This window comes from Saimiri boliviensis, chromosome 11 (genome assembly GCF_048565385.1).
Source record: "Saimiri boliviensis isolate mSaiBol1 chromosome 11, mSaiBol1.pri, whole genome shotgun sequence".
NCBI lineage: Eukaryota > Metazoa > Chordata > Mammalia > Primates > Cebidae > Saimiri > Saimiri boliviensis.
The window spans coordinates 114,914,042-115,050,000 of record NC_133459.1 but is presented as its reverse complement, the minus strand read 5'-3'; the positions used below and the strand labels follow the sequence as shown (position 1 = coordinate 115,050,000).

Genomic DNA, 135,959 nt, shown 5'->3' with positions numbered 1-135,959 from the left:
GAGCATCTTGTTGGCATCTGGTGAGAATCTTTTTGCTGTGTCATAACATGGCAGAGGGCATCACATGGCCAGCGGGCAAGAACATGCATGTCAGCTCAGATCGCTCTTCCTCTTCTTATAAAACCACTAGTCCCATCATAGAGGTCACACCCTGATAACTTTAATCCAAATTACCTCCCCAAATCCCCTACCTACATAAGCATTTGGGAATTAAGTTTCCCACATGAGACTTGGAGGACACATTCAAAACATATCACTAACTCTAACTCTCAGTTATTTATCTTATACCCCAGTTATTTGTGTATTCTTATTTTGGCACATATGAGTTAAACCACCATTAGTCATTATCACATGATTAACTTTGGTAATGACCACTCCTTTTTCTTGGATGCTATTCCCATCTTTACATCTTTTTTCTCTTTCTTCTCTTTTGTTTTCTTTTTTTTTCTTTTTTTGAGACAGAGTCTTACTCTGTCCCCCAGGCTGGAGTGCAGTGGTGTGACCTTGGCTCACTTTGGCTCACTGCAACCTCTGCCTCCCAGGTTTAAGCAATTCTCCTGCCTCAGCCACCGGAGTAGCTGGGACTATAGACGCGTCACCACGCCTGGCTAAATTTTTGTATTTTTAGTAGAGAAGGGGTTTCACCTTGTTAGCCAGGATGGTCTTGATCTCCTGACCTTGTGATTTGCCTGCCTTGGCCTCCCAAAGTGCTGGGATTACACATGTGAGCCACCGAGCCCGGCCTTTTTTTCTTTTTCTTTTTTTTTTTTAGCTCACTCTGTCACTCAGGCTAGAGTGCTTTGACACAATCTCAGCTCGCTACAACCTCCACCTCCCAGGCTCAAGTGATTCCCCCACCTCAGCCTCCTAAGTAGCTGGAACCACAGGTGCGTGCCACCACACTTGGCTAATTTTTTGTAGTTTTGGTAGAGATGAGATTTCACCATGTTGCCCAGGCTGGTCTCAAGCTCCTGAGCTCAGACAGTCCACCATCCTTGGCCTCCCAAAGTGCTTCTGGCTTCTAGCAATCATCCTCTTTCCTCAGCCTCTTGAGTAGCTGGGACTACAGGCATGTACCACCATGCCCAGCTAAGTTTTTTTTTCTTTTTTTTTTTTTTTTTTTTGAGACGGAGTCTTGCTGTGTCACCCAGGCTGGAGTGCAATGGTGTGATCTTGGCTCACTGCAACCTCCACCTCCCAGGTTCAAGCAATTCTCCTGCCTCAGCCTCCTGAGTAGCTAGGACTACAGGTGTGTGCCACCACCCAGCTAATTTTTGTAGTTTTAGTAGAGACAGGGTGTCACTGTGTTGGTCAAGCTGGTCGAAACTGCTCACCTCGTGATCTGCCTGCTTCAACCTCCCAAAGTGCTCGGATTATAGGCGTGAGCTGCCATGCCTGGCAGTATATATTTTTTTAATAGAGATGAGTTCGCTGTATTTTTGTAGAGACAGGGTCTTGCTGTGTTACTCAGAATGTTTTCTAACTCCTGGTCTCAAGTGATCATTTTGCCTCGGCCTCCCAAAGTGCTGGGATTATAGGCTTGAGCCACCACCACACTTGGCTGCAGAGTATCTTAAATCCGTGGAATAGGGATTATATTTTATGTCTGTTCCTTACTGGTTCCTAGCTGAGTTCGGAATACAAAGCAGGTGCCCACTTCTTATTTATAAGTTAAGATTGCAATGTTACCTCCTGAGGACTGCTGAGTCATTACACAACCATCCAAAACACTGGTTAATATATAACTTAATAACTTGTTGGCTCCTTCAGGTGTAAGCCAAAAATACAATTCTAGTCCACATCAGCCCACAAAAGATGATTAAATGTTGGCAAGTGCTGCTCTTAAAATACATACATTTTTAATCCAGTTTATTCATTCAGCAAATATCTGTTGAGTGTCTGCTGTGTCCTTGGCTCTGAGGAGACAGCAGAGAGACAGGCAAAGTCCACGCCTTGAAAATCATGTTTTCTCTGCTTGAGTTTCGTCATCCAACGAATTCAGAAAAAGTCAGAATGATTGTTCTCAGGTCTTTTGCTTAACCAGAACCACATGTGCCCAAGGACAGACGCACAACCAGCCTTGCCTTTCTGTGATGGAACTCATCTGTGCTTCCAGAATAAACTCCAAACATCTGAGTCTACAAGGTTCTCTTCACATAGAATGTCTGACAACTAGGTTGGAAAACAGGGCTCTCACATTCTATGTTGTAGTCAGTAGCCTGCTTTTAGGAAATCAGTAAAGCAGCTTTATCCAGAAAACCTTTTTTTATATGGTCCTTTTCTGTCTTACCTGGCTCTGTCTCGCCGAGCTCACCAGTCATCTTCTCCAGGAAGCCTTCTTTGTCCTCCTACTCCGTCTGGTTAAATACACACTTCTGCTAGGTGCGGTGGCTCATGCCTGTAATCTCAGCACTTTGAGAGGCTGAAGCTGAAGCGGGCGATCATTTGAGGTCAGGAGTTCAAGACCAGACTAGCCAACATGGTGAGACCCCCCCCCACCCCCACCCGCCTCTACTAAAAACACAAAAATTAGCTGGGCGTGGTAGGCGCCTGTAATCCTAGCTACTTGGGAGGCCAAGGAAGGAGAATTGCTTGAACCTGGGAGACGGAGGCTGCAGTGAGCCAAGATTGTGCCACTGCACTTTAGCCTGGGCAACGGAGTGAGACTCTGTCTCAAAAAAAAAAACCACAAAAACCCAGAAAACAAACACACACTTCTGGGATCTCATGACTTTTATTTTTTAATCTATATCATAAAACTTAATGCCCTGTATTATAATTGACTGTATGCTCGGTAGATTTAAAGGCTAATTATTGAATTACTGTGATTACCGTAATAAAAGAAAATTAGAAGGGAGAGGGTGTGGTGACATTGGGAACAATTCTCCCCACAGCCCATTTTTTAGAGTCAGACCCATTTGTGTCAAACCCAGCAACACTAATTATTAGTTGTGAAGCTTCGAGCAAGTTACTTAATTCAGTTGGGTCTCTTGTCCCTGGCGCTAAGCATTTGCTTAATGAAAGAATTATAATCATTATTAGAAGCGTAATTAATTATGATAGCATGACCCTGGGCAGGCACTGTTTTCAGCACTTTTTACAAATTTCCCTGTAATCTAGCATAACCCTGTGAGGTGAGTCATGTTATACTGTATCCCTTCTACAGATAAAAGTGAGGATGATCTACCCAGGTTACTCAGAGAGGCTCCAGGGTCCATTCACTTACCTATTACACCCTGCTGCTTATTGCTGGCTGCAAGGGAGAATGGGGGAGAGAGACAAGGATAAGCTGAAAGAACCCCTTGCTCCCGTCGAGAAAAGTATCCTTCACCACTCGTATTTCATTTACTGGAAATTATCCCACCAATATCTCAGGAGTGCTGGTCTTCAGTCTAACATTCCTTCTGTGATGTTCTGAATGTTTGTGTCGCCTCAAAATTCACATTGCAATGTAATCCCAAGGTGACGGTCTTTGAGGGGTGATGAGGTCATGCAGGTGGTGCCCTGTGAATGGGATTAGTGCCTTATAAGAAGAGGTAGGAGACCTAGCTTGCCCTCTGCATTCCATAAGAGGATACAACACGACGCTGGCAGTCTGCAACGAGGGAAAAAACCTTCATCGAACACTGGATCTGCCGGTCCTTGATCTTGGACTGCCCAGCCTCCAAAACTATGAGTAGTAAATGTTTGTTGTATGAGCCTATCAGTCTATGGTGATTTGTTAGTGAAATCTGTGCTAACTAAAACAGAAATTGGTACTGAGAAGTAGAGTGCTGCTGTAACAATTACCTAAAAATGTCAAAGCAGCTTTGGAATTGGAAGTTTCAAAGTGCTTGCTAGAAGAAGCTGAGATTGTCATGACAGGATATTTAAAGTCAATTCTGGTGAAGGCTCAAAAAAGTAAGAGAAGAGCTCTAAAGGAAGCTTTTATCTTTTTTTTTTTTTTTTTTTTTTTGGATGGAGTCTTGTTCTGTCACTCAGGCTGGAGTGCAGTGGCAAAATCAAAATCTTGGCTCACTGCAACCTCCACGTCCCCGGTTCAAGCAATTCTCCTGCCTAAGCCTCCAGAGTAGCTGGGATTATAGGCATGAACCACCACACCTAATTTTTTTTTTTTGTATTTTTATTAGAGATGAGTGTCACCATATTGGCCAGGCTGGTCTCGAACTCCTGACCTTGTGATCCGTCCACCTTGGTCTCCCAAAGTGCTGGGATTACGGGCTTGAGCCATCGCACCTGGCCTGGAAGCTTTTATCTTAGAGAATACTTAAGTAGTCATGGACAGAATGTTGGTAGAAATAAGAAGGATAAAGGCCATTTTGATGAGGTGTCAGAAATGAGGAACATGTTATCAGACAATAGCAAAAAAGATGATGCTTATTATAGAATGGTAGAGAATCTGGTTGAATTGTGTTCATGTTCTAGTGTTCTAGTTCACAAATTCTAGTGGAAGGTAGAATTTGTGAGTGATAAAACAGATATTTAGCTGAGGAGATATCTTTTTAAAATTTTATTTATTTATTTTTTCCCAGCATGCTAGCATCAAAGCTGAGGAGATATCTAAACTAAGTGTGGAAGAAGTGGTTTTGTTCCTCCTAACTGCTAACAGTAAAATATGAGAACAGAGAAATGACTTCAAGATGGATTTTTTTTTTTTTTTGAGATGGAGTTTTGCTCCTGTTGCCCAGGCTGGTGTGCAGTGGCATGCACTCAGGTCACTGCAACATCCCCCTCCTGCATTCAAGTGATTCTCCTGCCTCAGCCTCCCAAGTAGCTGGGATTACAGGCATGAACCACCACACCCAGCTAATTTTTGTGTTTTTTGTAGAGATGGAGTTTCACCATGTTGGCCAGGCTGGTCTTGAACTCCCGAGGTCAAGTGATCCACCCACCTCAACCTCCCAAAGTGCTGAGATTACAGGCCCTGCAAAGATGGAATTTTTTAAGTAAAAGGAACTAGAACATTATTATCTGAAAAATTCTCAACCTATCTATATTGCAAAAAAAATATAAAAAGCACATTTGGAAGAGGACACTCGGGGTGTGGCAAGAAATCTTAAATAAGATTAGGAGTGAACCATGAACTTAATCAGCTCCCCGCAGAGTAAACCACAGTTTAACTTGAAGGGGAAGGAGAGGAAAGGAAGGAAGGAAGGAGTCAGACTTCTTGGATTTTACAGGACAATACCTTAGAGCTTTTTTTTTTTTTTTTGAGACAGAGTTTCGCTCTTATTACCCAGGCTGGAGTGCAATGGCGCGATCTCGGCTCACCGCAACCTCCGCCTCCTGGGTTCAGGCAATTCTCCTGCCTCAGCCTCCTGAGTAGCTGGGATTACAGGCACGTGCCACCACACCCAGCTAATATTTTGTATTTTTAGTAGAGACGGGGTTTCACCATGTTGACCAGGATGGTCTCGATCTCTTGACCTCGTGATCCACCCGCCTCGGCCTCCCAAAGTGCTGGGATTACAGGCTTGAGCCACCGCACCCGGCCCACACCATTTCTTTCTAAAATAATTACACAAATACCTCTCAGAACGGTGGGGTCAGTAAAGAAGATGACCCTCTGCTGAAAATGACTCCCCACTTTTCCCCCACCCATAGTAACCGCAGTAGCTAGGATTGTATATTTTGACCCCCCCCCCACTAAGTTTAGCTGATTAGAAGTCTGAAGATGGCCCAATCGATTCTCTTACATGGGCATTTGAAGTTGACATTCTTGTTTGATCACTTCAACTGAGGTCTTGTAAATGTAGAAGCAAGAAGGTGGTCCTTTGCCATCTTGTATATAGAAAAACAGAGAAAGCAGATTTATAGTTAGGTTGCAGGTTCTGGCTTCCTCAATAAAAACCCAATATAAAATTAGCTCAAACGAGATCTAACTATGTTTCCCTCTTAAAAGATTCTGGGGCTAAGCAATTGGGTCAGGACTAATCATCACATTAGCGCCACAGAGTTAGGGACCCAGTCTCTTTTCACTTTGTTGTGCTGCCATTCTTTACCTGTAATTCCCCTGCTGGGTTAAAGACGACGACTTTAACTGCTGCTATCTTCTTCACACCCAGGCAATAAGGAGAGAAAAAGAGGAAAGGAGGCACCCATTCCTTCCTAATCCTTCTATTAATAAGGACACATGCACACGTATGTTCATTGCAACACCGTTTACAATAGCAAAGACCTGGAGCCAACCCAAATGCCCATCAGTAATAGACTGGACAAGGAAAATGTGGCACATATACACCATGGAATACTATGCAGCCATAAAAAACGACAAGTTTGTTGTCCTTTGTAGGGACATGGATGAATCTGGAAACCATCATTCTCAGCAAACTGACACAAGAACAGAAAATCAAACACCACATGTTCTCACTCATAGGTGGGTGTTGAACAATGAGAACACATGGACACATGGAGGGGAGCATCAGACACTGGGTCTGTTGAGGGGGACTAGGGGAGGGACAGCGGGGGGTAGGGAGGTTGGAGAGGGATGACATAGGGAGAAATGCCAAATATAGGTGACAGGGGGATGGAAGCAGCAAAGCACATTGCCATGTATGTACCTATGCAACAATCCTGCATGATCTGCACATGTACCCCAGAACCTAACGTGCAATAAAAAAAAAGAAGAGTGTAACCTGGAAGTTGTATATATCATTTCTGCCCATATCACATTGGCTAGAGCCTAGTAAATGCCTACAATTAGCAGCAAAGGAGGCTTGGAAGTGCATCTGTGAGCTAAGTGGCTAAGTGTTCAGCTAAAACTCTCTTTTCAGAGAAAAAGCGGGAAGCGTGACATCACAGGTGCAACCGTCAGCTTCTGCTCATCTCCACAGATAAAGCTGGTCTCCAGGAAGTGAGCATGAAGTCAAGGCTGACAGTAAAAGCAGCTGTGAGAGACCTGGGGCTTCCCAGAGACAAGGACAGCAATACTGGTTCCTGCTGGCATCCAGTTCTTGGCTTCTTTTTTTTTCTTTTATTATTATTTTTTTAAAGATGGGGTTTTACCATGATGGCCAGGCCAATCTTGAACTCCTGACCTCAGGTGATCCACCCAAGTGCTAGGATTACAGGCATAAGCCACTGCGCTCAGCCGAGTTCTTGGGTTCTGTCCCTCACTGAGACTCAGAAGCCTTCCTTTGTGTATCATAAATTCCCGGCTTTGCATAAGTCAGCCCAAGTGGCCTTCTGTTGCTTGAGATCAAAACGTCTTGTAGAATACAGTCAAACTCATTATATGCTCCTGGAGGGCAAGGATCACATTTATTCCTGACCCAGGGTTTAGGTAGCGCCAATGCTCAGTAGATAAATACTGATTTGACTTAATGTATTGCTTCCTTTTGTAGTTGGATGCATTTACTATCTGTCTCCATCATTTTTTGCCAATTAGAGAATGTAGGCTTCCAAATTGCCTCAAAAAAAAAAAAGAGAAGGTGGAGTCATGAGGAGATCAAGGAATGTCTCAATTTGAGAACTAAAGAGGAAAATACTAACACTTTTGGCACAGCTCTTCCCTGAAATCTGTCAGCACTCAGGAAGGGGCCAGCAGCAGTAATGAAACAGCAATCTTCATGGCACTGTCAGGCAAATCAGGAGGGCTACAGGGGCCTGCTTCTCTCTCCTGTGTGGACAAATGCTTGTGGCTGTGAGTTAAATACCAATGCAATCAGGTCACCCTCAAATGAAACTGCTCTAGCCCAGACTAGGAGAACAGTCTTGCATGAAACTTTTTTTCTGGTGTTTTAAATTTAACCAGCTGGAAAGAAGTAACATTTTATTAAATCTTTTTGGCCAGGGGCGGTGGCTTACACCTGTAATCCCAGCACTTTGGGAGGCCAAGGCAGGCAGATCACCTGAGCTCAGAAGTTCAAGACCACCCTGACCAACATGGCAAAACCCCGACTCTACTAAGAATACAAAAATAAGCCAGGCATGCTGGTGCACACCTGTAATCCCAGCTACTCAGGAGGCTGAGGGAGGGAGAATTGCTTGAATGTGGGAGGCAGAGGTTGCAGTGAGCTGAAATCGTGCCACTGTGCTCCGGCCCGGGCAACAGAGCAAAACTCTGTCTCAAAAAACAAACAAACAAACAAAAACAAAACTTTTTAAAATGAAAGATCAGCTTTTTTTTTTTTTTTGAGACGGGGTTTCGCTCTTGTTACCCAGGCTGGAGTGCAATGGCACGATCTCGGCTCACGGCAACCTCCGCCTCCCAGGTTCAGGCAATTCTCCTGCCTCAGCCTCCCGAGTAGCTGGGATTACAGGCACGCGCCACCATGCCCAGCTAATTTTTGGTATTTTTAGCAGACATGGGGTTTCACCATGTTGACCAGGATGGTCTCGATCTCTTGACCTCGTGATCCACCCGCCTCGGCCTCCCAAAGTGCTGGGATTACAGGCGTGAGCCACTGCGCCCAGCAAGATCAGCTTTTTTAATGGGAAATCTGCATTGTATCAAGGGATGAAAAATAATGCTCGACTAGTTCATGTGATACAAAGGCCAGCACAACACTACCCAAATACATGCTTTTGTTGATGATCTTTGACAGAAAATAAAGCATGGGATTTTGAGAAGCCTTGTCTAACAAGGGCTTTTAAGCTGCATTCTGTGGTATCATAATAAAAACTGTAGGGTTCATGTGAAACCAAATAATTTTACATGTCAGCCTGGCATGTAGAAGCTATTCAGCTAGTTCTTGTTGAATGAGTATATTTCAAACTGATGCTGAAAAAATAGTCTAGAAACGTCTTTATGTAATACATTTACATTTGACTCGCAAAACATACAGAATTTGTTAATGAATACCAAAATTAGCTTCACATACACTGGGAAGGAAATCAAGACTATTGGGGAGGGACAGGGGTAGAAAGGGAGGTGCATGGTGTAAGAGTGGGAGCCAGGGAGCTTTTAAAGTACAAAGACCTCAGAGTTGTAAATTACCACATTGCTGCCTTCTGCTTTATACCAAGCTGGTCCAACCTGGGGTCTGCGGGCTACATGCAGCCCAAGACAGCTTTGAATGTGGCTCCACACAAATTTGTAAACGTTCTTAAAACATTATGAGACGTACGCTTGAGCTTTTTTTTTTTTTTTTTTTTTTTTTTTTTAACTCATCAGCTATCTTTAGTGTTAGTGTATTTTACGTGTGGCCCAAGACAATTCTTCCAATGTGGCCCAGGGAAGCCAGAAGACTGGCCACCCCTGCTGTATATATTACAGTGTATAATTTTTACAGTGCTAAAGAGTCTTAATATTTCTATAATTTTAGAGAAGGGTCACTGAGGACACCATGCTGCTTAGAGCATTTTTTATCCTTTACTCATTTAAGAATATTTTTTCAGATCCTATGTTTCTGAGTCATTTTTTGAAAATGATATATTCATTTACCTATATTAAATTAGATGATGCTGTGATACCAGTCTTTCCCAAACAAATATCTTTGCTTCAGAGGTAACTAGTTCAGCCCAACCCCAGGTTCAATGAGTCACTAAGAGGACTCACAGGACTCAGCATAAAGTTACTCTCATGACTATGATTTATTTCAGCAAAAAGAGAAAAGGCATTTAGGGTGAAGTCTGGGGAAAATCAGGCATGAGCTTCTAAGGCTCCTGTCAGTAAAGTCACAGAGATAAACCTAACCCCCAGCAGCGAGTTCTATATGTGAAAAAAAGGTATGAAATGTTGCCAACCAAGGGAGCTTGTTAGAGGCTCGGTGCCGAAGGTTCTTCCTGGAGCCTGGTCATGTAGACAGCCCCAAGCTGGCACATTCTGGCCTCCCAGAAGAAAGCAGGTGTTCAGCACAAACTACATTGTTTGCACAAACGGTCTGGCACAATGAGCCACTCTTATCAGTTAATGGTGGGAACGCTCGCAAAATCTCAGTTCTCTCCCAGATACCAGCCAAGGGCCAACCTTGCAAGCAGGCCTTTTCACAGGTAGTAGTTTGGGCCTGCTACGTTAATTATTTTCTGCACCACACCATCAACAGAATATCAATAATCATGACAGTGACAATTACGAGTTCGATGGGGTTCTTTTTTTCCCCAAAGCTGATGTTTAGTCCCTTTCGTTATCATGAAATTAACATTTATGGAGCCCTTATCACAAGCCAGGCACATGATTTAAATCATTTAATGTTTACAATAAACGGGTCCTGTTTTTGTCACAAATTGTACAGATGAGAACATTTAGATCCAGCTGAATGAGTTCAGTAACTTGCCTAAAGTTTCACAACTAATAACTGGTAATGCTAAGACTGGACCACGAGGGCCTAACTCTAGAATATTGGTGCTGGGAGGTTCTCAACAGTTTCAACACGCACCTTCCCTTTCTTTTCTAAATATAGTCATCAAAAAGTTACACATTCATTCATTCATTCATACACACACACACACACACACACACACACACACACACACACACCTATATCTCCCCATATTGACAGAACACAAATACAACATTATATTAACCTGGTGCACTCTGGCCTTCCAATATCTGTTGCGATGATTGACTAATTAAGCATAACATCTGAATGTCTACTGTTTAAGTACTGCATCCTTAAAACATCTACATCATGTCAACTTCCGAAATTCAGTAGGACCCCAGTGAAAGAAAACCTAGGCAAGCCTCACCAATAAGTGCTTTAAACACGTGTCCATTTGTACTTTTTTTTTTTTTTAGCGTTTTTTGAAGTTGAGAAGACTGAATGTCATATTTGAAATAATGCACGTATTCATTACCAACAATTTTTTTGAGTCTTTACAATGTGCAGAGAACAGAATTACTGCTCTCTTTTCAGAGTCATCAGCAGCTCTGCCAGAGCTGCCCTAGAAAATTTGGCCAGGGTTCTTGCTCTTGCTGTCTGGTCAATCCAGCAGGGTTGATCTGGGAATAAAAGCTCAATAGGTGCCGCCAGTTTTTCCGTCAGAATGCAAGGGAGATAGGCTTCTATATCTAAGTGATCTGCCCTCAACGGATTATTCAAGACAGCTGCTCAACAAAAGAAACCATTTCTAGCTCTCTGCACATAAAATAAAATTTTTTATAACTTCAAAAAATTAAAATAAAATAAAGCCAAGAGCCATGAACAATTGAAAGCATCTGATGCCTGCCTGGTGTTCCCAGTTCCTGCTGGAGCTCAGCTTCAGCCCAGGTGAGGCCAGACACTGTTGTCATGCAACAGGCTTAGCCAAACATGTGGATCTGATTTGTCAGAAAGTTAAACTGGGGACTCCAGTGCCTTTTGAAAGACGTAATCTGCTCCAGAGACCTTGCAAAGGGCATGGCTGACCTTGCATCTGTTGTGAAACTGGTAATACCCTCAAGGCAGGGAGGAAAGCAAGTTTTGACAAAGCATAATTGAGAAGCTGCAGGGAAACCAGAGTGGAAAAGATTCCAGAAAGTATAAAATATAAGAGGATAATGGTAACTGATTACTTCTTTGCAATTGATTCTTTCAGGACGCTATCCCAAGGTGATAATAAGACCTAATACTTACTACGCATTGCTGTTTTTTTTTTCAAAGTGCTCTCACATATATGATCTCACATCCTCTTCACAGCAGCCTGAGAAGGAGGCCAGATCCGCATTATTATGCCCATTTCACAGATGTGACATAAGCACAAAGATAATGTGACTTTTCCAATATCTTGGGACTACTGCCTTGTCTTTTAATCTTGGTCAGTGCTGCCCAATCTTTAATGTGCAGACAAACCACTTGGGGGTCAGTAGCTTCAGTAGGTCTGGGTGGGCTCAAGAGTCTTCATTTCTAACAAGCTTCCAGCTTATACAATAAGAAATCAGAATGCAGAATGCATTACTTTTAAATTGATCATTTTTTTTCTTATTGTGAAAAAAAGCCTGTATTCACAAAGAGCATAAAATTCCACAGATGCTTAAAAATATTATTACAGTGCAAATACCATGTGACCTACTACCTGGGTAAGAATTAGAACGTTACCTGAAGGATTCTCCCTCATGGCACCTCACCCCCACTAGCCCTCTTTCAACTCCCAGGAGAAAACACTGTCTTGGCTCTTATAATAATGATTTTTCTAGCTTTTCTTTAGGAAATGAATTTTTTGAAGAATTTTTTTGTTGTTGTTTCCCTGGTCTCTGATACTGTGAAATCACCAGTATTTCACACCTGAAAACGGTACATAGGCCAAAGAGATAGATCTTATCTCATGAACTCTTTAGCAGGAGAAAATCCCCTAGAGGAGTCCAACTGGGGCCTGCTTTGCAAAAGTGTTCAGAAAGAGAGGGTATCACCTGCATAAAATACTAACTTTAGGAATGGGGTGTCCTGGAGACAAGAAATGGACCCTGGCTCCTTGCTACTATATCAAGTCAATATTTAACAAATCAGTTATAGTCATTCAAAGTCTAATTCTGATGGCGGGACAGATAAGAAATGTCAGTATCCTGGCCAGGTGCAGTGGCTCATGCCTGTAATCTAAGAATTTTGGGAAGCCGAGGCTGGTGGATCACTTGAGGTCAGGAGTTTGAGACCAGTCTGACCAACATGGAGAATCCCTGTCTCTACTAAAAATACAAAATTAGTCAGGTGTGGTAGCATATGCCTGTAATCCCAGCTACTTGGGAGGCTAAGGCAGGAGAATCACTTGAACCCAGGAGGTGGAGGTTGTGGTGAGCCAAGATTGTACCACTGCACTCCAGCCTGGGCAACAAGAGCGAAACGCCATCTCATAAATAAATAAATAAGTAAGTAAATAAATAAATGTCAGTATCCAGAAGAGATAATGAAACAGATGAGGAAGGCGTTGTTACATGTTCTGTCTGCCTTAGGTAGTCTTGCTTACAGTGTTTCCTGTGCCTTTCATTTGATGAAATCATCAAGCCTGATTTTCGAGAAAATAAAATTTCCTAAGACAACTGCCTATAAATGCAAACTTTACTTTGTTCAGCCCCCACGCCGATTAAAAGTTGGACTGGCAGCATTTTCATAGGGGCAAGAGCATAAGACCTCCCCAGTGGTTGTACTTAGCACCAGGTGCCTAGGAAGTCTTGATGTAATAAACAGAAGGATGGCAATTTCCCAGATAGCTTGTGACTAGGCCTGGGAACTTATCAGAGAAGAAAGCCAAAAAAGGCTCCTGCTTCTCTAGAAACCGACCCTCCCTCATGCAGTCTCTACTATGTGTGTAACAGTTAACTACTGCTGTGTAACAAATTGTCCCAAAATGTAGTAGCTTAAAACAACAACCTACCATTTCTCATGATTCCTTGATTTGGCTGGGAGGTTATGGTGCTGGTCTCCCCTGGCATACTTTGGCTGAGGGCCAGCTGGGCTAGAAGGACCAACATGGTTTGACGCACAGAGTTGACAGTGGGTGCTGGCTCTTGCGTGGGGTACCTTGGATTTCCTCATTCTTAAATGTTAGACCCAGGGTTGCGAAATATTCCAGATTTTAATGAGCCTCAGTTGTTAAACCACTGGTAGCTTGAAATCAGCCATGGTGGGAAAACTTTTACCACAAAAACATCATCAAATGCTGTAAATCAAGGCTCTTTCTGTGGAGTACTGGTTTACCGAAACACTACTGCCTACATCTGTGTGTGCCTTGTAGAGCCCTGCACCACGTGGCTGCTCGGTATGTCTGTTAAATTGAGTCCTCAGTTAAGAGGCAGACAGTTGCAAACAATGCTGAAGTCTTAGGGTCAAAAAATATACAAACATTTATAAAATTAGAGGACTAGATCCAAGATAGCTGAATTTCTTTTGGGGATATGGCATGATCAACACACACACACACACACACACACACACACACACACACACACACACACTTTCTCTCTCTCTCTCTCTCCCTACATATTGTAAACAGCATCAGCTGCGTTGTTGATTTAAACTGTTACCGTTTTTGGATGGGGAGTTTCTGACTCTGACATAGTGTATGATTATACAGTTCTATCCTGAAATAGAAATGTAATCATCTAGTTTCCCACAGGGCAGGAGTCCATGAAGCAGTACTGATGTGTCTGAGAGAGAGAGATGAAGGTGAAGAAGAGACAGGGCGTAAAGAAGCATGCCTCTCCACGTATCTTTCTTTCTGTCTTCACTGTGTTGTCTGTGTTCTGGCATACTTTGACTTGCGCCTTTCCGTGGCTCCACGTATCTCTGTCTCTTCTGCCGTTGACTAGAGTAGCTAGTTTGCCTAGTGTTCTCCGAAATTGTTTCGGTCCCCCTCAGATCTCTGTCCTGGTGAAAGAGGAGTGTGCATAGCAAGCTTGGTGAGCTGCCTTTTCTGCATAGTTTGCTGTAGTTCTTGGTTAAGCGTTCTCCAGGGCCCTGGACGGCCCTGACCCACTCGCTGCATTTCTAGGACTTGTTTGCATCCAGAAAATGACTAATCAGGTCCTTCGGACTTCTTATGGTACCATCCCAGGTATCTGCTTTGCTTCTTCCACTGCCTTTTTTTTTTCTTTTTCCTTTTTTGACTGACCAGAGAAAAGTAAGGAACAAAAGTAAAGCATGTAAACACAGTCTCTCCATTTTTAGTTGTGTTTCAAAACAGCCTCCTGTGCTGCTGCCTTTCCTTCCTTTGCCCGTCCTTAAATGTTAGCACTCCGCAACGTTTTATCTTCTGACTTCTGACTCCTTTCACTTACTGGGTGGTCCTGGGTGACTTAATCCACACACAGTTACTGAAACTGATGGCCCAAGCCAGACAGCCCAGATCCACGTACTCACTTACCTACTGGACATCTCTCCTGGAGTGTCCCATAAGTTCTCAATGCTTACAGTCTGATCAAAACTCAATGCCTATTTCCTTCAACCTCAATTAATGGGAGTCATCCTAGACATCTTCTCCCTCACCTTCAGACAAATCCTATGGAGTCTACCTGTTTCAGTTCTCCATTGCTGTATAAATACTACCCTGAGGCCGGGTGTGGTGGCTCATTCCTATAATCCCAGCACTTTGGGAGGCTAAGGTGAGTGGATCATTTGAAGTCAGAAGTTGCAGAACAGTCTGGCCATCATGGTGAAACCCCATCTCTACTAAATACAAAAATTAGCCACGTGGTAGTGGAGCACACCTGTAATCCCAGCTACTCAGGAGGCTGAGGCAGGAAATTCACTTCAGTCTGGGAGGCGGAGGTTTCAGTGAGCCAAGATCGTACCACTATACTCCAGTTTGGTGACAGCAAGATTCCATCTCAAAATAATAAACAAATAAATTAAAATTTAAATTTAAAAACTACCCTAAAACTTAGTGGCTTAGAACAACAATGATTTATTATTTCTCATGATGCCATGGGTTGTCTGGGTATTCCTCGGTTAGTTTCCACTGGGCTCCTTAATGTGCCTGCATATAGGTAGTGACAGCTGGGCTGGAAGCCCTAAGAGGGCCTCCCTCCCTCATGCGTCTGTCAGTTGATGTTGGGGAACGGTTGCTGGCTAGAGAGCCTCCGTCCTTCTCCCCGTAGCTTCTCATCTTCACTAGGCCAGACTGCCTTCCTCGTATTGGAGTCTCAGGGCAGCTTTCCAAATGAACGAACGCAGAAGCTGCCAGGCCTGTTAGGCCGAAGCTTCAGGACGCTTATGTCATGTCTGCTGCATTGTATTTGTCAAAGCAAGTCACAAGGCCAACCCAGATGCAAGAGGGTGGAAAAACGAACTTCACTCCTCCATGGGCGAAGCAGCAAGGTCACAAAGCAAGGGAGCGTATGAAGTGGGATGGGAGGAATTTATGAGCATAAAATAAACTACCACAGTAGCACATGAAGGCATATGGAATTTGTTCTGTGTCAAGTTCTATCTCGATATGACCTATGTTTTAGGATGATAACTCTGGTGATTTGTGAATATGAGTTAAAAAGGTCAGAGATTAGATATAGGAAGTCCAGTAGGGAGTACATTTCAGTAGGCTGGGCAAGAAGGAAGAGGGCATTGTGCATAGGCTAGGGATGGGGAGTGCGTATGCAGAAATGCACATGAGATATTTCTGAAGTAGAATTAGAAAGAGCCCAGTGTTTACTAGATGATCTGTACCAGCAGAGTTGATATAGGGAGATCTGAGTAAGTTATTAGCAAGAGATAATCCGCCAACAAATAGATACTCAAATATTTGACTAGTGAGGAACCTAAAATCTTTTTTGGGATAAAGGAAAACCTAGTGCAAAAAAAAAAAAAAGAGAAGATTCTAGTGAACTATGCACCTTTACTTCATCTGATTACAGAACCTCCCTTTCTTTCTTTCTTTTATTTTTTAGTTTTTTTTTGAGATGGAGTCTTGCTTCTGTTGCCCAGGCTGGAGTACAGTGGCGCCATCTCAGCTCACTGCAACCTCTGCCTCTTGGATTCAAGTGATTCTTGTGCCTCAGCCACCCGAGTAGCTTGGAATACAGGCATGTGCCACCATGCTTGGCTAATTTTTGTATTTTTTGTAGAGACAGGGTTTCAACATGTTGGCCAGGCTGGTCTCAAACTTCTGACCTCAAGTAATGTGCTCACCTTGACCTACCAAAGTGCTGGGATTACAGGCGTGAGCCACGGTGCCTGGCCTCTTTCCCTCTTCTGAACACACATTGTACTTATCATCTGTCTTGTTCCTTGTACATGTATTAATATACTGCCTTCTATTGTTTTGTTTTGTTTTTTTTTTGAGACAGGGTCTCTCTTTGTTGCCCAGGCTGGAGTACAGTGGCAGCCTCGACCTCCTAGGACCAAGCCATTCTCTTGCCTCAGCCACCTGAGTAGCTGGGGTTTCAGATGTGCACCACCACACCTGGCTAATATTTTGTAGAGACAGGGTCTCACTTTGTTGCCCAGTCTGGTCTTGAACTCTCGACCTCAAGCAATCCTCCCACCTTGGCCTCCTAAGGGGCTGGGAGTAGAGACATGAGCCACTGTACTGCCCTTCTATTATTATTTAACCTTTTTATTTGTGTTCACCTTATTTTCCTTGCTAGATTTTAAATCTGTGAAGGGTCTAATAATGTGAGCCCACTCAGGAAATTCACAGAATATGCTCTGTGCCATGTTAGAAGGAAACAAATGGGAAGGGGACTTTTGTTAGAGAAAACACAAAAGAGATTAGAGTTGAGGTGGAGTCATTTTTAAAAACACACATAAGACGGCGAGTCTGCACGAAGAAGATTCCTGTCTCTACAAAACATTAGCCAGGTGTGGTGGTGCACATCTGGGCCCCAGCTACTCAGGTAGCTGGTGGGGTTCACACTCTGGACTCTTGGTTTACTGAAATTCTTTTAGTTTATTCCGCTATCTCATAAGAAAAATGAAGCAAATCAAGTCACACTTCGAATCGACTGAGGAGCTATTGTTGTAGAAAGGAACCCGATAAATGGCTTCATCAGGTGTGTGTAAATCTGGACTTACATAGAGTATATACGTTTTTTGGCAAGGTTAGGGTGAGCTACTATGTTCTTTCAGGGAAGTAAAGATGTTTTAAGGAATATGAAGGAGGCCTTTGTTCATTCCTTTGATGGGTATTTATTCAGTGCTTCTCTGTGGGAATGTTAAGATGAGAAAAGCAGACGGACCCTGTCCTCAGGGAGCATATTGTTTTTCACTACCCCTTATTATTGAGTTGCTAAAAAGGAGAATGTCTATTTTATTTGTGGAAGTAAGTCAGCAGTTTAAAAAAAACTTGTATTTTCTTTTCTGCTTATCCCAGTAATGCACCTCATTAAAAAAGTATTAAAAAACCCAAACATTATAAGAATGTATAATACAAAAAGTTAGTTTTCAGTATTGCCAGCTCCAAAGAAACAACCACAGTTACAGATGAAAATTTTAACTCTCAAAACTCTTCCTCTAGAGGAGAAACAGAGGATACCAGCTAGTAATTTCCCTATCCTGGCTCCTGTCGCCCTTTAGGACTTGGAGATTTTTTTTACTGGGCGGCTCCCAACCTTGGGGCAAGCAGAAACACAGCTGAAAGTAAACACAAAACAAAACTCTGGTCATGGGGCCTGAGAAAGCCTTTTTCCCACTGCCTTTTAAATTTGTTTTCATGAAAAGAAGCAAAAACATTTAAAGTTAGGATTGTTCTAGAAAATCCAGGATAGATGGCCACCAGATGTCTATGGGGAATCAGGGCACACCCACAGTAAACGCTCAGTAGATATTTTCTGAAGGGAGGAATGAGGACTGTACTTATATTTAGAAAATTAAAACAAAACAACCCTGAAATACATGCCGGACTTCACAGGTTTTGATTTATCTCCTCCTCCGTTTTTTTTTTTTTTCCCACGCAGAGCAAAGGGAAAGCGAAATGTTTCCTGGCTGAATTTTATTTTGCTTTCAGTTTCTGCCGTTTCAGTTCCTGTTATCATGCTTCCAGGTCCACTGAACTGCCCCAAACCCCTGGGATCCAAGGCCACGGTGAAAAGCCTTTGACTGCAGTGCAGGGAGCAGAAGTCATAATGGCGTGGCGTGGACACAGCCCACACTCAGGAAAGGGGCACAGAGATCACCCCGGATGGATGGTACTTTTTGAAAATGCTTTATGGCAAAAGGGTGGCAAGGGTTTTACAAGGGCTCTGAAGAAACATATTTAGGTTAATAAAGCGTTTTATTGAGTGTTTACGGAGTGTTACTATGTACTTTACATCTATTAACTCACTTCATCTTCAAAACAACCCTATAAAGACGTTTCAACGCTAGTCCTCACCTTACAAATGAAACAGCTGAGGTGGCCTGCCCAGGTGAGAAGCAAGACAGGATGTGAACCCAGGCAGCCTGGCCCCAGGGCCCAGGTACGAAACCACTCTGCTATAGTGCCTCTCAGATGACAGAGAAACTTGATGAATTACTGGGTTGCTGAATTTTAGTTTGTTAGATTGTTTTTTTCCCCTTAAGAATAGAACAAAACATACCTGAAGTATTGAAAATAACTTTTTTAAAAAAAATTGTTTTAATTTTCGAGATAGAGTCTTGCTCTGTCACCAGGTTGGAGTGCAGTGGCACGATCTCAGCTTACTGCAACCTCTGCCTCCTGGGTTCAGGCAATTCTCATGCCTCAGCCTTCCCAGTAGCTGCGATTAAGGGCATGTGCCACCACACTCAGCTAATTGTTTATTTTTTAGTAGAGACAGGGTTTTACCATGTTGGCCAGGTTGGTCTCAATCTCCTGACCTCATGATCTGACCACCTCGGCCTCCCAAAGTGCTGGGATTACAGGTGTGAGCCACCGCCCAGCTGAAAATATCATCAATTTTATTTTATTTATTTATTTATTTGAGCTAGAGTCTTGCTCTGTTGCCCAGGCTGGAGTGCAGTGGTGCAATCTCAGCTCACTGCAACCTCTGACGTCCAGGTTCAAGCATTTCTCCTGCCTCACCCTCCCGAGTAGCTGAAATTACAGGTGTGCACCACCATGCCTAGCTAAATTTTGTATTTTTTTTTTTTTTTTTTTTTTTGAGATGGAGTTTCACTCTTGTTACCCAGGCTGGAGTGCAATGGTGCGATCTTGGCTCACTGCAACCTCCGCCTCCTGGTTTCAGGCAATTCTCCTGCCTCAGCCTCCTGAGTAGTTGAGATTACAGGCACGCGCCACCATGCCCAGCTAATTTTTTGTATTTTTAGTAGAGACGGGGTTTCACCATGTTGACCAGGATGGTCTCGATCTCTTGACCTCGTGATCCACCCACCTCGGCCTCCCAAAGTGCTGGGATTACAGGCTTGAGCCACCGCGCCCGGCCTAATTAAATTTTGTATTTTTATCAGAGACAGGGTTTCACCATGTTGGCCAAGCCGGTTTTGGACTTCCGACCTCAGGTGATCCACCTGCCTCTGCCCCCTGAAGTGCTGAGATTACAGGCATAAGCCACCCACTGCGCCTGGTCAAAAATAACATTTTAAAAAGCTTTTATGCATTGGTCTTACTAAATCTATGATTTGCTCATTTTTTGCAAACTCATTTATTGAGTACCTACTGTTTGTATACCAATATGCTAGTACTTGTCAGGAAAATAAAGATGAGTAAAACATAATTCTATCCAGTAGTGTTTCCAGTGAGTTTTGGAATCTCATTTATTTTTGAATAAATGAGATTCGAATCTCAGTCCCACCACCTACCAGCTGTGTGACTTTGTGCAAACCAAAACTTCAATGTAGGAGTCTTTTCTTTTAATCAAAATTATACTAATAACAGATGATTACCTGATCAGGAAGAAAATTCAAATATACAGAAACCCATGTTCAAAGAAGTTAGAGTTCTTCATATCCCTAATTTTATCTCCTCCACATGGAAAGTATAAATTTAAGTGAAGAAAATGATTTAAATAAAGTCAGTTTAAAAAATTAGCTTCTGCTCTAAAAACTAGAATGACAAAATTTAGCCTTAGTTTGTGTTCTTCTCGTTATTTATTCACTGATAGGCAGTATCTCTTTAGCTCTCATGGTAGTCAAGCTGTTTATCTGAGTTACATGTACCATAAATGTGTTTTAATTGTGTATTTTTTCTTCCTTTTAGAGATAGGGTCTCATTCTATTGTCCAGGCTGGAGTGCAGTGGCATGATCATCGCTCACTACAGCCTTGAACTCCTGGGCTCAAGCAATCTTCCTGCCTCAGCCTCCCGAGTAGCTGGGACTACAGGCGCACACCACCACTCTTCACGATTTTTAAAAATTTTTTGTAGCGATAGGGTCTCACTATGCTTTTCGGATGGTCTTGAACTCCTGGCCTCAAGTGATCCTCGCACTTCAGCCTCCCAAAGTGCTGGGATTACAGATGCTACCGTGCTTAGCCTGCCTCTTCTTCAATAGCTTTGCATGATAATTCAAAAATCAATTGTTCTCTCTTTAGTGCTTTAGGTAAGATGCAGTGGAAAGTCGACCTAGCTGCTAGAATACCTTAATTTTGGTGGCTTTTGTGACCAGCCACCTGAGTCTTGGAGTATCTTTGGTCCTGTGTCCTCACCTCTAAAAATATAAGTGAGGGTGTCCACTTACAAACCTTCTCTCTCTAAATTCGGTGTTTTCACACCTGAGTTTGTTTGTTTTGTTTTGTTTGAGATGGAGTTGCAGTCCATTGGCCAGGCTGAAGTGTAGTGGCTTGATCTCCACTCACTGCAACCTCTGCCTCCTGGGTTCAAGTAATTCTCCTGCCTCAGCCTCCCAAGTAGCTAAGAATACAGGCATGTACCACCACACCCAGCTAATTTTTGTATTTTTAGTAGAGATGGGGTTTTGCTGTGTTGGTCAGGCTGGTTTCAAACTCCTGACCTCAGGTGATCCACCTCCCTCAGCCTCCCAAAGTGCTGAGATTACAGCCGTGAGCCTCCGCACCTGGTCTCCCACCTGAGTTATTAACTTCTCTTGATGGTACTCAAAGAAGAAGAAAAATATCCAATTTAAATTATTTTTCTTTTGCTGACTGCAAGCAGAATTAGCTTATTTCTGTTTTGGCAAACTCCTACTCCTATGGTTCCGTCTTTTGTTTCAACCCCATGATGGCTATTTTATATCTCAAACTTACATTCACATGATTACATCTGATTTATTTTGCATGTCAGTCTAACCACTAAGCATATGTCATCACATTACTTAATTTATAACAGAACGTAAATTTGCTGTGTTGGCTCCTTTAGTTAAAATAGAATCTAGTAATTTACAGTCACCCACAAAGTAATTCACAGTGAAGAATACTAAATAACAATTAACAATGGCCGAGAGACTCGAGAGAAAAAAATTCAAGGCAGATTTTTGTTAAAAAAAAAAAATTATTTTCTTAAAAAAAAGGTTACTATTCTTGTTTTCTACCTTTTTCTCTGGCATTCTGCTGTCCTTAGAGACAGTTTTATACTCTTCATTTTTTGGAAGAGCAGCACGACTGAACAGGCACAGAAGGAAAGATGAGCTTGCCTGCATTTCCATTAAGTTTCACCTCTCAGCTTGAAAAGAAAAGAATTTATAAGTAAATAAATATGCCCCTGTCTAAAAAGCCTCAGAAACTTTTAGTATCTTTTTGCAGAGGGAAAGGGGAAGGTATACAGAGAATCTAATGAAATCTATAGCTTGTCTTCCAGAAAATGCAGAGATATATATAAACCCCCAAAGTCATAGCCATCTCCGTGACTCCAGTTTAAGAATCCCTGGCTTAGAAGTTGGAGGAAACAAGATCCAGAAATGTTGAATATATGATTACTTGGATATATTGTTCAGCAAACAATGGTATAAGCCAGACCCTTAGTATTCCAAAATATGTAATATATAATTTGGATACGGAGTAAATTAAACTCCTAGTTACAATCCATTAAATTTATGAAAAAAAAAATGTTAACAGGTTTGGTAAAAGAAATCTGGGTTTGAGACCACTGTATCCGTCTCCAGAACAGCAGCAGAAAAAAGTAAGGAAGTGCTCCCTTTGTAACTGACTCATTTCCTTTTCAGAACAGGAATATGCCTTTTAACATGCATTGCCTTACACTTAAATCTATATATTCAGCATTCTTATATAAGTTAGGACTCTTTCTTTTTTTTTTTTGCAATAGGAAAGTCCTTAAGAAAACCAGGACTCGTGGTAGCCCTTGGATACTTTAATTATGTGACTAGACAATAGAGGAAACAACAAATCCATAAAAACCCTGACAATCTAAATCAGAATTGTCTTGATTGAAACCAAGTTAGAGCCTCCACAAAAGTCACTGATGCTGGTAAGAATTCAATGACTGCTGTTACTCAAATCGGATCACTCTAGCCAATGTTGATATGAAGAATGTATGGGCAGTTCCCCAAAGACCTGTTGCCACTTCCTCCATTGTTTTTGGGACAGCAATATAAAACTTTTTCTAGTTCTTTTTTTTTTTTTTTGAGACGGAGTTTTGCTCTCGTTACCCAGGCTGGAGTGCAATGACGCGATCTCGGCTCACCGCAACCTCCGCCTCCTGGGTTCAGGCAATTCTCCTGCCTCAGCCTCCTGAGTAGCTGGGATTACAGGCACGTGCCACCATGCCCAGCTAATTTTTTGTATTTTTAGTAGAGACGGGATTTCACCATGTTGACCAGGATGGTCTCGATCTCTTGACCTCGTGATCCACCCACCTCGGCCTCCCAAAGTGCTGGGATTACAGGCTTGAGCCACCGCGCCGGGCCTCTAGTTCTTTATAAATCCCTCTAGGAGTTCTCATTGGTTTACAGACAAAGGCGGTCTTTTAAGAAGACTTCGTTTAAAAAATATATATATAACCGACAGGAGGCTATAGTAACAACTTGAAACATGAAACACATAAAAAGAAAACTAAAACGAAAGAAAAGAGACTCCCATTAGGAGTCTGGAGTGGCTTTATTAAGCCCATGACTTTAAAGCATGCTGAGAGGCAGACAAGTGACTTCTCTAAGCATAATGAATAGGGCTTGTTCCATCAAAGAAAGGCTGTATTATTAATCTACATGTCCAGCAAAAAATAACCAGTTTCATTTCAGAGTTAATTTTTTTAATAGTAGAAATTCCATTTTTTCTGCTTTCCTCTTGGCTCTTTCCTTATTCCTTTCTTGGGTCTTACACTATGTGCTTCACCAAATGGCCAGCGCCGTTTACTCTGCTTGCTTTGATGAAAAGATCGTTTGCTGCCATGTGAGTGGGAATCTCCCAACTTTACCATTTTGTCCACTGGGCCTCCCTCCCGTTCCTGCCACCATTACTGGGGTTGACACTAAGAAACGCTCACAGGAAACGGGTGCCGGTGGTTGGGGGATGAGAAGGAAGCCAGACAAGGACTACAGGGAAGCTAGAAGCCTACACTGGGGGCGAGCTTCAGAAGGCTTCTTTGGAGTGGTGAAGGTCGGGTTTTCTGCATTTCAGGGCGCTATCAATTAGGCAAGTGTTATACTTCTTCACATTATCTTTTCGTTTATGTATCCATGTCCTCAACTAAACTGAAAGCTCTTTGATGGCAGAGACCAGGTGGTAGATGATTGCATCTATTCATTTGGCTTCTCCTATCCTCTTTTGGGTTCTTTGGGTAACTTCTCCCCTACTCCATAAGGCATTGATGGGGCTATCAATCACAGTCCTGACCCTTCCTGATCATAACGATTGGTTCATGGGACTTGGGCAGAGCTAGTCAAAGGCATCCCTGGTATTGATAAATGAGTGTCGAGAGAAGCATTCATTCTCTCTCCTTTGGGGTTGCTGAGTTGGGAGTTGTGGACCTGAGGCTCTTGGTGATTGTTTTGCTTGCCAACTAGAGAGTGACTGCATACAGAACGAAGACAGGAAGAGAAGAGCAGAGCCACGAAGAAAGAGGAGACCGGAACAGGGCCCTGACAGTTATTGTTTGAGCTGTTGAATCATCAGGTGTTGAAATTGGGTTTAGACCTAGACTTTGTTTATCTGAATCAAAATTATTTTTTAATTTAAGTTGGGTTTCTATTATCTCAACCTTAAAAATTTTAACACAGTTAATTTCTTTTTTCTTTTCTTTCTGTCTTTGGGACAGAGTGTTGCTCTGTCACCCAAGCTGGAGTACAGTGGTGCAATCATAGCTCACTGTAACCTTGACCTCCTGGACTCAGGGGATCCTCCTGCCTCAGCCTCCCCTGCATAGGTGGGACTATAGGCACATGCCAATACACCCAGCTAATTTTTTTAACATTTTATTGTGGAGATAGGGTCTTGCTGTGTTGCCCAAGCTGGTCTTGAACTCCTGGCCTCAAGTGATCCTCTGCCTCAGACTCCTAAAGTGCTGAGATTACAGACGTGAACCATGGTGCCCGGCCACAGATAATTTCTTAAGGTTCATAATGAATCAACAGCATTGTAATCGTGCCTGGCATGTGGTAGGTGCACAAAGATGTTGGTTGGTGGAAATATGATTTGTTCATCAAACTGATTCCTGTGGTAATTTAGCAGAGGGCCAAAATCTTGAGACAACATGGTAAAAATGGTACAGAAAAATCAATTCTAGTACTTTGTTAATACTCCCAGCCCAGCAATACGACACCTTTGGGTAAGGGCCAACAGGAGGGAGAGGGGTGGTGCAGGAAGCGCAGAGGCTAAAACGCACACCCTCCAAAGTCAGGCAGGATGAGGTCTCAATGGCCAATCTGCCACCTGGCAGCTGTTTGACTTGAGGTAAGTCACAGAGCATCTCTAAATGTCAGTTTTATAGAGAAATAGGAATAGTACCTATGGTTTACTGGATTGTGAGGATTAAATGTAAGGGAATTATTACAATGGGAAGAGGCACGGTGAGTACCCAGTAAATGCTTATTATAATGATTATCAGTGTCTTTGAAGGCGATATTACTATGAATTAAACCTTATAAAATCATAAAATTATTTTTAAAAATAGAGCTAAGAGGCCCTTTGAGAGCAAAAAAATACTCATCTTTCTATAGTTAACACTGGAAAAAATGTATTAGTAATTTAAAGCCCCTGCCTTTGGCTGCATGCAAACTTAAGATGTGAGACAAAGTTGGATTCCTCTAGATAAGAAAGGGATGGATTGTAAAGTCCATTGATTGTTGTATCCTCTAGCACCACGAATATGCCTAGGAAATGGTAGATACATTAAAAATATTTGGCTTTGGCCGGGCACTGTGGCTCACGCCTGTAATCCCAGCACTTTGGGAGGCCGAGGTGGGCGGATCATGAGGTCAAGTGATTGAGACCATCCTGGTCAACATGGTGAAGCTCTTTTATATTGAGGTACTAGCTCACAAGAATTCATTTTTCAAAATCTTACTTTCTCTTATGTAATACATAACCAAAATGAAACTTAAAATTATAGAATAAACTTTATACATAATTCCTTAACTCAGATATCTATTTTAAATATTTTATATAGTTGTACTTATTTTTAAATTTTGCATAAGTAAAATTATGTTCATAATACACATTTATTTGCATCATTTAAAAATATACTTAAGGGAAAATTTTAAGCATTTTTCTATGCCATTAAATATTCTTTAAGAACGTGATTTTTGGGCCAGGCACAGTGGCTCATGCCTGTAATCCTAGCCCTTTGGGAGGCCGAGGTGGGTGGATCACGTGAGGTCAGGAGTTCAAGATCAGCCTGGCCATTATGGTGAAACCCCATCTTTAAAAAAAAATAAAATAATAATAATTAAAAAAAAAGAACGTGATTTTTAATAGCTGCATCATAGTTCATTATATGGACATACCATAATATATTAAATATTTTCCAACTTAGATTATTTCAAATTCTTTCATTATAAATAGTACTTGGATAAACCCCTCTGTATATAACGTTAGTTCCAAGCTTACTATCCTCTCTGTATCTCAGTTACCTCATTTGTAAAGAAGCAATAATAGGCCGGGCACGGTGGCTCAAGCCTGTAATCCCAGCACTTTGGGAGGCCGAGGCGGGTGGATCACGAGGTCGACAGATCGAGACCATCCTGGTCAACATGGTGAAACCCCGTCTCTACTAAAAATACAAAAAATTAGCTGGGCATGGTGGCACGTGCCTGTAATCCCAGCTACTCAGGAGGCTGAGGCAGGAGAATTGCTTGAACCCAGGATGCGGAGGTTGCGGTGAGCCGAGATCGCGCCATTGCACTCCAGCCTGGGTAACAAGAGCGAAACTCCGTCTAAAAAAAAAAAAAAAAAAAAGCAATAATAATACTAGGTTGGTGCAAAAGTAAGTGCAGTTTTTCCCATTAAAAGTATGGCAAATAGACTTGGAATAGGGAGAAAAGTACCATTAGAAGTATGGCAAAACCCGCACTTACTTTTGCACCAATCTAATACTACTCTCCAAGGCTGCTGTGAGGATTAAGTGAGTCAATACATGTTAAAGACTCAGCATTTTGCCTGGTGCATAAGCACTCACTACTGTCAACTACTATTATTACTATTAACTTCATATATATATATATATATATATATATATTTTTTTTTTTTTTTAATAAAAATAGAAACGGGGTTTCACCATGTTGGCCAAGCTGGTCTTGAACTCCTGGCCTCAAGTGGTCCACCCACCTCGGCCTCCCAAAGTGCTGGGATTATAGGCATGAGCCACCGCGCCCGGCCAACTTATTTGCAGTTGGTATCCAAAACATATCCAAAAGTGACTACTTGGTATTAAGTACATCAAATTATGCCTTCTAATAATATTGTAATATTTTAACAGTTTTTTCCATAAATCTGCTTTTTCAAATTACCTATTATGTGATGGGTGTTTCCTTATGAATATTAATTGAAAATACATTTGGCTAGATTTTATTTCTATGCCTCAGGATGTCCTTGGAGGGAAGGCAGGGGTCTTAATGTATCAAAAGTAATTTCCTGGCTTTAGAGTTTAAAGGAAATAAACAAAGACCTACTGGCCATTATGGTTAAAATCGAGTTAAAGTACCTTTTAGACATTCCGTGGTTGGACTAGCAGCTGTAGGTCAGAAGTTCAGAACAAAAAGTGAAATCCTAGGATTAACTGTCATACTCTTGCATCAAATATTTTTCTGTTGAATCAACTTCCCATGGTAATTTATTCTGGATGAGGCTTTGCCACCACTTCTGTCCGCCACCTTCTGAGTTGGCACCAATAGTGCAGTACGGGGTAGAAAAGCAGCTTAACTGATGGAAGACAGCTTTTCAGGACTGTCTCGGTATCTCATGAGAGCCTCGGGTACCTGTAGATTCTGTGGAATTTGGTGTGTGGAGCATGAAAGGCAAGAGCCATGGAATCACAAGAACGACAGGCTAAGCCCTGGCTCTGCCGCTAACCAGCTGTGCAACCCTAGCAAATGATTCAAGCTTTCTCAGTTTTATTTCCTCCAAAAAAGGTGGTGATGATAAGACTGACCTCATTAGGTCCACTCCTAACATTTCCAGGACCCCTGGTAAGAGTATACACAAAAACCTCTGCACAGCCCCTCTCCCTTCTCTTTGCTTCTGGCTCCATCCTGCCTTCCACAGCGTGCAGCTCCTGACTCCTGCCGCGCCCTTCTCCACTGCAACCTCCCTTGCCATCTCTCAGCCCCGGGGGCACAGTTCACCTGCATTCCATGGGGCAAGAGGCCCATGCAAACCCAAGAAGCAGGCTTGGGCCACTGAGGCAGGGAATTTGGAGGGCCCGGGCAGCCAGAGTTTGGTCTAGAAAGGTGTGGTGCTTCCATCCCCACAGGGAGGCAAGTGGCAAGTGTGTGTCTTTCAAGTGTGGGCCTCAGGTGCCTGGGTCTGAGGACGAAATGAGTCAGTGCACACACAGCGCTTCTGACACGGAGCTGGGAGTGTGTCCTTGGAGAAAGGGGGTGCTTCCATGGGAGTCAGCGCCCTTAAGTCCGCCTTAAAGGTCTTGTCAAATTGATGTTGGAACATCTCAAATATTTACCAAATGAGGGCACAGCCTTTACGTGGATAAAGATTACAGAGACGTTTCACGCTTGACAGCAGTGTATTGAAAGGCCCAGCATAGACTACTTGAAGTCAGAGAAACCTATTCAGGTTCAGATTTGCAGATTGACACTTTTTGTTTGTTTGTTTGTTTTTGAGACAGAGCCTCACTGTCGCCTAGGCTGGAGTGCAGTGGTGTGATCTCGGCTCACTGCAACCTCTGCCACCCAGGTTCAAGCAATTCTCCTTCCTCAGCCTCCCGAGTAGCTGGGATTACAGGTGTGCACCACCACACCCGACTAATTTTTGTATTTTTAGCAGCGATGGGATTTCACCATGTTGGCCAGGCTGGTCTCAAACTCCTGACCTCAAGTGATCCCCCCCACCTCGACCTCCCAAGGTGCTGAGATTACAGGCTTTCCATTAGTTAAGCATGAAATAAAAGTAATTTTAAAGTGTCCTTTCTTGTTCTGATTTCAAAACCTAGCTTGTTTCATTTATCTACAATCAATACATTCTTTGGCTTTTTAGCATCTGAAAATTTCTTACATGATATATATTTCTATAGCTTTTAATTATGGAAATGCTGAAACTATATGAAATAGAGGGAACATAATGGGCTCATCGGTGATCCCCCATGTACCCACTGTCCACTCAGCTTCCACACGCATGGCTAATCCTGTTTCATCTATAAACTCTCCTTCCTGCCGCACTCTTGGCAATGGATTTTTGATCAAATCTCAGGTCTCTTATTTCATCCACAAACACTTTGTTTTTTTATAAGATTTTTATGAAAACATTTTAAGCTTTTTCCATCTGGCTGCTTTAGACTCCGCTTGTTCAACTGGGCTGACAACGGACCAAACCACGAGTCTTTTTAGATGCCTTGCATGGTTTTAGGTCCAGATAATTCAGGGCAAATCGGTTTGAAAATTGAACCTCTTTTAATTTGTCTGCCAGACTGGAACTGAATAAGGGAACATTTTGGATACTTTTTATTCCTTGCTGAATTTCTGCCAACTTTGTATATGGTATTTCCATAAAAGTCTTGTTTTTCTCCCGTTTCTTTCAAGAATGAAGCTTCTTTTCCCTTTTTTTGAGGGGCGGGAAGAGACTGTCCCCATACTCCTTCATCCCTCCTGCTGCTGCTTGGCTTTCGTTGGCTGTATTCCCTTCGGAGTCTCAGTGTGTACATTCTGGGGGTTGGCAGTCCACTGGGGACCAGATATGGGGAGGGTGGCCCTGCTTGATGTCAAAGATTACTGCACTTCAGTCACTGGAGCTCAACTGAAAACTTTTAAAAGTTCCCTTTACAGTCATTGAATTTTAAATCATTACCCTAAAAAGAATGAGAGAAAAAAGAAATGATTCCAAATTGGATTTTTTTTTTTTTTTTTTTTTTTTTTACGTTTCTTTGCCAGAAACATTGTTCTTATTTTCAGTCAAATGGTTGGGTATTAATTAAGGCTTAGTGCTCAGCCGCTATCTCCTTTTCTACATTCTTGCTGCTAATCGTCATATACGTGACACATGACTTCTGTTTAAATGCTCAAGTTTATTAGAGTGGAAAAAAAAATCTCAGTTATACAGGAAAGGAAAAGAGATTAGGCATGAAGTCCAACCATTTGCTTATTCATCTGCATATGGTTAAAGATTTAAAAGAATCCATTGGTTTCTGTTTCACTGCTGCATGCAGGCCAAGGAGAAAGGAGGGAAAAAGTTCTTTTCCTATCCATGGTGTAGAAATACATCTTCCGACTTTTGCCTGGAGGGCAAGAAATTTCTTCCTCTTTTAATATAAAGTACCCAAGCTTTGGAGAAACTGGCTCCTTCTGAAAGGTTATTTTTTTAATTAGCTATTGCTTTGTGACAAATTACTCCAAAACTTCACAGTGGAAAACCACCACCATTAAATCATGCCTGTGAACTCTGTGGATCAGCAAATCACAGGGCACAGAAAGGAGAGCTTTTCTCTCCTCCATGGTGTCTGAGCCTCAGCTGGGAAGACCAGAAAGTCTGGAGTGACTCAGATGGCAAGGCTGGAATCATCTGGAGACGTCTCATCTTACATGTCCAGTGCTTTGATTGAGACAACTCAAAGTCTATACTAAGATGTGATTGTCAACTGGAATGCCTATAGATACCATAAAATCCACCCAGGAAACAATTTAGTGGCTTTTAGTAAATTCACAGAGATGTACAACCATCACCACCTTCGAATTCCAGAACATTTTCATCACCTCCAAAAGAAGCCCCATACCCATTAGGAGTTGCCTTCCATTTCTCCATCCCACTGCCCCTGGAAACCCCTAAGCTACTTTCTGTCTATGTATCTGCCTCCTCTGGCACTTCATGTGAATGGAATCATGCATTTGTCATCTTTTGTGACTGGCTTCTTTAACTTAGCATACTATTTACAAGGTTCATCCACATCGTAGCGTGTATTAGTATTTCTTCATTCCTTTGTGTGACTGAGTAATATTCCACTGCATGGATGTACCACATTTTGTTTATCCGTTCATTAGTTGGTGAGCATTTGGGTTGTTTCTGCTTTAGGGTTATTATGAATAATATTGCTGCGAACATCTAAGTTTTTGTGTAAACATATGTTTTTAATTCTCCAGGGTACGTACCTACGGGTAGAACTGCTGGGCCATATGATAACTTTATGTTTGATTTTTGTGCAACTGCTGAACTGTTTTCCACAGCTGCTGACCATTCTACATTCCTACCAGCAATGTATGAGGGGTCCAATTTCTCCAAATCCTTGGCAGCACACATTTTCTGGGTTTTCTTGGACTACAGTCATCCTAGAGGGTTGCTGTGCTTAGTTTCAGGAGAGCCTTCTTCACACACCAAGGGAGCTCCCACTGGCAGAGACAAAGGTGACTGAGGGCTTACTATTTAGCAGGCTCTGTGCTAAACCCAGTACACGCATCATCTAGTTTTGTGCTCACTTCAACTCTAACGTAGGTACCATTATTATACTTATTTTACAGCAAGGTAAAGTAACTTGCTAGAAAAGGGACAGAGTTTGGGAGATGTGGATTTCCCATATTGAAAAAAAAATTAGAGAAGTCGGAACTTGAAGGTAGGAGTTTGGTGGCCCAAGTGAAAGGTTAATTTTTTTTTTTTTCTTACAACAAAACAAAAACCATCTAGCTGATTGTGGTTGGCAGAAGTCTAAGATGGCCCCAGACCGGGTATGGTGGCTTATGCCTGTAATCCCAGCACTTTGGGAGGCCGAGACGGATGGATCACTTGAGCCTAGGAGTTTGAAGCCAGCCTGGCCAACATGGTGAAACCCCATCTCTGCTAAAAATACAAAAATTGGCCAGGCTGGTGGCACACTCCTGTAATCCCAGCTACTCGGGAGGCTGAGGCATGAGAATTGCTTGAACCAGGGAGGAGTAGGTTGTAATGAGTTGAGATTGTACCATAGCATTCTAGCCTGGGTAAGAGTGAGACTTCGTCTTAAAAAAAAAAAAAAAAAAAAAAAAAAGATGGCCCCTAATATTCTACTGCCTGATTTACATGCCCTGGATAGTCTACTATCCTTAAGTATGAGTGGGATCTGTGAATATGACATATCACTCCTCTGATTATGTTACATTAACATGGCAAAAGGAATGTAATTATGGTCCTAATCAGTTGACCTTGAGTTAATCAAAAGGGAGATTATATTGACCCAGTCATGTGAGTCCTTAAAAAGACAGGAAACAGACTACCACGAATCCTACAACTGCAAGGAACTGAATTCTGTCACCAACCATCTGAATACATCTGAAAGAGGATTCAGGGTGGCAGATCAGAACTCAGCTTTGGCCATTATCTTGACTTCAGCCTTTTGAGATGTTGAGTAGAGAACCTTCTTTGCCTGCATTTCCAACCTACAAAACTATGAGACAATGTATTGTTTTAAGCCAATATATGTGTGGCAATTTTTTACTCAGCAATAAAACTAATATACAGATCACTGACTGACCAAAGAGGAGACAGGCCAGGCACAGTGCCACATGCCTGTGATTCCAGCACTCTGGCAGGCCAAGGTAGGAGGATTCCTTGAGGCCAGGAGTTTGAGACCAGCCTGGACAACATAATGAAACCCTATATCTATTTGAAAAAAGAGAGAGAGAGAGAGAGAAAGAGAGAGATGAATTCATTGATGTGACATTATATAGAGCAGCAGTTCTTAAAATGTGGTCCTGGGGTCCCTGGGAGTCTTCAAGGTGTTTTGGGGGTTTATGAAGTCAAAACTAATTTCATAGTAATATTAAGATGTTATTTGCCTTTTCCTTGTTATTCTCATGATGGTATAGTTTTCCAGATGCTTCATGATGTGTGATGATATTGTTCTGACAGCCAATGGAATATGTTCTTTTGCATTCTCATGATGAAAATTTTTCATTTCTACAATGCTAAATATTGACAAATATAGATCACATAAACAAAAGCTTATTGAACTTTTCGATTTTTATTTTTTTGTGACAGGGTCTCGCTTTGCCACCCAGGCTGTGCAGTGGCATGATCTTGGCTCACTGCAACCTCTGCCTCCCGGGCTCAAGTGATCTATCCACCTCAGCCTCCCAACTAGCTGGAAATATAGGTGTGAGCCACCATGCCTGGCTAATTTTTGTATTTTTTGTAGAGATGGGGTTTTACCGTGTTGCCCAGGCTGGTCTTGAACTCCTTGGCTCAAGTGATCCGCCTGCCTCGGCCTCCCACAGTGCTGGGATTACATAGTGTAAAACACTGCACCCAGTTGGTTTTCAATAAGTTTTTAGCATAATGAGGTCCTGGGACCAAAACATTTGTGAAACACTGGTCTAGATAAAATATAACTGAAGTGAATCTAGACAAGTCTGAAGCTATAAGTAATTTATTTAATTAGTGCCTATGTTTTGTAGAGCTGTGGTATAAGTACTATCAAAAGTGGAACAAGGATACAAAACTGGCCTGAGGTAAAGTCCCTGAAGACAAACATAAATAATTAGCAAGGTCATGCCCTGTTCCTTCCACAGGTGTTTCTGAGTACAAGGACTGTGATCTGATGGTGTGGAACTCAGCACTGACCTTTGGAATGGCTGGCTGTGTCAGAGTTAGAGAATTTGCTCAAACTAGCTGAAGACAAAGACTGTGGGTGAGGCAAAATCTAAGTTGGAAGTGAAGTAAGAGGATATTTAAGGCATTTAAGGCATTATCCTTTGGAACTTTGGAACTCAACTAAAATATCACCTTTCTTAGAAAGGCCCTTCCTGATTTCCCTGTCTACATACAACACCAACTACCTTCTACTCCATCATACTACCCTGTAACCTCATTTATTTCCTTTCTAGCACCTTTAAAAAAAAAAAACAAAACAACAACAACAACAACAAAAACAAAACCAAACCTAACATAGCTATTAAGGTAAGCCTGGCTGGAGCTAGAATGCCTTGGTTCAAATATCAGCTTTGCCACTTTGTAGTTCCAGAATCTTTAATAAATTATTTAACCTCTCTTCGGTATAAATATTATAAAATATGGAACAAGGCCCAGGTGTGGTGGCTTACGCCTATAATCCCAGCATTTTGGGAGGCTGAGGTGGGTGGATCACCTGAAGTTGTGAGTTCAAGACCAGCATGGCCAACATGGTAAAACCCCATCTCTACTAAAATTACAAAATTTAGCTGGGTGTGGTAGCGCGTGCCTATAATCCCAGCTACTCTGGAGGCTGAGGCATGAGAATCGCTTGAAGCCAGGCGGGAGAGGTTGCAGTGAACCACTGGGCCGAGACTGCACCATTGCACTCCAGCCTGGGTGATGGAGCCCGACTCTGTCTCAAAAAAAAAAAAAAAAAGAAAAAAGAAAAAAGAAAAAAGTAGAACAAGGATACAAAACTGGAATGAGGTGTAGTCTCTGAAAACAAAATAAATAATTAACAAAATCATTCATTTGTCACTTCCACAGGTGTTTCCTCAGTGCCTCAATAAAACGTACTCATCAAGCCAGACATTTTTGTTGAAGAGCTGGCTTAGGCTGTAACCATGGAACCGAAAAGGAAAGGCTGGCTCTGAACCAAGTCAAAGGCAGAATCGCTAGGTGATGACAAAGAAGACGGACAGTAAAAGGAATTGCAAGGAGAGAAGACAGATAAGAGAAAATTCTGGGGAGAATGAAATGAAAAGGCAACCAATGATATGCGGGTAAGGAAAGAGTGAAAAAACAAAAAGGACCCCAAAGTTTGTTGCTTGAGGGACAGGATAGAAGCTAGCGGGCTAGTATCAGTTAACTGCTCCAGTGGGGAAAGGAGGATGATGTCAAATTCAGGTTTAAAATGAGTTGGCAGCAGGCCGGGTGCGGTGGCTCACGGCTGTAATCCCAGCACTTTGGGAGGCCGAGGCAGGTGGATCACGAGGTCAAGAGATCGAGACCATCCTGATCAACATGGTGAAACCCCATCTCTACTAAAAATACAAAAAATTAGCTGGGCATGGTGGCTCGTGCCTGTAATCCCAGCTACTCAGGAGGCTGAGGCAGGAGAATTGCCTGAACCCAGGAGGCGGAGGTTGCGGTGAGCTGAGATCGCGCCATTGCACTCCAGCCTGGGTAACAAGAGTGAAACTCCGTCTCAAAAAAAAAAAAAAAAAAAAAAAAAAAAAAAAAAAAAAAAAGAGTTGGCAGCAAGAACTCAATTGCAGATGATTTGTTTTTAGAGTGCTAGAGTGATGGGCCCTGACAAAAGAATGTTCAGGGTGGACAAAATTTGGGTGTCTGCTCATTGTGTGTCAGGGCTGAAATTATCAAGAAACCCTGCGGGGCTTCAAACGCTGACCCGTATGGAGAAGGAAAATTTTCTTTAATACTTATGATGATATTCTTATCATTGGTAAAAGGTGCTTAATACGCTGCTATCAAATGCCTTTTGGGGGATGGGGTTTTTCAGAAAAAATAAAGCACTGATTCAACCCAAGGAACTGCATAGTAAAGGGGTATGTTTCTCAATTTTAACTTTCCACGTATCTTTGAAAGGTAAAATAATGTGTTTCAAGTTGCTTTTACAAGGGAAAGCTTGGGCCATCTCCTTCCTAGCAAGGACATCTTGCTGCTCAACTCACAATTGTACACACTGCTCTTGTTGACACAGTTTCATAGCACTCTTAGTTCCAGGCTAAAGTTTCCTGTCATGATTTTTGGGCATCCTTTTTGAAACAGACATTCTGACCTGGCAAGCTGCTGAGACCTTTTAGGACGGCTGAACTGCAGATAGGAATCTTACAGGGAAGTAGGTGTGGGCAGGATGTGTGGTTTCCCTGCCTCTCATTTGAAGACTGATTGGATTAATTTTTTCATGAACAGTCTCCTACAGTAAAAGTTGCATTCCAGAGTGTTCTAAGAGGAATTGGAAGGGACAAGTTGGCTACTCACCTTCTTCAGTTTGAGTTGAGGCTAGAGTATTCTCTTTCTGAATGCCACAGGAACGCACGCAGGGAAACTGTGCCCCTACCATAATGTCAAACCAGCCCCCTTTGCTAATGGGACCTTGATGACTCAAATTAGCCATAACAATAACACACAGCAGAGCATGTACTTGTTTACCAAGAAATCTGAATGAGCAGGAAGATGCAATAACGTGCCTCAGCCTGGCTCTGAATGAGTGCACAGCAGCCTGAACCTATGAAAGATAGAGTATTTCTAAACTTTTGGTGAGACAACACACACACACATTCTTTCTCTGACATTCCAGGCTAACCGCTGTCTTAAGTTAAGACTCTGCAAAACATCTGGGACATATGTTTCTGGAAAAAATTATAGCATCTTTTCTATAACTCTCTCTGGTCTGATCTTTGTAAGCTCTGACCTGACGGGGCCTCTGCAGCAGGATTACCAGTGGGGGCCCGGGGAAGCTGCCCCACAGCACAGAGAGGCATTTACTAAATGCAGTTCACTTTCCCTTACCATTCAATTACCTAGTGCCACTTAGGAACAAAGTACAGAGCAGAGAAAGCTTTAAACAGGAATAAAATGCAGATGCTACTGTCCCTGAAAAAATAACATTCTCTCCAGAAAAGTCAAGGCTTATTTCACCTCAGCCCCTGTTGAATGATACTAATAGGTCGTCTGATACTCCAGGTCTATAGGTCAGTGGAAACAGCCAGTGCCTGAGATTTGAGGATTAAATCAAAGCACAGTGAACTATCACTTGGCTGCCCCAGGCCCACTAAATCCAGACAGCCAAGCGTTCTCACCATTCTGAGACATCTTTGGCTACACATTTCTCCAGCCAAAAACCTAGGAAAATGTCCGGCTGACAGATGCACCTCCTGTTACTTGATTCAGAGAAGGAAGTTATTTCTTTTTCATTTTCTTTCTTTTTTTTTTTTTTAAAAAAAAAAGAAAAGAAAGGCTAGATAAGCTTCAGGATTTAAATTTTACACAATCGTGGGTAATCATGTCTCTTTTCACTAAAATTCAATCACTTCATTAATCACCATTTCTTTAGATTTATAACATACTTATAAAACTATACATAAACTGAAATACTACAGGAGAGGATCTTCCCTCTCTTTCCTTCCATCCGTCTTTCCTTCCCTCCCTCCTTCCCTCCTTCCTTCCTTCCTTTCTTTTGTTGCTTTGTTAAAGAGCAGAGCTCAGACGGAGGGAAACAGAATTCCTGTTTTAGGAGTTCCCTGGGCCAGGCATGGCACTAAATGTATACTGCTATTACAGTAGACATGGCACCAGTAGAAACACAGTCTCAACACAGAAACACAGGACCAGCGACATCATTTATAGGGTCTAAAATACCAGTTCATTGTTTAAAAAATTATTAAGAAATTCAAGAGAGTGACAGCAGAACATTAAACCAAGTGTGGGCCCTCTTAAGTGTAGAACTCTATGTGACTGCATAGGCCACACACCCATGAAATGCCCCGCTATGAAGCCAGCCGCACCTGAACTCGAATTGTGGCTTTGCCACTTACTAGTCATGTGGCCTTAGACAAGTCAGCTGTAAAATGGGAATAACAACAGTCCCTACATCATTGAGTTCTTAAGATTAAATAATATCTGAAAAACACTTACAGGAGTATCTGGCATACAGCAAGCACTATACAAATGTCTAGTAAATACATAATCTAGCAAGCCTCAACATCTCAAAATGCCAGGGACAGATACAGCCATGACACTGTGTAGTATTTACTAAAGCATTTTGTTAATGTTTTGAGAGTCTGAATTACTGATAGGTAGAATCATGGTTTTATTACTATGACAATGGTCATCTTTAATTCATTTTAACAATTAAACAAGAGATTTTAGAATATACTCTGTATTAAGGCCAGCTACTCCAAAAGCAAGACTGAAGCACAAAAAAAGATACTGGTTTATGCTCAAAGTTCTGGAGGCTTGTGGAATACAAATTGTCATGAAGCCAATTTAATATAACTGCTTCCTTTATGCTGAAAGGATTCACTGGGGACATCAGTGTTTCCATACAGGAAATAAAGCCTTTTGTATCTGAACAAAAACTCAGAAATACCTTTCTTTTTTTCTTCTTTTAAAATACAGAATACTTAAAAAAGCTATAGGACAGGAAATGTTACTAATCATACAAGTACTATATTTAGTTATGTTTAAAAAAATACCACTAAAACAGTCAGAAGAAAATTTCAGGTGGTGACACATATTTTTTTCTGGAAAAGAAATTTGGTTTACATAGGCATAAACATTTAGTAGTTATTGCTTGTCAATGCTTGTTTCATAAGAGAAGCCTGTTTCTTCAGAGTCCTCTGTACACTTTTTATTCCTTACCATCAATAATTCTCAGGACTGTCAGACACCTTACAATAAACATGTAGGGGTTTTTTCCCCTCCAATTTGAGTACATACTACTGTTAACTGCAAAATTCTAAAGAAGTCAGTTGCCATTTGTCAAACAATTCGCCCGAGGTACACGGATTTGGGATACTTTTCTTTCAGAGCTGGCCACTGAACAATGAAGTAATCTGAGAGATGAAACAGAATCTTTCCGGACAGGGATAACGTTTCTACACGGCAGATGCTTTCAACGTAGACAATGATCACTTTCTTTATTCCTAGTATCCCAAGGAGAAGGGCAGATACACAGATAGGAACACATGTTCCTGGCCCGTTACACAACACCTGAAAGAAAAAGTTGAAGGTCAAAGGAAAATACAAAATAATAATCTAAGGGAGGCATTTTGCATTAAGAATATCTGATCTCAGAGTGGATTTACTTACTATCCTAGTAAGTCCTTCTCTGTCAAGAACCAAGATGCAGCAAACAGTGCATGTTTAAGTACTTGGGACCCAGGCAGAGCTGTGTTGTCGTGGCTCTCTTGCTTACCAACTGTGTAAACTCAGAGCAAATCACTTAACTTCTAACTCCTAGCACGGTGCCTGGTGCTCAGTAGCACTCATTAGACAGGCATGTGTTGCCCTTCTCTGACTGCTTTGTGGACCTTGAATGTCAAATAAATATATAGAAAACAGATAAAATCAACTAAGATTCACTCTGTTTTCTTTCACCAACTTCTTCCTGATGTGGGAGAAAATGTCTTTGATTGACTATATAGAATATTTTTGTGGGATGTGGACTAATTTTAGGAGTTCAATCCAACAAATGAGATTTTCAGGAGAAGACTACCGCATGAATGAGATTTTCCCTCAAGCGCAGTTTAATATATGTTCGTAATACAGAAGAGTTTTAATGCTTTTAATTCTGCAGATTTTTGTAGAAAGCCACTAATTAAAAACAATTTAGTTGACTAATGTAACAAGAGAAGTAAAAATTCAACTCAGAATGACTGCGAAGAATTTTTATAAGCCATTTAAGAAAATAAGAGAAAATCTATTTCAGAGAATTGTTGGTAAGATAATATATTACTGTTTTCAGAGGAAAAAGCATTTTACACAACATCTTTTTTTTTTTTTTTTTTGAGACGGAGTTTTTTCGCTCTTGTTACCCAGGCTGGAGTGCAATGGTGCGATCTCGGCTCACCGCAACCTCCACCTCCTGGGTTCAGGCAATTCTCCTGCCTCAGCCTCCTGAGTAGCTGGGATTACAGGCACGCGCCACCACGCCCAGCTAGTTTTTTGTAATTTTTAGTAGAGATGGGGTTTCACCATGTTGACCAGGATGGTCTCGATCTCTTGACCTCGTGATCCACCCGCCTCGGCCTCCCAAAGTGCTGGGATTACCGGCTTGAGCCACTGCACCCAGCCATATTACATTTGAATTAATCTTCACAGCAATCATTTGAGGTAAGTTCTTTTTTTTTGTTTGTTTTTTGATAACTCTGTATCCTTCCAATTTTAGTGTATGTGCTGCCGAAGTGAATACAAGCAAGTTGTATGATTCCTTTCTGCAGATGAGAAAAGGGAGGCACACAGTAGTTAGACAAGTTGCTTGATCCCATGTTTAGGAGGTGAAGGAGTTAGGGTGCTTCAGGTAACTTATTTCCTATGTGAGTCAATTACCTTATCTAGGAAATGGGTAGACTGGACTAAATGACTTTTCCTTTCAGCTCCAGGGTTCTATAACTATAACTTTCCTCTGTCTTTGACTTAAACCTAAATTACAAACTTGCTCTGAGTCTTTTCAATGTTTAGAATTCCAAAAATCCTATTATTGCCAGGTGTTATTAATGTTTTGGACTGGATACTTTTTAGTTATGGGGGCTTGTCTTGTGCATCTTAGCATGCTTTGCAGTATCCCTGGCCTCTACCCACAAGATTCCAGTAATCAAGGCCACCAAGAATGACTCCAGTCACTGCCAAATGTCTCCAGTTGACAACCACCATATTGACGTACTCCCTAATCCTCAGATTATTTGTGCTGCGTTTTTCTTAGTCTTTGTTTCAGTAGTACAGAACAAAATAAAAATTACAGCTAAAAAATAATGTAAGGATTGCTCAATCCTGAATGTCAGAGAAATAATTTCATATTTGTTGCTTTTTAAAAAAATGTACAAATCCACATGTTCATTTCAACATTGAATCAACTCTCAATATACAAACGATGTATACCCAGATAGAGATGTCTGTATATGGGAAGGAAAATGACTGGCATTGGTGGGAGATGCATTAACAACCTAGAGACTGATAAGGTAAAAGTGTAAATTAAAGGTATTTTGTTTATCTCTGTTGTATCCGTATATTTTGAAGCACCTTACTACAAAAGTCCCTGGTACAATAAAACCACAAACCCATAAATCAAGGACTAAAAAAAAAAAAGCAAACTAATCTCAAAGGAAACCTAATCTAAGGAAAGCTACTTTCAATTACACAAAGGTTTTACTGCTTTTTGCAGCGGCCTAGGCAAGAAAATAAAAGTGGATTATGGAGTCTTCATTATTCAAAGAAGCATACCAGAGAGACTTATTCCAAGCATTGAACAAAGCAGAGTTCACTGAGACAGTCTAAGTAAAGATGTTAAATGATAATAATGATTGGAGCTGTCTTTTTAATTTTAAAAAACACAGAAATGCTCTTCATACTTCTATTTCTCAAAATAGAAATTCTCAATGAATGTGAGCCCATCACCCTGGCCATCTCTCTTCCTCACTACTTGGGAAGCTTCTTATGGGCAGAGTCCACTTCTAGGACAATGTATTCTCTGCACCTAGAACAAAGTAGCCATTCACTAAGTTTTGCTGAAAGGAAGAAAAAAGGAAAGGAAGAAGCAAGGGAGTATAGGAGTGGGTCTTCGCTTACCCTATATTGAGTCAAACGTTGCCTTTGCCAAACTTGACCATCTGTAATTCTAACCATAGACTTATGTGGTTGCCTGACAGCTTTTTTTTTTTTTTTTTTTTTTTTTAAAACCATCCCACATCCATCACCTTTTCCTCAGGGGAACGAACCAGTGTATCCCTTGCTCTCAACTTCAGTGTTTGTGTAGAGCTGACCCCACACCCAGCTATAAGGAGATGTAGGACTCCAATCTGACCAATCAGAGCATCGGATTTGCCTGGTGACAGTCATTGGTTTGGGGAAGAGCACACCGTCCAGTCAGAAACCACAAAACTTAGCAGAACACTTGGTGGGACTGCTGAGAAAGCAGCGTATTGTTTACTGTTCTGGAACTAAAGAGGATGTGGCCTTGGTGCTGTTGACATCCATTTTGCCACCATGTAGAGGGCTTGAGAATGAAGCCATCACAAAGCAGAGCGGAGCCGAGAGACGAAGACAGGCTAGGTCCCAAACGCAGCATTAAGACCCATGAATCCAGCTGTGCCTGAAGGAAACCAGATCTGTCCCTAGACTTGCCAGGTAGGTGAGGGGCTACATTCTATTTCTGCTTCAGGCATTGGAATCCGGATTTCTGTTACTGGCAATAAGAAGCATACTAACTGACAAAGCCCTTTATTTTGTCCAACTCCATGACGGGCCTCTGACTATCTACAGCATAAACCAGTAGGTGTTCAATATGTGCCTGTTGGTTGATGAATAAACCAATAAATAAACTTCTCCAAGAGCAGGAAGTCTAGGAGATACACTAAAAAGAATATATGATTCTAGAAAACAGAAAGAAGACCTGACCAATATAAATACAAGGTCATGAGCACAGATGAGCCAGATCAAGGATCAAGAACAGTTTCAACAGGGTGGTTGTTCTGTAGATTTGGGTCACCAGAGGTCAAGTCCCATTGGCTGAAACATAACATTCTGCACGTATGAAAAGGTGTATTTTCAGGAAACTCAAAGATAAGAAAAATAAGTAAATAAATAGAAAAGACATATTTAATTTGAGTAGTCTGAATTTGACTCCTGACCCAGTAGAACACCCCCGCCCACCTCTGCCAAACATGATGAGCTAAGAACTTCGGCACTCTGGGTTGGTTAGTAGGTCAGAGATCATGAAGTTGAGGGTGACCCGAGAGAGAGACTGAAAGGCAGATGAAGAGTCCAATTAAGGCTTCAATTTTAAGAGACTGGACAGAGAAGCAGAGTCCAACTCTAAGGCACTGGCCCAAACCCAGACTTTCTGATAGCCTCTTGCTGATGGAGATGAAGGCTGGAGAGAGGTCAGGAACTATGGAGACATGGCTCCACCATGCAGACAGGTAAATGGGAGATGAGGAAGGGAGAAAACACTGACATGTGGGAATAGCCAGTAGATAAAGAAAGAGAAGAAGCTTGGTTGTAAATCTGAACAGGAAGCTGAGTCAGGAAAGGTGCTTTAAGAATGGTTAGACAAGTAAGGGGAAAACCGCAAGAGGCTAGAAGATCCCTTGCCTATCCCCAGAAGTGTGTCAAAGATAATGCAATGATCAGTACTATTTCTAGCAGGTAGTAGAGCTACAAAGATAGCAGCAGAGAAAAGATCTTCAGATTTGTTCAAGAGAAGAGTAATAGAAACCTCAGAGATGGCTATTGGACCAAAATACAGGGCAGGGGGAGTAAGCACGCTGTGGGAGAGGGGAGAGCACACGTCAGCTGGACAAGCCAGGAGGGCTGGGGAGAGCGTTTACAGAATGGAATGAACAATCTACATGTGAGCATAAAGGTCAGTGAGAACAAACTGAGTGAAGGAGGAAATAATCACATAGAAAAGGGTGAATACTTTCAATACCAGCAGAAAAAAGTATTAAAAGTCTTTGGTTCATGAGATTGGTTTGGGAAAAGTTGTGCTTTCTGAGAATATGATAGAAGATAAAAATAGTGGCATGGAAATTTTGCCCTCTTTTAGATATTCACTTTCCAGCCCAGTGTGAAAAATACAGAGAAGCACAGAAAGAACACAATCCTTTTAATCTCACCAATCTTAACATCTTGGTGCATTCTCTTCTAACTTCTTTGTGTATATTTATATTCGAATATAAAATACGTTCACATATGCACATTTGCAATTGTGAGAGCTTATACATAACATTAGTAAAGTTATTTTTACTTATATTTGTTTTAAAAATATTTTTAAAAACCCCGTGGTTTTTAATGACTGTATATATTTAATCCTACAGATATCTTATAACTAATTTAACCATTCTCTTGTTAATGGAAATGGTTCTTAATGTAAATGGTTATTTAGGCTGACTCCTTTTTTGCTATTCTAAATCATACTATTATGAACATCTTTGTGTATAAATCTGTGATCCCTAAAGTTTTCGTTTTGCATTAAACTATATTCCAGAGTTCTTGCTGAGTTAGAGGTTAGAAGAAGTGGCTTTGAGGATTTAAGGAAGTTGTGGAAAGTTTAATAGAACAGTCATTATGGATCAGGCATGGACCATGTGGTCTTTTTTTTTTCTTTGTTTTGTTGCTGTCTAGAATTTGTTTCAGCGATTTCCCAGTGTTATGAGCTGCGGTTACAGGCAGGGCGCCTTCTCACAGCAGACTTTCTAGGCTTCCTTGCAGCTAACAGATGGGCTACTGACTTGGCCAGCTGTTTCTGCTCAGATCTGTCCAGGAGCTAGTGGTACAGACGAGCAAGGCTAGAGAAGACTCTGTCCTGGTAGCAAAGGTGCTGCTGGCTGGGGCGTGTCGGTGGTGCCAGGTGCAGTGTCCACTGTCCAGCAACAGTAGCAGTAGTGTCTCCTGAAACCAGCTCTGTGGCCATGGAATTCCAGTCAGGGTTCTAGCTGCTGAGTTCTCACTTTGTCCCTCTATATTTTCTAAGCTGCTTAATTAACATTCCTGATAATTTCGAGTTCTCGATAGGCTTCAATAAATCCTTTTTCTGTTTCAATCAGCCAGAGTAGATTTCCACAGTTTGCTATCAAGAACCCTAACTAGATGGGAGAAACAAAGATTTCAGAGCAGCAAAGCAGAGACAGAGGGTCCAGATCACACCGGAACAGTCACAGGGTTTCCTCAGGCAGGGCTAAAAGTACTGGAGCATGGGCATACGAATCAGACAGGGCCAAACGTGGATGAGGACTGCACAGAAAAAGAGGCTGGGAGAGTGCTCCAGGGTATGGAAAAGATAAGCAAAAGGCCTTTTCTAAGATAGGAAGGCCAGGGCAGTGAAAAAACCCTCAGACAATGATGACAGAGAAGCAGAGAAGAATCTGAGAGTAATCAAGGGAGTAAGGAAGAAAATGCAGTTGGAGCCAGGTGGTGCATAATATGCAGAGGTCACAGTCAGGGAACAGGAAGGCTGGGGTGCAGCCCGGGAAAGAGTGCTGAACGTCAGCGACCGGTGGAGGTGGACAGCAGGAAGGAAAAGGATGTGCAGCAGATGGGGATGACGTATTTGCTTGGCTCACATGACGGTACATTGTACTTATTTTTTATGTTACATAATCATCTGAGGAGTAACAGTTAAACAGAAACATCTAAACATCAAAACCAACATTAATCACCAAATAAATTCTAAACCCTCAAATCACTGACTATTTATGAAGCTCAAGGTCTCTCTCTTTTTTTTTTTTTGAGATGGAGTCTTGCTCTGTTGCCAGGCTGGAGTGCAACGGCATGATCCCAGCTCACTGCAACCTCTGCCTCCCTGGTTCAAGCGATTCCCCTGCCTCAGCCTCCCAAGTAGCTGGGACTACAGGCACGTGCCGCCACACCTGGCTAGTTTTTTGTATTTTAGTGGAGACGGGGTTTCATCATGTTGGCTAGGATGGTCTCCATCTCCTCACCTCGTGATCCACCCACCTCAGCCTCCCAAAGTGTTGGGATTACAGGCGTAAGCCATCATGCCCAGCCAACTTCAAAGTCTCTTACAATTCTATTGGTAACTGAATTTTCAGAGATGTCATCATTGTGTATACAGCATTTGGGGTCTACTTTTCCACATACACAGTTATGTCCATTCCATGTTTCTATGTAGGCACGACTGCTCCACTGCGTGAACCTACCAGTCCTCTAGCCACTTCTGATTTCTCTTTACCCAGCATAGCGTTCCTCTTCTTTTAAACCCTACCAAGAAGGTAAGGAAGTTATAAATTGCTTTTATTTGGGCTAATGCACTAATGGCTGGTTTTGTTGTTTTGTTTTGAGATGGAGTCTTGTTCTGTTGCCCAGGCTGGAGTGCAGTGATGCGATCTCGGCTCACTGCAACCTCCGCCTCCTGGCTTCAAGTGATTCTCCTGACTCGGCCTCCTCAGTAGCTGGGATTATAGGCATAGGCCACCATGCCCGGCTAATTTTTTTTGGTATTTTTAGTAGAGATGGGGTTTCACCATATTGGCCAGGCTGGTTTCAAACTTCTGCCCTTGTGATCTGCCCACCTTGGCCTCCCAAAGTTCTGGGATTACAGGTATGAGCCACTGTGCCCGACCCCTAATGCACTAATGTTTTAAGGATATTGAATTTATTGGTGCATCCTCAAATATTAGTTACTTGCATTTTGCTTGCATTAGTGACAACTCAAAAAAAAAATGATTTCCAATTTAATCAAATAAATAACAAATAGTAAGCTTTGGTTCTATAGGATCTTGCCCAATTGACAAGTGCCCTCTAATGTGCTCTATTGATTATTCTGGTCTGGTCAGAATCTTCCTGCTTGTTGTATGTTCACTACTCTATCAAGAGGCTGAGTAACATGGTGCTTATGTGCCAAGGCTTTGCAATCATGCAGACCCGGGTTGGCTGCTTAACAGCAATGTGACCTGGGACAGCTTACTTAACCATGCCATGTCTCAGTTTCCCCTGTCATGAATTCATTCATTCAACAAATATTTTATTGAGCAAAGATAATATGACACATACTGTTCTGAACATTAGGGATTTATTAATGAACAGAAGTCCCTGACCTTACAAGGGTTACATTCCAGTGGGTTGGCAGAAAATAATATATAGTCATGTGTTGCTTAACAATGGGTATACCTTCTGAGAAATGCATCATTAGGTGATTTCACTGTGTGCGCAAATCATAGGGTGTACTTATAAAAATCTGGATGGGAGACCTCGCCGGCTTAACGCTCACCTTGGTGTCTGCAGCACCCTCTGCTTCTCTCCCAGGTGATGAAACCCAGCAGCTAGAAATTCACCATGTCTGTTCTCAAGATCCGTGCCAGGGAGATCTTTGACTCTCGTGGGAATCCCACTGTTGAGGCTGATTTCTTCACTGCAAAAGGTCTCTTCAGAGCTGCTGTGCCCAGTGGTGCTTCAACTGGTATCTATGAGGCCCTAGAGCTCCGGGACAATGACAAGACTCGCTATATGGGGAAGGGTGTCTCAAAGGCTATTGAGCGCATCAATAAAACTATTGTGCCTGCCCCGGTTATCGAGACACTGAACATCACAGAACAAGAGAAGATTGACAAACATGATTGAGATGGATGGAACAGAAAATAAATATAATTTTGGTGCGAACGCCATTCTGGGGGTGTTCCTCGTCATCTGCAAAGCTGGAGCTATTGAGAAAGGGGTCCCCCGTACTGCCACATTGCTCACTTGGCTGACAACTCCAAAGTCATCCTGCCAGTCCTGGTGTTCAATGTCAACAATGGTAGTTCCCATGCTGGCAACAAGCTGGCCATGCAGGAGTTCGTGATCCTCCCAGTGGGTGCCACAAACTTCAGGGAAGCCATGCGCATTGGAACGGAGGTTTGCCACATCCTGAAGAATGTCATCAAGGAGAAATATGGGAAAGATGCCACCAATATGGGGGATGAAGGCAGGTTTGCTCCCAAAATCCTGGAGAATAAAGAAGGCCTGGAGCTGCTGAAGACTGATTAGGAAAGCTGGCTACACCAGTAAGGTAGTTATTAGCATGGACGTAGTGGCCTCCAGTTCTTCAGGTCTGGGAAGTATGACCCGGACTTCAAGTCTCCCAGTGACCCCAGCAGTTACATCTCACCTGACCAGCTGGCTGACCTGTACAAGTCCTTCATCAAGAACTACCCAGTGGTGTCTATCCAGGATCCCTTTGACCAGGATGACTGGGGAGCTTAGCAGAAGTTCACGGCCAGTGCGGGAATCCAGGTAGTGGCGGATGATCTCGCAGTGACCAGCCCAAAGAGGATTGCCAAGGCTGCAAATGAGAAGTCATGCAACTGCCTCCTGCGCAAAGTGGACCAGACTGGCTCCGTGACCAAGTCCCTGCAGGTGTGCAAAGTGGCCCAGGCCTGTGGTTGGGGCATCGTGGTGTCTCATCATTCTGGGGAGACTGAAGATACCTTCATTGCTGACCTGGTGGTGGGGCTGTGCACTGGGCAGATCAAGACTGATGGCCCTTGCCGATTGGAGCACTTGGCCAAGTACAACCAGCTCCTCAGAAATGAGGAGGAGCTGCACAGCAAGGCTAAGTTTGCCGGCAGGAACTTCAGAACCCCCTGTCCAAGTAAGCTGTGGGCAGGCCAGCCCTTCAGCCCTTCAGTCACCTGTTGGCTACTTAGACTCCTCCCCTCGTGTCAGCTCAGGCAGGTCCAGGCCCCCGACCAACACTCACAGGGGCCCCTGCTAGTAGCTCCCCTTGCCCACTGCTGTGGCGTTCACACTGCTTCCTTAAACCTCTACAGCAGCCAAGCTCCCTGAAGCCCTCTGGGCAGCTCTAGCTTTGCAGTCGTGTAACTGGCCCAAATCATTGCTTTTCTCACCTCACTTTCCACCAAGTGTCTGGAGCCATGTGAGCCTCCAGTGTCACCTCCGGGGTGGCCACAGGCAAGATCCCCAGTGGTTTTGTGCTCAAAATAAAAAGCCTCAGTGACCCATGAGGAAAAAAAAAATCTGGATGGTACACCTACACTATATTGTATAGCCTACTACTTCTGTTGGGCCACAAATCTACACAGCATGCTACTATACTGAATACTGTAAGCAGCTGTAACACATAGTTAAATATTTGTATATCTAAACATACCTGAACATAGAGAAAATACAGTAAAAATACTATATAAAAGACAGAAAATGGTACCCCTGTATAGGGGACTTACCATGAATGGAGCTTCTAGGAATGGAAGTTGCTCTTGAGTGAGTGAGTGGTGAGTGAATGTGAAGGCCTAGGACATTCCCGTACACTACTGTAGAATTTACGAACACTGTACACTTAGGCTACACTAAGTTTATTAAAAATGTTTTGTTCTTTCTTCAATAATAAATTAACTTCAGCTTACTGTAACCTTTTTTACTCTAGAAACTTTTAAATGTTTGAAAAGCCTTTGACTTTTGTAGTAATATTTAGTTTAAAACACACATTGTACAGTTGAACAAAAATATTTTTTTATAGCCTTATTCTTTTTTTTTTTTTTTAACTTTTAAGCCTTTTTGTTAAAAACTAAGACATAAACACACACATTAGCCGAGGCCTACACAGCATCAGGATCATCAATATCATTGTCTTCTGCCTCCACATCTTGTCCCACTGGAAGGTCTTCAGGGACAGTACCACCCGTGGAGCTGTCCTCCCCTGTGATGACAATGCCTTCTTCTGGAATACCTCCTGAAGGAACTGCCTGAAGCTATTTTACAGTTAATTTTTTTTTTTTTTTAATAAGTAGAGTACACTCTAAAATAATGATAAAATGTATAGTAAATATATAAACCAGTAACATAGTTGTATATTATCAAGTATTATGCACTGTAGATAATTATATGTGCTATACTTTTACATGACTGGCAGTGCAGTAGGCTTGTTACCCAGTGCTACATTGGGACAACTATGATGTCACCAGGGAATCGGAATTTTTCAGCTCCATTATAATCTTATGGGACCATTACTGTATGTCTGTCGTTGACTGAAAAGCAGGATAAGGGAGTGGGGTGATAGAGAAGACAAAGACTTTCTTGAGGAGGTGCCTTACTTATTTTTTTTTTTTTTTTTTTAGAAGTGAAAGGTCTCACATATTTATTACTGAACCCAGGCAACCAAAACCTTTTTTTTTTTTAAACATGAATAATGGAAGCACTGTGGGTTGTACTAACGAATGCCTTCATAACAGATACAGAAAGGAATCTATTCAAACGTCTCCCGATAGCTTGGTTTAGTGACACTCGATTGTGACCTTCGGACAGCATGGATACGTGTGCCATCGCATGTGTGATTTCTGACAGACCCAGCCTCGTTCTTCTCCAGTGTCTCCTTTTGGAGTTGTACCTGATTTTATTACCAGTTTTCATCCGAATCCACTGAGGAATGGGACGATTTTGCTTTTGTTTCTTGGCCAGGAATCGCTTAATCCTGAAAGTCTTGTGAGAAGACATGGCGAGAAACGGAGTAAAGCACACACCACGATGGCGGAGAAAGGAAGAGAGCGAGGAGGTGCCTTACTTATAAGCAAGTATCTGAAGAAGTGGTAGGGTATTCCAGGTAGAATCAGGTACGGATTAGAGCAAGAGGCAGTAAAGAGGATGATGAATGAAGATGTTGTGGACTGACTGTTACTGAAGGCCAATGGAAGGGTTTGGGGGTTGAAGAAGAGTGGGAGCTTGAGGAAGATTATAGCTAAATAGAAATGTTATGCTGGAGTGAAACTATCTCAGCCCAAACAAAGATGCAGGGCAAGACTGAATCGGCCCTGTCAGTTCTTAGTGGGAGGTGGATAATCAGTTCTAACATATTATCTTCTTGGGAACTGGTAGTGGTAAAGTGGAGAATGTTAGGTAGGGATGGGGAATGCTAACCAAACCAGAAGCAAATGGAACACACAGGAAACGGTATCTGCTGGGGAGACTAAATAATACATGTAAAGCAATTAACATAGTGGTAATGTGTCAATAAATGGTAGCTATGATTATCCATCTCAGAGTAAAAGTATACTTGCGGCATTTTTCAAACTTTAAGAGTACTGTATGGGACAAAGGCCGGAGCCTTGTGAAACACAGAGAGAGACTATGCGTGCTGTGCTAACCTTGTCCTCAAGGCCTGTTACTCTGTCACAGGCACAGCATTGACCTGGCAGGACTTAGCCTAACCTTCTGGGGATACCCAATAACAGTAACCCAGTCACCCATTGGGTCTCTTCCTTCCAGTCATGCAGGTCACTTGGAGTAGACTAGGCGGGCCAAAAATTGAGGAAGGGTCACAGAGTGTGCTGCTCTTGGTAATCAGGCTCCTTCCATCTTTATATATAAATATATATTATAATTTATTTATATATTAATATATATCAGGCTTCTATAGATATATATCTTTATATATTTATATTTAATTATATATAAATAAAGATATTTATATATTTCTCTCTTCATATCTTTATATATTTATGTAATATAAAAATATATTTATAATTTATATAATATATAAATAGATTTATAATTTATATAATATATAAATAGATTTATAATTTATATATATTTATATTTTTACATATATAAAGATAGAAGCCTGATTACCAAGGGCAGTAATTTCTGGATTTCTACCAACGGTGGATGACTAAAGGATTCCTAAGCTTCCCCTACTCGGGATCCGCAGTCACCTTGTAGTATACTTCTCAGCCCATGGCCAAATGCCCTCGAAGGTCTGTAGCCATAACACAGTGAACAAGTCTGATGACATGATGAATAAGCCTAAGCTTGTCCATTTCAAGACAAGAGCTGTCAATCTTGCCCTTGTATGGGAAACTAGAATTCCCAGCTACTTGTGACCACCCTGATTTTTGGGGTTTGGGCTGAGCTATAAATAGTGCAGACATCCAGATGTCAGGCTATAATATACCCTCCACAACTTAGGGGTGGCCCGCTTTGGTTTCGGTGCGTGTCAGTAGCAGCCTACAGATGCAAGGTGTTGCACGGTCTGCACGCTCCATACACACTGATGGCTGCTTCCCCGACTGTAACTGCAGGGAAGGCAGAAGAGCTCAGAGGTTGTCAGTGCCATACCGGGTTGGTATTTCATTTTCTTGCCCTGATGTTCCTTCACGAAAAACAAATACATAAATAAAGACCTCGACATTTTTTTGGTTGGAATGGTCAGGCCATGCCTGCCTGGCATCATCACTAAAGATCGTTATCAGGCTAACCAAACATTGTTTTCCCAACCTTCCTGGCTGCTCCTACTGCAGTTGAGGAAACCGAAGCTTTTAGTTTTCCTGTTCTCTGAACCAAGGTGATGATTTCCTGGCTTCTTGATCTTTTTTTTGTTTTCATTGTATTTTCAACTCTCTGAAATGTTTTCACAGAGGTCTTTAAACCCTACTAACCCAGCATGTTTTTCCTTTTGTTTTCTCCACACCCTGAAGTAAGTGGCTTCTCAAAAGCACAGACAGCTAGAGCAAGATGAAGCCTCAGGGAATAATTTAGGCCAATCCCTTCCCTTCAGCTTGAGGAGTAAGGGAAATACACTGACATTTACTGGGAACTACCACTTGCTACGCATAGAGTCTACTTCTGGCATTTTGCATAATTACCTTATTTAAACCTTAGCTCTGAGAGGTAGATGCTTTATCCTCCTTTTTTAGACAAGGAAACTATGGTACAGAGAAATAAAATGGCCTATGTGAGATCATACAGTTAGCTAGTGACATAGCTGAGACTCCAACCCAGTGTTTTTGGAGATTAGGCCAGGGTGCTCCTCTCTACCATAATGGCCTGGCTGAGGCCTGCCCACTCGGTCCAGCTTTAGTTAGAAGTGGGCTTAAGGCAAAAGGGCTCTCAGAAAGGTGATGTCACAGGGAATTTAATTAAAGGTCAAATTCTGGCAATTGTGATTAAAATTTTATATAGCTTTAATAGAGATATTAGTAGCAGACTCTAACATGCTATTTATGGTAAGATGGATTAGGAAAGGTTTTCAGCAGAGAAAACAGTGAAATGGTTAACATTTTCACAAGAAAAGGGAGTATCTGTCCTAAACGGGCAGAACTGGCTTGAATTCAAAGTAATTATATAACTCCTGACTTCAGTCATGGCACTCTCCTAAGCAGGTAAGTGATATTTTTCTTGTGACCTTTCCTCAATTTTTGTACACGTACCTGTGTATTAAATTTCTGTTTTGTTGAACTGAAAAACTGGTCAACAGTATTCCTTATTTTACGTACACACTATTTTTGCAGTACACAAAATAAGCTTAAGAATTTTTATATAAGATGATCTGATTCATTAATTCCGAGTCAAAGAATATGTAAGAACACTTCTGTATGAGATTCTGTATGTGTGTGTTTATGTGTGTGTGAGAGATACAGATATACAGAAAGAGGCAGACACATGCATATATTCAAAGATAATGAAACAGAGGCAAGGAGGTAGAATTTGACAAGTTGAGATGGTTAAAGTAGCTGTACTCTTGGTGTACTTAAAGAATGAAGTATTTTAGGCCTGGCACAGTGGCTTATGCCTGTAATCCCAGCACTTTGGGAGGCCGAGACAGACAGATCGCTTGAGGTCAGGAGTTCGAGACCAGCCTGGCCAACATGGTAAAACCCCGTCTCTACTAAAAATCCAAAAATTAGCCGGGCTTGGTGGTGTGTGCCTGTAATCCCAGCTACTCAGGAAGCTGAGGCAGGAGAATCGCTTCAGCCCAGGGGATGGAGGTTACAGTGAGCCAAGATCACACCATTGCACTCCAGCCTGGGTGACAGAATGAAACTCCATTTAAAAAAAAAAAAAAATTTGGAGACAAGTTTGGATTCCACCTATTTAATTAGCAGTCAAGGTCCTCCAATGAAAATGTGCTTTACTCTCAGCACATTCAGGCTTTCAAAGGTTGTTTTCCTTTAATTGTCCATCACACATTTCCCAAAATCCTAGCAGTGATGTACCTCACCTATCAGTCAATTACAGAAGCAGAATGACACTGCTTTGTTGAAATCAGGGGTTTTTTTTTGGAGGGTTTTAAAAACTGACTTCAAGTTCAGCTGAGTTATGTTAATACTGCTTGGCTGCGCTAATGACTCTTTCCTACTGCACATTCAAAAGACAAGAGCATTGGCAGGATTTTAGCAAAGCAGTAAGTTTATCCCAGTTCTATTCAGAGAGGATCCCACTGAAACCAAGTAGAGGAGTGACTCTATGCTAGTGTTTCTCAGCCTTTCACATCACATTCATCCAGGGGTACTTAACAGAAATACAGATTCCCTATTCCTTGGGGTTCTGACTCTAAATAGAAACAGAATCTCTATTCCCAGGGATTCTGATTCTAAACCAGAATCTGATTCTAAATCAGAATCCCTGGGAATAGGGCCAGGAATATATATTTTGAACAAGTTCCCAGGTGATTCTCGTGCACACTAGAGATTGGGACCTCTGCTCTACACTATAGGAACAGGGCTGGCTATGCTCAGGCATAGTACCCCTACCTTCGTTCAGCCTGGCAAAGTGTTAAAGAGGAAAAAGAGTGGGAAGGAGATGTGGGCACTGGTGTCCACTGAAGGCTGTTCTCTCTCATCCTCCCATCAAGTGGTAACTGTAGGGGCAAGTAGCCCTGCTGAACCTATCTGGGAGGGGCTTTTCAGTGAGCCTAGGTTTCCAAGAGAGAACTGCCAGAGTGGAGAACTCAGCCAGAATGCTCACCATGTGTTGGTTAAGCTTTCGGAGTCATCTCTTAGAAGGCAACTATCCCTGGGAGGAGTTCTATCCTAAGGACTAGAGGTTAGTTCTCTAATTATCTGTTAACACTTTGTTTTTCTTTTTCTTTTTTTGAGATGGAGTTTCACTCTTGTTGCCCAGGCTGGAGTGCAATGGCACGATCTTGGCTCACTGCAATCTCTGATACTTAGGTTTGAGCAATTCTTCTGCCTCAGCCTCCCAAGGAGCTGGGCTTACAGGTGCCTACTACCACACCCAGCTAATTTTTGTATTTTTAGTAGAGACAAAGTTTCACCGTGTTGGCAGACTGGTCTTGAACTCCTGACCTCAGGTGATCCACCTGCCTCGGCCTCCCAAAGTGCTGGGATTATAGGTGTGAGCCACTGTGCCTGGCTGTTAATACTTTAAAAAATGGTAGTTGAGAGCATCCAGAGAAAATGGACAGGATATAAGGAAGACACCCAAAAGTAGAAGGACAGAAAGACAACAGGAGGTGGCAGGTGGCAAGGCACCATATTCCCTGTCACTCAAAGTCATCTTGCCTACCAAGGTGTCCCATTCCATCCCTGCTAAAAGAGCATGTGAGGAAGGGTTTGCTGCAGGCGCCTGGCATTACAACCTGGGTCTTTGGGGAGGTGAGGGTGGAATAGGTAGGGCCTCATTGGTGGGGGCTCAGTCTGTCAGTAGCACCAGAGTGAATCCTCTCCCAGAGTAGTCTTAAGAGCAGGGACAGCAACATTTAACCCAGTAGTGGATCTGGGAAACATTTCATCTGACTAAAAGCCAAATCTTGTTAAAGAAAAGATTTTCAACCACTATGGTAAGAATATTAGGCCGGGCGCGGTGGCTCAAGCCTGTAATCCCAGCACTTTGGGAGGCTGAGGCGGGTGGATCACGAGGTCGAGAGATCGAGACCATCCTGGTCAACATGGTGAAACCCCGTCTCTACTAAAAGTACAAAAAATTAGCTGGGCATGGTGGCACGTGCCTGTAATCCCAGCTACTCAGGAGGCTGAGGCAGGAGAATTGCCTGAACCCAGGAGGCGGAGGTTGCAGTGAGCCAAGATCATGCCATTGCACTCCAGCCTGGGTAACAAGAGCGAAACTCCGTCTCAAAAAAAAAAAAAAAAAAAAAAAAAATTAAACCTCTGAGTTTTGTAATTCAAATATGAAGCCCCTGTTCATTGAAACAGTTTCTGCCTAATTGCAAACAACATGGGGTAAAGCACTGACAGTCCAGGGAGGGGATAGCTGTGAAAGCATGGGCTCTGGAGCCCAAATGCCTGGGATTGCATCCTGGCTCTACCACTTCCTACCTACCTGTGTGGCTCTGGGTGAATCACTTCACCTCTCTGTACTTCAGTTTCCTCATCTGTAAAATGTTGATTTAGGTAGTGCTTCCCTTATGGGGTTATAGCGAGGATTAAGTGAAGTAAGATCTGCAAAGCATTTCGATCATAGCACATCTTATATTTGCTGCTTCTATTATTTTTCATTTCTCTGTCCTGGGCTGCTTCACGGTAAATACCAAAAGATGTGTCTTGGAGCTGAAGCGGGGAGGAGAATCTTCGTGGCATTTGTATGGCTGATGTTCTTTCCAGGTCGGCAGTGGCTCTTCTGTCTTCTCTGCTCCCCCAAATCCCACTGAGGGCATGGCTGGGCTACAGTCCAGTCCTCTTCCATTGGGGCAGCAGGTTCTCAGGTTCTCTTTGAAGAGCCTTTTCAGGGGAAAAAGCGGGTGATGGCAGAATAAACCCCTATTTTGTGCAGTTCAGCCAACAGGGAAAATAATGTACACCAAGTTATTTGCTGGTAGGGCTTCTCGGGGTAAGATTTAAAATGAAATTCTGTTGGAGAACGTAGACCGTCCATTCTATGGTATAAAATGGAATTATCTTAACCAGGATTAAACCACACTTCTTGAGTCTGATGGAGCGTTTCCAGGGAGAGTAAGCGCCACACAGCCTTCTATGCCAGTTGCCCATTGTTGTTCACGACTCCCACCTCCACTGGCTGTCTAACCCCATTCAGCCTTCCCTGCCGGCCCACCATGGAGTAAGTCTTTGAAACAGAGAGCTGGGTGTGAAAACAAAACCAGGCTCCCTTTGGTTGGGGGAAGTGTTGGCAATGGGAAGGTATGAAAGAAAACTGGATGGAAGGACGCTAACTTTAAATGTGATGTTAATAATAAGCAAGTGTGTTAAAATTCTATTAACTACCACCAGCCTATCACTGTGTTGTTTCATCTATATGACTTTATTAGAAAATATATTTATGAATTAAATAGTTACAAACTGAGCAGAAGGGCAGCACAGTGTAACAATGAAGTATAGATGCTGTAGTCTTAGGCTATCTGGGTTTGAATCCTGTCTGCCACTTGGCCTTCAGACTTTGGGAAAGTCAATTTTCTTTCTAATGCCTCAGTTTTCTTATTCACAAAATGAGGATAGATATAGCAGGTAACTCACTCATAGGGTTACTGTGAGGATTAAATATGTACAGGTATTATAGTGGTACTGGCATTTTACCTGGAAGGGGGGCTTGGGAAGATAAGCCATCAGAGAGCTTACAATCAAGAAACGGTATTGTATTTAGCCCGTCACGTGCTTTGCACAAAACAGGCACACACAGAAAATCTCATGGGATGCCGGCAGAAATTATTCATACACTGTTAGGTGTCTAGAGTGCTGGCCAGTTTAACATCACAAAATATCTCAGAAAAAACATTGGTTTTATACAATACCTGAACAAATATGAACAAAAACCTTTCAAACATGTCATTAGTTAAAAACTCCATCCTCCAGTCCTGAGGGCCTTTAAAAACTATGAAACATCCTTATAAAAAAAACAGACTACAAAGAGACAGCCTGTCCCAGGGACCAAATTCCCTCCATCCAGGCAATTTAAGGCAAAAGAAAAATCCAATTTAAATTCCCCCACCCTCACCAAAAAAGACATACTTTACAATGTTAAAAAAACAACCTCTAGCTAAGTATGCAATTAAATACTTTCATTAGGCCTATTTTTTGGAAAACCTGAAATGAGGCTTCAAGTGCTTATCTGAGTGGTTAGACATAACTATGAGGCAGGAGTATCTATAACATCCTGGCCTTCTTGAAAGCATGAAGCCCCCAGATGTCCCCAACACACCGACTTACTCCTCTTTCCACTCTTCTTTTTCCCTCCCCTCTCTCTCTCCAGTCGGTGAGAGGCACATCTCTGTGTTATCCCATTCCCTGCTGTTGTAACCTGCCAGGGGATTCCCTCTCCAGCCCCCTCCAGAGGGACTGGTCCAGCTCCTCTGACTGGCCAAGTCCATCTCTCCTTTGGCTCCAGCTGTCTCTCCCACGCTGGATTCCTCATGGAAACTCTCTCATCCTGCTGGGAAAGGACCTCTGGCAGCACTGCCATTTGAAATCTTACTATTTTAACTTTAGGAAACAGCTCTCCTACTATGATACATTTCTCTCTTCCTTTTCTCACCCAAATCCTGCTAATTTTACTCGGAAAGCCGCTCAAATCTGGGCCTTGCTCTTGATCTCCACCATCCCTACCTGGCGCAGGTCATCTCTCCTCCCACCTGGTTCCCCCAACCCTCCTACCCACATTCCCAACCCCGTCCCCTCCTGCTCCATTTCACTCTTTACAGTGCTGCTACGCGACTTTTTCCTAAAATGCAAATTCAGTCATGTCATCCTTTATCTTCAGGGGCTTCTTCCTGCCTTCAAAGTAAAAGTCCAAATATCCTGCATTAAAAGTTCCTTCCTAAAACTCACTACTTACACTGGTATTCTTCATTATTGTGGTTTGAAGGCTCACCTGAATTACTGTCTCCGGTAATAGAGAAACTGCATAAGCACTGTTCCAGTTACTAAAACAACAATAAACGTGAGGAATCAAGAAATATATTTCTGGCCCGGTGAAGTGGCTCTCGCTTGTAATCCCAGCACTTTGGGAGGCTCAGGTGGGGAAGATCACTTGAGCCCAGGAGTTCAAGACCAACCTGGGCAACATGGTGAGACTCTGTCTCTACAAAAAAATTAAAAAAAAAATCAGCTAGGTGGCATTCACCTGTGGTCTCAGCTACACTCAGGAGGCTGAGGCAGGAGGATCAATCACTTGGGCCTGAGAGGTAGAGGCTGCAGTGAGCTATGTTCACGGCACTATACTCCAGCCTGGGTAACAGAGCAAGAACCTGTCCTTAAAAAAAAAAAAAGAAATATATTTCCTGTTGGTAGCCACGTATTTGGTGATCATTTAGGTATAATCAGTTGTGCAGTTCTAAAGCAGACTTAATTCATTAATTTGAACAAATGCTTTCTTTGTTCAAATTAATGAATTCTGTAACACATAAACCAGGATTAGCAAAGATTTGGCCAGTGCGAGTTAATTCAACCTGTGCTTACTAGAAATCAAAAGCTTTAGAACCAGTATGCCACATTAAAAAAATAATAATACAGGAATGAAGAGGGAGAAAATGACCAAATTGAAGGTTCAGAAAGAAAAGAAGAGAAGGGAACAAAGACATATCACATCTACTGACTGACCAATCTGCCTCAGGCTGAGCCTGATCCAAAAATGGCAGTTAACACACACTCATAGTCTTTGTAAAGAATCTGTAACCTCATTTTAGTCCCCACAGCCACAAAAACAGATAGCTATGATTATCCATATTTAAGGTAAGAAAATAGGCTTGCAAGATTTATTTTGCTTACAGGTAATTACTGGTTAAACACAATGCTTAAAGTTAGGGGGTAGTACTCAACCCTCCTGTTTCCCTGGAGGGAAGGGAATTTCCAAGTCCCAGGTGGGAAGAGTAGAGTTTCTTCTTCTCAGCCTCCTCACTGTATCCTTTCCTGAGGAGAAAGAGCAGCTTGCCTGATCAGTGAGTTCAGGAGAACAGATTGAGGATATTCAGCCAGCTCCCATGGGCTTTTTCGCTTTTTAAATTCTTTTCAGCTTATCTGTTGTCAACATGTGACCATTCTCTACACCCCGACTGGTGTGCTGGACAGAGAACAACAGAGGTAAGCCTGTGGTCTAACTTAGGAGAGAAGTATTAGTAAAACCAAGGTTGCTGCATATATAAGCAGCATCTTCCAACATGGCTTTTATTGTTGATAAAGCTAATAATATGAAATCTATGTCTTCTTTCTTTCTTTTTTAATTTAAATTTTTAAAGACAGAGTCTCACTCTGTAGCCCAGGCTGGAGGGCAGTGCTGTCATCTTGGCTCACTGCAAACTCCGCCTCTTGGGCTCAAGCAATTCTAGTGCCTCAGCCTCCCAAGCAGCTGGGGTCACGGGTGTACGCCACCAAGTCTGGCTAATTTCGTATTTTTAGTAGACATGGGGTTTCACCATTTTGGCCAGGCTGGTCTCAAACTCCTGACCTCAGGTGATCCACCCACTTTGGCCTCCCAAAGTGCTGGGATTACAGGTGTGAGCCACTGCGCCAGGCCATTTCTATGTCTTATTTCTCAGCTGGTTATGAATATAATTGGAGAAGACAGAGAACTATTAACTGGCTTCCTAAAAGCCAACTACAAGGCATAAATATAGATATTCAATTAAATGAATGAATGAATTTGTCCAAGGCCACATAGCTAATAAGCTATAGAGTGCAGACCTGAATCTATGTCTGACAGAAAGGCCCATGATTTTCTAAACTTCCACTTTGGTGCTTCTCATACAGTATTTTATTTCCAGGCTTCAATTCATGCTTCAACATGGCTGCCAGGAAACTGGAAACACTGGTTGTTGCAGGCACAAAGTACCTGACAATCTATTTTTCAGCAGCATTCTTAGGCATACAGTGCCTTTGGCATAACAGTGATGAGGGATGAGTTCTGCCGTGTCTGCTTATTGTCAGCTATCTCATGGGTCAGTATCGACTGAGCCCTGGAGGTATACGGGCGGAAACCTGGAAGGTGGGGAGAAGTAGCAGAAGCGACCTCAGCAGCAGCAGGGAACAGATTGGGGAGGAGAAAGGCTGGCAGCCTTGCAAGAAGTTGGATGAGCACAAAAGGGGCAGGGCAAGGGAGTGAGGACCAGGGGAAGGAGGCTGAGCTGGCTGGGGATGGGGAGAAGGCCGGGGACGTAGGAAGAACATAAAAATGCCAGGACAGAAACAGGTTGAAGAGAAAAATATGTCCAAACAAAAAATATAAAGGAGAGACAGATAAAAGAACAGAAGTAAATCACATGCTATGAAAATAGCCAAAACGGATTTTCCATTTCATGTCAAAATGATAAAAAGTGAGAGCTGGCCTGTGTGTGCCAGTAGCCTTCAGAAACTCAGAAATAAAATATCCCACTTGAAAACAGTTTGGGAAGCCAGTAGATGACAAGATTGCTCCTGCAGGCAAAAGTGAATTAAAGCAACAATAGTATCTACTGCCCCTTCCCCACTCCCACTGTTTGGCTGACAAGCACATATGAGCTCAGCGGGACTCTGTTCTGACCCAACTAATATAAATTTCTTTTTAAGAATATCTGGTATAACTCAGGATTGTGTGTTCACAAACACCACACGAAAACAGGGTCATCTTTGCCTTCCACCAAGTGTTTTTCACTCTGTTTCAAGGCCCAGCTTAGCCCTTTTTCCCCTTACTAAAGCCGCACACAAAGAATTCTCTGACACACTGCACCCACTGCAGATGAAAGCGCTTAAGTGTGAGTGAAAGCAACAATGTTTAGAGTGACATTTACTAGCAGAAAACAGTGAAATCAGAGCGTTCCAGTTCACAGAGATTAAATGTCAGGCTTTAAACATTTAGCAGAGTATTAACTATGGAAGTTTTAAAATTCAGGATTCAGTTTTATATTGCAAACAGTTTAAGACTTCTTAAAGCAAGGAAAGAAGTGGTCCATAGGTGAATAAACATGTTTATTTTCAATTGAAAGCGAATGAACCGCAGGACAGTTACTGAGCTTAGCAAAACAATACCAGAGGTGCTCACTGTCCTTCACTATCCCAGTTAATAAGAGAAGGGTAACATTCTTCACACTTCATGTTTTGGAAGATACAAGTCAAAGTCCAAAACACAGGGGTTTGCGGGCACGTAATTTTCCACAGTGGTTGTGGACTTTAGAAGTTCAAGAGTTTTTATATTATTGTTTTAGAATGAATGCCCGCTTTTTTTTTTTTTTTTTTTTTTTTTTTTTTGAGACAGGGTCTCGCTTTATGACCCAGGCTGGAGTACAGTGGCACCATAATGGCTCACTGCAGCCTTGACTTCCTGGGGTCAAGTGAGCCTCCTGCCTCAGCCTCCTGAGTAGCTGGGACTACAGTGTGTGTCATCATGCCCGGCTAATTTAAAAAAAATTTTAAAATATTTTGTAGAGATGAGGTCTTTCTATGTTGCCCAGGCTGGTCTTGAACTCTTGGCTTCAAACATTCTTCTGCCTCAGCCTCCCAAAGTGTTGGGATTAGAGGGATGAGTCACCTTGCTGACCCTGAATGCCTTTTAATGGACCAAAAAAGTTAAGAGGGGAAAATACAGCACTTTTTTTTTTTCTTTTTGGGATGGAGTCTAGCTCTGTTGCCCAGGCTGGAGTGCAGTGGCACAATCTCGGCTCACTGCAACCTCCACCTTCTTCTGGGTTCAAGCGATTCTCCTGCCTCAGCCTCCCAAGTAGCTGGGATTACAGATGCCCGCCATCATGCCCAGCTAATTTTTATATTTTTAGTAGTGACGGGGTTTCACTGTGTTAGCCAGGCTGGTCTCCAACACCTGACCTCGTGATCCACCCACCTCGGCATCCCAAAGTGCTGGGATTACAAGTGTGAGCCACTGTACCCAGCCCTACTTTGTTTTAAGAATAATTTCCATGGATAAATTTGTTTATGACAAAATTAGCTATAATCTCTAAATATAACATCAATTTTTTGATTCAAACACAAAACCTCAGAATTGGTTATCAGCAGTCCTTTCATTCAAAATCAGCTACTAAGTATCTTCTCTCTTATGCTTACTCTAGGGTGTTGGTTAGGTACAAAGCCAGTGATCATGGATAATATTTCAAGCTTTGTTTTAAACATCTTATAAGCCTTGTCATCATCCTCAATATCTTTATGAGGTGGCTACTATTATCCTCATTTTACAGATAAGAAACCTGGGGCTTTGAGAGATTAAGGACTTTGCCCAAGACCAGAGGACTACTAAATTGTGTAGAACTCAAACTCTGGCCACTGACCCCAAAGCCTGGGTAATCAACTTTTTTTTTGGAGACAGAGTGTTGCTCTGTTCACCAGGATGGAGTGCAGTGACGCAGTCTTGGCTCAATGCAACCTCCATCTCCTGGCTTCAAGTACTTCTCATGCCTCAGCCTCTCCAGTAGCTGGGATTACAGGTGTATGCCACCATGCCTGGCTGATTTTTGTATTTTTAGCAGAGACAGGGTTTCGCCATGTTGGCTAGGATGGTCTCAAACTCCTGACCTCAGGTGATCCACCCACCTTGGACTCCCAAAATGCTGGGATAACAGGTGTGAGCCACTGTGCCTGGCCCTGGGTAATTAATTTTTTCCTCTTACTTGAGACAGAGTCTCACTCTGTTGCCCAGGCTGAAGGCTAAAGTAGAGTGGCACAATCTTGGCTCACTGCAACCTCCGCCTCCCAGGTTCAAGGGATTCTCTGGCCTCAGCCTCCTGAGTAGCTGGGATTACAGATGTGCACCATTTCACTCGGCTAATGTTTGTATTTTTAGTAGAGATGGGGTTTCACCATGTTGGCAGGAACTCTCCATCTAGCTGTGACCACAGAGATGTGAACAAATACCGTTTAACTTAAGCAATGCACAACAAGTATATGAACAGAGAGAGATACACAGAGTAATTCAGATCTTGGAAGACCTCACAGAGGAAAACACATTTAAGCCAGGTCTTGACGCATGAGGACAAGTCTTTCAGGTGAAAAAGGCAATGGTTACTCTAGAAATAAGGAACTGTATACACCAAAATTTAGACGGTTTGACATGTCGATGGAATGTTCAGAGTTCAGTGTGTATTTGAAGGTGGGGAGCCTGGAAGCAAGGTAATGGAGGAGGCCAGAGTCAGGACATGTTTTTAAGTCGGAAATGAAATGGCCTGTGACCTACCGGTCACAGGCAGTGAGAGAGAAGAATCCATGGTTTCTGGATTTGTATACTATTGTATCATTTAGGCCCCCAAATTAAGGTGGTAAGACAGACTGGGAGTGGGGACAGGGATCAGAAAGATGATATCTTAGCTCAATTTGGAAAAACTGAGTTTGAGATACTTGAGAAGTAGTTAAGCATCCTCTCTACCACATTCTTTACTTGAATCAACATTGACTATCTCTTGTATCATGTCCAAAGAAAATCAAAAGAGGAACAAAACTGGACCCTGTCCTCCTAGAGTTCACTGTATAGTCCGGTTCTTCATGGTACAATAGATAAGGGGAACTTATAGGGTGGATTTCTGTTTGTTATGGTGACTAAGGGGTGCTATTTGTACTTACTGGACAGGTTCCAGGGATATGGACATTCTGCAATACTTGGGACTGTCTAATACACAGAAGTACTGTCTTACATCCTTCTTGGCTTTCAAATATCCCATTGGACATCCATGTGGGTGAAAATCTGTTTAGAGCTGTTTAAGCCTACAACCTAATTCTGTTTTACATAGAAAGGCAAAATTTTTTTGCATGTTTTATATTGAATTGTCCTAAATAGAACCTCCATGGAAACTGAGGGAAGACTGTACTTGGTTTGTTTGGAGCTTTACAAAAGCTGTTCACAATTTTTAAAAATTACATAATGGGCAGCCAAGTTGCTCACAGTTTTTGAGTCAATACAGTACACTTGGATCGGTCTGAATTGTAGCTGTCCTACTCATGGTAAGTCCGCATTCAGAATCTATGCATGCCGGGCGCGGTGGCTCTGGGAGGCCGAGGCGGGTGGATCATAAGGTCAAGAGATGGAGACCATCCTGGTCAACATGGTGAAACCCCACCTCTACTAAAAATACAAAAAATTAGCTGGGCATGGAGGCGTGTGCCTGTAATCCCAGCTACTCAGGAGGCTGAGGCAGGAGGATTGCCTGAACCCGGGAGGCGGAGGTTGCGGTGAGCCGAGATCGCGCCATTGCACTCCAGCCTAGGTAACAAGAGCGAAACTCCGTCTCATAAAAAAAAAAAAAAAAAAAGAATCTATGCATTTGATTATGCCTCCTCATTGGTCATGCCTGGGTGTTTACATAACATGTAAATGTATTTTTTTTTTTTTTTTTTTTTTTGAGACGGAGTTTCGCTCTTGTTACCCAGGCTGGAGTGCAATGGCGCGATCTCGGCTCACCGCAACCTCCGCCTCCCGGGTTCAGGCAATTCTCCTGCCTCAGCCTCCTGAGTAGCTGGGATTACAGGCACACGCCTCCATGCCCAGCTAATTTTTTGTATTTTTAGTAGAGGTGGGGTTTCACCATGTTGACCAGGATGGTCTCGATCTCTTGACCTCGTGATCCACCCGCCTCGGCCTCCCAAAGTGCTGGGATTACAGGCTTGAGCCACCGCACCCAGCACATGTAAATGTATTTACATTACATTTCAAAACATGTAATTTGATTACAAATTCCTTTCCTTTCATTTCTCCTTTTTATTAAAATTAGGGCATTTTATTGCACTTTTGGAATTACATATATAGGTAGGTTACATTAACTATGACTGTCATTTCAGGATAGGAAAGGGCATGATATAAAAAGGATTGCAATAGGTCTGGGAACGACTAGTGAGAGATGGACATATATAAATTGAATTGAATACAAAGGAACTCATGGAAGCACTTCAGGGAGGTATAAAGCAAAAAGAAGACCCAGGAAGAGAGATTATTGGCCATGAGAGATCTGGGAAGACTCATGGAGGAAGTATGAAATGAGCAGGTGCTGACTGATATCCTCTGTTAGAATAACTCCAGAAATGTGGGGCTCAGTACCTGCCTTAGAACCTGCCTCCAGTAAGGCCCAGTCATTCTGGCACGGCTTTGATTTGTTATCAATTTCTTTTCCATGCTCTTCCTGTATCTTCCCAATAAAGGTCTTTGTTCTAGGAGGCTCCAAGGAGCAGAGAATGATGAATCCCTATCCTCTGTAGTGTCTTTTCTGGAATCTGAAATCTGTGGTCTCTGTAATACTTTCTGGTTAATCTTCTCTTCTTTAGGCTAAATCTCCCCACTTCCTCCAACTGTTTCTCATACAACTTGGTTTCATATTCCCTCACCATCTGGATCATTTTTCTCTGAACATGCTGCAATTTGTCAATGGCCCTTTAAAAGTGTGATGCCTAGAACTGAATGTGGTTTCCAGAGCTGAAATATGTAACTATATTTCCTAATATTTTCAAAAGGCAAAAATGTTATCCCTCTGCACAGACAGTGAGATCAGGACAGGGGAGGGGTGTGGGGATGGTCTGTCTTAATTAATCATTGTATTGCCAGTATTCAAAAATGTCCTTTTTTGTTTGAACAAGTTCTATTTGAATTTTTAATACTTGCAAGTAGACTTCTGTTCTCAAAGAGGATTTTTCTCCCTTTGTTTTTGATGTGAAGATTAAGTGGAAAAATGTCAGTCTAGCTAACAAATACTAAGAATTATTTTTATCTGCTGATAGCATCCATCTACCAGCATCTTATGGTCATTTCCCATCTGAAGACATTTTTCTCTTAACAGACTGTGCCCTGTCCATGTCCCAAGTCATCTAACCAAGACTGGCAGGAACACCACCCTTTCCAGGGGATTGGTCTGTAAAATGGAATTAGTATTTCTGCCTTCAGCTTGAATCTGGTATGTATCTGGAAAACCTCTGCATTCCTATGTGTCTACTGAACCTCAGCTTTAGCCCCAAAATGCAAAATTCCATTACTACTGATTTTTCCTCCCATTTTGGTCTGAGACTAAAATCCTACAGCAACCTGACTGGCTTTCGCCAGCGTATTGTCTATACAGGCTAAAACAGCACCAGTTTATCTCATTCTTGATGATGGGGCCCTGTAAACCACAGCAATACCATCCACTGGTTTGAACTTACAAAAACTATAGCAGACCTCTGCATAAGGAAGCCACTATGACATGAATACTAGCTTGCTGTCCTCCTTGAATGCAATGACTTCAAGAAGTGGGAGACAGGTTGGCCATGGAAGTCTAAGCACCTTCTGTTACATCTACTAGCTGCCCAAGTTTCAACGTGCCTTTGCAGCTGAACGGACCAGTTCCAAGGTAAACTACCTGAGAGCAGGCATATTTGTCTGTTTTGTTAGCTGATACATCCCTCACCCTTAGAACAGTGCCAAGCACATCAGAGGTGCTCAACAAACATTAGTGGAATTAACTAGTAAAAGGATCTGGTATGCTAGACATCTATTTTTTTTCTCAGTATTCCTTTATTCTGAGAATTGCTTCTTTCCCATTCCAGTTATTCTGGTGGAGCTGTTAGTCACGGGACAGAACAAGATAACGAATGGTGCCATGAGTCCGGGGGCTCGTGGAGATGCAAGTCTAGATTCCCTACAGTAAGCAGGTATGTGTAGTGCTTCCTACTTCTAGAGAATTTGAGGCATACAATCAGGAGCGTTGATGAATGTGGGTGGTGCATGCTGCAGGTAGATCATTCCAAGGCTAAACTTTATGTGAACATTTATCACAAAATCCAAGCCAATAGGATAAAACAAACCTCTAGTGAGAATAAGCTTATGTTTCTATTACTGACTTTCATAACTCATCAAATACAAGTAGCAGAAATTAAATTATTCAAATAAATTTCGGATGAAATTTTCAAATTTCTGTTAGATGAAATACAATTTTAACGCGGTTAGCTTTAGTATGATAATGCTATTTAGAAAAATAGGATTTTCAGAAAAAATTTAATCTGTAGAATGAAAAAAAAAACCATATATATTGAGTTTTAATGAACCAGTAAGTAGGTGACAGGAAAGCAATCGTTGTGTAAGGATTTTTAAAAATTGTGAGAAAATATATATAAAGTTTACCCTCTTAGCCACTTTTTACAAGTACAATTCAGTGGTGGTAAGCACATGTACAGGTTGTATAAATATCACCACTGTCCATTTCCAGAACATTTTTATGATTACAAACAGATACTGTGTATCCATCCCTTAGCCAGTAACTTCCCACTTCCCGACTTCTCCAGCCCCTTGGTAATGTCTATTCTGCTTTCTATTTGAATTTGTCTATTCTGGCTACCTTAGTAAGTAGACTCAAAGAACATTTGTCCTTTTGTGCTGGTTTATTTCATTTACCTTGATGTTTTCAGGGTTCATCCGTGTTGTTGCATGTAACAGAATTTCATTTTTTATGGCCAAGTAATAGTCCATTGTGTATACACTGCATTTTGTGTCTCCATATCTGTTGACGGACACTTGTTTCTACCTTTCGGCTGTTGTGAATAGTGCTGCTATGAACACTGGTGTACAAGTATCTGTTTCAGTCTCTGCTTTCAGTTCTTTTGAGTATATGCGTTGGAGGAAAATTGTTGGATCATATGGTAATTCTGTCTTACTTTTTCAGGAACCTATTTTTAAAAATGACTTATTAGACAAAAATTTATTAATTTAGGAACTGTACATTGTGAAAATTTTTACTCCTCAGTATTTCACTTATTGTTACTAAAAATGGAGCGATTACTAGAGTAAGTAGAACAGAGAATGTATCATTTCCCTGTAGTGAAGGAAGGAGAAATTTCCCAGTAACACAAAAAAGTCACAATAATTGTGCTGTGCTGAAATGGATTTTGACCAGTCCCCAGGGTTTTGACAAACACAAAATACAGTCTTCTTTAAAAAACCTAAAGTTCCATTCAGAGAGTAAGAATAAATTCCATCATTTGATCATACAGTTGTATTCTCTGCATGCAAAATAATTGATCAGTATTCATCACAAGTGTAAAAGTCACGGAAGATGAGGCAAGGCCGAGGAACTGCCACAGGTTGGAGGCGACTACAGAGCTCTGGCAACTAAATGTGATGTGGATTCTGGGTTGGATGTGGAACAGAAAAAGAACAATGCTGGAAAAACTGGTATAATCTGAATAACATCTGTAATTTAGATCATAGTATTATGCCAGCATTAATATCTTGGCTTTGATAACTGTACCTATGATTATATAATATGTTAACATTAGCGGGAGCTGGATAAAAAGCACACAAGAATTCTCTACTATTTTTGCAACTTTTGTGTAAGTTTAAAATGATTTCAAAATAAAAAGCTAAAAGGGATTATAGTTTCTAGACCTTAATAGACATTTGAATTTATGAACCCAAGTAATTAGAGATAGCAATGATAAATTTGAAGTTTTAAGTATGATCTATGAATGAGCCTCCAACATTCAAGGAGGAAAAAATATTAGATGTTTTATAGTTAGTGCCTCTAATAAATAATTCTGTCCTATCCCCTCATTGTCATACTGGTCCTGTGTTTCTTCCTCCTAGATCCATCCTCCCAAACCTTTCATCTTTATCGTCTGGAACAGACTTTACATAAGAAAGCTCCTCCTAATGTTTGTAGCTTCTCAAATAATTTTCCTCTTCAACTATTGCCAAATCAATGTTTATAGCCCAGACTGCTCTGAGTTCTGACAGTACATCCAATGGACATCCCTACTTCCAAGCAGCTGAAGTTTGACTCATTTGCCCAAGTGAGAAACATAGGACTCAGCCTAGACTTGTCTTCAACCACCTCCATTCTTTGCTCCCAAGTAACTTAGTCTGTATTGTAGTATAAAATCCAATATATTCCATTCACTAAAGTATAAAGCTGAAATTCAGCCACATTTACCACTGATATAGACACAATAAAATTGTCTATTAGTGATAAAGATAAAACTTGACTTTGGCCTAAAATGCCCAAAGAGATTGTAGAACTTTTTGATGCCCTTTATATTTTGTATTAAAAGAGAAATAGGCTATAAGCTATTGTATACTGATTTTTCTTTCTTTCTTTCTTTTGTAGAAAGTGATTTATTTAAATAGAGAAACAGGAGAAGGAGAGAGAAACAGCTAGCTCTCACACTGAGTGAAAGGGTCACCAGAGGAAGAAAACCAGAGAAGGAAAACTCTCCTCACACTGAGTGAGAGAATCCAGAAAAATGGAATCCAGGAGAGGAAAGACAGCTTCCACACTGGGTGGAAGGGGACAGAGAGAGACATGGAGTTTAGAAGGGGAAGACAGGCTTCCATGAGTGTGTGTGGAAGGGGACCCCAGAGGGGAAATCCAGAAGTGGAAAGAGAGCTCCCACCATGTGGGAGTACACTGATATTTCTATCAGCCATGTGCCTTCTCATCTGTGTATTATGGATTTAGGAAATACCACAAGAATGAATTAGTTCCTTTAGCCATTCCTAAATTCTACAAAGAGAAGATAGCTCTTGACTAGAAGGGGAAAAAAAGTCCGAATATCCTTCCATATTTAGTAAAAATTCTAAAAGTTTCAAAGATAAAATTCCAATTCCAACAGGGCATAGCAGAAATAAGAACAAGCAAAGTTCTTTATTATACAAATAAAAATACTGAATAAAGTCAGAAGAAACTGTTATGACCATATATTTAGAATACTGTGTGCTGACCTGGCCTCGCTATAATCAGAAAGTCAACTCAGAGAATAAAAGAATGATGAATAGGAGGGCATCTAGATGAGCCTAAAAACCTGAAGATCCCAATTTCTTCCTGCTATGGACCTCCCCAAATTCATATTTGAAATCCTAACCTCCACGGTGATGATATTAGGAGATAGGCTTTGGGAGATGATTAGGTCATAAGGGTGGGACCCTCATGGAATAGGATTACTGCCTTATAAAAGAGACCCTGGAATGTTCCCTCATCCCTTCTACCATGCAAGGGTACAGTGAGAAGACTGCTGTCTGTAAACCAGAGAGTAGACTCTCACCATGGTGACACCAAATGGATGGACCCCTTAATCTTGGACTTCCCAGCCTCCAGGATTGTGAGAAATAAATTTCTATTGTTAATAGGCACCCAGTTTATGGTACTGTGTTATAGCAGCCTGCAGAGACTAAGATACTTCCATATGGAACAGGATTAAGATTCATTATTCTTTATTATTGGAAGCTAAAAACCATTTGTGACCAAGTGTTTTAATCTGTATTTTTAATGGCTTAAAGTGATGAAAAGTTGATATGGTTTGGCTATGTTCCCACCCAAATCTCAACTTGAATTGTAGCTCCCATAATTCCCATGTCTTGTGGGAGGGACACAGTGGGAGATAACTGAAGCAAGGGAGTGGTTTCTCCCATACTGTTCTCATGGTGGTAGTAAGTCTTATGGGATCTGATGATTTTATAAGGGGTTTCCTCTTTGGCTTGATCCTCATTCTCTCATCTGCTGCCATGTAAAACACGCCTTTTGCCTTCCACCATGATAGTGAGGCCTCCCCAGCCACGTGGAACTGTGAGTACATTAATCCTCTTTTTCTTTATAAAGTTCCCAGTCTCAAGTATGTCCTTGTTGGCAGCATGAAAACAAACTAATACAAAAGTAAAACTCGAAACCTTTAACCAAATTTAATTTAATTATCATTTCATCATCTGAACTTCTATTAACTATGATTTGGATCTTTTGGTGGATGCCACAGTAGCCTGAAATCTCTAGGTTAAGGAAGCAATACCATCCAACTGGGTCCGAAGTAGACTTGGAACTAAACTCCCACAAACGATTTCACAGTTGTTTTGTCTTATTAGAGTGAGCGACTGTGCTACTGTTGTAGAGCCCAATAAGATTTTGCTGCTCATTAAGTAATAATTCATTCTCCACATCTGCCACTGAGAAACACAAATGCCAGACTTGGTAGTCACAAAAGCTGTATAATCTCAAACCAGGCAAGTCATATGCCATATATTCACATGTGGGTTTCCCCTTGAGGACATCTGTGCTCCATGGTCAAGGGGACCTGTTTCAGGAGCCCTGCTTTGATACAATTTCCTAGTATGTCGTGTGAGAATCAGTGAATCAGAGACTCTTGAAGCTGGAAAGAAATTATAAGTTCAAAACTGACATCACAGGAAAAGTATAATCTAATGAGATACTATTCAAGTCTTTCTTGTATTTGCCCTGTTGAAACGATGAAAAACAGGCCAGGCACAGTGGCTCATGCCTGTAATTCCAGCACTTTGGGCGCCAAGGAGGAAGAATCAACTGAGGTGGCGAGTTCGAGACCAGCCTGGCCAACATGGTGAAACCCCTTCTCTACTAATAATACAAAAAAAATTAGCTGAGTGTGGTGGCAGGCACCTAAAATCCCAGCTACTCAGGAGGCTGAGGCAGGAGAGTCGCTTGAACCTGGGAGGCAGAGGTTGCAGTGAGCCGAAATTGCACCACAGTGAGACTGTCTGAATTAAAAAAAAAAGAAAAACAAACAATAAAAATCCAGCCAGGTGTGGTGTCTCACACCTGTAATCCCAGCACTTTGGGAGGCTGAGGCAGGCAGATCATGAGGTCAAGAGATAGAGACCATCCTGGCCAACATGGTGAAATATTGTCTCTATAAAAATACAAATATTAGCTGTTCATGGTGGTGCACATGTCTAGTCCCAGCTACTCAGGAGGCTTCAGCAGGAAAACTGCTTGAACCTGGGAGGTGGAGGTTGCGGTGAGCCAAGATTGCGCCACTGCACTTCAAACTGGGCAACAGAGCGAAACTCCGTCTCAAAAAAACAAAACAAAACAAAACAATCCAGAAGAATCTTACCCTCTCATCACAAACGTTAGAGTTACTATATGTAATTAAATATGGAAGAATTGTCTCATTTTTCCAGTACAGGGTAACAAGCTGTATTTGAAATTAACGCTAAGCGATTGTTTATTCACTTAATCCTAACCCTCCATCTCTTTTGACGCAAATAAGTTTCTTGCTCTTTATTCATTTTTTTGAGACAGAGTCTTACTCTGCTGCCCAGGCTGGAGTGCAGTGGTGCAATCCCGGCTCACTGCAACCTCCACTTCCTGGGTTCAAGCAATTCTCCTGCCTCAGCCTCCCGAGTAGCTGGGACTATAGGCACCCGCCACCATACCTGGCTAGTTTTTGTATTTTTAGTACAGATGGGGTTTCACCATATTGGCCAAGCTGGTCTTGAACTCCTGACCTTGTGATCTGCCTGCCTCGGCCTCCCAAAGTGCTGGAATTACAGGCGTGAATAACTGCACCCGGCCAGTTTCCTGCTCTTTATAATAATAAAAATACAGCAACCAGGATCTGGATATCTACGATGTTTTGCCAGGGACTAAAAAACAACACCCCAAATCTGTACTGACTCTGCAGACAAAAGAGGTCAAACAATTACTTCAGACTCTCAAAATTAATTTATAGGCCTAGTGAGTAAACTAGACTAGTCTAGTAGACGAGACTCCAGCTTGGATATTTTACTGTCCTGAGGCCCAAGTGAGATAAAATGCTTCAGCATGTATTTTTAGTCATGGGTTATTTTTATTTTATTAGCATTGCCTTTAAGTCACTTTTTTCTTAAAAACAAAAAAAAAACAAAAAAACCCTTCTAGCATTTCCAAATTTATGATTCCCCACTTGAATTATACAATTCCATTATGAAGCAATGGTCTATACCCTTTACTCAACTTTTATCATTTGGTGTTTAGAATCATTCTCAGAAATACAAATTAGCTGATTACTGAACAAGTTCTAATTACTCCTCAGAGACTGTGAGATCCTAGGGCTTCAGTACAGCATTGTTCACTGTTTGGCTGTGAAACAGACTTCCTCTTCTGGTGACCCAACTGTTATTGCTTAAGAATTGACCTAAAGGGCTATTTGTTCTGGGCCCTTTGAAGAGCATTTGCTTCCTGTGACTTCCAGAACTATTCTGTCAGACATCCTGAAGCCTCATGCCATATTCTTTATTACGTAGTTTGTGCAGCCTGGAATAATGGGATAACCTGTTCTCAACTCCAAAAGAAGGCCTGTGATTTAAAACACCTCTCAAATATCACACTGATGCATCAGTCTGGAATCCTGAGGCAGCTCAGTTCTGTTCCCAATCCAGATCATCCTTCCTTCTTAGCCTTGGACTTGGGGCCATGTCTGAATTCCAGATTACAAACTCTTCTGAGCACACATTGCCATGTTTTATAACCATCTCCCTTTCCCATGGTGTCTAGCTCTAGTCTCAGCTCATAGCAGTTACTCCATGCAAAATGAAAACAAATTTATAAATAATGTTTTAAGAATTAGCTACAAATAATTAAAATTATGTGTAAAATTATAATTACAATTATTTACAAATGGATTTACAAATAACTTTTATTTGTAAATAAAGAGCTTATGAAATAACAAAATCATGACTAAATAACTTCAAAGGATAGCTTTGACATGTGGGTTTTATGATCCTAGAGCAATGATATCAGAAAGAGATTCTATATGAATAGTTTCAGGCTATCTTAAAAAATAAAACGTAGTTCAATGAATAGCACTTTTTTTTAGGAATTAAGTGAGCGTGTTGATGGAATGGCAGCAGAAAAAGACCTGAGTTCCTAAGGCTTGGTTATGATTCCTAACCCTCTGCAATCTGAAGAGAGCTCTGTACAGTTTTAAACTTGCCACGGCACTTAGAACAGGGGAGGCCTAAGTACCCCCGCTTCTGGCTTTGATAACAAAGAGGGCAGAGCACATCTGATAGTGGGGTGGGAGCGAGTCAGGGTACTAAGGGTGAGCCAGGAAGCAGCTCAAGGGGCTTGTGAAAGCCATTCACCTCTAGTGGGATCCAGGAGGGGTCAGAGGCTGTTAGCTGAGGAGGAGATACTTAACTGAGAGAGAGGGCCATCTAGAGGGAGCTGGGACTGGGTGCTGCTAATTTCCATCTGGTAGAACTAGCGTGTTCCAGTTCCTTACTATTCAGTTATTAATCAAAGGCCTCTCCAAGCACCTGACACACTGCTAAGCTCCACAGGGATCATAAAAAAGCCAGAAGGCTTGGTTTTTGGCTCTTAAAGTACTCACAATCTAATTTGAGGAGGAAGAAAATTCGGCAGAAGTTAAATGACTAGAGAACAATTAAATGCTAAGCTCTAAGTTCAAGAGGAGTTCACAACAGGGCAAGATCTGGATGGAGTAATGGTGTAAGACAAAAAGCTTCAGCAGCAGCCTTGAGAAAACAAAAATCAAAGTGGGGAACTAAGGTTGTTTGTGACTCAGGTGCATGCAGATAAGCCCTTCTTGAAAGGGGCAGGCTTGGAAGGATGTCCTTGAATGGTGGTCCAGCAGGACAGAGCTGAAATTCATTAGTAAATCCTGACACACAGTTTTTGGAAGTGATAGAGTCTGTGACGAAAACATAAGAGGGCCAGAAAACAGAGAAGCAAATAATTCTTGGTTGTTTTCATGCCTGCAGAGGCTCACTGAGAAAGGAAAATCAACATGAAAACAGAATACCACAGCATCCAAATTGGGCCTTGTGTAGACATTCCGTGGTCTAAATTTTAAAGCAGACAAGACATTGAAAAAGGCCTTGTCCAATTCACAACTGAATAAAGCCCATCAGTAAACCCTAAATTCCTACACGTCTAACTCCCGCAATGCTTAACTGTTTTTAACACCTATCTGCTTCCTACAGTCAACTGCAGGAAAAACCCTTAAAATGAAGACTCAACTGTGCTAGGGGAAAAAAAAAGAAAGAAAAGGGAGAACTGGTGAAAGTTAAAGTTCATTTCCCAGTAGACCTAAGGGAGAACTAGGAGAAGCAGCATGCCTGCAGTATCATCTGACGGAGGCAGCTGGAAAGGAGTGGAGGTAAACCGGCCAACCTTAGGGTCTTTGAGACGAAAACAGGTGGGAGAGGACGTCAAGGATAAGATGAAGCAGGGGCTTCAATACGATCCCAATGGAGGGCAGAGGTGTAGATGAGAGGAAGAAAGAGGAAGAACAGTTAAAGCATGGAAGGAGACAGAAGAGAGAAGAGGGCCACGTATCAGGCAGGGCTACAGAAGGGCAATCACCTTCTCGAAGGCCCCTTGGGATGTGTATGAGTAATAGGCACTCCCAAAGGAAACCATGGGGAGCCCCAGAACGAGTCAGCCACATCGACGTCATAATTCAAGTAAATATATGTATTTTTGAGATTTACAATACCTAAAATCCAATGAGGTATAGGAGCTCCAAGGATCATATGTCCTGGCAGGAGGTGAGCAGCACTGAGTGGTTTTGAAAGGCAGGGAATCACCTTCCCAGCAGAGGAAGTGGCTTGGTTAAAAGCAAGCGGATCTGCCAGTTGTGATCCTTCTACTGGAGCTTCTCATTATTCCTATTTGATAGGAAGGAAAAGCTAACTCAGAAACACTAACTGATTAGCTTTGAGTCACCACACCTAACTATTGACAAAGATGAGAATAAAGCCAAACCTCCTGATTCGTACGATGGCATTTTTTTTTCTTGTGTACAACGACTGAGGTAAAATGGGTGCAAACCAGAGAAAAATGTAGCTTGGAATTATAGGAAATCAAATGTGAAGCAAATATTCAGGATAAATTCTCAATGAAACCAATAAAGTAAATAAGAGGTAGCCAGGCACGGTGGCTCACGCCTGTAATCCCAGCACTTTGGGATGCTGAGGTAGGCAGATCACTTGAGGTCAGGAGTTCCAGACCAGGCTGGCCAACATGGTGAAACCCCACCTCTACTGAAAATAAAAAAAATTAGCTGGGTGTGGTGGCACACGCCAGGAGAATAGCTTGAATCCAGAGGGCAGAAGTTGTAGTAAGCTGAGCTCATGCCATTGCAGTCCAGCCTGGGCGACTGAGCAAGATTCTGTCTCAATTAAGAAGAAAAAAAAAAAGAAAAAAGAAAAAGGAAGGAAAGAAGGAAGGAAAAAAGGAAGGAAGGAAGGAACGAAGGAAGGAAGGAAATTAAAGTAAAGCAACTGCTAATAAAAATGTTTTGGAATATGATACTGTTATAGGTATGTGGTGGTTGCACGGCACGGTGCATGTACTAAATGCCACTGAATTGTACACTGAAAAATGGCTAATGTTATGTTATGTGAATTTCACTTCAATTATAGAAATAAAACAACAGTACTCTGGTTAAGGTACGTGAGAAACTTTTTCGCTCTTGGGCAACAAGAGCAAAACTGTCTCAAAACAAAACAAAAAACTCTTAAGTAGTTCTACCACAACAAGAAATTGAAGTAAAGCAACTGCTGTGAAAATGTTTTGGAAAGTGATACTGTTATAGGTATGTGGTGGTTGCACAGCACGGTGAATTTCACTTCAATTACAGAAATAAAGCAACTGTACTCTGGTTAAGATGAATGAGAAACTTTTGCCATTTTCTTATGGTTGCTTTAATACAGAGAATATTTAACTTAGGAAAGAAGGAAGGAACGAAAGGAAGGGAAGGAAGGAAAAGAAGTAAAGGAAGGAAGGAAGGAAGGAAGGAAGGAAGGAAGGAAGGAAATAGGGGGAATTCTTAAGGCTAAAAGTTTGCCTTACATAAGCTGTACTTGGTTTCCACAGAGAGAGGGAAATTCACCCCCTACCTTCTCCCAACCTCCAGCCCCTCCCAGTTCTGTTCTTGCATAGAAGTGACCAGTGGGGAATTTTGCTCTCCTTGTGTGACTTCACAGAGATTAATCATGGCTCCTTGAAAAACTGAAACATACAAGTTGGCTTAGGAATAATTAAACAGCAACAGACCAAGTTCCCTGAATCCAGGCACTACCTTCACTAACAAGGCTTATCTACAAAATACTGTATTGTGTAAGGAAATCTTGTGAAAAATAGTATCTGGAGCTTTAAAAGATGTGGACACAACTGATTTAAGCATGTAACACCTGTCTTTAGAGAAAAGTGATTACTTAGCCCACAAAAGCAAACCCATTTTCACAAACTGTCATCCATAAACATATTTTAAAAATTGCTTGGGTCAAAGATTTGTATAAGTGGCTTAAATGTGAATTCAGGAAGACCAAGAATGCAAAATGGTATTTTGCTAACAAATGGAATTTGCTGCCCTTTGCAATTCTACAGCTGATTCCACTGCAGGATTTCATTTTTTACGGCAGGGAAGTTTTGACATTGTAAACATATGAAACTTATAAATCTGGTATTCACATTTCTTAAAAAAAAAAAAAAAGATCAGTCACAATATGTTCTTTCTGTAATTGAAGGTCTTATCAGCAGGGAACTTCTTGCTGTTTTTAAGTGTGTTACAATACCAATTCAAGCTCTCTAACCTGTTTCTGATTGGATCTTTTACATTCCTCACCCAATAATGCTAGCATAGCTTTTTCAGTAAGCCATAACAGTGTTTGAAATTTGTAAGTTGTTTATGCATTCCTCTTATCCTCATCCTTGATTGTAGGGTCCCTTTGAAGAACATTTTAGTAATTATTTGCCCATGTATCTTAGGGAAAATCAGTTAACCCTTCTGACTGTGTGGAAAAGGCACCATTGAAGGTGAGAAGCAGCTTGGCTTACATCTGCTGTAAAATGCTGTCCTGGTATGAGTGGAATCTCAAGTTGCAAGCTAACAGGTAAAGAAGCGATAAACTGGCTGGGCGCAGTGGCTGATGCCTGCAATCCCAGCATTTTGAGAGGCCAAGGCGAGTGGATCACCTGAGGTCAGGAGTTCAAGACCAGCCTGGCCAACATGAGGAAACCCCATGTCTACTGAAAATACAAAAATTAGCTCAGCTAGGTGGCGTGTGTCTGTAATCCCAGCTGCTCGGGAGGGTGAGGCAGGAGAATTGCTTGAAACTGGTATGTGGAAGTTGCAGTAAGCCAAGATTGCGCCACTATACTCCAGCCTGGGTGACAGAGACTCCATCTCAAAAAAAAAAAAAGATAAAAAATTATACAAGGAGAAAAATAAGTTACTTAATTGCAAAGTATCAAAGAGTAGATGCTAACTGAAAAAGATACATTTACTTAATGACTTGTGGGCAGGGTAAACAAGGAATTATAAAGAAAGACCATGAAGGAAATGGCCTTTTATCTCCAGAGGCTGTTAGAAAACACCGGGTTTTAATCTTTCTTCCCCGGCAAAGGAAGTAAAAAGTCCTAAGTGGTAGCTGGGTGCAGTGGCTCATGTCTGTCATCCCAGCACTTGGGGAGGCCAAGGTCGGCAGATCACCTGAGGTCGGGAGTTCGAGACCAGCCTGACCAACATGAAGAAACCTTGTCTCTACTAAAAATACAAAATTAGCTGGGTGTGGTGGCGCATGCCTGTAATTCCAGCTACTTCAGAGGTAGGAGAATCGCTTGAATCCAGGAGGCAGAAGTTGTGGTGAGCCGAGATCGCGCCATTACACTCCAGCCTGGGCAACAAGAGTGAAACTGTCTCAAAACAAAACAAAAAACCTAAGTGGTTCTACCACAACAAGAAATTAAAGTAAAGCAACTGCCGATGAAAATGTTTTGGAAAGTGATACTGTTATAGGTATGTGGTGGTTGCACAGCACGGTGAATGTACTAAATGCCACTGAATTGTTAACGGTAAAATGGCTAATGTTATATGAATTTCACTTTAATTATAGAAATAAAGCAACTGTACTCTGGTTAAGGTGAATGAGAAACTTCTGCCATTTTCTTACTGTTGCTTTAATAAAGAGAATATTTAACACTTCAGAAACATGGTATCAAAAAAATTCTTAGAGGAATTCAGCAATTATATCAGAGGGAGCAAAAGTGAACCAAGGAGCGGTTACACAATGTTTTTTTCCTATTCTGTTTTTTCCAGCCCACCTAAAAGCTGTAAAATGCCATCATCAGGTTTTAATAGCTTCTCTGACTCCTCCTTTCCTAATCTCTCTCCTATGCAGATTCTCTCTTTCAATATTTATTGAACTCCTACACGCCCCACATTCTACAATAGGTGCTAGGACCTATTACACCTCACTGCTCCTCAAGGAGTTCACGGTCTGTATTCAAATTTTTAAAACATCTCATGATACTTCCCTACTGACTCTAGTTACACAACCTTTAAAACTTTAAGGATCTCTCTTAACTTGGAGGGTGGCAGCCCTTCCTAGGCTCTCCCATTACATATTCAATTATCTGTGCTGTTTGTACCCACTTCTATTTTTTTTTCCTCAGGTCAAAGGGAGATTTTAAAGATTCTAAACAGAAACATCACTCTCTTGATTTTCAAGTGCTGTACAAATAGAGCTGCTTCACATGATCCTTTAAAATAAGCACGGAAAATCTGTGAAGCTGGGACTGGTTCTAGGAATTACTTATGCATCTAAGGTCATTTCAAAGGCTTGCCTTCTCTTCACCCCACCCTCTGTTCCCACCTCACCACCAGCACCTCCCATTACCCTCATCTACAAGGTCAGGTCTCTGGAGCTCACTGCCTTTGACCACATCAGTCCCTTCATCGAAAACAGTTTTGTTTTCATCCTGTTTTCCTTATTCTTATCCTCTCGCAACTGAATTCGTTTTCATTCAACTTTCATTTTTGTTTTCACTGTGACCTCACAACTATCCATTGGCTTTCACCTTGAAAGGAAGAGTCCCCACTGGCCTCAGATCCAAAATGAGCCTGTGATGGGCTGGAACAGTGACAACTCAGAGTGACGCAGGCAAAGCAAAACGAGAGCAAAAATCGCAAGCAAAGCCACGCTGGCTTCTGCAGAGAGGAAAAACATCATGTTTGCCAAGTGGAAAAAAGTACCAATTTTGAAAGAAAAATCATTTTCAAAATGCTGAGAGTCCCCCAAAATGGAGACGAATAAAAACAACTCAAAGCAATCTAACTGCTAATACACAACCTAATTTTGATACAGATATTGTTCTGAACTCACTCAATGTGAAACAGCAGCTATAATGTTTAAACTAAATACCTCATTTATGGATGGAAGCAGCTACAGGTTTTCAATCAACCAATGTGTCAATGGCACAGCTGGTAATTTCACCATGCGGCTAGGAAAGCAGTTTGTCAGTCACAAGAAACCAGATATTTGGGAGGATTTTCACATCAAACCACTTCTCACAGTGGACTCTGACCATCATCAGACTTGCTAAATGCACGTACAGTTCAGGGCCTGTCCTTCTGTATCTTTAAGGAGGCTGCCAAATTTACAGCGGATATATGGAGCGGAAACACACAGTGGGAAGGTGTAACACTGGCATTATTCTAACGCATTATGAGGTCTGGGCGACAGAGGAGCAGGAACTGAAGAAACCTAAACAAATGGCTCCCAATTATGATTTCATTAATCCTGGAAAACATGAAGCAGTTGACAAGTGTGGTCTAATTGTTTCTCAGTTGACTTGGCTTGAAAAACCTTACTCTCACTTAATTCCATTTACAGATAAGCATCTTGGGACAGCTGACCTTTTCTTTGTATAGCCAAGTTTCCATTGAACATGTTATAAAGTTTTTTGATCACCACAAAATACAATACCAGATGAAGGTCATTATACAAAGAGAATCAAATAAATAACAGTTAAGGAGAAAAAGTTCCTGTAAGAGTTCTAGCATGTCAACAAGAAGTTAATTGCCTCTTCTTAATATTTCAAATACATGTTAATTAGTAGGCTAATAAAAATTTTAAATACTATACAAACAGTGATCATCTTGGTGTCACCTAGTTTGTGGCTCACCACAGAAAATACCTAATCAAAACAACAACAAAAAAAAATCACAGTATCCTACTCATAGACAATAACCCACCATCCATGTTATCAACTTTTTTTTTTTTTTTTTTAGATGGATTTTTGCTCTATCCCCCAGGCTGGGGTGCAGTGACCTCAGCTCAGTGTAACCTCTGCCTCCTTGGATCAAGCAATTCTCCTGCCTCAGTCTCCTAAGTAGCTGTGATTACAGGCACACAGCACTATGCCTGGATAATTTTTGTAGTTTTAGAAGAGAGGCGGTTTCACCATGTTGGCCAGCCTGGTCTCGAATTCCTGACCTCAAGTGATCTGCCTGCCTTGGCCTTCCAAAGTACTGGGATTACAGGTGTGAGCCTCCACACCTGGCTGTCAACTTTCTACTGCTATGAACTCAGACATCTCACAGTTCAAACTGGGTATGGAACCTGGAAAAAAATGACTAAATAAAATAATGGCCTTCTTTCATGCAAAGCGTGAGTGAGTGTAGATGTAATAAGTACATCTAAATTTGTCATGGTGAATTAAACCAGCTTCAGGCAAAGAAGCAGAGTATCAGGCCGAAATGGTCTATTTCTTTTCAATTTGTTATACATAGAGAATCTGAAATTTATTTTTTACTTGATTAAAAATTAAATTAGGTTTCATTTTTGTATGCAGAGCTCTTTCCTTGAGTTATTCGATAATGGCCAGGGTAGAATGAAGCCAGTAATCAAACACTGCAGACTTTGGAAGCCCTCCTGTTTTTTCAGACTCTTAATAAAGCCTGAGAAGAGCACCAGTGTAGGGAGTGGGTGTCTTTGTTTTTTGTGATGACTCACTTTGTCCAGTATTCATTCATTTATTTTTAAGTCATTCCACAAATATGTGGAAGCTTTTCTAGAAAGGGACCATGGAAAACGCAAAAAATACTTGGCCTTTACCCTGGAGAACTTTACGGATCTTTTCCCCTCAAATAAGGTCCTCTTACTTTAATAATCAGCAGTCTCACAAATTAAATTTTCTCTTCCTCTCTTTGAAACCAACCAATTCCTTTTCAGGAGTATATTTTCAGGAGAATCTGAGACTAGCCTACTCACTCTAAGACTGACTCAGAGACTTCTACTTTTAGAAAAAAACTAAAGACACAATAGTGAAAAAATCTTCAGGCTTCGAGATACAAAAGAGTACCAGCAAATAGAATATTTAAAATTCATTTTAATGTGGGATCACTGTTTACATTAGCAGAAGAACATAGAAGAGATTATGAAGGGCTGAGATCAATCAGGCTATTTAGACATAGTTTTAGAAGGGTTAACAGTGTTCCATGACTCTTTGAGCAAGCAACAGAACTGTTAGAAAAACAGCAGATACAGAAAAACTCAACAGCATCATCAAACAGGATCTCAAAGACAATTATATTCACAGACTGTTATATTCATATTCTTTTCAAATGCCCAAGGAATACTCAACAAGACAAACCATATCCTGGATTTTAAAAAACTCAATATATTTTAAAATAGAGCATGTCCTTTGATCATAGTGAAATTGAACTAGAAATCAATAACAGAAAGATAATAGGGAAAATCTCCCAACACTTGGAAATTAAACAAAACACTGTATATAACCTGTGGGTCAAAGATGAAGTCTTGAAGAACATAAAAAATACTTAGAACTGAATGAAAGTGCAATATATCAACATTTGTAGGATGAAACGAAAGCAGTTGCTGAGAGGAAAATGTATACCATTAAATGCTTGTATTAGAAAAGAAGAAATATCTTAAATAAACAACCTAAGTTGCACATTCTTAAGAAACTAGAGGTTGGGCAAGCCTGTAACTCCACCACTTTGGGAGGCTGAGGTGGGAGGATGGCTTGAGCCCAGGTGTTCAAGACCAGCCTGGGCAATACAGTGAGACCCCATCTCTAAATATATATATATATTTTAAATAAAGAGAATCTTGAATACTAAAACAGGCTAAAAATACTTTAATGTATGCTGCAGAGAGGAAGAATCATTTCTGATTTAAATAGGGTCATTATTTTCTATGGAATTAATCTGTATATCAAGTCTACTTGTTATTTCTTTACTCCATTTTCCCTGAAGCTAAAGTATATGCTTCGTGAGGAGCTGTTTTATTCATCCCTTATAGAACCTCCTGCATTAAAGATATTTTTCAAAAATACTAGATAACTTTTTAATTGAGCAAGTTAGCTAATACTGGCAGAATCTAATACATTTCTAAAGAAAATTGGAGTTATGCCACACTGACAAGCAACATAACCTTGGTTATGTAGGTCTCTCTGGCATGGGCAATTTCATGGATGTTCTTAAAGTGAACATGAAGACTTGCACTTCTTGATTTGCACGACTTTTATGGGATTTTCTGGGTCAAGTGAATAGTGAGCCATTTTCACAGATCACCTCAGGCCACTTAGAAGTAGAGCTGTGTTTTACTTTTGTTTTTGAGACAGAGTCTTGCTCTGTCGCCAGGTGCCAGGCTGGAGTGCAGTGTCAGGATCTCGGCTCACTGCAACCTCTGCCCCCTGGGTTCAAGCAATTTTCTGCCTCAGCCTCCTGAGTAGCTGGGACTACAGGCACGGGCCACCATGCCCAGCTAATTTTTGTATTTTTTAGTAAAGACGGGGTTTCACCATGTTGGCCAGGACGGTCTCAATCTCTTGACCTCGTGATCTGCCCGTCTCGGCCTCCCAAAGTGCTGTGACTACAGGCATGAGCCACCTCGCCTGGCCTGTGTTTACTTTTATACCTCGAGTGCACAGTATAAATCCTGTCACAGAGTAGGGTCCTAGTCAGGTGCATCAAGAGATTGCAGGTATTCAGTCACATCTTCAGGTTCTACTTCTAATTCTAGCTCTGTTGCTATTTCCATCATCTCTGCAATTACTTCTTCCACTTGAGTCTTGAACCTCTCAAAGTCATGCAGGAGGGTTGGAGTATACTTCTTCCAAACTCCTGTTTTTTGACATCTTCCCATAAATCAAGTATGTTCTTAATGGCATCTAGAATGGTGAATCTTTTCCAGAAGGTTTTCAATCGACATTGTCCAGATTCATCACAGGAGTCACTATCTATGGCAGCTATAGCCTTACAAATGTTTTCTTAAATAATGAAACTTGCAAGTCAAAATTACTCCTTGATTTATGAGCTGCAGAGTAGATGCTGTCTTAGCAGGCATGAAAACATTAATCTCCTTGTATACCTCCATTGGATCTATTGGGTAATTAGGTGCATTGTCAATGAGCAGTAATATACTGTATTTTTTAAAAATAAAAATCATCCAGCCCAAAAATGTCAAGAGGAGTAATACTTTGAAAGGAAGCTTTGTCTCTCAGTAGTAGGTCTCAATACTGGGTTTAAAATATTCAATAAACCATGCTGTAAACAGATGTGCTGTCATCTAGGCTGTGTTGTTTCATTTACAGAGCACAGGCAGAATAGAATCAGCATAATTCTTAAGGGCCCAAGGATTTTCAGAATGGTAAATGAGCACTGGCTTCAACTTAAAGTCACCAGCTCCATTAGCCCCTAACAAGAGATTCAGCTGTCTCCATTGAAGCTTTGAAGCCAGGCATTGACTTCTCCTGTGTAGCCATGAGAGTCCTGAATGACATCTTTGAATCTAAGGCTGTTTTGTCTATATGCAAAATATGTGGATTAGTGTAGCCATTTTAGTCAATTATCTAGCTAGATCTTCTGCCTAAATTGCTGCAGCTTCTACATCAGCTCTTGCTGCTCGACCTTGCACTTTTGTGCTATGGAGATGGCTTCTCTCCTTAAGCCTTAACCAATCTCCTTTGCTACCTTCAAACTTTTCTTCTGCAGCTTCCTCACCTTTCTCAGTCTTTACTGAATTAAAGAGAATTAGGATCTTGTCCTGAATTAGATTTTGGCTTAAGGGAATGTGGCTGGTTTGATTTTATATCCGGATCACTCAAACTTTTTCCATATCAACACAAGGAGGCTATTTTATGTACTTATCATGAAACCAGTGTGTTCACTGGAACAGCACTTTTAATTTCCTTCAAGAACTTTTTCTTTGCATTCACAACTTGGCTAACAGCCTGTTGCAAATGGTTTCCTCACTAAGTTTAGTCATTTCTAGCTTTTGATTTAAAATGCAAAACATGCGAAACATTACCTTTCACTTCAACACTGAGAGGCCACTGCAGGGTTATTAACTGGCTTAATTTCAATATTATTGTGTCTCACAGAGAGGGAAGCCCAAGGGGAGAGACAGACAGAAAGACAGGGGATGGCAGGTTGTTGGAGCAGTGAGAACACATACATTTACTGAGTAAGTCTTATTAAGTTCACAGTATCCCCAAACAGTTACAACAATAACATCAAAGATTACTGGTCACAGGCTGGGTGTGGCGGCTCATGCCTGTAAATTAGCCAGGCGTGGTGGTGGGTGCCGGTAATCCCAGCTACTCAGGAGGCTGAGGAAGGGGAACTGCTTGAACCAGGGAGGTGGAGGTTGCAGTGAGCCAAGTTCGCGCCACTGTACTCCTGCCTGGGCGACGGAGTGAGACTACATCTCAGAAAAAAGAACTGATACTTATTTCTTACAGTTCTGGAGCCTGGGAATTCCAAGATCAAGGCACCAGCCAGTTCTGGGTCTTGGGTACTACTTGGCACACTGATAAATGGTAACTGTTTAAGAAAACAGTATGTCCTGTTAGTAAGGAAAGATCTACAGGGAGTTACTTTCTCTCTCCTTAGTGAGGGTCTTACTTACCAAATCTGGCTTCACCTGGTGAATCAGAGGGAGGGAGAGCCACATGGAGTGCAAGGTGGTCAACACCGTGGAGGGCCAGGACTGCTGAACCTCACGGCTTCTTGGAATTCGGTGAATGTAGTATTTGGTATACTAGAAGGAAACAGAAGGAATCCAAATCAATGGAGTCACTGATATCTAAAGTTAACAGCTGTAGGAATTGAAGTGCTTTCTTGCTTATTTTAAATTTTCATTTTAACCATTTTAAAATTAGAGTTGTAAAGCCTATCTCATGCTTTATATAACACATCAAATGGTATCACACATGACAAAGAAGTTCTATGATTCAAAAAATGTTCAAGTCAGTTTGAACAACAAATTGGGGGAAGTTTCTATAAAGTATGTTTCAGGCAAATAATTTAACCTGTTCATATACAAAGAGTTCTTACTAGTCAATATATAAGACAGGTAACCTAGTATCAAGATGGGCAAAGATGGACAGATAACTCTAAACAGAAGAAATACAAATAATGATAAACATATAAAAAGATGGCTAACAATTAAGCACAACAGAAAACAAGTCATTTTCACCAACCTAGTTGGCAATGACAATGGATACCCAGTGTTGTTGAGAGTGCAGGGAAACAGACATTCACATTCCCTGGGTAAATACATGGGTACAGCTTTTTGGGAGGGCAATCTGGAAATATCTATCAGAACTTTAAATGTGTTTCCCTTTGATTCAGCATTTCTGCTTCTGGGAATATATCCCACAGATTACCCCACTATATCATTGTTTGTATTTGTGGAAACTGAAACTAGACCAAATGTTCTCCGGTAGGGAATGGAGAAGTGCATACAGTAAAATATATGGAGATATTAACAAATGACATAGAACTATTTGAAATCATATGGAAGATATCCCAAGACACATTAAGTGAATCATGCAAGCTGGAAGACAGCATGTTTAATATAATCCAGCATCAATTAACAAAATACTCACATGCATACACACACACATTAGTATTTGTTTGTTTGGTTTCTTTTGAGACAAAGTGTCACTCTGTTGCCCAGGCTGGAGTGCATGGTGCAATCACAGCTCACTGCAGCCTTGACCTCCCTGGGCTCAGGTGATCCTCCCACCTTAGCCTCCCAAGTAGCTGGAACCACAGGCATATGCCACCACACCCAGATCTTCTCACCTCAGCCTCCAATAGCTGGGACCACAGGTGTGAGCCACCACGTCCAGCTAATTTTTTTGTATAGACAGGTTTCGCCACGTCGCCCATTCTGGTCTTGAACTTTTGTGTTCAAGTGATCTACCCACCTTGGCCTCCCAAATTACAGGGTTGAGCCACCACATCTGGCCCATGCATTAGTATTTGTATTTTAAAAATCTGAAACTGGGCTGGGCATGGTGGTTCACACCTGTAATCCCAGAACTTTGGGAGACCCAGGTGGGTGGATCATCTGAGGTCAGGAGTTCAAGACCAGCCTGGCCAACACGGTGAAACCCCATTCTCTAAAAATAATATAAAAAATACAAAAATTAGTTGAGTGCCTGTAATCTTAGCTATTTGGGAGGCTGAGGTGGGAGAACTGCTGAATGTCAGAGGCGGAGTTTACAAAAAGCAGAGATCCTGCCACTGCACTCTAGCCTGGGCTATAGAGCAAGAGTCTGTCTCAAAAACAAAAAAAAAAACAAAAAAAAAAAACAGAAAGAAAAAGAAAAACATCTAGAACTGGAACTACATGCTACAAATTATAGAGAGGATGACATTATAGGATATTTTCATTTTTCAGGTCGGAATATCTTTGAATATGTTTGAAATTTGCAACAAGAAAGTGGTATTATTTTCATAATCAAGAGAAACCAATGTATTTTCCCTGAATCAAAGTTCCAGGTATACTGGTTACCTATTTCTGTGTAACAACTACCTCCAAACTTAGCAGTTTAAACCACAAATATATTCTGTTTCTCACAGTTTCTGTGGGTCAGGAACCCAGGATTGGTTTAGTTGAGTTATTCTGGCTTACAGTGACTCATCTGGCTTATAGTGACTCATGAACTTGAAATCAAGTGGGTGGCTGGGGCTGCAGTCATCTGAAGGCTTGATTAGGGCAGAATAATCCACTTCCAAGGTGGCTCACTCCTATGACTGGCCATTTAGTGCTGATTGTGGGTTGGTATCCTTAGTTCCTTGCCAAATGGATCTTTCTATAGGGCTCCTTAAGCGTTCTCATTACGCAACAGCCAGCCTCTGAAAAGTAAGTGCTCTGAGAGAGGGCAGGCAAGGCAGAAACTGTAATGTCTTTTATGACCTGACCTCAGAAATCACATTTTGATATTTCCGATAGTTTGATATTAGTTACACAGGTCAACCCTATTTGATATGGAAGGGGCTACACTGGAATGTGAGAATCATTGAGGGCTTTTTTGGAGACTGGCTACCACACAGTTAAGTCAGAAAGTAAAGAACTGAATATTTAATACATTCTTCCTCTCCCTTTGGCCTTAAGAAACAATATGTTCCTTGAGAAAAGAATAGAAAAGCTTTTTTCTAAACTAATGAAAAGCATATAACTACTTTTTTGCACTCAGAAAAAGGTGTGATATTGCATTTGGAGGGTTCTATTATGCTCCAAGAGGACAGAAGTGCAGTTCTTATAGACTCAGCACAAAGTGAAAATGGAAACGTGTGAGCACCCTGCTTCTTCAGATGATGGCAGAGAGTATTTTCTCCTCTCTCCATGGCATGCCAGAGTATAATGGGAGATCTGGGCTCAATATGTATTCACTATTTTTATTTATCAATCTTTTGTCAGATCAATGTTGTTGTTTTTTCCCTTCCAAAAGCTTAAGGTACTAAATATTGAACTAGAAATTAATACCGGGTAGTTCTCAAACTATAAACTGGACAGAAGCAATAGCAAATTGTTTGAGGTTTATGCTCATCTAATTTGCGGAGATTATTAATTGAAAAACAAGTAATAGGCCAAGCAGTACTGTAGAGTCAAAATTCTTTCTCAGAGAAACCTTTTGGGTCAGAAGTGTTTGGATAGGCAATATGGTTTATATAACGTGTATTATATACTATCCTCTTTCGGAGTTTGGGAAAGAAATAAAACATACTAGTATTTCTGCAACAAAACATTAATATTTACAGTAAATAGGATAAATAAAGACTATAAGCTACATGCTGATTCAAATCAGGTTTTGCCATTAAATAAGCTTGGGACAAACTGGAATTTTTTTTTTTCTCCAGTTTTCAGAGCTTTTTAGGATTTCAGACTAAGGGACTGTGGACCTATACTACAAACTACATTTGAATCCAGTAAGATATCATGTCATTGTTGTTATTGTGATAAAAATAATGCAGTAGAATTCCATCATAGAAAATTTTTGGCTGTTACTTCCACCAAATTGTGTGGCCTAATTTCAATACGTATAATATTTTCTTTAAAAAAGCATGGGTGTTTATCACGTTCCTTTAATTTTTTTAAGGCTGTGAGTATATAACTTTACAAAGAAGTGGCAATGAACAATATTTCTGGATTACATCCAGGCACTGTTCCAAGGGACTGGAAAGGTGATCAGTTTGATTCTGGCTCCTCTGAGTCCACCTTGGCTCCAAGGACTTAAATATCCAGGCCTGGTAAGGCCTATGCAAAAGTGTCTGGGGTTGGAGATAGCTTTCCTAGACCTGGACATGGATGAAAGTCTACATCTCATCCTTGGCAGCAGCCTGAAGCAGCTAAGAAAATGAGTTTAGGAAGTCCCAGGGCATTTTCAGAAGAAGAACAGAAACTACTGCAATCATGTTCCGGGATGGGAATGGAGGGACCTCCAAGATATAAAATAGAAAATCAGGCCTGAGGGCAGGGCAAGACAAGTAACTAACATTTGATGAACTCTCTCTCTCTCTCTTTTTTTTTTTTTTAAGAGACAGGGTTTCACCATGTTGTTCAGGCTGATCTTGAACTCCTGACCTTATGATCGACCTGCCTCGGCCTCCCAAAGTGCTGGGATTATAGGCATGAGCCACTGCGCCCGGCCTCCCTCTCTCTCTCTCTCTCTCTCTCTCTCTCTCGCTCGCTCTCTCTCATTTTTTTTTTTTTTTGAGACAGAGCCTTGCTCTTGTCACCTAGGCTGGAGTCAAAGTGACGTGTTCTCGGCTCACTGCAACCTCTACCTCCTGGGTTCAAGAGATTCTCCTGCCTCAGAATCCTGAATAGCTGGGATTACAGGCATCTGCTACCATGCCTGGCTAACTTTTGTATTTTTAGTAGAGATGGGGTTTCACCATGTCGGCCAGGCTGGTCTGGAACTCCTAACTTCAGGTGACTCGCCCACCTTGGCCTCCCTAATGCTGGGATTACAGGCTTGAGCCACCCTGCCTGGCCTGATGACCTCTCTTTTGACTTGTGGATGCACCATACAAGGAGCCAACTTCCAGTCTCCAGACCAGCATTTAGCTGGGAGGGGAGTCTTGGTTCCACTTGTATGCTGGAGCTAGCTCAGCCAATGACCACATGCCTACAGCGACCAATCATCTAGATTGCAGAGGATGGTCTCGGTTTACACTATTGTCTCAGCATAATTATTGATAGTGCCCCATCTGCTCTCAGAAGTATCAATTTAAACGATAAAGCACATGGTTATCCTAGGGCAGGGCAATGAGGAGCCTCTTCCAAGTTAGAAAGGAGAATACTTATTCAGTACAGCCTGAAGAGTCAATATGATGGGAGAATCTGTATCAACGTCAGGGATGAAAGTTGAAGTGGTAGCTGAAAAGAAAGCCAAGCTGAAAGTCCTAACCGTGACATGAAGGTGACTGGCACAGGACAGGAGAGTCCATCTGGTGCCACTCTCTGGCTTATGGCTCTGAACTAGAGAAGCCTCCACTTCCAAATCCCATCCAATCTTTCTCACATTATTTTTTGGTAGTAAGTTCAAGTAACTAAAAATCCTATCAAAAAGAGATTGCTCTATAAAGCCAAGTCTCCCCTACACATCCCCCCACCACTGTGGCATATCAGTTCTCAGAGATATCTTTCCTGACTAGCCTCTCTAAAATAACCCTATCCTTCTCTTTCCCCACCCCCACATACACATATTCTTCCCTCCCCCATCACCAAGCTTTCTGTGTGCTTTAAAATAGCATCTATGATACTGGCATATTATATACTTATTATGTATTGCTTTCTCTTCCATTAGAACCTAACTTACACTAGGAAGCCAGGAACTTTTTTTTTTTTTTGAAATGGAGTTTAGCTCTTGTTGCCCGGGCTGGAGTATAGTGGCATGATCTCAGCTCACTGCAACCTCTGCCTTCTGGGTTCAAGCAATTCTCCTGCCTCAGCCTCCTGAGTAACTGGGATTACAGGCACACACCACCACACCCACCTAGTTTTTGTATTTTTAGTAGAGACAGGGTTTCACCATTTTGGCCAGATGGTCTCAAAACTCCTGATCTCAAGTGATCCGCCTGCCTGCTTCAAAAACTCTCTGTCCCACTGTTTTTGTATGAATCCTGCTATGCAGCCATGCAGTTAAGTAGATGGGAACCCGGGCCATCCTGATGGGGACAATGCCCTCAGATTAGCTATGCTTGACATAAACTGGGTGCTGGGTTACCTGATGTCCTGTGTCACTTCAAGGAAACACTGGCAGCCAGGCTGTGGCAAAATCTTAAAGAGTGTTTATTTTTTTGCACAGTTTTAGAAAATAATCAAATATACAAAGAAGTCAAGGAGGAAAAATAATCAATACAAGGCTTGTATTCTGGTCTTAGAAATTCATTTGAAGACCAGGGAATGAGACAGAGGTTTAGACAGCTACAATTCAGAACTGCTATGAGTTGGGCCAGGAATTCCCTAGGGGTTCCGGCATCTGGATAAACCTAAATAAAGGCATCTTTATAGACACAGTGTTTGTTAGTCTGTCCCTTTGCTTTAAAAGAACTGTTCCTGACCCAGCTTCACGTCCTGCAATGGGATGCGAGGCATAAAAGATGCCTGCTTCATCTTTTTTGTTTGTTTGTTTATTTGTTTGTTTTTTGAGACGGAGTCTAGCTCTGTCACCAGGCTGGAGCGCAGTGGCGCAATCTCGGCTCACTGCAACCTCTGCCGCCTGGGTTCAAGTGATCTTCCTGCCTTAGCCCGAGTAGCTGGGACTACAGGCATAGGCCACCACACCCAGCTAATTCTTTGCATTTTTAGTAGAGACGAGGTTTCATCATGTTGACCAGGATGGTCTCGATCTCTTAACCTCACGATCCGCCCACCTTGGCCTTCCAAAGTGCTGGGATTACAGGCATAAGCCACTGCCCCAAGCCCCGCTCCATCATTTTACCACTCCTGCCTCCCACTCCCAGAACTACCATTTGGTTCAGGAGTAGCCATATGACCCAAGCAGGGCCAGTCCTTTCTTGAATTCTTATAGACCAAGGGAAAGTTAGTTCTTCCCTTGTGGGGACACTGTGGGCTGCTAACCTATATCTCAATCCATTCCACTGGGGCTGACAAGTACATATATGTATATATATTTTTTGTATTTCTCTATCTGCTAGGCCTTTCTATAGTGACTTAAAACTGAACTATCATATTTGCCACCACAACACGCTACTCCTTCTGTATTCCCAAGGTAGAAATCAACAAATAAATAGTAGAATCTATCATAGGTTTCCTTCTAGATATGAAGATCTATGAGGTTGCCAGGGACAAAAAAAAAAGGAGAGCAGGTTGTCCTCATGTTTCGTTCTTCCAAAACCTCTACACACATTCCACAGCAAACCACCTATTCCACATGTCCCAGCTACTACCACGGTTCAAGTCATTACCAATTCTCACCTTGACTACTTCAACAGCCTCTTAACTACTCTCTTTGCTTCTCCTCTTGCTCCCCTACAACCTATTCTTTATAGAATTGCCAGACCTGTCTGTTTATAATGCAAAGCAGATCCTTTCATTCTCCTGCTTAAAACCCCACAAAGGCTTTCCGCTGCACTTAGGATAAAGTCCAAATGACTTCCAGTTGCTCCCAAGGTCCCATGTAATCTGGGGCTGGCTCACCTCTCTAATTCCTCCTTGTTCATTCACTTGAGTCACACGGGTCTTCTGTCTGCTCTTTGAATGGGTCAGAGCCACTCCTTGCTAAGGGCCTTTTCTGCTCATTCTAACCAGTTTGATTTGCCCCCAGACTGTCTCACCGCTAGCTCCTTCCTGCACATCAGGTCTTGTCTGAACATTATCCACTCAGACAGGAAACAATTCTTCCCCAAACATATGGTCTCTCTCTGCCACATTGTTTTATTTTAACATCTTCATAGCAATCACCACTACCTCAAATTAATATGTTCACTTATGTGTACATGTGATTGCATGTACTCTGCCTTTCTTCCTGGATGCAAGCTCCATGAGGGGAAAGGATTTCATCTTGTTCACTGCTATAATCCCACTGCCCGATGTTTTGCACATCATGGGTACTCAGTAAACAACTTGCTGAACAGACAAATGACAATCATTATAATTTCTTTTTTTTCTTTTTTTTTTTTTTTTTTGCGATTTCACTCTCACCACTCAGGCTGGAGTGCAATGGCACAATCTTGGCTCACTGCAACCTCTGCCTCTCGGGTTCAAGTGATTCTCCTGCCTCAGCCTCCCAAGTAGCTGGGATTACAGGCATGTGCCACCATGCCTGACAAATTTTGTATTTTCAGTAGAGACGGAGTTTCTCCATGTTGGTCAGGCTGGTCTTGAATTCTCGACCTCAGGTGATCTGCCCGCCTTGGCCTCCCAAAGTGCTGGGATTACAGGCGTGAGCCACGGTGCACAGCTATCATTATAATTTCTAGAAGTCTAGTCTATGGTCTATGCTGGGGGATGGTGAGGGGGAAGATGCTCGCTCTTAACCTCATGAGATCTCGGGGTTGTAAGAGACATACTAATCCAACTTTCTCACTTCACAGATGAGGAATATGGACTTTCCCAAGGTGACAGCACCAGGACCTGAACCCAGTTCTTCCACGTGTTCTGAAATATGCTGCTGACTCACCCCCTTCTCTAGACCTTGCTTGGAACTCTGTGCCTCACTGCTGAGGAGCTACCTGCCTTCCGCAGCATATAAGGTGCTGAACCATTAAGTTTACTACCTGCCTCCTGCTGCTCTTCTGTACAGCCAGCTACTCATCCGGACCCATTTCCTTTTTCTTCTTTGATTTTTCAAATCGCTCACTCTCAAATCCACAGTTTGTTGTCTCTTCCCCTGCTTCTACGGGAACTAAGTTCCCCTTCTCCTCCTCCTCTCTCTTTGCCCTTTGTGCCCTGTTTTGCACTGTAGGCTTGGCTTACCAAACCCACCTACCGCTGCTGCCAAGGACCGCCCCGCCCCCCGCCCCCACACACGTTCCCTAAGCCACTTAGGGGAAAACCAGAATAAGACACAGCAGGACCTCAGAAATCCTCAGACTTTTCTGCTGAACCTTAGGCCTTGCCGGGGGCAGTGGCTCACGCCCATAATCTCAGCATTTAGGGAGGCCGAGGCGGGTGAATCACCTGAGATTGGGAGTTTGAGATCAGCTTGACCAACATGGAGAAACCCCATTTGTATTAAAAAAAAAAAAAAAAAAAAAGAACCTTAGGCCTCAAGTCCCTAATGACAAGTTCTGCTGTCTTACTGCTGCTCCTACCTGGCACTCAGCTGGGTTTTATGTTCCTAGAAAGGATGTTTTAGTTTTCTTTCTTTTACCCCCTTTCCCTCCCTTTCTTCCTCTTCTCTTCTCTTTCGTTCTCTTTCTTCTTTTCTTTCTTTCTTCTCTCTTTCTTTCTTTGCAGTTCAATGTCTATATCAGGCGTCCCCAAACTTTTTACACGGGGGGGCCAGGTCACTGTCCCTCAGACCGTTGGAGGGCCGCCACGTACTGCGCTCCTCTCACTGACCACCAATGAAAGAGGTGCCCCTTCCTGAAGTGCGGCAGGGGGCCGGATAAATGGCCTCAGGGGGCCGCATGCGGCCCGCGGGCCGTAGTTTGGGGACGCCTGGTCTATATCCTGCAAAACATACCTATCTTCAGCATAATCCGGTCTCTTTCACATAACTGGCCAAGGAAGCAAGACTCTTTCTTCTTCTCTGTCATATAGAAAAAGACATACCTTAGTGAAACAAACTTTCTATCTCCGCTACCTAATTCCTGCAGAGCAGGGCCATGTCCCACAGTACTCTGTATGACCACGAGGCCTCCCAACGCTCCCGGTATTGACTTGACTGATGTAAAACCAAATGTATGGTGGCAAGAGAGACAAGAAGAGTAGAATATTGAAGAGCAAAAAACCAGAGAAATGGATTTAGTTCAGCCTTCTAGTGTCTGAAACACTGAGTTAATACTAACAGTATATGACAACTTGTAACTTTCAAAGTATGTTCCAGAATTACATCACTGTTAAAAAACCACAGACGTATCTGGCTTTAGATTCGTGAAAACTAAATAGGAGTTTATAGTGATTTAGATGGAAATAATTCCACCAAAGGATCCAGATGGCATCATCAACCACAACAGAGGAGATCAAGTGGTCGATGAAGTCATTCTTTGTTGTTACCACACACTGAAACATATAATACATTTATTATATAGTGAATGCCACACGACTGAAAAATCTTGGAAACAAGACAAAGCTAAAATGGTAAAATTTCATTCAACCAAAAAAGGTTTTGGCTTTCTTTCATAACTATTTAAAAATAATACAATGTATATTTTTAAATGTATGTTGGATGGTTCAACTAATCATTATGGAATCAAGATGACCATAATTTACGACAATTTTTTTTTATGTGTATGTCCTTCAAGTACTTGGTAGATATTTTATAGTTTTGATGTGCCATGAAGTGTCACATGAGTGAGAGTGCTGTGGGTCCCTGATATAGTTTGGTTGGGTCCCCACTCAAGTCTTATCTTGAATTGTAGTTCCCATAAGCCCCACATGTCGTGGGAGAAACCAGGTGGAGATAATCGAATCATGGGGGTGGTTCCCCTGTGATAGTGAGTTAGTTCTCATGAGTTCTGATGGTTTTATAAGGGACTTCTCCCTTTCCTGGGCACTCATTCTTTCCCTGTTGTCCTGTGAAGAGGTGCCTTCGGCCAGTATTATAAGTTTCCTGAGGCCTCCCTAGCCACGCAGAACTGTGAGTCAATTAAACTTTTTCTTTTTTTTTGAGATGGAGTCTCACTCTGTCACCCAGGTTGTAGCGCAGTGGTGCAATCTCAGCTCACTGCAGCCTCCACCACCCAGGTTCAAGCAATTCTCCAGTTTCAGCCCCTCAAGTAGTTGGAATTACAGGTGCGTGCCACCACACCCAGTTAATTTTTGTATTTTTAGTAGAGACGGGGTTTCACCATGTTGTGTAGGATGGTCTTGAACTCCTGACCTCAGGTGATCCACCCACCTCAACCTCTTAAAGTGTTGGGATTACAGGCATGAGCCACCGCATTCAGCCCAAACCTCTTTTCTTTATATATTACCCGGTCTCAGGCAGTTCTTTACAGCAGCATGAGAGACGAATACAGTCCCAGAATGGGTCCTGCTGACAACCAGTCACCTTGTGTGAATCAATCTCTCTGGACCTCAGTCTCCTGCTGTGAAGCACAGAGGCCTGGCTGAAATCAGGGATCCTTAACGAGCCATCATGATCACGCACCTGGTTCAAGACTGACTTGTCAAAGAGAAACGAGGCTGCTGCCCCAGCTCTGCCCCATGGCCTGTAACCACTCCTCACTTTACTTCCAGAAGCCTCTCCTTGCCTGGTGCTCTCAGACTTCAGGGAAAATCAAAAGTAGTTGGTTTCTTAAATAATTATGAGATTTCAGCTCAAAAGATTTTTAAAGCCTTTTATAAATGACATTTGTTCTCTTCTCAGCCTTTATTGATGCCTTCTTTTGACAATACCACAATTTTCCTTTGGGTAACTCATTCCTCTCATATTCTCAGCTGGATGGTATGGTGGGATTTGCCGCCTGTTTCCTTCACCCCAACCCTACCTCTAAGAGTAGGCCTGGAAGGGCTTAAGCAACATGGAAGAATCACTCCTGGCTACAATGATTAGCTGAAAGATGGGAGTATAACCCAACTGGATTATCATGAGGCAGGAGATGCTTGCTGGGGCTCTCTCTCCTACGTGTTATAAGAGATCCTCTTCCTCATGAAGAGAAAGAGACAGGAAGCCAGGAGGTGCTACAGATTTTACTGGAATTATTTCCTTGGGCCTAAAGGCTGCAAAAGATCTAACAGCCTCCATTTTTGCAAAAGGAAGGACATAGGGAATTCTAAAACAGGACACGACCTTATTTTATAACAGCACAAAAGAAATTGTATGTTTGTACTCAATAGTATAGATTTTTTAAAAAATTGGGCTATTTATGTTTTTAAATCCAAACATTGGTGATTAGAATGCCATTAATTTGCTTTAAAATGGAGAAACAGCAGTACTATATTATAAATTACTGCTCTGCATGTTGTAAGAATCCCATATAATACAAATGTAACTGGCATAGGGAAATTGGTTAAATTACCACAAGGTTGAAATAACTGTACTGTGTTATTCCCAGTTATTTTAATTTCAACCATTCAGAACATGACTTAAAGAAAGTTTAACCTAACTGGCCTTAGAGCTAGAGATAGAAGAAGGAATAACTGAGATTTGGGGAGGAATTTTAATCACTTAAGCTGTTTAAAATACTTTAGAAGCATGTTTACATTTACCTGATACACTATTTCAAAAATAATAATCTATTCATGGAAATAGCCACATCAGAATCTCTATTTGCAGTTAAGTACAAATATTTTCTTATTCAAATATTTCACTCATTTAGTCTGGTCTTCTTTCAAATAAGAGATTTTTTTTTACCTTTACCTGTAATTCAGTAAGTTAAGGTCCATGTGAATGAGGAGAAGTGCACATATACATTAAGCACACTCAAAAACCGTAACTATGTTAAACCATGAGTTGTAATATACATTATAGTTTACAAACTGAGAACAAAACCCCACAATGGAAACCATGTAGTTTACAAATATTTCTTTTAAAACTGATTGGGAGGTCAAGGCAGGAGACTAGCGTAGGCAACACAGCAAGACCCCATCTTTACAAAAACAAAAATTAAAAAATTAACTGGGTATCCGATGGGCCTTGCCTGTAGTCCCAGTTACTTGGGAGCCTGAGGCAGAAGGATCGCTTGAACCCAGGAATTCGGAGCTGCAGTGAGCTATGATTGTGCCACTGCACCCCAGCCTGGGCAGATACTCAGCCTCCACCACCCGGGTTCAAGCAATTCTCCAGTCTCAGCCCCTCCCGTAGTTGGAATTACAGGTGCGCACCACCACACCCAGCTAATTTTTGTATTTTTAGTAGAGATGGGGTTTTGCCATGTTGTGTAGGATGGTCTTGAACTCCTGACCTCAGGTGATCCACCCGCCTCAACCTCCCAAAGTGTTGGGATTACAGGGATGAGCCTTGCTCCTAAACCTCCTTTCTTTATAAATTACCCAGTCTTAGACAGTGCTTTATAGCAGTATGAGAACAGATGAATATGTCCCAAAATGGGTCCTACTGACAACCAGTTACATTGCGTGAATTAAGCTCTCTGGACCTCTGCCTCTTTAAAAACAAAAAACAAAAAACCACGTAGGAACTGTGGAAGGTAACAACAAATGCACTCAATGTAGACATCTCAGCAAGCTGTACACTATCTCAGTCCACTGTGTGAAGTTAGCACCCCACCTTGTGGAAAGCAGTAGGTGGTGTTTAGTGGAAGAATGTCATGTTAATTTTAGAAGAGCTGGTGGATCAATCCTGCACCCACCAAACTGCCACTGATTCTTATATAAACCAAAAATGCAAAACCAAAAAAAAGAATGTAAACCAAAATAATTCCTATTTATTAAACTAGCAGCAAAACTTTTGTGCTTCTAAAATAAAAGGATATGAGCCTCAAAATATTGGTGCTTATGGTATGTGTTTGGATTTTTTTTTTTTTAGAAAATAAATATTTAGATATTTATAAAGAAAATAAATATTTCATATTAATAGGTGGTTACTCCCACTGGGGCTTGTATCTATTCTTAGTTTTGTTTCTAAAAAATATCTGTTTCTAATTGTAACTTTAGAAAATACAGAAAAATATTCAAAGACAAAACCAAAAATCAACCAATATCTCCCTATTCTTTTGAAGAAGCCCCCACCCCACCTAACACTCTAGCTTACAGAGATCTCTCCTTCCTCTGCATTCAAAACATTCATTGTCCTTTGAATGTTCACACACATACAAACACACACACACAGTTTTAAAGTTCCTTTGGTCTCAGTTTGGTCAAACTCTTGGGGTTATTTATCATTACTGTTACTCTCCTGGCATCATCTCTTCTGGAGTTCTGTCACTCTGCTCTGTTCCCAGCTGGCTGCCTCTCTAGGACCACCTATGAAGTCTCCACACCGGAACTCCCTTCACTGCTGTCCTAAGAATTCCCTTCCCTTCTCTCTTGGTCCAAGGCCCAGATCCCTGGAGCCGAGTCTCCCTTTTGGGTGCCCCTTGTTTTGGTGGGCCACACCCTCTGTGAGAGGGTACATGAGGAATCCGTTTGAGACCCTGCTCCATGTACTTCTATTTGGGCCTCAAATGTGACTCCCTTGCTTGTTCTGAAAGTTTCTGATACCTTCTCATTATCATTATTTCTGAAACTGTGGACATATCTTGTGACTACAGTTTCATTGGACACAGGACAGTCCTTTTATTTTAAAAGTCAGGTCCTTCTATTTTAGAAATTTGCCTGGGCATAATTTTGTTTCATTTTGAACTTTTCCCATTTCTTTGTTCTTTCTGGATAATGGACCTCCAACATCCAGTTTGGTTGTCTAATTTTCTTGCTTTTCTCTATTGTTTTTATGCTTTCATTATGCTTTTAATCTTTTTCTTGAGTTCTTCAATATGATCTTCCAATCCTTCACTGAATTGTATTGCTGCAATCAAAATTTTAATAGCCAAGGGTTTTTGTTGTTGTTGTTGTTGTCGTTATTAATTTATTTTTTAAAATAGGTCTCACTCATTCTTTCTTTTTTTTTGAGGCAGTCTTGCTCTGTCCCCAGACTGGAGTGCAGTGGTGTGATCTCGGCTCACCGCAACCTCCTCCTCCTGGGTTCAAGCGACTCTCCTGCCTCAGCCTCCCAAGTAGCAGAGTTTATAGGCATGTGCCACCATACCTGGCTAATTTTTGTATTTTTAGTAGAGATGGGGTTTCACCATATTGACCAGGCTGGTCTTGAACTCCTGACCTCGTGATCCACCTGCCTTGGCCTCCCGAACTGCTGGGTAATAGGCATAAGCCACTGCGCCTGGCCTCTGATTCTTTTTTTAGGGAAATAATACCCTTTCCTTCCTTTGGCCATAATTGTTTTCTTTTAAACTCGCCACTGCCACTCCTGCCTCTGCAACACCCTTTTCTCTAGTTCCTTTCGTTGATTGTTACTTTTGACTTCTCTTGTTTTAGAGGCTTTTCTCAAATGTCTGATAGTCTGCGGATGTTGATTCAACCATTGATTCTCAAGGGCGGACGAGGATGAGAAGCCCTAGTTCATATTAGAGAACGAGGTGTGAAAAGGCCTGTTGGAGGCTCTACGTTCAGCTCTCTACCACCTCTACAGAGAAGTAGTGCAGGTCAACAGTTCAGTGATCAGCAGTGCACTGCCACCTGGTGGCAGGCTGAGGGGGTGACATGGCAGAGAAAAAACGGAAGTCCTTCAACACTTGGAGAGGCTCCGCCAGGTCCATTTCTGAAGCTTCAAGTACCTTTTGGGGGAGGGAGGGAGAAGAGGAGGGGGAGAGGAAAAGTGAGAGGGAGGAGGAAGGTAGAGAGGAGGAGGAAGAGAAGTAGAAGGAAAGGAGAGAGGAGGGGGAGAGAGAAAGAAGGTGGAAGAGAGGAGAGGAAGGAGAGAGAGAAGAAGGAGAGGGGAATGAGGGAGGAAGGGAGACAGGAAAAGAGGGAGAAAGAATCCACAGTGTGTAGAATTTAGGAAATGGTTTTGAATCTGTGCAAAGTGGGTCTGGGAAGTCCCTTTGAATCCCAGGGAGTTTCCAGGTTCCTCTAGGCAAGGGTGGCCGTTGGGTGGCATGAAACCCTTTAGAGACGCTTGGAGATCGGGATGCTCTGCTTTCAGACTTCTCAGGGTTGGTGATGGCAATCCCATTCTTACAATTGCTCAGAACGACAGCTTCGAAGTCATGCTTGATTCCTCTCATTTCTGCCATGAAATTGTTAATTCCACTTTCAAAAAAATCCAGAATCCTAGTATTTTCCCTTACTCCTAGCTCTCCTGATGCAAGCTACCTGATCTCTTGCTTGGATTTCTGCAACAACCTCTTAACCGGTTTCCTTGGTTTCTCTTTTGGTGTATTTGTAACACAGCTACGTGAGTGACCTATGTAAAACAGTAGGATTGTGTCACTCCTCCGAGCAAAACTTTCTAGCAGGTCTCTAGTTTCCTTGGGTTAAGAGAGGAAGTTGTAACAAGGCCTTACAAGGGCCTATATCATCTGGTCTCTGCCCATTCCTCCCATCTCCTCCTCAGTGTTTCTCCTTCCACTCACTCTCCTCCAGGTACCAGGATTACCCGCTATTGCGTCAACATCCAGGGATGTTCCTCTCTATGGCTTTTCTAGAGACCTTCCCTCTGCTTGAAACATTCTTCTCTCAGGAGTCCTTATCCTCTTCAAGCCCCTAAGAGCAATCACAACTATTCCACCCCATTAAAATTCCCAGTTCTCCAGCCCTGTGCAATCTGCCCCACAGCACTGATGTCCGTAGAACAGGCTTCACGATTTTCTTTTCACTATGTCTAGTATTATTGTCTGCTCATCTAGGTCGAGTGCAGTGAGCTCCATGATGGCAGACACTTCTCCTTTTTTTTTTTTTTTTCCCCCACTGGTGTATCCCAACTATCTATAATTTTGTCTGGGAAATGGAAAGCAAATATTTATTGTTAAACAATTTTTTTTAAAGCATTAGTACTCCAAGAATTTTATGGAAAAAAAAAAAAGCATTAGGATTCTGACTCCCATGGCACTATAAATTTGGGAAAATTGAAAATCTTTATAAGTTTTTAAACATCAGGAACATGCTTCTGTATTTATTTTTTTTAACCACATTTAATGTCTCAGTAAGATTTCACTACTGTGCCCATATTGATCATTTCCTTTTATTAAAGTTCCTTTCCCAGTAATTAATATCTTAGGTATCTTTCTTTATTATTTTTCTAATAGTTAAAGTTAGCATATAAGGAAGCGATTGAATTTTGCATATTTGGCTTGAATCTGACACTTTTCTGAACTTGCATTACTTGATAGTCTTTTGCTGGTTTTATGTCTAGATCTAATTTAATTTATAGAATATATTTATTTCTTCTTTTTCAAGATTTATACTTCTTATTTCATCTTAGGTGGTGGGTCAAAACAAAACATAGTACGACTAATGGCAGATATTCTTCTTTTTGTTCTGATTTTAGAGAGAAAGAATGTAATGGACGCTGGATTTTGGCTCCAAGTATACTTTTTCATATTAAGGAAACCATTGACAATGTTAGAATAATGGGTTATTTGTGCAAAGCCATGTTTCAGGAAGCCAAATGTGGGCAGCCAGGAATATGAATATGATTTAAAGAAGACTAGAGTCCAAATCAGTAGCATGTGTAGAGTTTGCATATATATTGCAAATGTACTGCAATGTATACATTGTATTAGTATGCTAATAGAATTATGCTCACGCTATTAGTGTATACTCGGTATACTCAGTATTCATGGCTTGAGTAAATTACTGAAAAATATGAATAGAGGGCATAGTGGCCACAACAAAAATAGTTTGAAATATCTATTACATTGGTTTCTACACCATGTATTTACACTCATAACTTCTAGGTGTACTTCGAAATAGGAATTCAATCAACAACCTAGCACAGGGGTCTCCAACCACCAGGCTGTGCTCCGGTACCAGTCTGTGGCCTCTTAGGAACTGGGCTGCATGGCAGCAGGTGAGTGGCAGGTGAGCCAGCATTACCACCTGAGCTCTGCCTCCCATCAGATCATCAGCAGCATCAGATTCTCAAAGGAGCATAAACCCTATGGGCTTTTTCATTTCCCATATTTACTGCAGTAAATTTGGAAAGTTATAAAAATGCTTACAGAATGTGTATAAAATGTACTTTTTAAAATAACTTGCAGAATAAAATAATACTATAGTATTTGGTGAAAAACTGAAAACGACAGGAAATGGTACATCTATACTATAGAGTTTACAATCATTTTAAAGTAAAAAGTAGTCTGAGGGCAGTGGCTTACGCCTGTAATCCCAGCACCTTGGGAGGCTGAGGCAGGTGGGTCGCTTGAACCCAGAAGTTCAAGACCAGCCTGGGCAACCTGAGATTGCTGCACTGCACTCCAGCCTGGGCAACAGAGTGAGACTGTCTTAAAAAAATAACATAACATAACATAACATAACATAACATAACATAACATAACCCAACATAATATAACGTAACATAACATACATATAAATCTGTATGTACCAACATGGAAAGCTATCAAGGTACAAAATGAAATTTTAAAAAAGTTGTAGACAATATATAAGATGTGATTTATAAACTAGCCACCCCCTGCTCCTTCCAAAAACCATTGTCTATATATGTATGGGTGTATATACAACTCATAATACTTTGTTATATGTATACATGTAACAGAAGGAAAAAAAAAGAACTGGCAGGATATAACTTAAAATTGGTACAGTGGTTACTTCTATAGAGTGAAACTGGGATACTGACGGCAAAGTTTCACTTTTTACTTTGTATATTTCCTTTTTTAAAATTTTGAGACGGAGTTCGCTCTTGCTGCCCAGGCTGGAGTACAGTGGTGTGATCTTGGCTCACTGCAACCTCTGCCTCCTGGGTTCAGGCGATCCTCCTGCCTCAGCCTCCCAAGTGGCTGGGATTACAGGCGCCCGCCACCATGCCCAGCTAATTTTTGTATATTTGGTAGAGACAGGGTTTTACCATGTTGGCTGGGCTGGTTTTGAACTCCTGACCTCAGGTGATCTGCCTGCCTTGGCCCTCCCAAAGTGCTGCGATTATAGGCGTGAGCCACTGCAACTGGCCTACTTTGTATATTTCTTTATTGTCCAAAGTTTTAAAATTAAGAAACCAAAAGGCAGGCATGGTGATTCACATGTATAATTTGACAACTTTGGGAAACTCAGGTAGGAGGATCACTTGAGACCAGGAGTTCAAGACTAGCCTGGGCAACATAGCAAGACTCCATCTCTACCAAACATAAAAAAGCTAGCCAGGAGTGGTGGCACATTTCTATAGTCCTAGGTACTTGGGAAACTGAGGCAGGAGGATCACTTGAGCTCAGGAGTTCGAGGTTGGAGTGAGCTATGATCGTGCCACTATATTCCTGCCTGGGCAACAGGGCAAGATCCTGACTCCTTAAGGGAAAACATAAACAATAAATAAAATTTGGAATGAATAGAAAAGAGCAAAGCAACAGAAAATTAACCACTCACAGTCCTGCCACAGTTAATTAGGGGGCATATTCAATAAAGACTTGCTGAAATTTCCACTAAACCCAGTGTCTTACACAGAATCAGCACTCATTTCATATTTTTTGACTGATGGGCAAATAAATAATGTTTACTGGGAAAACATATGCCAATTATATAGTGAGAAATCTAAGTGAGTGACCTGAAAGTGAAGTAAGTTGGCTCTGATTTTTAACCCTTCAGATCAGTTTTCAGCAACTTCTATTGTTGTTTTATATATGAAAAATTCCACTCTATATTTTTTAAATGCAGGTTAGAAAATGTTTGTTCATGTGTCACTGAGCTTTTCTCTTCAGTAATGTGAAAAGGGGCCAACTCATGCTGTAACAGAAATTACAAGGAGTAATAGTTGGTTGTCAAGGGAGGCTGTTAAGAAACAAGGCTCAGATTCAGAAGCAAATAAAAGAATGAACCAAAACCCACAGAGTAAGGCTCTGAGCCTCATTTCCTTCCATGCCTTGGAGGGTGGATGTCCCTGCTGAAACATGGCCAAACAAGGAGACCATTTCTCTCCAGGAAAAACGCTCTGGTTTGAGTTTTCATTTACCTTCATATGGCTCTGGTAATTGGTTCTATTTGGAAAGGTTAATTTTGCTGGAAGATATTACTTTACTACTCTTTACTTTAGAACTAATCCCAGTGGAAATTACTTTTTCTTTAGCAGGCTTTTCAAGGTATTTTTTTTTCATATAAGTAATTTTACAGTCAAATATTCCTTTTTTTTTTTTTTTTTGGCTTAGCTCTCCACTCTACCTTTCTAATTTCAGTTGTTAGTCAAGGGAAACCTGTTTCTCATTAAAAAGCTAGTTAAACTACTCAGAGAAACACAGGCTGAAGAGTAGAGTTAAAAAGTAATTAAACCAGGAGTATTATTTATCTTTACTCCTGTGTAATTATAAATAAGGTGAATTATGCACCTAAAATATTAAATGTTATTAAAAAAACACACTGATTCAAAAGAATCAGAAGAAATAAAGAATCAGAAGAAATGTAGGCCACCTCTAACATTCAATTAATAAAATTATATTAATTTAAAATTTAGCTTAAAATCTGCTACATATTAATATCTAGCATGAATAGGTAAATACCAACATTAAATTTTTTTTCTTGCATGTGGTCTGTGAAAGGTTATGATTACAAACTGATAAATAAATAAATATTTAAAAAATAAGGGGGCAGGCACAGTGGCTCACACCTGTAATCCCAGCACGTTGGGAGGCAAAAGTGGGCAGATTGCTTGAGTTCAGGAGTCTGAGACCAGCCTGGGCAGCATGGCAAAACCCCATCCCTACCTAAAATACAAAAAATTAGCCTGATGTGGTGGTGTGTACCTGTAGTCCCAGCTACTCAGGACGCTGAGGTAGGAGGATCACTTGAGCTTAGGAGGCAGAGGTTGCAGTGATAACATCACTTCACTCCAATGTGAGTGACAGAGTGAGACCCTGCCTCAAAAAAAGAGTATTAAAAAAAAAAATAATAATAAGGGCCACTCACTGTGGCTCATGCCTGTAATCCCAGCACTTTTGAGAGGCTGAAGTGGGCAGATCACTTGAGCTCAGGAGTTCGAGACCAGCCTGGGCAACATAATCAGACCCTGTCTCTACAAAATATAAAAAATTAGGCCAGTGTTCTAATCTACACTCCCAGCTATATGGGGGGCTGAGGCAGGAGGGTCACTTGTGCCCAGGAGGTGGAGGCTGCAGTGAGCCATGATTGAGCCACTGCATTCCAGCCTGGGTGACAGAGAGATCCTGTCTCAAAAAATAAAAAAAAAAATTTTTTTTTCTACAAACTAGCAAAAACATTTAGAAATTTATTGGATAATTCCATATCAGAATTAGTTATTAACCAAATGACAGAAACTTCCTGTTACTTATATAACTATAAGTGATTAATATTTCTATCTTCTGATTTCTGGGAAGGCCTTTGTGTTTTTGGAGGAGCAAGCCTGTGTTGAAAATGTGGCTGTTGGCTTCTCACCAGAGCCAAGTGTAAATCGATGCCCTTTTATTCCTGAAGCATTCCAAGTGATATGAATGAGATCCTCTGCCCCACTAAGTGCAGTTAATATAAATGCTTTAAAATGATCCAGATTTTCTGGTTCACTTAAGAAATCTGAAAAAAATTAAATTATAGAGAGATAGTTCAAGGCCTGTAACCACAGGAGTGTTTTCTATAGCTATGAAATTGCAAGTGCCACAATTATAATACATTATTCAAAAAGTGAGGAAAATTGGGGGAGGGAGGGGTGCTGTTTACACAAATGGGGCAGAATAGGCATCCACACCAAGGGTACCTCAAAACTCTTTCATTAGAAAATGATTTTGACTTTGGTTCTGCTAGAACAGCAATATAAACTAGCTTTATAACCCTGCTTCTATAAACGATTTTAAATGTTGTCAGAAATATAACAAAATACGATTTTATCTGAACTAGAAAGGAGGAAATGGAAGTCCCTAACTGCCACAAACAAGAAGAAAATGAAAAGGGAGCAGACAGCCTGTGACAGGCAGGTTTGAAGAGGGTGGTACAATCATGCCAGGCACCGAAGGGCCGGGATTTCAGGGCTTCTGGAGAATGGGGAGGAGAAAAGCCTACAAAGAAACAAATTGATAGCTGATATTTCCAAGACAATAACAGCTCCCCTATATCTGAAATTTAGTACTAGATGGCCCTAAGGCCCACTTCTTAGTCCTCTTCTATTTTCTATCAATCAATCCTGGGTAATCATTTTTATTTTTTTTTGAGATGGGTCTCGCTCTGTCACCCAGGCTGAAGTGCAGTGGCGTGATCTCCACTCACTGCAACCTCTGCCTCCCAGGTTCAAGCAATTCTCCTGCCTCAGCCTCCTGAGTAGCTGGGATTACAGGTGTGAGCCACTGTGCCTGGCCTACTCCCTGGGTAATCTTACCTAATTTCTTGTTTTACGTACCATCACCTATATACAGAAGACTCCAAAATCTATGTCGCACACCAGACTTTCCTTCTGAACCTCAGACTCATAGATCCCATTGTATTATCTACCTCTTCACTTATATGTTTACAGGCAACTCACATTTAGCCCTCCTGATGACCCCTCTAACCTTCCCTGTGTAAGTGGCAACTCCATTCCTCTAGTGGCTTAGGCCAAAAACCTGGATATCATCTTCTACTCCTCATTCTCTCAAACCCTACATCTTATCTGCCAGCAAATCCTATCAGCTCTGACTTCAAAATGTATCAAGAATCTGATTTCTTTCCCCCGTATCCACGGTTGCCATTCCTGGCTGAAGCCATGCCGATCTCTCATCTGGAGCACTGCAATATCCCCTAAACCCCTCTCCCTGCTTTTGCCCTTCTCCCCTTCAGTTTATTCAGCACCCAAAGTGATCCTGTCAGATCATGTCCCTCCTGTGCCTAAAACCTCCCAATGGCTCCCAATTTTACTCACTGGGAAAAAACATCAAAGCCAAAAAATGAACCACAAGGTCTTAAAAGACCCAACCTTACACCCTTTCCTTTACCTCTAAGACCTCATATGCTACTTCTGCGCTTCCTTCGCTTTGGCTACACTGATCCCCTTGCTATTTTACAAACTGCCAGGCACAGCCCCAGCTCAGGGCCTTCTTTGTAGTTACTGCTTCCTCTCCCAGAATCCTCTTTCCCCAGATGGCTTAATATCTCACCTCCTTCAGGTCTTTGTCTAAACACCACCCTTCCTGGTCATTACCTAAAATTACAACCTCCCTTCAGCCCTCTGAATCTTCCTATTCCCTTGCTTTATTCCTCTTCTTAACAAGTTTTCATTAACACATTACAAATTTTACCCAGTTATCTGGTTTATTATGCAGCCACTAGGAGAATGTAGGCTCCATAAGGGCAGAGATTTTTTGGTTTTATTCACTACTGTATTCCTAGCACTCAATAGGTATTCAATAAATATTTGTTAAATAAGTTTGTGAATGCTAAACTCAGTCATGAAGGAAAACTAGAATTCTAATCAAAGGAAGAACAAAACCAAGATATATTTTCAGGTAAACAAACAAAAACATGAAGAGTCATCACTTACAGACCTTCCATGAAGGAACTAATGAAAGACATACTTCTGAAAGAAAGACATTGAATCCAAAAAAACAAGTAGGATACAAGAAGCAAGGGTAAGGAAAGAAAATGCTATATAAATATGCATCTAAATAAGCACAACTGTATAAAGCAGTAATAATGATAACTAACTTGGGGGTATAAAAACAAGTTAGAACCAAAATACTACACAATAATATGTAGGATGAGAAGGAGTGCTCACAGTTCAAACATTTTAAAAGCCTTGTTTAAGATGACAGCAAGAATGAGAAAAAATAAAAATAAAAGTTTTGTTTTTTGGGAAGAGGATGGAGGTATTATATTTTTTCCTTTAACTAATTACCTATGTTAAAAATTTAAGAATAATGTCAGGCCAGGCTCAGTGGCTCATGCCAGTAATTCCAGCACTTTGGGAGGCCAAGGCAGGTGCATCACCTGCAGTCGGGAGTTCGACACCAGCCTGACCAACATGGAGAAACCCCGTCTCTACTAAAAATACAAAATTAGCTGGGCATGGTGGTGGGGGCCTGTAATCCCAGCTATTCAGGAGGTTGAGGCAGGAAAATTGCTTGAGCCAGGGAGGCAGAGGTTGTGGTGAGCTGAGATCGTGCCATTGCACTCCAGCCTGCGCAACAAGAGCAAAACTCCGTCTCAAAAACAAATAAACGAACAAAAATACTGTCTAAGGGGCGAGGTGCAGTGGCTCATGCCTGTAATCCCAGCACTTTGGGAGACCAAGGCAGGTGGATCATTTGGGGTCAGGAGTTCAAGACCAGCCTAGGCAACAATGATGAGATCCTGTCTCTACCAAATATACAAAAATTAGTCAGGTGTGGTGGTATGGGCCTGTAATCTCAGCTACTCAGAGGCTGAAGCAGGAGAATCGCTTGAACCTGGGAGACACAGGTTGTACCGAGCCAAGATCGCACCAATGCACTCCTGCTTGGGCACCAGAGCGAGACTCTTATCTCAAAAAAAAAAAAAAAAAAAAAAAAAAAAAAAAAAAATTAAAAAAAAGAATGTCTAAGAGAATACAATGATTTCCATTTCCAAGTGAAAGGAAAAGGGGAGAATAAAGACATCTTAATTAATAGAAGGCGGCCAAGGAAGAAAAACAAAAGATTCAAAGAAAAAGGTCTAAGCAAAAAGGACAAAATAAAATAGTAGAAAGAAATCTAATGCATTAGTAATCACAATAAATGTATATGTACCAAACATGCTGATTAGAAGACGATTCTCAGTTTTAAATTTTAAAAACTCTGCTATATGTCATATATAAAAGACACATCGAAAATGCAATAACACACACAAAAAAGTGAAAATGAAGAGGTGGACAAATATATACCAGGCAAACAGTAACCAAAAGGAAGCTGGTATTTCTAAGTTAACATTAGATAAAATAGATTTTTTTTTTTTTAAAAAAGCATTATTAGGGATAAAGTGGGTCACTTCATAATGATTAAAAATAATTCACCACAAAGAATCAAATTTGAACTAGAATGCAAAAATATGTACAGAAAACTGACAAACAAACAAAAAAGACCAATTCACAATCACAATTTTTAAATACCTGCCTTTTTCTGTTTGTTTGTTTGTTTGTTTGTTTGGTTTTTGTTTTAGAGAGAGAGTCTCTGTCATCTAGGCTTGAGTGTAGTGGCATGATCATAGCTCACTGTAACCTCAAACTTCTAGGTTCCAGCAATCCTCCTGCCTTGGCCTCCCAAAGTGTTGGGATTACAGGTATGAGCCACAGCACCCAGCCCATGCTTTTCTCTTACTGAATAGATCAAGAAGTCAAAACAACTTAAAAAGATACAGAAGATGACTTGAACAATGCAGTAAACATTATGGACATACAAAGAACTCTGCAGCAAACAATAGGGAATATCATTTCTTTTAAGCACACAAAATGTACTCAAACTCACGCATACTAGGCTACAAAGCAAGTCTCAACAAATACCAAGGAATTTTTCTTTACAAGAACACCTTCTCTGCACACAATGTCAGATTAGAGTTTTACAAAAAGTCTAGCTACATGTTACTTACAGGCGACACATCCAAAACATAAAAGCACATAAAGGTACCAAGTATAAGAAGGGAAAGTTATACTTCTCAATAAGGTTCTTGTCAAAGCTAATTTAAAAACCTATGTAAGAAAGAAAGAACAATTAAAACACTTCTGAGGGACAAAGCTGAGGGAGTTTGGTATTAGGTGAGGGACAGACAAACCAGTTAACAGAATAGAGAGCTAGGCTGAACAGCTATATAGTGGAAGCTGGAAAAAAAAAAAAAAGAATAGAGAGCTAAGATACAGACCTGCGTGTACACAGAAACTTGACATAACAATGGTGGCACGGCAGAAATGGACTGTTGAATAAATGGTGCTGAGCTGGGCCAGCTGTTTTGCCATATGGAAATGAGATCTCTTTCAAACACTATACAGAAAAATCAATTCCAGCTGAATGGAAGACCTAAAATTCTATGACCTTGAAGTCCTATGGGAAAATATACATTTGGATTCTTAAAGAAAAATATAAACATTAAAATCTAAAACTTCTATACATACAAAACAGTGAAAGAATAAGCAGGAAGAAAATGTATACAGTTATTTATATATACACACATACACAAGCACACAACTCTGTTGCATGGATATGGAACTATACTGTCCATGTAATCTTTCTAGAAATACATATATGCACAAGCACACACATAGTCCTCTGAATATACAGGTTCTGCATTCATGGATTCAATCAACCATGGATAAAAAATATTTGGGAAAAAATGGATGACCGTACTGGACATGTACAGGCTTTTTCCTCCCTTGTCATTATTTCGTAAATAATGCAGTATAACAACTGTTTACATGGCATTTACATTATATTAGGTATTTTAAATAATCTGAAGATTATTTATAGTATATGGGAGGATGAGCAATGTGCAAATACTACACCATCTTATAAAAGGGACTTGAACATCTGTGGATTTTGGCATCTGTGCAAGGTTGTGAAAATACATGCACATGCACACACACACATGGTCATTTCTCCTTAGATGACCATCTGTGTATGTATGTGCATATGTCGATATATACATATGACCTGTATAATACGAAAAAAGATTAGTTTACAAAATAGACAAGTAGAAAAAAAGGGAAGAAAATGGTCCTAAATTGAAGAAAGATCATAAGAGTTCACTGGATTTGAGAAACAATAAGAAAAGAGACATATAGACATGACCTGATTAAATTTCAGAATTCTAAGGAAAGAGAATCAAACTAGAATCAAACATCTTTTCTGGAACTCTGACTGCTGGAAGAGAATGGAATAGTATTTACATACTCTGAGAGCAAAAAACTGTGGCATTACAATTTGTATGGTACATCAAGCCAAACAACCGTAGGGATATTATGTCATAACGAAGATATTTTCAGTCGGGTGCAGTGGCTCATGCCTGTAATCCGAGCACTTTGGAAGGCCGAGGCAGGCATATCAGGAGGTCAGGAGATTGAGTCCATCCTGGCCAACATGGTAAAACCCTGTCTCTACTAAAAATACAAAAATTAGCTGGGAGTGATGGCATGACCCTGCAATCTCAGCTACTAAGAAAGCTGAGACAGAAGAATCGCTTGAACCAGGAAGTCAGAGGTTGCAGTGAGCTGAGACCATGCCACTGCACTCCAGCCTGGTGACACAATGACTCTTAAAAAAAAAAAAAAAAAAGATGAAAAAAAAAGGTATTTTCAGACATGATGGCCGGACACAGTGGCTCATGCCTGTAATCCCAACATTTTGGAGGCAAAGGCGAGTGGCACACTTGAGGTCAGGAGTTTGAGACCAGCCTGGCCAACATGGCAAAACCTCATCTCTACTAATAATAATGAAAAAATCAGCTGTGCATCATGGCACACACCTGTAATCCCGGCTACGAGAGAGGCTTTGTCAGGAGAATCTCTTGAACCCAGAAAGTTAAGTTGATATGGCACCACTGCACTCCAGCCTGGGTGACAGAGTGAGACTCAGTCTGGAAAAAAAAAAAAAATACTTTCAGAGCTGAAAAGACTCTGGAAATACACTGTCCATATAACCTTTGTCAAAAAAAACCCCCAAAAAACAAAAAACCAAAACAAAACAAAAACTGAAGGAAACATTTGAGCCAAATAGAAAACAAAATGAAATCAAAAGAAGACATGGTATACAAGGAACAGTGGTGAGTTAAGACGATACATACAACTGCTGATGTTACGATGAGATTGAATTAAATTAAAAAGTGATACCTGAGCTAGGAGAAAGGTAATGAAAATCGATTCTAGAGTTTTAAAAATTTTATTTTCTTTCCTCTCATTCCTGACATTTCATGATTCTTTTCCCTCATATTTGCCTTATTTCCTGGAGAATTCCTTTAGCCTGACTTTCAATTCACAAATAAGGTTTTCAGCTTTATTTAACCTGATAATTACTGACTCAGAACTTTTAATTTTGATAAGCACTTTGATTTCTAAGGAATCGTTCTTGTTTTAAAATTGTTTCCTTTATTATTCTTGGCTGGGCCTGGAGGCTTACGCCTGCAATCCCAGCACTTAGGGAGGGCGAGGCAGGTGGATCATGAGGCCAGGAGTTCGAGATCAGCGTGACCAACATGGTGAAACCCAGTCTCTACTAAAAACACAAAAATTAGCTGGGCGTGGTGGCGGGCCCCTGTAATCCCAGCTACATGGGAAGCTGAGGCAGGAGAATCATTTGAACCCAGGAGGCAGAGGTTGCAGTGAGCCTAGATTGCGCCATTGCATTCCAGCTTGGGCAACAGGGTAAGACTCCATCTCAAAAATAATAATAAATAAATAAAACAGATTATTCTTGCTTATTTGGAATACCTCCTTGAATTTATTTGGAATACCTCCTTGATAATATGAAATTTAAAAAGTTATTTTCTTCCTAAGTTTCTTGTGGTCAGCCAGGAGCCAGAAAGTAATTTTGTTTCAATATTAACTTTTGGGAGGGACCCTTTGTTTTGAATTTGTTAATTATCTTCATCAAATCTAATCATATTTCCTTTTCAGCTTATTATAAATGAAAGTCTAGATGAGTGTCATCTGATAGAACTTTCTGCAATGATAAAAATGTTCTATTCTACATGATCTAAAATGGTAGCTACTAGCCACATGTCGCTACTGAGCATTAGAAATGAGGCTAGTGCAACCAAGGGACCAAATTGTACATTTTACTTAGTTTTAATTAATTTAAGTTGAAATATAAGTAGCTACATGTGGCTGGTGGCTACTATAATGGACAGTGCAGGTCTAGATTGTTAATTATACTTGGCTAATATGGGCTCTTCCAGCAAATGTATTGATCACTATTGATTTTATTTAGCAAGACCCCACCTTTTTCTAGCCTGGGGAGTTCCATGGAAAGTGCAAAAGATGGCTGAGCTGTAGTGTAGAAAGGGACCAGGAGGGAAACCACCTTAGTAAGGCTGGCAGGAAGGTGTGTATCTCTCTGTCTTTCTGTCCCTCACTACCTCCCGTCAAAACGCTCCTATACACACACATCCACACACACAGAGACACACACACACACACACACACACACACACACACACAGAAACATACACACACAAACACACAGTGTGGTATCCAGTGGTGGCCAGCAGAAATGTTCATGCTACCGCCTTCAAGAACTCATTTGTATCTCTGTGGAGCTCTTCTTAGCTTCAGATTCATGGGTAGAGACTCTTTTAGGAATGGAGTAGAACTTTCTTTCTAACAGAGGCTGCACTGCCCCAGTAAGAAATTGTTAGTGAAAGGAAATCAAACAGAGATGCTCAGTCCTACATTGCACTTTGATAATACAAAATAATGGCACTATAAAAATCCAAAATCTGGCTGGGCGCGGTGGCTCATGCCTGTAATCCTAAAACTTTGGGAGGCTGAGGCGGGCAAATCACAAGGTCAGGAGACCAAGACCATCCTGGCCAACATGGTGAAACCCCATCTCTACTAAAAATACAAAAATTAGCCAGGCATGGTGGCACATGTCTGTAGTCCCAGCTACTCAGAAGGCTGAGGCGGGAGAATCACTTGAACCCGGGAGGCGGAGGCTGCAGTGAGCTGAGATCACTCCACTGCACACCAGCCTGGGCAACAGAGGGAGACTCCGTCTCAAAAAAATAAATAAATAAAAAATATTTGGCTTTCTTATCAATGTGAAGCAAACCCAATTTACTTGGTTCTAAGTGTTGTGATGCACAGTATATAACTATCTTCCAAATGTTTCACTAAACCATGAAATCATTCAGTAAATAAACAATACATATAAGCGATAGACCTGGAGGGAAATATTTAATACATATGCTGAATTAAAAATAGAGCCTCCAGTTGGGCGCGGTGGCTCATGTCTGTAATCCCAGCACTTTGGGAGGCTGAGGCGGGTGGATCATAAGGTAAAGAGTTCAAGACCAGCTTAACCAACATGGTGCAACTCTGTCTCTACTAAAAATACAAAAATTACCTGGGCATGGTGGCGTGCACCTGTAATCCCAGCTACTCAGGAGGCTGAGACAGGAGAATCTCTCAAACCTGGGAGGTAGAGGTTACAGTGAACTGAGATCGTGCCACTACACTCCAGCCTGGGCGACAGGGCAAGACTCTATCTCAAAAAAAGAAAGAAAAAATAGAGCCTCCAAATTGGATGCAACTTCAGAAACAACCTGCACACTAGCAATTGGGTAAAACGAAAGATACCTGCTCTTTAGGTTGAAAAAAAACAGTAACCATTTTGTGATTATTTTGCTCTTTGTATATTTTTAAGTGCTCTGTGTCACTGGTAAACTAGACTTTTCACATTATTCTTGTGTGAAAAATCATCAACATTTTCTCCAAATTCTCTACCATTTCTCAAATACAACCTAAGATAAAAGACTAAATGACATTTTTAGTCTCTGATGCCTTAGATGAGAATTTCCAGGGGATTCTACTCCTACTGAGTCTTTTGAATGTAGTTATATAGGAGAAGTAAAGGCTTTGGAGGAGATTTCTAGGTATGTGACACATATTTGGCAGGACTCGGGTTGAGTTATTTATACCTTTGAACCTCAATGTTCTCATCTGTAAAATGAAGATACTATTATCTGCCCCACAATAATGAAAGGAACACTTATTAGTATACTCAATAGTTTCTATTTTCTCCTTTTACACTTAAAAAAAATCATTTGCTATTTCTAGACTTTCACACTCCCTAAAAGGGAAAGGGAAAGGTTTTTGTTTTGCATTATATGTCAAAGAGACTTTCCTCGCCAGATGCGGTGGCTCATGCCTGTAATCCCAGCACTTTGGGAGGCCGAGGTGGGCAGATCACTTGAAGTCAGGATTTCAAGACCAGCCTGGCCAACATGGTGAAACCCTAGCTCTACTAAAATACAAAAATTAGCCAGGTGTGGTGGCACGTGCCTGTAGTCCCAGCTACTCAGAAGGCTGAGGCTGAAGAATCACTTGAACCTGGGAGGCGGAGGCTGCAGTGACAGTGTACTCCAGCCTGGGTAAGAGCGCTAGACTCCATTAAAAAACAAAAAACAAAAAAAAACCCAGAGAGAGCCTTTCCTGAAATAGTTCAACATAAACATTTACATTCAGTGAAATACTGTCCCACTAAAATTCATGTCCACCGGGAATCTATGAATATGACCTCATTAGAAATTAGATCATTGCAGATATGATCAAGTTAAGATGCGGGCCTCCTGAATTAGAGTGGGCCCTAAATCCAACTGGTATCCTCATTAAAAAAAAAAGGCATGTGAAGACAGAGATACAGAAAAGGTCATATGACTGTGAAAGCAGAGATTAGAGTGATTCAACTCCAACCAAGGAAGGCCGAGCATTGCTGGCAACAACTAGAAGCCAAGAGGAAGCAAGCATTCTTCTTCAGAACCTCCAGAGGGAGTATGGCCCCATGACACCTTGATTTCAGACTTCCAGTCTTCAGAACTATGAGAAAATACATTTCTATTGTTGTAAGCCACCCAGTTTATGGTATTTTGTTATAGCAGCCCTAAGAAACTAACACAGTATTGATTCCTAAAACAAAAACAAAATCATTTTGGCTTATTTTCCGCAGAGGTAAAAAAGTACCACACATTTTGCTATAGCTGAATGATAGATAGCAAGCAGATTTATATCCCGATCTTGGTTGACATGGATTTTTTGAGAATACATTTTAGTAGTATGTTAGTTGGAGATTATGTTTATAAGTGACCAAAAGTTAATGCAAACAGGCTTAAGAGTGTGTGTGTGTGTGGCCAAGGTGAGAACAAAGGGAGTGGGGCAGGGTTCTAGGAGGGTATCCTGATTTCCTAAGAAAAGAAGAACCACCAACCCAGAATCAACACAGCTACAGCAGGGCCTCTCAAGCCACTGAAGGCAGCACCAGCCACTGGCTTCTCCCCTCTTCCTGTACATTATCTTCATTCTCTATCTATATGCTAACTTTATCTTCTAGGTGAAAACATGACTGTCAGCAGCTTCCAAGCTTTATCATTCACAGAGCTTCCCTGAACACAGACTCATTCCATTCTCTAGGTCTCTAAGCCCAAAAAGCTAAGAGAAAGACTTCGATTAGCCTGAGTTAGGCCAGCTGTTCACCCCTGAACTATCCAGAGCAGCCCTGCAGCTGGGCCATTCCCAGAGAGAGGGATAGGAAAAGGCACTCACTCTACACAAGAAACAGCTCTAGTTTCCTTCCTTAATAAAGTAGTTTCACTTAAAAACAAAATGAAACAAAAAACACTGACTAAAATGCTAATATGAAATGAGCAACCGGGGTAAAGAAGTATTCATAATTTCAAAAGCAGACACAAATATGATTTGGAGAAGAAACAGCAGTCACGGATAAATCAAATTATCAAACGTAATACACTGATAGAGAGCTTTAATGAAGAGCCAATAAGCACATGAACTGGAGGCTTTGTGTAAGTATAAATAAAATAATTTTCACTGTTGGAATTCAATGAAAAACGGTTTTCTCTATTTAAAAGAATAAAAAATGTGCAAGAAAAATTAAGCAACCTTTTTTTTTCCTTCAGTTTTTAAGTTCCAGGGTACATGTGCAGGATGTGCAGGTTTGTTACATAGCTAAATGTGTGCCAAGGTGGTGTGCTGCCCAGATTAACCCATTACTTAGGTGTTAAGCCCAGCATCCATTAGCTGTTCTTCCTGATGCTGTTCCTCCAACAATCTCTTCCTTCAGCAGGCTCCAGTGTGTCGTTGTTCCCCCGTATGTATCCATGTGGTCTCATCATTTGGCTCCCACTTATATAAGTGAGAACATACAGTATCTGGTTTTCTGTTCCCATGTTAGTTTGCTGAGGATAATGGCTTCTAGTTCCATCCATGTCCCTGCAAAGGACATGATCTTGTTCCTTTTTGTGGCTGCATAGTATTCCATAGTGTATATGTACCACGTTTTCTTTATCCATTCTATCACTGATAGGCATTTGGGTTGACTCCATGTCTTTGCTATTGTGAAAAGTGCCGCGGTGAACATATGTGTGCATGTAGCTTTGTAACAGAATGATTTACATTCCTTTGGGTATATACCCAGTAATGGGATTGCTATGTCAAGTGGTATTTCTGCCTCTAGATCTCTGAAGAATCATCACACTATCTACCACAACTGTTGAAGTAATTTACATTCCCACCAATAGTGTAAAAGCATTCCTTTTTCTCCATAACCTCACCAGTATCTGTTGTTTCTGAACTTTTTAATAATTACCATTCTGACTGATGTGAGATATCTCACTGCAGTTTTGATTTGCATTTCTCTAATGATCAGTGATGTTGAGTTTTCTTTCATATTTTGTTGGCTGCATGAATGTCTTCTTTTGAGAAGTGTCTGTTCATGTCTTTTGCCCACTTTTTAATGAGATCATTATTGTTATGGTTGTTTTATAAATTGGTTTAAGTTCCTTGTAAACTCTGGATATTAGACCTTTGTCAGATGGACATACTGTAAAAATTATCTCCAATCCTGTAGGTTGTTCACTTTGATGCCAGCTTGTTTTGCTGTGCTCAAGCTCTTTATTTAATTAGATCCCATTTTTCAATTTTTACTCTTGTTGCAATTGCTTTTGGCATTTTTGTCATAAAATCTTTGCCCATGCCTCTGTCCTGACTAGTACTGCTTAGATTTTCTTCTAGGGTTTCTTATAACTTTGGGTTTTACCTTTATGTCTTTAATCCACTTTGAGTTAATTTTTGTATAAAGTGTAAGGAAAGGGTCCAGTTTCAATTTTCTGCATATGGCTAGCCAGTTCTTGCAACATTTATAAAACAGAAATTCCTTTCCCACTGCTTGTTTTTGTCAGGTTTGTAGAAGATCAAATGGTTGTAAGTGGGCAGTCTTATTTCTGAGTTCTCTATTCTGTTCCATTGGTCTATGTGTCTGTTTTTGTACAAGTATATCATGCTGTTTGGGTTACTATCGCCTTGTAGTATAGTTTGAAGTCAGGTAGCATGATGCCTCCGGCTTTGTTCTTTTGCTTAGGATTGTCTTGGCTATTCGGGCTCCTTTTTGGTTCCATATAAATTTTAAAATAATTTCTTATAATTTTGTGAAGAATGTCAACAGTAGTTTAATGGGGATAGCACTGAACCTATAAATTACTTTGGGCAGTAGAGCCATTTTCACAATATTGATTCTTCCTATCCATGAGCATGGAATGTATTTCCATTTGTTTGTGTCCTCTCTGATTTCCTTGAGCAGTGGTTTGTCGTTCTCTTTGAAGACATTCTTCACTTCCCTTGTTGGCTGTATTCCTAGGTATCTTATTCTTTTTGTAGTGATTGTGAATGGGAGTTCATTCATGATTTGGGTTTTGGCTTGCCTGTTGTTGGTATATAGGAATGCTAATGATTTTGCACATTGATTTTCTATCCTGATATTTGGCTAAAGTTGCTTATCAGCTTAAGAAGCTTTTGGGCTGAGGCAATGGGATTTTCTAGATATAGGATCATGTCATCTGAAAAGAAGGGTAATTTGATTTCCTCTCTCATTATCTGAATACACTTCATTTCTTTCTCTTGCCTGATTGCCCTGGCCAGAACTTCCAATTCTGTGTAGAGCCAGAGTGGTGTGAGAGGGCATCCTTGTTTTGAGCCAGTTTTCAAGGGGAATGCTTCCAGCTTTTGTCCATTCAGTATGATAGGGGCTCTGGGTTTGTCATATATGGCTCTTATTATTTTGAGGTATGTTCCTTCAATATCTAGTTTATTGACAGTTTTTAACACGAAAGGATGTTGATTTTATCAAAGACCTTTTCTGCATCTATTGAGATAATTACATGGTTTTTGTCTTTAGTTCTGTTTATGTGATGAATTACATTTATTGATTTGCGTATGTTGAATCAACCTTGCATCCCGGTATAAAGCCAACTTTATCATGGTGGATAAACATTTTGATGTGCTAAGCAACCATTTTTTGACTTGAAGGTTTATTTTAGAGAAATTCATATCTTTTGGTAGCAAAGGAAATGTATTTCATCACCAATACACATCTGACTGCCCATTGTTGGTAGGGCACTGAAGTGCCATGAGATTATTTCTAGAGACAATTAAACTCAATGTACAACTTATAATTTTTTTAGAAATATAAATTGTCACTTACCATGCTACCAGGGTCTCTATCAGCTCGATCTAGTTCAAAAGAATTTATTTTATTGGCACTCATTTCATCAGTGTCAGCAATGACATAATGTCTAGGTGAGTAGGCATTGGACAAGCTCCCAAGCAGCCTCAGAATCTCCGTGGTATGCCCACCTGCAAAAAACATCAGAAGTCCTAGATTAAGAAACTCACAATGGACATATCCATTTGACCATGTTATACCAATGTCATGGTTTCAGGTGGAGGTGGGGCACTGTAATTGCATATTTCTCAAAAGACACAAGGCACCTTTGAAAACAATAAATCTATGCCTTTGTATAAATACAGCTTTTTTTTTTTTTTTTTTTTGAGACAGAGTCTCGTTCCGTCACCAGGCACCAGGCTGGAGTGCAGCGGCGTGACCTCAGCTCACTGCAACCTCCACCTCCCGGGTTCAAGCAATTCTCCTGCCTCAGCCTCCCGAGTAGCTGGACTACAGGCGTGTACCACAATGCTCAGCTAATTTTTTTATTTTTAATAGAGATGGGGTTTCACCACGTTGGCCAGGATGGTCTCGATTTCTTGACCTTGTGATCCACCTGCCTCGGACTTCCAAAGTGCTGGGATTACAGGCTTGAGCCACTGCGCCCGGCCATAAATACAACTTTTATATGAAAAGAAGGTAATACTCGGGGAGTTCTCATATTGTATTCTTCAGTTCCGTTAATTCACTTATATTCCTCTCTAGATTATCTATTCTTGTTAGGATTTCGTCAAACCTTTTTTCACGGTTCTTAGTCTCTTTACATTGGGCTAGAACATGTTCTTTTAACTCACAGAAGTTTCTTATTATCCACCTTCTGAAGCCTAAATCTGTTCATGGAGGTTGCAGTGAGCCAGGATGATGCTACTGCATTCCAGCCTGGTTGACAGAGCAAGACTGTTTCAAAAAAAAAAAAGAAAAGAAAAGAAAAATAAAGTGGTGGCACTCCAAGTAGGTACTTGTTTTCACAGCTGGAATAATTAAGGAGAAAACCTAATATCTACAACATCTTCTACACAATTAAAACTTCATTATACCTGCTTTAATTGTCCTTTTGATTCCTTTTTTTTTGTTTTTGTTTTTTTTTTAAGGAAACCCTCACTGAATACTGTTAAAGTTGTCGGAATCAAAATAGAGTTACTTGTGACAAAATGGAGCTGGGAAAGGCCAGGAAGGGTTCTGAATGCTCAATCACCTGAAAACAGGAACTATCACAAAAGACTATACCAAAACCACAACCTTGCACAAAGGCCACTGCAACCTTATGGAAAACAAACAAACAAACAACTTTCACAAGGACATCTGCCCAGCAACTGCCTGTTTAACCTTGGACTAATGTCACCCTTATTGTTGATCCCTGTAAGCAAGGATAATTGTTTCAAAATAACTTATGTAACTCTCCCCGTTTTACCTTTAAAAACCGCTGTCTTCCCTTGCCTCTTTGAATGTGCCCATAGTTTACTTGGTATGTGTATTCCACACTACAATGCTTACTCTTGATAAACTTACTGTCTTTGGAGAATCTCTCTGTTATTTAGGTTGACAACATATTCACTGAAAAGTTAACCTTGTTACTCAATAAAGTCATTAAAATGATAGACTTTGTCTTCCATTTTACTCTTGTATTAAAATACATTTCTTGAGAATAAGATCCTCTAAGTTCTACCTTAAAATATATCCAGCATCCAATTACTTCTCACCATTTCTTTTTGTTACCCTCCCTGCTCCAAGCCACTATTATCTCTCACTTAGATTAAGAACACAGCTTCCTGATCTGTTCCCTGACCACTTCTTCAGTCTGTCTCAACACAACATCCAGTGTGATCCTATTTGAGTTGATTGAATTATTTACATCTGCTCAAAATCCTCCAATGGCTTTATGTCTCCTGTGGAATAAAAGGCTTCTTGTACTCTGACCCCAACTATGTTCCCTCTTGGAGCTCATCTCCTGTTCCTCCCCCTTACTCAGTCCACTCTAATCACTCTAGTCTCCTTGCTGTTGGCTGTCATCTCCCCAAGGAGGCTTTCCCTGACAATCTTTATCAAAAGCAATGTCCCTTCCCCAAATCATAGGGTTCATCACTGCATAACTTACTATGTAGTCTATTTATTTGTTTTGCTTTTTATCTCTCTCTATCCATGCCTCACTAGCGGACAAGCACAGTACCTTGAGGGCAGGGATTTGGGTTTGTTTTCTTACTGCTGTACCTTCTGTTCCTAGAAATAGCAGACCCTCCTATGGTTGAATTAAAGAATGAATGAAAGTGTGATATTAAATCTAAAATTTGCCTAAGAAGATCGTATTGTGTTTCAAAAAAAAAAATAGTTTTGACAAATATTCTCTGAACAGAAGTGGTCTACTAATAATTTTTTTTGGTTTTTGCTCTGTTGCCCAGGCTGGAGTGCAATGGCACGATCTCGGCTCACTGCAACCTCTGCCTCTCGGTTTCAAGCAATTCTCCTGCCTCAGCCTCCTGAGTAGCTGGGTTTACAGGTGCCCATCACCAAGCCCAGCTAAGTTTTTTGTATTTCTTAGTAGAGACAAGGTTTCACTATGTTGGCCAGGCTGGTCTTGAACTCCTGACCTCAAGTGATCCATCTGCCTCAGCCTCCCAAAGTGCTGGGATTACAAGCATGAGCCACCACACCTGGCCTACTAATAATATTGTATGCTATCTAAAGAATAAATGTTGCTTGGTTTTCAAGGTAAATAATGAAAACGTCTTCTGCCTCCAACATTTTGGGCATGAACTATTAAACTGCTTATCTGACTTCAAGTCTTTCTTTGACTGGCATGATTCTTTCAGGCCCTTGATACCTTCCTACCCTCAATAATTTGAATGAAGGCACCATTTGCCAGATGAATTCTCAATCTTAATTTTAGTTTCTACTCCACCACTATCATGTAACACTATCAAGTGAATGGTTCTAACAGCCATCCATTTGTTCAGCAGGAAACCTAAAAGTCACCCTTCAGTCCTTCCCTCCCACATCCTCTACTTTTAATCCACAGTTGCAGATTTAACTCCTAAAATCTCCTAATCTCATCTGAATGCATTTGCTTCTCCCATCCCCATACCTATCACATCTTTATCTGTTATCTGAAATATTCAAAAGGCGCCTATTTGTTTCTCTACTTCACTCTTTGTTAAGACATTCTTTTCACAACACTGGCTGAATGATCTTTGTGAATGGTCAGACTGAAGTGGGCGACTCTCCACTGAAAAAGATAAGCCAGGTGCCTGTGGTCCTAGCTACTCAGTGGCTGTCTCAGAATCGCTTGAGCCCAGGAGTTTGAGGCAAGCTTGGGCACGTAACAAGACTCTGTTTTAAAAACAAAAAAAGAAAACTTCAAAAGCTCCTTTTGCTATAAAGACTAATAACAGTCACCATTTATTAAGTGCTTATATAAAAAGAAAAGAAAATGTCAAGACCTTTCAAACTTATTACGCCAAGTAGAAAAGCTGAGCCTTGGAAACTGACTCATATAACATGGCTTTTTCTCTTTGGTGTCGGACTCGTGCTTCCTGACCTTGGTGCTGAGATGTTATACATTAACCCAACTCCCTAGTCTTTATTCAAACCTACACTAAATGACATTGGAGATAGAGGCGCTTGTGATTGTTACCTCTTTATACCAGAATGTTAAACAAACCCCTTAGTGCGTAATCAATAGTAGCATTGGGACTTGGAAAATAATATCCCAAAATGAAGGCCTTAGAAGTAAAAACTTTTCTCTGGCCTTCCGTCCTCTGTCTCTCAGTCCCCTGTCTCTCATTCCCATTCTCCCCTGAGACTTGCCACAGAAACTAGAATCTCTCTTCCCCAGGGCTGGTCACAGAAACCAAGAATTCCTTCTCCCAAAAGCTAGTCACAGAACCTAAAAATACCACTCTAATTTTACCTCACCTTCCTGTGTAAAACCTGGCCATTATCTGAGCTGGGAAAGGTGGCTCACGCCTTAATCTCAGCACTTTGGGAGGCAGGAGAATTGCTTGAGACCAGGAGTTCACGACAAGTCTGGCACACATAGCAAGACACCATCTCTATTTTAAAAATTAATTAATTAAAAAATGTTTAAACATAAATTACCTGATCTACCTTGCTTCACAGTAGGTCACAAGCTGCTCATTCCAGAGAGCATCCTGCTCCATACCCAGAAAGAAAGGAAGGTATGCTCAGAGACCAAGAAAAATCTAGCCAGACAGGCCTTGCTGGGCTTCCCCAGTCTATCAGCATTAAATCATACCCTTCTGTCCGATCATAATTCTACATGGCTGTCCATACTTTGCCGAACCTAACCATAAAAACCAGATCGTGTTCCTTGTATCTTTGGGTGTTCATTCCTATCGCTTTCATATATGCTTAATAAATTTGTATGCCTTTTTTCTATTATTTCTGTTCCTTGTCAGTGATTTTCAGTGAACCTTCAGAGGGCAAAGTGGAAGTTTTCCCTTGCCCCTTACAGTAGCCAACCAAATCTTGTATCTGTATGTTAGTTAGCCTTTGTAAGGAAAATGTTGTAATTTTGTTCAGCATCTCTGTTCTTGCCTATATCAACTATCTTCATTTTTTTCCCACATGGGGAGCACTGACCGCCATTCTTTAGTATGGGTTTGCTTCCCTGACAGCCACTCTCACACTCTGCTTGAATAAACTCTTTTAACTGGATATTGGACCCTTTGATATTTTAGGTTGACACTCTATGTCAAGCATTTTACTAAACACTATTTAAGCTTTTGATTATATTTTATTTCACTTTGAGACAAGGTCTCACTCTGTCAACCAGGCTGGAGTACAGTGGTACAATCTCGGCCCACTGCAACTTCTACCTCCCAGGCTCAAGTGCTCCTGTTTCAGCCTCCCAAGTAGCTGGGACTACAAGTGTATGCTACCACGTCCAGCTAATTTATTTATTCATTTATTTTTGGATTTCACTATGTTGCCCACTGGTCTCCAACACCTGAGCTCAAGCAATCCGCCTGCCTCCCAAGATGCTGAGATTACAGGTGTGAACCACCATGTCCGGCCTAAACACTTTAAATGCGATCATATTTAATCTCTCCTGGCCTCTCTCAACCCATGTAGAAACAGAAGGCTCAGTGAGGTTAACTAATTGCCTAAGATCACCAAGGTAGTAAGTGGCAGAGACATGATTCATCTATAGCGTTATGACAACCTAGAGGCCTGTGGTCTTAACCCCTACATGATATGAAACTGTGGAGTAGCAGCAATTGCTTTATAAAGCAGGATTTTAGGCCAGGAGTGGTGGCTCACGCCTGTAATCCCAGCAATTTGGGAGGCTGAGGCAGGAGAATCACTTAAGGTCAGGAGTTTGAGACCAGCCTGGCCAACATGGTGAAACACCATCTCTACTAAAAATACAAAAATTAGCTGGGTTTAGTGGTGCATGCCTGTAACCCCAGCTACTCAGGAGGCTGAAGCAGGAGAATGGCTTGAACCCTGGAGGCGGAGTTGCAGTGAGCCGAGATCACACCACTGTACTCCATCCAGCCTGGGCAAAAGTGAGATTCTGTATCAAAAAAAAAAAAAAAAAAAAGGCAGGATTTTAAACACCCTTTACAATCTGGACTCAGTTTACCTCCCCGCATTGAACTCTACACAATAGTGTTCTCTCACCTGTGGCCATTCCAAGTGCTAACACCTTCTTTTCACACCCTCCCAGTCCTCAAAAGCCAGGCTTTCCCTCATCTGACTAATTCTTGGTCATCTTTCAAGTCTCAGTTTAGCACCATTGCTTCCAGGAAGCTGCCTGTTTTAAAACCTGATAAAGCAGTGCCCTTCCTGAAGACTGCCATAGCAATTTGTACTTCTTACACAATTATTACAAGATTATGGCACTTATCTCATTGTGGCAAATACTCAATTTGATTTATTTTCTGTTAGTTTTTTTGTATTCTCTATTTCATTCGCCGCTGTATCTTTGCATCTTTCACAGGACTTAGCACGGAGTCAGCAAGTAACGTTAGTCAGTTTTCTTATTTCCAGAGCTTAGTTTAGTGTTTGGCCTAACAGCTCCAAAGAGATTAAGTGAATAAAGTAATGAATTACACCTGAATATAAACTTAGTACATCTGCTCACACTATACATGTTCTATCTGGATGCAATCTCCTGCCATCCCCAAATGTTTACATTGTGTCTGTCTGTCTGTCCCTGTCAAAACTATTTAAAATTGTAAGCATCTACAGAGTTGGTGGGTTTAGATTGTATTACCTGACAGGTCAGCGTGTTGCTCACACTGCCCCGCTGTGTGTATGGTTCTACAGTCCGTAGATCATTGTTTTCATTCTCGTGCACTCTGTATATTTATAAATGTGACAATTCACGCTGCCTCATTTATCATGTAGCATTCGTGTTTCCTAAACTAAATACACAATACCTAGATTAATAATGCACAACAGCCATACAGGGAAACTGCATGTTAGAATCAAAGGCTTCTACGTTCTCTTTGTTCGCTAATTATTTGTTATAAAAACATACACCACAGAGAGTCTTAATTACAGACAAGTGTACATTACTTGTCATAAAAAGATTCCTGGGCCGCGTCAGCAAACCAGCCCTTACCCTGGCTGAACTGACCGGTTCCGGCAGGGCAGAGAAACGACAAATCTCTGCATGCAACACTCCAACAAGTGCTAAGGGGACCAGGGAGGAGCGTCGCGGTGCCCTCGAGGGTTTGTAGTGACCAACCCAAGTCCGACCCGTCGCCTCCCCGATACTTACCGGACCCAGCCACTACCAAGATACTGAGAGACTCCCGGGGCGTAACGTCCCGGGAATGAAGCACTACCCATAGTCGCAGGATTAGGAAGACCGCCACAGCTCCTGCAGCCGCGGCTAGAACCACACACACCATGCAGAGAAACGGCGCATGCGTCCCACTCCCGGGAGCCAGCCGCGGTCAAAGGTCACAACTACGGGTGCCGAAGCGACTCAAACGCGGAAGGACGCGCCTCCCGGGGGGGCTGGGCTTGCCTGAGCTGGGAGGAGTCGGAGGCCGAGGATGGATCCCGGGTCCTGCTGACGATTCCTTTCACCTCATTCATCTTGTAGCATTCCTGTTGCCTAACGTACGCAATACCGGCCGGTCGCGGTGGCTCACGGCTGTAATCCTAGCACTCGGGAGGCCGAGGCAGGCGGATCACAAGGTCAAGAGATCGAGACCATCTTGGCCAATAGGGGGAAACCCAGTCTCTGCTACAAGTGCAAAACTTAGCTGGGTGTGGTGGCGCGCGCCTGTTGTCCCAGCTACTCGGGAGGCTGAGGCAGGAGAAGCGCTCGAACCCTGGAGGCGGAGGTTGCGGTGAGCCGAGATCGCGCCACTGCACTCCAGCGGGGCAGCAGAGTGAGACTTAATGCACAACAGCGGTGCAAGGAAACTGCATGTTAGCATTAAAAGGCTCTAAGTTCTCTACGTTCACGTTTGTCAGCGGAACCGCGGATTCTGCGGGGCTGCAGCCCAGCGTGAGCTCACATTAGGGAAGTTAAGCGCTGGGGAAGCTCGCTGTACGCCCACGACGAGGTCAGGCCGTCTGTGCCCCCTAAAGGCCCCGGAACCCCCCAGTTAGGAGATGTTCCGGCTCTAGCAACTTCGTCAGTTCCACCTGAAGCTAAGGGAACACATCCTTTCTTCTTTTTTTTTAGTGCCAAGAGAAATGTTTCTGCTGCACACACAGACATTACTGAAAGTGTTCGCCAGTAAGGACCCTAGGCTTAAACATCGAATTTAGGGCCCTAACCCCCTATCTTCCAACATGTGTGTTTTTAACTTTTCTAGGTGTTTTCACAGCTCTCAGTTGTGACCAGAGTGGTTGAGGGTGACCACCTCAAGGCAAGCCACACTCCTGGGAGGTGTGGAAAGCTCAGGGGCTCTAGGTAGCAGGATAGAAAAGGACAATGAACATTCCGTTAACTTTACCACAAAGCATTCCCAGTGTGTTTCTCATGTCCTCAGCCAAAATGATGATCTGCCAACACCCCCTGCAATCCCAATTTTGCTTATTATGTCTAATTAATTCACATTACAACAACATAAAATACTAAGATCAGGACCCCCTTCACCCCTAATATTGCCTTCAGTCCACCATAGACCTACCTGTAGGTTTTGTTGGACAGGTATCCAGATGAGTAAACAGTTCAGAAAGGTGCAACTGCTTGCCCAAGTGGAATAGCGTCAGATCTTGAATCAGAAACCAAAAATCTAAGTCCTGCTGCATAGGAGTACAGCATCCTGTATTCCTTTGATAAATTCAAACTTGACTGATCACCACGCATACCTGGAGCCTAAAATGTGTTTTTAAAAGCTTAGACACCCAGGGTCTATTAAGAAGCACTGAATCAGAATTTCCAGGGATCGGGCACCTGGGATTGGCTTATGTAACCAGCGTGTCCATTCCTATCAGCAGGCGGGCTTGGGAGACTTTGTAAGTAGAGTTCATGGACCTCACAACACTTTCCAAATTTTCTTCTATCAAATCTTAGCCTTACATTCTCACAATAAGACCATAAAGTGGATATTATTTCCCTTTTTGCAGATAAAGAAGTGGATTCCATAAAAGTTAAATAATTTGCCTACAGCTGTTTAGCTAGTAAGGGTGAAGAAAGTTCATAGTCATGGACTTAGAAGTCAGTGTCCCTTAAATTTTAACGGAATCAAAATCCTATGGGCTTACAAATGTATAGTATCAAATACTGTGTATAGTATAGTACCTTTGTATAGTACAGTATAGTATTTGTGTACTTACAAATATATAGTATAGTACCTTTGGTGTAGTATAAAAACAGCTCAAGGACAATACAAAGAATATTATTTTTTTTATGCCCATTCTGCCATTCCTAATAATGGCTTCAGCCTGAGACAGTCTCACCTCATACTTAAAAGAAGACATTAGTGGTCCCAGAAATTACATCCGACAGGGCAATCTCCATAGCCAAAAAAGAGATTATCTTGTCATTGGGTCTTCCTCCACCCCACCCCTCCCCAAGATGGAGTCTTGTTCTGTCACCCAGGCTGGAGTGCAGTGGCACTATCTCGGCTGACTGCAACCTCCGCCCCTCAGGTTTAAGCAATTCTCCTGCCTCAGCCTCCCAAGTAGCTGGGATTACAGGCACACACTACCACACCTGGCTAATTTTTGTATTTTTAGTAGAGACAGGGTTTCACCATGTTGGCCAGGCTGGTCTTGAACCTGACCTCATGATCCACCTGCTTCAGTCTCCCAAAGTGCTGGGATCACAGGTGTGTGAGCCGCCCTGTCCCACCCCCCTTTTTTTAAAGTCAAGGAAACCTATTCCAGAATCACTCACAGCAGACTTTCTTTCACTCCCTTTGGCCATATTTATATCGCTTTCCCAGGCATAAAAGGAAAGAGACCTCAAAGCTGGGGGAGGTGGGAGGAGGATGACTTACAACTCACCTGTAATACTGGGCTGTTGGATGGAGGGTGGTACTGAACAAAATAGGCATTGTCTCAGTGAGGAGGAAGCTGCAGGGAGGACTGTTGGGTAGGCAAACAATAGCATCTAGATTACTGTGATGATACTGTGTCTGAAACATCTTTGTAAACTGACGCATGCAATGAAAACGTCAGGCATGGCTGGGCGTGGTGGCTCATGCCTGTAATCCCAGCACTTTGGGAGGCCGAGGTGGGCGGATCACAAGGTCAAGAGATCAAGACCGTCCTGGCCAACACGGTGAAACCCCGTCTCTACTAAAAATACAAAAATTCCAGGCGTTGTGGCACGTGCCTGTGGTCCCAGCTACTCAGGAGGCTGAGGTTGAAGAATCGCTTGAACCCAGGAGGTGGAGGTTGCAGTGAGCCAAGATTGCTGCAGCCAGGCAACAGAGCAAGACTCTCAAGAAAAAAAAAATAAGGAAATGTCAGGCATATGATAATTACTTAGCTCCAGACCCCAGGATCTATATTACGGTAGATTTAATACTTAGAGGACACCCTTGCTTTTCCCATTACTTCATCCCCTCACTATTATAATTGTCTGTATCTGTAGGAAATATCAGTTTGACCACACTTGGCGTGTAGCTGGAATGAATGGAGGCAATCAAGCATTGGAGGCTTGCCAGGAAATGCAGAGAATCAAAGAGCGTGGGATAGCAGACATTGTTTGGAGTTATTGGTTGAGTTATTCTGAATTAAGGTGATCATCAAACTCTTCAATTTTCCTGTTAAGGAAGTTGAGAACTGCATGGAACAGCTAGGTAGCAGGAAGGGACAGAAAAAAAGCTGAGAATTCCTGATAAAAATGTCCCCTGGTTAAGCCAAGTCCTGAGCTGTGACAGACACAGAATGTATAGATGATCAAGGGGTCCAGAATCTGTAGTAGGCCAGGCATGGTGGCTTATGCCTGCAATCTCAGCAATTTGGGAGGCCAGGGCAGGAGGATCACTCAAACCTCGGAGTTTGAGACCATCCAAGGCAACAGAGTGAGATCCTATCTCTATAAAAAATGAAGAAATTAACCAGACATGATGGTGGCGCATGCCTGTAGTCTCAGCTACTTAGGAGGCTGGGGTGGGAGGATTGCTTAAACACAAGAGGTCAGGGCTGCAGTGAGCCATCTTTGTGCTACTGCACTCCAGCCTGGGTGACAGAAACCCTGTCTCAAAGGAAAAAAAAAAAAAAAAAAGCTGTAGCAGATTAATCGGGAAAGTTAAGACTGAGCCAGAAGAAGCAACAATTAAAATTTCTCTTGGGAAGGTCAGTTGTGCTGACAATGCATTTAACAGATTCATGGAAGCAAATTATAGTGTTGCAAAAAGTGTGACAACTGTTTAATAGTTGACAAAATGCATAATGATATGTGGTCTGTAACCAGTCATGTATGTCTGGGAGATTTTTTTTTTTTTTTTTTTGAGACAGGGTCTCGTTCTGTCACCCAGGCTGGCACGCAGTGGCGTGCTCTCAGCTCGCTGCAGCCTCAACCTCCCCGGGCTCAGGAGATTCTCTCACCTCAGCGTCCCGAGTAACTGGGACTCAGATGTACACCACTATGCCCGATTAATTTTTGTATTTTTTGTAGAGTTGGGGTTTTGCCACGTTGCCCAGGCTGATCTTGGACTCCTGGACTCAAGCAATCCACCCACCTCAGCTCCCAAAGTGCTGGGATTACAGGTGTGAGCCATCTTGCCCAGCCTGGGAAGTGATTGGTATGCTCTTCTTAAATCTATTTCCTAAAGTTTCTACAGCAAATATTACTCATGCATATTTTGAAAGTTATTTTAGAGGATCAGATAATTTTGCACTCTTCCGTAGGACTGTACATGTTAATTTATTCAACATATTTAATGAGCATCCGCTATGTGTCAGACACTGTTTTAGGTGCAGGGGATGTCATATAAATAAGACAGTAATCCAGCCAAAAACTTTAGACTAGGGAGATAACAGTGGAGGTACCAGAGGGCAGATTTGATATACGTTTTATGGGTAGAGTCAGTAAAACCTGTTAAAGGATTAGATATTGGGGATTAAAAACAAGGAGGAATCCAGATGCCTCCTAGGTCCTAGATATTTGGCTTCAAAACCAGTTAGGTGGTATTATATTCTAAAAACAGACAGACTGAAGGAGAAACAAGCTTTTGTGGGCAGGGGAAGGGGAGGGAAGGATGAATACGAAGTGTTCTGTTTTTGACTTTAGTTTGAATAACCTGCTAGACATCCAAGTGGTGATGGCAGACAGGCAGTTTTATGTACAGACCTGAAGCCTGGGTCAGATCTAGTGGCATAAGTTTAGAATTCATTGGCATATAGATGGTATTTAAAGGTATAGGACGGGGAGAGATCACTAAAGGAGAGTTTAGGTCAGTCCTGTCAAATAGAACTTTCTACAAGGATAAAAATGTTTTGTGTCTGTGTTGTATGCTAGCCACATGTAACTTTTAAGCAATTGAAATATGGCTTGTATGATTGAGGAAATGGGTTTTATTTCATTTAAATTATTTTAAATTTAAATAGACACATGTGACTAGTGGCTACTGTATTGGACAGTACAGGATAGAGACGAGTCTGGAGTCACTAACATTTAGAGGTCTAGTGGAGGAAATTGAGCCAACAAAGAAGATGAAGAAGAAAATGGGTGATAAGAGGAAAAGTAGCAAAGAATGGTGTCCCCAACAAACAAGAAAGTAATTGAAGATTGAGAGTGCAGTGAGCTATGTCACATGCTGTGGACAGGTGGGATCAGGTATCTTGGGAACAGGTTAGTCGCTGGAGATCTAAATAAGGTAGTGATGGAAGGCAAATGGAAATGAGAAGAGAGAATGGGAGATTAAAAAAAAAAAAGTCTCCAGTCATTACAAGTTTTTCTTTAAGGGGAATGGGTAAATTAGGTGGGAGATGGAGGAGGATTTGGAATCGAGAAAATTTATTTTTTTTAAGATGGGACTTAATTGACATATTTGTTTATTTTATTTTTTGAGATGGAGTCCTGCTCTGTTGGCCAGGCTGAGTGCAGTGGCACGATCTCACCTCACTGCAGCCTCTGCCTCCTGGGTTCCAGCAATTCTCCTGCCTCAGCCTCCTGAGTAGTGAGATTACAGGCACATGCCACTATGCGCAGCTAATTTCTGTATTTTTAGGCTGGTCTTGAACTCCTGACCTCAGGCGATTGGCCCACCTTGGCCTCCCAAGGTACTGGGATTACAGGCATGAGCCATTGCACTCAGCCCGTTAATTGACATATTTGTTGATGACAAAAAGAGCCAGGCCAGGCGCGGTGGCTCACGCCTGAAATCCTAGCACTTTGGGAAGTTGAGGTGGGTGGATCATGAGGTCAAGATATTGAGACCATCCTGGTCAACATGGTGAAACCCCGTGTCTATTAAAAATGCAAAAATTAGCTGGGCATGGTGGCGTGTGCCTGTAGTTCCAGCTACTGGGGAGGCTGAGGCAGGAGAATCGCTTGAACCAGGGAGGCACAGGTTGCAGTGAGCCAAGATCACATCATTGCACTCCAGCCTGGGCAACAAAGCAAGACTCCGTCTCAAAAACAAAACGAACAAACAAAAAAGCTGGTAGAGAAAAATTGGTGCAGGAGGAAAAAAGAATGAGCACAGGAACAAATATCTTCAAAAGATGGAATGGTCTGGAACCTGGAGCACAAGTGGAGTGGTTGGACTTTCTTAGGGGGAATGACCCTTATTCCATTCTAACCGAACGGAGAACAGGGATGGATGCAGATAGAGGGATGTTTGAAGAGTTTGTGGTGAGTAGATGAGAGTGTGCAAACTGGGGGTACAGTGTGAGAAGGTTGAAGAGAGAGAAGGTATGAAATAATCTTCTTAAAGAGTAATTGGCACACAGTAGAGCCAGTGCAGGATTTCTGGGCAGATTGTTATGCCCGTTTGAAGCTTCTGACAGCAAATACAGTGAGAAATCAGTCAGCATAATGTTATGCATCTCCCCCCACTGGAAATGGCAGATAGTTGATGCTGTGGTTTGAGTGTGTCCTCCAAAAAGCATGTGTTTGAAATTTAATCTCCAGTGGAACTTTCTTGGGAGGTGGGGCGTAAGAGGAGGTGTTTAGTCCATGAGGGCTCCACCTTTATGAGTGCAGTAGTGCCGCTATAAAAGGGCTTGAGGCTGCCAGTTCCATCTCTTGCTCTCTCTGTGTTCTCTTGCCCTTCTGCTGTCTGCCATAGAATGATGCAGTAAAAAGGCCCTCACCAGACACCAGCCCTTGGATTTTGTACTTTCCGGCCTCTAGAACCATGAGGAATAAATAAATATCTGTTCATTATAAATTACCCAGTCTCAGGTATTCTGTTATAGTAGCACAAAACATACCAAGACAGTTGACTAAAGTTGATGAATACAAAGGAGAGAGAAGACGCTCTTCCAGGGAGTGACGCCCGTGGAATTTCATGTAATCCTAGCGGAAAGTGAAGACAGGAGAGGCGGGTGGGGAGTGGATGAATAGCAGCGTGGTAGTAAGATCTGTGGATTGGAGGCCTCCAGAAGATTGAAAGATCGTAATGAAAGAACTAGAGTAAGTGAACTATAGACATAACAGACGGTAGTCAGAGAGTGGGATGTGTGAGGTGAAGGTTGTGTTATTACTGGTTGTAGTATTTAGAGTTATCACTGGGAATGGATGAAAAATATCACTGGACCCTGAAGTCACTGAAGGGTAGGGAGGAAAATAATTAGCTAGGAGCTCATGTGTTCAAAGAGTAAAAAATTGGAGAGTGGTAGCAATGAAAAAGACCATCGGGTATAAGCTGGGTATCTTCCATTTGTCGCTCCAGATTCACTCTCCATGCTTTCCTTCTTCACCCAGTTCCATGTTAGCTGAAACTTAGGGACTAAATCAACAGGTCTCCTTGCTCTCTGATTCTGGTTGGGTTTGGCCAGGGAGGATCTTCAGCAGAAGATCGGATGGAGGAAAGGCTGTGTCCTTGAAATGAAGGTTTCTGCTGTGTTCAGTGTGGCCTTTTTTATACATACATTTTCGTCTGGGTCCCCGCATTTCCTTTCTTTGTTCCTGCAGATCTAGTGGGTGGCACCAGCTCCACCGTTACTAGCCCTAGGCTGCTGCACCATCCCTGGTGCTTTCCCTGCCACATTCACACCTTTGTAAATAACCCCTTTATAATTCATCCTCAAGTTAACCTAAGACAAGTGTGCCGTCTGTATCCTATTGCGGATACAGATACTGACTGACATCAGGTGATACAACGACATGGCAAGAACTTCAAAGGAAATGGAGTTTTTGAAAGAAGGAGGAGAAACGGTGTGGAAACAGCGATAGAGAGAGAGGGACGCCTTCCCCACCTCCTGTGGGAACGAGAAACAAATGACTTCTATTTGAGAGACATTCCCGGGAAGTGTGAGAGAGCAAGCCTTCAGCTTAGGAAGGGACGTGAAGAAGACATTCAAAGAGAAGCTTAAGGTAGAGGGGAGGTTTGCAGGTCATATGTCAGGAGGGTCAAAAAGTGCCATGAAAGGCCTTGAAGGGTGATGAGGAACAGAGGTTGGGTCAGATTAGGGGAACTATAGAGATAGGAACTAAGATGATAATTGATCTGAGAGGTTTCTGAGGATTTAAGTAAATAGGAATGTAGGCAGGCTTTTAATTAATTTTAGTTTCGTTCTACCCATATCTATTATATGTTGCATACTAAGCTCGGCACCGGGAGTACAGTGGTAAGGTAATAACAGTTAACACCCAAGCAGTGACTTAACAATGAGCCTGACTGTGTAAACTGCATGCCTCTTGACAGGGCCTCCTGGAGAAGACATTCAACCCATTCTTTTATGGGCTTCCCGGGAGCATGGGCTGCTTGGGATCCTGGCAGCTGAGCTTCTTCCCACCAGAGTTCAACCATCATCAATCCCAATAAGAGTAGAAAAAGTATAGATAAAAAAAGAATGAAGCTTTTCTCCAACAACCAGGGACACCACTTTGGTCAGCATCATGCCTGTCCATGACAAGGTAGGACAAAGCTGGAAGGGATTTCTTAGTCTGGGTCCGAGACAGAACTTGGGCCATGTGATCACCAGGCATGATGGTTATACACTTTACTATTAAACATCATCTGGAAGATTGGGCAGGATGGGTGATAAAAATTGTCCCAGTATAACCCAAATAATCTTAGTTATAGTCAAGATTTTATTTTTCCTTTTTAAATACACTAATATATGTTTGAGTCACAACCTTTTCCTGGATGAAGCCACTACCTAGGACTCTTTGAATGCTAACTCTTGAAGGCTAAGGCAACTCTTTAATACTTACCATAATGGGCATTCATTGTGTATTTACTATACGCTAAGTATTCCAAACATGGATTAGCTAATTAGACACTTCTGATACTCATTTTACAAGTGAAGACATTGAGGTACAGAGAGATCATATCATTTGCTCTGGATCGCAAAGCCAGGAATTGGTCGAGTCAGGATTTAATCATAGTCAGTCTGACTCCATAGCCTATACTTGTATCTTCTACATTATCATTAAAACTATTTATTGTAGGCTGGGTGCAGTGGCTCACATCTGTAATCCCAGCACTTTGTGAGGCCAAGTTGGGCCGATTTACTCGAGGTCAGAAGTTCAAGACCAGCCTGGCCAACATAGCAAAATCCTGTCTCTACTAAAAACAAAAACTGGCTGGGCATGGTACTGCATGCCTGTAGTCCCAGCTACTAGGGTGACTAAGGCATGAGAATCACTTGAATCTTGGAGGTGGAGGTTGCAGTGATCAGAGATGGCACCATTGCACTCTAGCCTGGGCAGCAGAGTGAGACTCTGCCTTAAAAAAAAAAAAGTATTCATATATTTATACCAGCTACTGTGCTATGTATTAAATAAAGTGAAATAGAAATATTATTTACTATGTCTGATTTTTTATTTATAAAATTAAATAGGAGGAAATAATTTTTTTAATGCATTTTTAACATTTCCATCAAGGATTGCTTTTCCTTTTTCTTGCTTTTTCTCCCAGTACATTCAAAAAGAATTCTCTCTCGATAGAGGGACAGATTGACTCAAGTCGTGTTTAAGATGAATTTAGTGACATTAGTAAGACATCACAATTTTATTCTTTCTCTTTTTCACTTTATTTACCCTAGATATATCTTTCCGGACATGTTTATAAATCCCT

At 41.6% G+C, this 135,959-nt stretch overlaps 1 protein-coding gene and 1 pseudogene across 1 annotated transcript; one reads left to right on the top strand and one right to left on the bottom strand.

Annotated features, from left to right (window-relative positions):
• Positions 1-29,823: 29,823 nt before the first annotated feature.
• Positions 29,824-126,240, bottom strand: ALG14 (ALG14 UDP-N-acetylglucosaminyltransferase subunit). Its single transcript, XM_003933279.3, has 4 exons — positions 126,071-126,240; positions 119,305-119,456; positions 84,983-85,114; positions 29,824-38,428 (listed from the first exon to the last, which is right to left on the bottom strand). The coding sequence occupies exons 1-4, from the start codon at positions 126,201-126,203 to the stop codon at positions 38,198-38,200; spliced, it is 648 nt and encodes a 215-aa protein (XP_003933328.1). The 5' UTR covers positions 126,204-126,240; the 3' UTR covers positions 29,824-38,197.
• LOC120360522 (alpha-enolase pseudogene) lies at positions 46,214-47,731 on the top strand (annotated as a pseudogene).
• Positions 126,241-135,959: the final 9,719 nt, after the last annotated feature.

What these genes read in the sequence shown, in the direction of transcription:
- ALG14 (XM_003933279.3), bottom strand. Translation starts at nt 126,203, where the DNA reads ATGGTGTGTGTGGTTCTAGCCGCGGCTGCAGGAGCTGTGGCGGTCTTC. An exon ending in ATAGAGACCCTGGTAGCATG is followed by an intron (nt 85,115 to 119,304) that starts GTAAGTGACAAT and finishes GTTTCCTTCTAG; the next exon opens with TATACCAAATACTACATTCA. An exon ending in ACCAGGTGAAGCCAGATTTG is followed by an intron (nt 38,429 to 84,982) that starts GTAAGTAAGACC and finishes TTTTTCTTTCAG; the next exon opens with GTGTTGTGTAACGGGCCAGG.